The sequence below is a fragment of the Calonectris borealis genome, chromosome 1, assembly GCF_964195595.1.
Source record: "Calonectris borealis chromosome 1, bCalBor7.hap1.2, whole genome shotgun sequence".
NCBI lineage: Eukaryota > Metazoa > Chordata > Aves > Procellariiformes > Procellariidae > Calonectris > Calonectris borealis.
Window position 1 is genome coordinate 158772812 of NC_134312.1, and position 119825 is coordinate 158892636.

Genomic DNA, 119825 nt, shown 5'->3' on the forward strand with positions numbered 1-119825 from the left:
TGGATAATGTCTTTCAGATGCCAGGTCTCCTGATTAAAGCATGGCTGGTTTTTATAGAGTTGTCAGCCATGCTTTCTAATCAGCAGCCAGAGAGCTGATTTTCCAAATTACACTGGAGGTTAAGATCAAATATTAACTTTTCTAAAAAATTTCCCTTTGAGAAGTTGTCCTACAGTGAAATCCTTGCTGCAAATCCCTTGGAAACTACCTTCTCTTCCTCCAAAATCCTTCTCCCTGTCTGATATTCAAATTGAATGGTAGAAAAAGGATGTAAACACAAAACATTGTGAAGACAAACGAGTTGACTGATGAGTTGTTAAGTGCATGGTTTCCATTTTCTTTCTGAAAAGGAATGAAGGAGGTTTCTCAATAGTAAGGGGACTCTACCTTCTGCACATGCCCCCCAGACCAGTGCATGCACATGCTCCCCCCTGCAGGGATCATCATTGTACCTGGCAGCTTCTTTGTCCCTTTTTTTCCAGGTCTGTCTGGGAAACCCGGGTACAGCATCCAGACTCAGCCTGCCCTCAGCATTCAGCCCAGACATCTTTTCCTGGCAGCCTTCGCTGGGCCCCTCCGAGCAAACCTGGTGCCACTGCTCTCTGCTTGCCTCTGATGTGACTCAAACCTGGGCTTGCACGGTGGAAGGAAAAGTGCAGCCCCAAATAAGCTCTCTTCCCACCCTTGATTTTCAAAGAAACAAACTCTGAAGGCTAGTAAATTAGATCAAACTTCAAAGTCAGCATTTTAAATCTCTCCAGTTTCTGCCAGCTGGAAGCAGCAGAGCACACACCTTGACCCTCACATTGTGTCCTTTGTACCAGCCTCTCCCTTCTGTCTATAATCCTGTCGAGACAAGCCTTGTGACAGGCAAGGATTTAGTAAAACCTTCGTGCTGGAGGGTCCGTACATCTTGTGGTACCATTGCCCAGCAATGACACCAGCCATAAGCCTATTCCCCTATTTTCCCATTTTTCCCGAACGTCTTCATAGGCATTTTTATACTAGCTATCTTCTGTGCATGGGACGCGACCAATGAACTGTCCTGGAATAGCCCTTCTCCATCCTCCTTCAAACTCTGGCTCAGGACTTAATTCTATTGACGTACTGATCGCATTTACGCACATGGTGAAGTCAAATGTCGATACTAACATCCTAACAGCTCCTTAGACGAGTGAGAGATGCTGTGCGAGCCCATGAAGACACCGAACAACTCCAACAGAAAACATCAGCCTTAAAAATACGTGACCTAAGTGGCAATACTCCTAAGAGAGGGGTTGATGGACACTCATGAAGGCCCTGTTCATAATCATTTTGAACATCTCTAACAAAAAACAGAGAGGCTTTTTGGACATTCTGTCACCAGGGAAAACGAGGCAACACATGATCTGAAATGGAAACGTCAAAATCTCAAGCCCTTTCCAAATTTGTTGCCTCTTTATTGAGATGCAGACATAAAACCAGCAGCTGTAGTACAGTAACAGACATATTACATACCTACCCCACATACCTTGCAGGACTGCTGTTCTCTGCATGAGCCCATTACAGGCGTGACATGCTGAGTGCATGCACTGTAAGTATATATGCAGACAGATGATTCTGTAGGCTTCCACTCCATGGTTTGGTCATCTTTTATCTTAATCCACAACAATAGTCTTCCAAGCCTATTAGCCACACTTTACATTATCAGTGTCCAGACACGTGCATGAGGGTTATTTGCATAAACTATCAGATATCAATACAGGTAATAAACAACCAAGCATGCAGGAATTTTCTATTAAACTGTCTTGTTACCTTCTCCCTCAGAGAAAGAGTTGTGAGCAACCATGGCTTCTCTCTGCAATGCACCACATTTATGACCTTTTCTGCCACTTGTTCTGCCAGCTTGCCTTGCTTACAACAAGCCTATTCCTGGTGAAACAGGCGGATTGCTCCAAGCTAAGTCTCTCGTGCACGGCTCATCTTACTCACCACTGGGCATGAGCGTCACGTAAAGGTGGGCACTTTGTACTGGGGAGGTGTCAGCCCTCACTCACTCATATGCTTTCTTCTGCACAGTTCAAAGGAGGCAGAGAGGGGGAATCCCCTCAGAGCTAAATTGTAAAAGGAAACTGAGGCTTGTACCTTGGGTAGGACGAACCTTGGCCTCAGTGCTTTTAGTAGATGTGAATCATAGAATCATAGAATCATTAAGGTTGGAAAAGACCTCTAAGATCATCGAGTCCAACCGTCAATCCAACACCACCATGCCCACTACACCATGTCCCTAAGCACCTCATCTACACGTCTTTTAAATACTTCCAGGGATGGTGACTCAACCAGGAACTCAGCCTGTTCCAAGGCCTGACCACTCTTTCAGTAAAGAAATTTTTCCTAATGTGGATCTATTGGAGCATAATCTCAGACCCTCTGCATTTCCCCCCACTTGTACTTTTCATATTAACTGTTGACTGATTGTCTTTATTCTTATGCACCACTTGAAGTCAGGGACATAGCTATGCCTGAGCATGAGCATATGCTGAAGTGCTTTGCTGCAGGAAAGCACTTTGTGTATTACTGCCAAAATTTCATTCTTCCCGAGATGGCTTTAAACTGGCTGGCTCAACAGCTGATGGCAGTACTGCTGCAGCAACAAGGAGCTCAGGGCAGGATAAAGGCCAGAAAGTCTAACCACCTTTTCAGATAGGTTTTGCAGCCTCCTTTGGTGTCACTGCTATACACGCAGCAGGTAACAAGTTTATGTCAAGGCAGTTTGGTGACAGAGCAGCCGTAGCCAGTTACCATGCTTGCTTATGCATCAGTGACCAGGAGTAATGAGAGCTGCTTTTGGGTCCTGCCCCAAGAGCCTGGGTACAGCAGGGCTTGCTGTGGCTGAGCACATCATCTGCCTGCTGAAAGGCAGATGTTGCACTTCACTGTCTGGAGAGCACAGAGAAGGACAAAGGTGAAAGTTCAAGAAATCACAAAAAACAGTAATCTACATTTCCTATATCCTCGTGGTTTAGGTCTCCCAAAGAGGTGGCCAGCTAAGGGATGCAGAGGCTTCAGGCTGGAAATACTTCTTGATAGGAAAATCCCTTCCCTGTGTAAAGATGAGAGGATGGGCACTAGCCTAGTGCCTCCTCTCTTATACCAAGCACTTGAAATCTTCACAGCATGTAGAGAAGGAGCACATGGGAAATGGATTCCTACACTATTTGCTAAAAATAAACCCTAAACATGCACAATTTGAAAAAATATGTGCCAAAATATGTTACATTTTGCAATAGGATTTTATTGTTTTTATCCCACAGTTTTCACACGGTAAACACAGAAAGTCCCAAACGCTTAATCTTTGAACCTTTCCCTAATCAGTTGTTAATTAATGGGTCTCTTTTTTTTGTAGAGCTACAGTGACCTCCAGTGGTCAATATGAGCCTTTCACACTTCTAAACTTCAGGAAAGGTAACTCTCCCTGATTATTATCTATGTGTGACAGGTGGGTCTGGAAGTGGAGACAGAAATTTAATCCATGTACTTCTGGATCAAAGCTGAAGACTAACTAACTATGTTATCTCGAATTAAGTCACAAGAGAGAAGTTTAAAGAATTCGTTACCTAGCCATTTCTTTAGCCTGTATGCCTGTAATTAAACAAGGCTTGTTTATCTATCTATAAATCCTTCTAGCAGCCTCTCTGCATTTAGAGTTTAGTAGAACAAATTTCATGTCTCCTTATCAAACGTGAAAAATATCACAAGTTATTAAAAAAAAATCAAATATTTTAAAATATGGAAAAGCAAAATTCAAGTTGGAAGAATGAACAGCTAATGTGTGGCAGAAAAAGAACATAGAAATGTGTACACTAAGCAGCTAAATACTTTCTGATGCTACAGATCAAAGATTTTATGTATTTCAGCTTCTGATGAGTGCAACAGCTTTGTTCAGATGATAAACCTTTCCCATGCTGGACTGATGAACTTTGTGGGAGAAGGGTTGTAATGGTGTAGTCCCTTATATAGCCCATGGTATGACAAATCCTATTCTTTTTTTACAACCCTTGCCATGTACTGCCACGTACGTGCACACACATTGCCAAGCCATCGAGCTCAACCTCCTCAGACTTGACTTGAGATGGGAGTTACCATCTTACCCAGCACTAATTTTTGTAGGTGGCACTCTTCATTATGGTTTCCAAGCTACTAAAATGCTATCATCAGGCTAATGGTTTTCAAGGACCTATACTGGTACCCCCAGTAGTCTGAGTGTTGATAGGCATAAATGAAAAAAGTGTGGGTTTAAGATGGTATCAAGTCATGGAAAAACAACTTTAACTGATCCCTTTCAATGTGGTGTTATTGAGTTCACGTATGTAGTCACAAACAGTGGTAGCACAATTTTTTTCCTCTTCTGCAATACCTGTAGGGGCATACACAGGCTCCCACTCTCCTCCACAGAAGTACCTGCAGCCAACAAAAGCATTGTTTCATGTCCCTCCATCTCAACACCAGATTTCCAGGAAATCCTTCTAGGCCTTGATAGGACAAGTATCAGAGTACCTACAGAGATTACGTCTTTAAAAGGGGTAGATATTATTTCTTTCTGCTTCAAGAGCTTGCCTACAGGTTCATTCACCATGCAGGTGACTCCCAGCAGCACACACCCCTGGGAGATGAGGGGGCTTTTGGTTGAGTAAAGAACTGAAGGACAAATGCAACAGAGGCAGCATCAAACTGATACATTCCGGTAATATCACAAAGCTCCAAGTAGCAGCCCATAAATGCCCAAAAGGGAGGCAGTAAAGTTGCTTAAATAATGAGAGAGTCCACTTCTAATTCTCACAATTGGTTTTCCAAGGATCTTGTCCCACTTTTGCATCAAAATGGCAAGTCCTCTAAATCTTTCAGCAAGTCCTCTAAATACCTCTAAATCAGGATATTCCTGAACAGTTTTGTTCTCCCATTATTAAAAGCCCACCTTACATCCAATGCTTGTAAGATGTTATCACAATCTTTCTGTTCATCATTCAGCCCTGTCACTACCGTGCTTTTGGCTTTGGGAAAATACACTGGTGACAGACATACCCACTGTTCACTGTATTGGTCCCCTGTGTGGATGGATCCCTGACCACTGGGAGGCTCAGACCTTGGTGGTGCTGTGCATCTCTATTGACACAAGGTGGCCCTGAACATGCAAAAAGACGGCGCAATTCCCGTTTCTTACTTCCCAGAAGATCAGCACATTTATATGGGGATCGCATTTCACAGGAGAGCACAGGCCGTTAGCTGGTTGGAAAGAACTTTCTGGCTGAAGGAAGAGACACCTGCCACTGTCAACCTGGATGGTGAGGAACAGCAGAAGGGTGACATGAACTCCAAATACTGATACAAGATCAAACAAGACTTCTTGCACACCAAGGGAGGTATTGCCCTCCTGTTGCAGAGAGCCCTCATAAGAAGAATCTCTGTAAAAAGAGACTGGAGAACAGGGTTTGGGATTCAGCAGAGACACAAATAGCATTGTGCAACCTCAGGATACTACACCAAGTGTAGCATTTCTCTGTGATAATTAGTTCTCAGGCATAAGAATACCTAGATGCTTGCACTCCAAAAAAAGTGTGTCACAGAAGATTATGGTGTCAAAAAGAGGAGAGGAGAGGAGAGGAGAGGAGAGGAGAGGAGAGGAGAGGAGAGGAGAGGAGAGGAGAGGAGAGGAGAGGAGAGAAGAGAAGAGAAGAGAAGAGAAGAGAAGAGAAGAGAAGAGAAGAGAAGAGAAGAGAAGAGAAGAGAAGAGAAGAGAAGAGAAGAGAAGAGAAGAGAAGAGAAGAAGAGAAGATTCACAACTCTTGATATATTAAGATGCTTGCTTTGACCCAAATTACCTGTTGCTCAGGCAGCACACCATTTTGAGTCTGTGTGGGAACTTCATGGCTTTGCAAAGATAAAGATAAGGAAGCGTAAAAGACCTGAGATGGTCTAGGGATCAGGTCAGCTGAAGTAAAATAAGGATATCTGGAAATACAAATATTGAGCAGAAGTTTTCTGTGGAGCACAAGCCTACTTCATGTGAAAATTAAATGGATTGCCTCCTGAAAAATGAGTGGTTATCTTCACACTTTTTGGAAGACTGGAAGGATCCAGTCAAGTAAAGTATCACAGTAGGAGCAAATATGTAGACTGAAGGTGTTGGCTGCACCCAATGGGGTTTGCAGCACTGCATGTAGTACTAGTTAATCATCAATTGCCATATATCCAAAGCCCATATGTAATACAGTGAAAGCCTCACAAACATCACTAAGTAGTCATAACACTTGTCTGTATGCTGGAAAAAAAGCAGAGCTGTGTTGATATCAGAAACATCAACTTCCAAACATATCTCACGTTTCAAAGATGCTTTAACAACAGAATTGTTGGTATCTGCATCTACTTGGAACCGCTGCAACTTCAAGGGATGATCTATTTTATATGAATAAGAAATCTGCACCTCCTTTGGTGTTTGGCTTATGGACTACAGCAGACTGAACTCTCTCTAATATCAGGGGCTTATCTCTGAAGTGCTGTGTTACCTGGAGAGAAGGTCCTCTGGGAAGAAAAGACTAATTATAAAATGAACTGGTTAAGTAAATTCTTTTAAGGACTAAGAGAAATCTAACAAATAAAAAAAAAAGGTGAAATTAAGTTCTCCTAACTTACATGCTTGACTTAGGCATTATCTCATTGAAATATTAGGTACTTGCCTGAAGGTACAAGGACAAATCCAGTCCCTTCAGTATTATTACGAAGACACCCTAGACAGTTAGCAGAGAGGCAATGCCTCCAGAGGTCCACTGACTCTTCAAATGCATTTAACATCAGTGCTTCCATCTCTCCATTTATGTTACACAGAACTTAAACACCTTGGCAATGATCTAGTCTCCTTAAATTAGGTATCTCCTTCTCCCACTGAAAGAAATGGAAGGTGTCTCTTGATCCAGACTGGGAAGTGGTGGTACACAATTTTATGTAATTGTCTAGTGGTTATAGCACTTACTCAAGAAGATGAAGATTGAAGTTCAAGGTCTCTTCTCATCCTTGAGCGAGGTGGGAACAATCTCCCCTTTGTTTTTGAGTCTGGACTGCTCTGCATCCAGGAACATAGGAGTCATGGGGCCAGACCCGAAAGACCCAAGGGTAAGATTAATGCTACATGAATCTCAAAGGGCTTTCAGCGAGGAAGACTCAGCAAGAAGGTTTCAGACCACTCTCTAAAATGCATATACATTTTATATCAAACCTCTATGAGCCAGAAAAAAAAGAACAATGCCATATGCATGAAAAAGAATTCCAGATCTTTTCTTTCCTCCTCCTTCTATGCTCTCTCATCCACTTTTTCCCCAACCATTACAACTTCTGAGGAAGAAATAAAAAAATATGGGGGACCAATTAAATTTATGGAGAAAGGGTAGAAACAGAGGATTTCTGTGTTTGGTGTTGATGTGAGACCAACAAGAAACTCACAAAAGAAATCTTTGTTCTCCCTGACTAGACCTTACGAAATTGCAGCTACACCCCAGATAGCCTCTACACATTCCATATAAGTAGTGATGAGATTACAAGTAGGGATCCTTATATACTTATTAAAAGGCAAATTTCTCTTCACAGGCTGTGTCAGACAGTTTTTCTTATATGAACTTTCCCATGCCTCTATTATTCAGCTGCTTATGGCTACTATATGGACTACCTGCTGGGAGTTTACTGAAAAATGGGCATTAGACTGAAAACAAGTATTGAATAAAGCTGAGCTATTTGACATAGCTCAGCGATAATTTCTGTATGATTTCTTATCTCTGCAACCTTCTGCACAGCTTGTTCAACAGATTTCTTCCTATTGCATTCTCCTTATTAGAATTAGCTGGGACACTTCTGACAAAGTTGTCTTACAGCATAAAACACCTGTTTTGCAGAATATATCAGTTTCAACAAACACACTTCAACTGAAATTATTTATGTGCCTACCATGCTGTTGGAAAACCAGATTTCAAAAGTTGAAGAGTGTCCATCCACCAAGTAGTCTGAGCCAAAGTTTTTCAAGCACCTGTGCTAGAGTGTTGGGTACCACCCATCTTGGGAGACAGGGCACTAACAGGGCTTCTCAGACATTCACCATCACCACCCAAATCCCAGATGACTCTCTGAAACTGTGAGGCTTCTCATATTAATTCAGATTAAAACGCTCCCCAAAATCTTCCTTTCTTTGACGAAGCACTCCAGTCTGGAAAAAAGCAGACTCTGCAGACTTATGGAGTGAGATTTAAAATATTTTCAGTCATCCATATCAGGCAGAAATGGCCAAGAAAGTATTCTTTCTGCTTGTAGTGTCTGATCCTCTAAATCAGACTTACCGTCTATCTCCATCTGTGTCTTCCCATTGTAAATCAAAGCAACACTGTCAAAGATTCAATGAACTGGAATGAAGCCACATGTCTTTCTTACCTTTTACAGCAGCATGACAGCAGAGCATTCCAGGATTTCACTGTCAGGGCATCAGAACCAATTTTGGGGATTGTTCAGGCCACATGGGGAACATTGCTAACAATATTCTTTTGAGAGATCAGTAAAAGAAATCATGGGAAATCGTGTGTTCCAAAGAAAGATGGTCTCCTCCACTATCAAGAAATCCCTTCAGTTACCCAGAGCACCCATATACTTCTATGAATTAATACAGGAGTGCTAATTCTACTATAAGCTGATTGACTCCTGGCAGGAACGCAGCCAGTATCTAATGACCCTTTTACTCTGCTGCCAAGGCTGAGCACCTCGGAGTGCAACAGTCATTGCTGCACACATGGGTGTAATAATCACAAGCATCATGAGAGCAACAACATTTTCTGTTTTCATGAACTGCTTTCAAGCCTGAAAGGAATGTGAGTAGAGTCAATAACACAGAGGACAGATGGCCTATTGCTAATTCGTAATAATAATAATAATAATCTGATAATATATAATCTGGGTAATTCAATAATGCCATAATCTGATACTAGAGATTAATCATATACAACAATTGATGAATAATGTTCTGTAGAAAACTCATGTAATTATGGACCTCCCAGAACACGAGTGCTCAGGATTTCAGTGCATTCAGACTTTACATCTGGATAGCTCCTAAGAGTCTGCAACATCTCTTAAGTAATCCTGATTTAATGTCTCTCGATTTCCAATTACCATTCTTCCTCAGGGATAGTAATAGTGTCACACTGGTATGTTTTAGAGCCTTGTCTTTCAGGTAAACTGCACAACTGCACTGCTGTGGTCCACAAGTCTTTAAGAAGGACAGAAGAGAGGACAAAGACAGGGGGGATTTGCACTCTATGTGAGGTAGAAGTTCAAATGCATGGCACCCTGCTATCTATGAGACAATGGGCTATCCAAGAGCTTATGGGGAGGATCAGAGAGGAGACCAACAGGGACATCTGTTACAGACCATCTGGTACAGACAAGGTATTGGAAAAAGCCTTCTTTAAACAGTCTGAGGAAGCATCAGGATTGTGGTCCATGGTTCTCACAAAGAACTTTAACCAACGCTGATGCACGTTGGAAAGGCAACTTGCAACACTGCAAGCAATTCAAGAGGTTTCTGGAGTGCTTTGGGGTCAATTTTTTTGATGCAGATGCTGGACTGGCCAAATAGGAAAAGTGCTCTGCTGAGTCTGCTACTTGTAAATAATGGTCAGGGATGTGATAGCCTGTGGCTGCCTTGACTGCAGCAACCCTGAGATGGCGGTTGAAGATTCTGAGAGAAGTGAGGAAGGCAAGTAGCAGAATAAAGACATTAGATTTCAAGAGAGGAGACTTCAGACTGCTCAAGGAATCAGTGGGATACCATTGTGGACTGCCCTGAAGACCAAAGGGGCCAAGAGCTTGACTGATCTTCAGGAACAACCTCCTCAAAGAAGGTTGGTCTATCCCATCATGTAGAAGGTCGAGCAAGCTCTGCAGAAAGCTAGTATGAAAAAAAGGTATATCCTGACTGAGCTCAAATGAAAAAAAGGAAGTACCCAGAAAGTGGAAGCAGGGATGAGCTACCCAGGAGGAATACAGAGACGTTGCTCAAATATGCAGTGGTGGAGTTGGGAAAACCAAGGCTCAGCTGGACTAGAAGACAGGGATGTGAAGGGTTTTATAGGTACATCAATGGCAAAAGGAAGACATGGAAAATATGAATCCACTGCTGAATAGGGCAGGGAATTGAATGACTCAGGACATGAAAAAGGCTGAGCTAATCCCTTCCTTCTTTGCCTTGGTTTTTACTGGCAAGGTCAACTCTCAGGATTTCCTTATCTCTGTACTTAGTGACAGAGTTTGGTGAAAGAGGCAGTAGTAGGGTAGGATGATCAAGCTGGGGATTACTTAAGTAAACTGAGCATATGGAAGTCCATGGGACTCAGCAGAATGCATCTGAGGATGCCAACGTTGCTGGCTGATGCCACTGTAAGATTGCTATCAGCTCTGAAAGGTGGCAGTCAGAGACAGCTCCCAATGGCTGGAAAAAAACAAATATTAGCCCATATTCAAAAAGAACTAGAGAGAGGCTCAAGCGGATTATAGTCCAGTCTGCTTCATCCCAGTTCCCAGGAAGACTGTGCAACAAATCCTCCTGGAAGACATTTCCAAGCACATATGTTTGCAAACAACTAATACAAATTTGCAAAGGACCTGAACAACCTAATTGCTGACTATGACGGGTCCTATGGATAAGCAGAACACAATGGATATAATTTGCTTTTTCTTTGATAAATTTTATTACATTTTTCCTATAGAGGCTTTGTAGCTCAATTTTAGAGATGTAGACTGGATGAATGGACTATGAAGTAGGTAAAAAAATGAGTGAACCATTAGACTCAAAAGGTAGTGAGCAAAAGTTCAAAGCCCAGCTAGCAGCCTGTAGGAGTGATGCAGGTGAGGTCAGGACAGGGACTGATATCATTACGCATTTCCATCAGTGACCTGGACAATGGATTAAACACATTGAAATTAAATGCTCTTAAGACACCAAACTGGGATAAGGGCAGAGCTGCTGCTCAGAGGGACTTTGACAGACTGAAAGAATGGGCTGACAATATCCACTTAAAGTCCAAAGGAATAGCACCATGCAACAGCACAGGCCATGAGTTGACTGGCTAGAAAGCACCTCTGCAGAAGAGGACTTGGAAGTCCTGATGGAAGGGGAACAAAGACAGTGGTGTAGCCTTGCAGTTAATGCAAGCTAACTGCATTGGCAAGAATGTAGCCAGCAGATCATTCAAAGTGATTATACCCCTCTACATGGCATCATGACGCCCCATCTGCAGTACTGTGTCTGGTTGTAGAGACACGAGGTCTTAACAAACTAGAGAGAATCCAGAGGAGGAGGACTGAAATGGTGAAGGGGCTGAAGGAAGCAGAGGCTGAGCTTACTGGGTTTGTTCAGCCTGAAGGGACCATTAGTGGTGGATCTAATGGCTGTCTTCTACTACCTAATGAGAAGGTTATAGAGAAAATGAAGCCAGAGGTGCACTGCAAAATGACAAAAGACAGATGCCCAGCTGCAAAGAGAAATTCCAGTTGGATACGTTGGGAGGGGGAAAATTGAAATTAACAGGCTGCTCAGATATGTTGTGGAACCTTCTTTCTTGGAGATTTTCACATACCAACTAGAGAACGTGAGCAACCTGTTCAGACCTTGAATTTGACCCAGATTTGAGCAGGAGGTAGGACTAGGTAACGTTCAGAGGTGCCTTCCAACCTGAATGATTCTGAAATTCCACAGTAGACAGTACAGTCTGTTTATTGTATTGTTGGTTGGCATAACTATGCAAAAGGGAAGTTTGAGATTTTATTCTTGCTTATTGCTGAATGCTTATACTGTTTAGGGGTTTTATAATTTGTTCACAGAGTGGCACAGAAAAACATTTTTTTTATAAAATAATAAAATTAATTTAAATTTTTCCTTAATGTGAGCAAATTCAAACAAGATAGAGCACAGGAAATGTTATTTTTACTGTGAAAGAACTTTGGTACTGGACTCTCCACTGTGACTGAGGTTAAATCACTTGACATTTAGCTCAGTTCCCTCTTTGCTTTACACCTGTGTGACAATATTTCCCTGACGTCACAGCGCTATTATAAGACTGAACATATCAATTTCCGAAGTACATCCATGGAGCAATGACATCTCGACAGCATCTCTCTATCTTTTTTGCTCACTGAACTTATCTGAGATCACTTCACGGTTACCACTGCAGTACCAGTGGCTAAGAGTGGGCAAAAATCCTGTACCTTTCAGGTCTCCAGATAGCTGAACCTGGGTCTTCTAAACCCATTCAGGTTTCAGGATCCTCTGTTGTTTGGTAAATGTGGTATTTCTTCAGATGATTGTGTTGCATGTGCTGACACACTCAACGGACCTTTAATGCCAATCACCATTAAGGAGGACACATGTGGCAACCAGTCTTCTTTGCTTACCGAACATTGACTAGTGCTTGTATAATAGCTAATATAAGTTGTTCATCATTCATGTTCATCATGGGTAGTTATTTGAGTATTTTTTGGCAGTTGCATTTCTCAGGCTGGGCCTCCATTACTGCTTCTAACTAAAAACGAGGTTTGCACAGTAGATCTGTGCTGTCATTTGAATGTTTTTTTTCTAAATATTCAGCAGCTATAGCTTTTTCTTACAGCTGTTATAAGAGGCAAAAGCCCAAATCGGTGGGTTTAATAATGCAAATGAAACCCAGTCACTCAGAGTTGCAACATCATAATTCAACAAGACAGAGCCAAAAACTCAATATGACCGTATGGAAAATGTACAATGTTGAAAGTGTTTGTTACTTTAATTCTGAGAAGGAAAAGGCAATGATTTGTAAAAGACCTTGACAGAGATGTTATATAATAAGCAGCAAAGTAAATAACTGTAATGATTTTATATACATACTTTATACAAAAAGAACCCTTCCTGAAAACATTAGTATTTGAAAAGCATATTTTTCATGGAAAACCTAACAAATACCCTCAAGTTACTTAAATATATTGTTGCTCAATAAATTATTCTTAGGTTGGAATACGAAAAACCCAAGGAATTGATTGAACCCATACCATACATTCCAATTTATCTCTTCAATTAGTATGATTACCGTAACACTCTACAGGACACTGTAAAAGCCTACCAGCTTAGGCGGCCTCTCTGGCACTCCTCCTAGGTACAGCTCTTTCACCCACAAGTTTAACTGATCCTTTTTTCTCTCCACCTTTCACAAACTACGGATACAAATGCCACGTGTATCAGCAACATAATGCACTGAATGACAACTTGATTCTTTATTTTAAATATTAGAACAAAGAATAAGTAATTATTAAAATTATGACTTACTTTAGGAGTCAGTAATACTTGACATTCATGTGAGACTATTTCTCAAAGAGCAGAAACAAACTCCATAGGCAAATGCCACATACAACCTCACCCTCCACTGGTCATGGCTAATAACCTGCCCGTCACACCAGAGGACAAAAGGTGGCTGTACAATAGAGCAGCCAGTCCCTAGAGCTTTCCCAGGAAGCTTCACACAGGAGCGCTAGTCAGACTGATAAGAAAGAGGACTAATGTTACATTACAGTAATTATTAACAGGCTGTTGGACCTAAAGGGCCCAATCCTGAATCCATTCTACAAACACATCTCCTGTTGACTTCAGCAGGAGCTCAGCAGGGGACAGCCTGCAGCCCAAATAGGAGGGCTAACCAGCAGAACAACTGTTTAAAAGTGATCGCACTTAACTACTTTTCTGTAGTCTTCCTTTTCCTCTTTAGCTTTCATCACTTTGGAGTTCACAAGATATTTTCACTGTTACCCATTAATTACAGTGCCAATCCCTTTATGAAACATTTGTAAACAGAGATGCCTTTTAGGATGCAAGGATTACAGTTTCAGTTGCAGTGGATTTGATGGTTGCAAGTGAGTTAGGAGGAAGGAAGCAGGGAGAGGAAATCTAGAAACGGCAGAGATCCGTGTTTGCTTCTTTATTCACTTAAACTGATCTATTTCTATTACACAGTGTGGAAAAAATAATTTCCTTTCTGTAGTTGTGTTTTTCTACAGCTGTAATGATCTAAGGACATAAGCATAATAACATCTGTAAGTAGAGGTAATACTCCATACCAGCTGGCATAAAGTCTAATTTTCTAGCTATACTGATTGATCCAATAAAAGATGCTACCTCTCCCTACAAAGCTTGTCACAAGAAACAAACTGATGAGGATTAGAAGATTTTCATTAGGCCAAAATCTCACATGTGATCTCCCAGCAAGAGAGCCAGAAAGTAACATCAATGTACTTGGCTTCCTTTCTTCTCATTTTGCTGTCCTGGGCTAAGACATACTGATTGCTCTAGTATTATCACAGAGTCATCCTCCGTGGCTCGCCTTACAGTCAGTAGCAAGAAAAATGGTCTATGCTTGTGCTGTGGTTCCTAACCCTTTTTGAAGTCAGTATCACTGTTGCCACCTCTTCTCTTTCTCTTCCTCCATCTCAACTTCTCCCTACAGCGACCTTTTTTCTGCAATCCTCTCTCCAACTCCAGATCCCTCCTGACACATTCTCATCCATCCTCCCCCTAAAATTCTCTTCACCAACCCTTTTCACACATGAGATCCCCAGCTCCCACTGGAAAAGCTTACTCTGCAACACTTCATCTCTAATGCTGGGAACCTTTGTCCCAAGAAAACCAAATATTCGTCTGGGAGTAAGAGTACATTCCAGTTATACCAGTCATTTATCATAGTAGTCCTGCCCCATACTTGTGCCAGCCAGCAGAAAAAATAAGTAACGTCTGTCACAAGAAGAGGTACAAACACTAGTATGTTCTGGAAGGCATGATAAAAAAATGCCCAAATCTGATAATACATAAAAAAACTCCTGGAGGCAATACAAATAGGAGCTAAAAAGATAAAGACTGACAACCCCCAGAGCCCTCATATTACTAGAGCAATTGCCTGCTACAGCAGAGGTGGTAAAGCTCTGTCTGGACATTAGCACGAGCTGGCTTTGCTTCTCTAGCCTGCAAGGGACTTGAAGGTCTCTCACACTCACTTACAAACAGAATCAGAAAATATGGGGTGTGAAAAGAATCATTTTATTAATCTTCCCAAAAGAAAGTTCTCCGATAGGTTTTCAAGGACATTAATCTGACCACTGAAAAGAGGAGCACGCAGTACTGAGCAGCCAGGAACTATTTTGTTTGCCCATACTACAAAAAAAAAAAAAAAAAAAAATCTAAGCCTGCCCATTCCCCAGCCACACCATGTCAGGCTGGTTTAGTTTTCTGTCTCCAGTCACCACCAGCCAGCAGTGCAAAACTCCTCTCTTGATGGCCACTGTCGGTTTTCCATTGTTGTTCCCTGACATCCAGATAATCGTCTATTTTTGGAGGAGCAGACCTCCAAGAATTAAGGTCTTTGCAAAGGTCAGTTGGTGACATGCTGTACTCTTCTTATCGGAGACCTTTGTTCAAGCAACAAAACTTTTAACTCCCTCTTGCCTCATGTGTGCATTTGTCTGTTGGAGAATCCCTGAATCTAAATAAAAAATGGAAGGGGAAGAAAGCATAATCATTAAATTAAAGGGTAATTAATATATTCTGTTCCTTTATTATGACAGTATATTTCCCAGGTGTTTGGGATTTTTTTTCAGTTAATTTATTGTCCTATAAAGGCTATTCAAAGGAAGGATTTACACGATAGCGAGAACGGGGAAAGAACAGATTTGACACCACAACTTTTAAATACAAAGATTTATCATAGTCTTAAGTTTTAAATGATTGGTTGATCTTATAAGACACCGTTCAAATCTGCAATTGAAGGCTATTGGAAATATTCATTACACGACCCATAACAATAATGGTAAGACTTGTGAAAGTTATCAGTGTTGCCAGCTTAGCACATAAAAGTCAAGAAAACCTCAAAGATACATTTCCTCTGTGTATAAAACTATCGAAAAATTGAATTTAGGAATTCGTTAGGGATGCACTAGGAACCTGATGTTTTGTTTTAGCTGTCTCTGAAAATGTCATTCATGCAGGTGTTAACAGCTACTAACATGGAAATTATTAAAAAGAGAACAAGCTGCAGAACAGCTGAAACTGTCACCTCCCTGTATCTCTCTTTCAGACCATCAGTTTGGAAGTCTGGCTTTCATCCTGCCTCTCCTCATCGCCTTATACAAGGTTATGTTCAAACTGGGGAAATTAGAAATCACCTCTAGGTCAAACAGTGTCTGAAATCTGCCCACAAATTGGTTCTCTTTGTCCAACCTAAATTTCATAGCCCACAGAATAACAGTGTCATTCTTGCACAAGTGATCAAAAGTTAGGAGGAGTTCATCCAGGAAGGGATGGTGGTAAACTACATCAGCAGCCATAATGTAGTCGAAGTGACAGGAAGACCTAGGAAAGTTCTTTTCCAGATCAATTCCCCAAGACAATTCCTTAACATGAGGCAGGTGTTTGCATTTCAGCTTTGTATTTTGGTGAATGTTGTGCTGAAGGTTTCCCAGCAGTTCTGGCAAATCAGTGGCAGTCACAAGTGCACCTGTGAGAGGGAGAAAACAAACGTGATCTTTGAATATACGTCAAGACTTGAGTAAACGCCCATTCACAAAAGGAACTTCTTACCAGGTAGCTCTCACTGAGGGGAACAGAACAATGTAAACGCTCCCAATAGCTCTTAGCCATTGTGCTTAAAATAAGTATTTGATTCCCAATAGTTCTACTCTACAGATTGCCATCTAAATGCTATTGGGAACGGGTGGGGAAAAATCAGATACTTACTGCATCTTGATATCATATTGGTTAAAAGTACAGTGAGCGACTAGGGATTGAAGAATACCAGTTACTGACTCCAAGAAGTCAGCATGAGATTTAAGTATTGCCTCAAGTTCTTTCCTTTTCATTTCCTTTCACAAGGAAGAAGCTTTCTCAGACTACAGAAAGCTAAAATTCTGTTAAATGCAGAAGTCACTGATCTGGATTATTCTTGAGGAAGAATAGGCTACCATGAGAGAAGACACAACAGTGTCTGTAGCAGAAAAATCAAGTTGCTGATCAGTTGCTGAAAGGAAATGCTGAACACAAATAGAAAGAAAGTGACCTGGCATCCAAGAGCTGTTCGGTCAGTGGAAGGTGATGCATTGGTCATACCTACATCTGGCTTCATCTGGTTGCCACTGACATCCTGTGAGGCCACTAGTTTCTTATCTTGGTCCCCTGTTTAACACTGTTAAAGACAACATCATCCACTGGGACCTCCTTTATTGCATCAATACACTCACAGCTTTACAGAAAAAAATAATAGAGCAGGTTTCCAAACAAGCCTTTTGGAATTTACTTTTTCTTGTTCTTGGAAGCTTTCAAACAACAGTCTTTTAGAATAACTGAGCCACTTCCTTTGTCCTCCAGTATTCACCTGAGAGATGTTTCCAAGAGCATAAGAGCAATGGCATGTACTCACCCAGTAAACTGGCTACTATGGAGACCAACCCAGTTCCAGCTCCAATTTCAATCACATTTTTGTCAACCAAATTGTATTGTTTAGAATTAGTTTCCAGAAAATAACACAGAACAAGAGCCTGTAGGGGAGGGAATCCATGAGCATACTGAACAAATAAATGAAATAAATCCCTTCACTAAATATGCATTGTCATTTAAAAGCATGCAAAAAAATTCTTGTCTGTTCAAATGAGCAATATTCATTCAAGCTCTGTCCCTAAAGGATCACAGCTCACTACGATCTTGGAGCTTTTTAGGCTGACAAAACGTATGCCACAACATGCCTCAATATAGGCTTGCAAAGCATTACAGCCAGAAGGAACAACTGCAATTATCTAATCTGTCACGCTGCATAACATGAGCTATAAAATTCCAGTCAGCAATTCCTGCTTATAATTGCACTTACTTGTGGTTGAGTTAAAAGACATCTTCACAAAGACATCTTGAGCAAAGCAAAGGACTGCTTGTAAGAGAAAATCCACAACAATCCTTGTTAAGCTCTTCCAATAGTTAATTATTTCTAACAATAATTACTATAATGATTCAAAAGGGACCAATAGATTCAACCCTTTTCTTCCAGTTCGTTTTCAGTTTCTATGTGCTTACCTTGTTAAGCTTAGCAGACTTTTACAGCAAACAAAGCCACAAAGAGCCCTGTACAACAGACTCCTCAGCTGAACTATGGCCGTACTTAAAAACAGCACAATCCTAGGAGGCTGATACCGTTGGGACAGAAACGGAGCCTCCTGGGTTTTAGTCCTCTCCCTCCTATAGGCAATCCTGGAGATGGTTCTGTTTCAGGGCTGTTCTCTCAATGCCGCAAGTGACAACGGTGCATCGTGGCACCTCCCTGACCGCAGTGGTTTCTTTCACTCTCAATTATTTCAAAACAGTCAGTTAGCTGCATTGCACAGATTCAAAACCTCGAAGAAAGCTCTTTGTATGGTGGGCATGTTGATGGTTCTTATATCAAGAGCCAAGGACAATGGTTCTCTCCCACTAGATTTCTGGCTGTTTAAGAAACTGAAAGCTCCAGCTGAACCTTTTCCCATGTCTGCGTATTTACAAGGTAAATTTGTTTGTCACGTGAGTAGGTTGAGTAGCTTCTATGAGTGCTAATATCTTGTGAGCTCATATCACAGCTGTTTCCACAACCTGGATCTGCCTACTATACAGCCATCTGTATTTATAAAATGTACATAAATGTAATCATCATAAGACTGTCATATTTCCTTCAAAATATGCTTGTAATTGGCCAATAGTATCAAAAGTTACTGGTAGGTGAGGAGGGCACACAAGATCATACATCTTGTGTGATAGGGGCACGAACAAGAAATACCATTTAAGCTTTGAGAACCAGGAATCCATACAAAACCAGGCTAAATTCAGGTTTGGGATTTGCAGAACGGAGACAGAAAAGCACAGGATGTCTTCCTTGGGTTTACAACATACAACAAAACATATTTATCATGCAAGACAAATTAAAAGTGCTAGAAGACTCCAAAACTAAAAAATAACACACCGATGGCCAGACGACTGCCCCGTAACAATCAGTGGCTTCTGTAATTCTTATCTCATGGCCAGCAAAGTGAAATCCTTCCCAGGCCTTATGAGTTATATGAGCAGGAAAAAAACGCCTTTTCATTATTTCTGCAACTATCTGTTCATCTTCTTTTTCCCCTGGAAGCAAAAGTATAAAAGGTCAAACAGGCTGACTGGACTGATAATGAAACTACCAATTTATATAGAAAAGCTGATTTGGAAGCAAGAATGTGAATTACGCCTGTGAATAAAAATACATTTCACCATTAATGGTTAGCATGATACATGGGAAGAGTCCTGAATTCTAACTGAAGTTTACAGTTTATGACTAAATAATTTCTTTCCTGTTTTGCTGAAGAAGCCCAGTTCATAAAAAGTAAAGAAGTGGAATTTTACCATATATTGCTTTCCATTTCAGCACTCCAAAGCAAATGTTTTAGCTTCTTTTTCCCTTCAAGAACAGCTGCCCTAGTATAGACACTCATGGCCTTACGTGCCCGGATTTTTTATTTTCCATATCCTTTTACTGTTTACTTTCCCCACATTATGGTTCTTTTTGACAGTAAACAAAAGGAGCCACAGTATCATTTATAAGTCTGTCACAAAACTTGTGAAACAGATCCTAGCAACACAAATTATGACAGACAGGAGGGAAAGCACCAGTGTTGTCAGGAAAGCTTATCCACCCACTCCACAGAGCCCTGTCAGAGGGATTCTTTCCAGTTGGCTTGATATCCTGAATGCCATCCCTGTTGCTAAGCGAAGGATATTTATGATAGCTAACATAATCCCGGGTAACTCTTCTAACAGGAGAGCATTCATTCTTTTTTAGCTGAATGCCAAGCCAGTTTCAGTTTTGCCATCATCACACAAAGCTGCACCACAACGTTACAAAAAAAAAAAAAAAGTAAGTGAAGCTGTCCCGAGCATTTTCTTAGCAAAGTCTAGAATCATTCCAAGTTTTCACAGGAAATTTGCTTTCACAGCCAACTATAATCTCTTGGCAAATTAGCTAAAGCAAAACATGTTTACAAGCTACACCTCCTAGAAAGCATGCTAGAGATTTAGATAACTGGGTTACCATCTGGTCCAAAGCAGAGTTTCTCCATCAAGCCTGCAGTTACCATCAAAGTCACAGATATCAAGATCGGGATCTGCACGGAAACTGCAGGCCCAATGGCTATTAAAAATGAAAATAGTTATGTTTTCATCAGCATAAAACACATTGGTCTTCTGAAGATTCTTCACGTTTTCTTCCCCACCAAATCACTGCAGTCACAGAACATGATGGCCTCAAGGATTGTCATTTGCTCTGCCATATGCCTCAATATTTTTATTGCCATAGCCTATTGACAAAGTCTCTCTCCCTTTCTTGTGATAGAAAGACCAAGGAACAAAAGCAGGGGTGAACAAAGAAAGAGACACCAAACAAAAACACATCAGGAAGATGCTCATTAGACAGTGCTTTAAGCTTGTAACTCTATTTACACTAAGCATCAGAGGACACTAGAGAATAGCAACAAACAAGGAAGAAAAAGCAAAAAAGTTCATGTTTAATTTTAGTATGTTGACACTAAGACATAATCTGAAAGTTAAAACAAACAAACAAAAAACAACAACAAAAAACAACTAACCAACCCACAGTACTCCAAAAATTTATTGGGGAGGGGGCGGCGGGAACCCTAATCATGGGATACAGCAAAATTAAAAATAATGTAATGCATATACTACTGGAAAAAATATAAAGAGTATAATTTTATAAAGGTAACTTAAATAAAATAGTCAACATTGAAACTATGATATTTTAAGATGCTAGGACATAAGTAGTATGTGGCAGCCCATTACATCTTCTGCAAGCCTCTAATGTTAAGTTGAGAGAAAACACATGCGTCGTTGTGCCTGCAAGGAGGGAACTCTGCACAAACATGAGTTAAGTGCCAGAGAACTGCTGCTCCACGGCAAAATTAATTTTTTCTTATGAAAGAATTAATATGAAGCTGTCTTATTACATGTATCGTAAGTGTATTTAATATTTCATCCTGTTTCCAGGCATACCAGATATAGCCTGCTTTTAATCTTCTCTGATTGCTTAGAGCAATCTGATCTTGTTCTGTGATCAGTACTAGCTGTGGAAGTAAAAAGCTCTTCCTTCTATTACCTTCCAATTACAACCATTTTTCTTGATTCTTCCTCCCTCGACATCTGTTTTGGATCCAATTTTGTTGAGAAGCTGTAAGTTATTAAGTCTTAACTTATAAAGCTTCTGCCAGAAGATCTATAAAACTTTAGCAGTATTACAGCTACCCCTCTAGTGCTCAACAAACATTTCCTACCTATTCCCTACATTATCAGCAATCTTTCTACTTAAGGCTTGCACAGCACCTACACCAACAGAGGTTGTAGTCCACTGCTCCCTACCTGAGCTAAACTGTCCACACCTCTGAAAGAAGAATCCCAGATCTGCTGATTAATAACACTACTTAAATCTTTGGCCATCTTATCCCTTTGGTAATCCCCCAGGTGTGTTATCTGGAAAAGTTTACATAATTTTTATATTTTTGTCTTCCCCTTAAGAAGATCTTACCATTGTGGAGAATCAAAAAGATTATTTGTTTCACCAGAGACATCATATAGTAGACAGGCTTCAAAATCCTAATGAGATATTTTATCAGGACCAGGATGCTAATGATTCTGACAAAGAATGCTGACAAAATAAGGAGTGCGGACTTTTAGTCAGATTTGTTTACTTACATACAAGTTTCCCTTCATACTGCAAAAGGCACTTTTCTATTTTCTGCTTTATATCTTTTAGAATAAATAAACTTTTTGTGGGACTGCACAAAAGGAAAGAAGTTAATTCTTCTGTAACTGCCTTCAGAGCAGTCAGAACAGAAAAATAACAAACTAGTGGGAAATCTTTCAAGCAACAAGAAAAGTGTTATCAGAGTAAGCAAAATCCAAGTGAGATTAAGTCTTTCAATACCTACCTTGAGAAAGTTCTGCTGGTACTTTGATCAAACTAGTTTCTTGATAACAGATGTAAAAAACTGATAGGAACTTATTCTCCTGGAAGTGTTTATCTTTGTGTTAGTTCATATTCTCTTGTTCAGGAAGAAAAATCCTTGGAATTATGACTCAATGGATTTTAATGACATTTTAAGACAAGAGCTGACTCATCAGTAGAATAGGGTCAGACAAGAGAAGAGGAGGCTTGACTGACCTGGCTCTCAATTCTTCTAAGAATGAAAGTGCATAATGGGCATTTCCAGCAATACTACTCGAGCACCCATTCTAAACTGTCAGAACTTAAAGGTCTGCTAGGACTGGTTCCTCACTTCTTCATTTGCCTGGGTTTGACCAGGTAGGTTTGCCCTCACTCCTCTTCTGTGATTTGGAGAGGCATGGAAGTGGTATATACATAGAATTACTTTCTTCAGCCTTTTCATCTCTTCGCACAGAAACCACTGGAGTTTCAGGTGCTAGAACCTTATTTACATTAAGATGAGACAGTCTGATCCTGTTCAGGTAACATCTAAAAATTGAGATAATTTTTGTTAGTGAAACAGATAGCGCTCCTCTGGTCTTGAACTTGTGTTCACCAAGAAGTTCCCATCTATAGATGCCCCAAATTCTTCCTGAAACAGAATTTGAATGTCTTTAAACTTCTTAAGACTTCCTGCCTAATAGGTTAATTTCCTATAGCATTCTTTGAACTATTTCAGGTAAAGTATTGTTTATCATTAGTCTTTGGAGCATGTTCTTTGAAATCCCTTGATTTTAAGTTAATATCAAGGCTGAGGGAGAAAAGTCATATACTGCTGACACATCTTGCACTATATCAACCACATCATTAAGAAAACAGCGTGAACATCATTCTCAAAGGCAAAGCAATCATCGTAATTACAACTGAAATGCGAACATAGTTTTCCAAAGAGACACACTAAATCATGTGGAAGACTGGAGTTGTGAAGTCAGTGGCAGGTTAGTTAGAGAAACGCGTGTCAAGCTGCAAAATCTTGTGTAGGGAACCAGAGGATTTTGCTGACACATTCAAATGTCAAATGAAGTGTTTTATATTAGAACAAAACCTAAAGAAAGAAAAGGACATGAATTCTGCTGAGACAGAGTTGGAGAAGTCCTTCAAGTGGGGAAGGGAAGGCAGAAAGAAAATAAAAAGAGAGAGACCAGGTCAGAATGGAACAAGTTTTTTCTTTAACAATGAAGCAAATCACACGAATGGGCCTTAGGCTATCTTTATCTGCACATTTTTGCTTGGAATGAGTAGAAATAGTACCTGTTTAGAAACGTGCAACATGATCAGCTGTTCCCTTTACACCAATTGTCACATAAAATCATGCTTGGGAGTATACAGCTCCATAAGGAAACGGTAACCTTAAAATTCAGTTGGGTATCTTCCATCAATTAATTGCATATGTTAAATCTCTCACTGTATAACTAATGATACTGCCTACAGTAATGCATTCTCCACTGAATAAAGAGAGACAGGCACTGTTAAACAGCACTTAAAATGCAGGAAAAGCAGCAAAGACAAGGGGGCTGAATTAAAATGATATATTTTTAAAAAAAGATACCCTTCTCTAGATACCTGAATTAAAATGTGGCTAAAAAAGGGAAGTAAAATGACCCTTCACACAAAAGTGTGAAGCTCGCAGTCAATATCTCCATTTTCAGACTCATTCACAAATAGCACACAGAGTAAAAAAACACCCTCCAAGTACTTTGCTAACAGATTAGGACAGCATTAATTCAGAAACAACAGTTTCACCCAATGATTCATCAAAAACAACCTTCAGGGGAAAAAATACAGATTAGTCTCTTTCAAATGCTGGCCTGACCCTACTTATTTTCTTGAGGTCAAATGGTGTCACAGCCCAAGGTGATAAGGAAATAAGACCCAGCAGTCTTCTGCTTCTCTCCTGCTTTGATGGATCTTCTCCAGCTGGCAAAAGGAATGAAATCCAAGCCTTCAGCATGAACTTGACCTGACAAAGTTCAGCCCTACAGCAACATATTCTCCCTTCTTCAGAAGCAGTATACTCTCATCTCTAGGGTTTAGACTTAAAATTTACCATTTAGACTTGTACTTACAAATATTTTAAGAACCATGTATCAACAGCTGTGAAGACGTACGTGGTTCCTCTAAGACTCCTCAGCAATTGCCTCTGAGTTTGATGACCACAGGAGAACTACCTGTGCTGACATTACTGATTGAGTAATGCATGAGAGAAAATTCCAAGAATTCATGATAGCCGGGACTCTTCAGATCTCCCCACTCTGGACACATGGAACTGGAATCATCCAAAGTAAAGATTCCAGATGTATTTTATATAGAAAATATATACATTGTATATGTAACATACATTACATATTTTATATATATATATACATATAAAAGCTATCTATATATCCCAACGTCAAGAAGATACCTGCAGAAAGGTCAGTGAGGGAACAGATCTGCAACTAGTTCTGTAACTGCAAGAGATGACTGGAGAAGAGTTACGTTGCTGCACTGATAGGAATCATCAGAAGGTAGCCCTGTGAATCCATCTGGGTATTTCCAATAGCTCAGAAGAACTTTACCCCAAATCTACATTAGGTCTCAATTCTAAGGGACTCTGGAGTCTCACAATCTTTACTGAGCTACTGACATCTCAGAATCAAAGTCCTGGTCTTGCAACCATTACAGATGGCTCCATGGAAACATACACAATCCTGAATCACAGAATAGTCCCCAAATTCCAGGTGGTATCACTTTAGTGTCTTTATTTCATTCCACTTATTTCTATTTCATTCCATTCCATTCCAGCCTAAGGACTCTTAAAGGAAGGGGTTAGGAGGGAAATCTAATCATGCCCTTGACTTCCCAGAAGTCAGATGTAACCTACACCTTTCTAAGAATATAAAGCAAAGTGCTGTTCCAGTACTTATCTAAACTACACAGTTAATTTTTCCTTACTTCATCCCTACCCTCAAAGAGGGAAATGATCATGTAACTGATGGAGGCATTCCAGTACATTCATTACAAGCTCAACCTGCTGAAGTGATGGCAATGACGAGGTATATCATATTGATTAATCTGAGATACTACAACAGGGTAATATAATGCTTGAAGCTTTATACTTTGAAATGCAGAAATACAAAACTGCCACCCACGAGCAGCCTCTTCTCAGCCAAGTGACAAGATGCACTTAGCTCAGAGCATGAGGAGACACGAACAGGAGGGGGGTATGCTCACAGTATCCAGTCTATATATTCAGCCAGGCTTGAGAGGTGCATTTTCAATTTGAAATTCACACCACTGATATCCCAGCCCCATCCAAGTCACGGGTCATGCAAAACCATTAGGAGGCTGAAAATAGAAGTACCATCGTCAGATTATCTCATGAACACATAATGAATTCAAATGTGCCAAGTACTTCCCTTGTTACTTCATCATGTTTGTCTGTCATTGAAAACATCTTCAGGTCTAGGCTCAGCAGCTATTTAATCTCTAAAGATAACTGAATGATTTCCCTTTCACTACAAAAGCAGACTGTGTTCTTAAATTAGATGGTCTAATGTACATTATAAAAGGCCAACAGCCAATTTCCTGATGGATAGGAATGCTCTGGATGAGTAATTTAGACACTGTAAGCCATTGTCTAGTCTAATCTTTCACATCTCTTACCTTGCCTGGTCAAGAGGGCTTTCTGCCGCTGAAGGCTCTCATTTCCTTGTAACAACATGCCAGAACACGCCAGGTACTACAGCCAGCAGAACAGAAGGGACTCAACAAAATGTCTGCCAATTTTCCCTTACCAATAATCATGGATTTCTAAAGTATTTCTTTGAGGAAAGGACCTGAAAGTAACCTAACAACACCAATCCATGCAAACATAATATGTTTTTCATGTGGCAGTTGAGAAATATTTAATTTATTGTTGAAAGGCAGCTACTGTAAAGGGGAAAGATGTGAAAACAGAAGAGACAGGCATATGGCTGAGAGGGAAGAATATGTTACAGACTCCTCTGCAGACTTAACGCATGCTTTGGTTGTTTGAGTGTTGCCTCCAACTTCTGTTCTATCCATACGCAAGAAGTTCCCATTTGAGTTTAGTAATGTCTTCAGCAAAAGCGGGTCTACTTGTGGGGGGAAAGGAACAGAGAAGTGTTAATTCAAATTAGTACACCTGATGTTTACTGTAGCATTTGAATGCTGCCACTTTCAAACAGAAGAGCTCAGAGATAAGTTACTATAAGATAGCCAAGAGGTAAACTCAGAGAATAGGTATTTTTAGACTATTCTGATTTGCTGTGAAGTTGCAGTTTAGCTCTAGTCACTCCTTAACTGGGTTATACTCGAGTGTTATTCCACACTACCTCTTTTATTCTTTTTTTGTTTGGAGGCAGCTTGTTGCCTGAGAGGAGTAGAATTTGAGTTCCGATATTTCAGGTCAATCCCGCAGTGAAGAAAAAAATGTAGGTAACTAATGGTGTGACTTCCATGAGTTTGGGGGTTTTTTTGATGCTTTTGAGATGAGAATTAATGGAAGAGGTTGTTTGGTTGGTTTTGTTTTTTTCTTTTTTTTTTTTTAAAGATAGAAACATAATTCAAAGCTAAGAGACAAAAAAGAGAAAGATGAAAGAAGGGAAGCAGGTGGTAGGAAGACATAGCAAAAGTTTATATATAGTATAAATAGGCTCATTTTTTAACCAGCACTGTTAATTGCAAAGTCCACTATATAAAAAATGGTTCAGCAATTTAAGCACTCAGAAAATGAAGGAACATCCTCAGAAGGATTCAAATTCACAACTCACTCACCTGAGGGATGTGTTCCAGCCGCCCTACAGAACCAGGTGCTTCCGCCCCCCTCCATCACCACCAGAGGTAGGCCTTCAGGAAACCAGGATTGCAAGAATCATGGTAGAAGGACAACAAGCAATGAAAAGCCCAGCTATGAACTGGGCACTCAGTTGTGAAGAGGCAGACTTGGGCTTCACACCCTGGTCCCAGGATGTTTTTCACATTTTACAGCAAAGTCTTTGAAGTCAATGGAAAAGTGTCAGTGGGGAAGGGAGTGAGAAAGTTAAGTATCTTTAGAAGTAACCCAGGAAATAGGAATGAGACACTAAGTCCCTCTCTCTTCCCAGCTGAATATCTTAACTTCTAAGTTACAGGGTTAGGCTGCTTCTCACTTCCTCCATTCCAACTATGTCCTATTTAAGGCACCTTTCTGGACTCCACCCAGAGACTTGAAATGATGGCAGGAATGGCCATCAATTAGGACATCTGTCAAGCATGGTGAGTATAGGGAGCGTGTCCCTTCTAAAATGCCGGGAGATATGTGAAGGTTACCAGGTCAGCATTTTCTCAGATATTTATGGATTAAAAGCTGAGCCCTGGCCAAGTGAAGTGAGACGATGGATTGTCAAGGACAAGTACGCCTTGCAAACTCAGTCTCCTCCTTTTGTCTCAGAGATAAAATTATTCTGGAGTGAATTTATATAATGCAACTGTGGTAAAGTAATTCAGTATCCCAAGAAATGAATGCAGGAATGGCAGAATCTAATCTCAGAAAAGTTTAGCCAAGGAGAGTTAAAACTAATTGCCCTGGTTTTGGCTGGGATAGAGTGAATTTTCTTCCTAGTAACTGGTATAATGTTGTGTTTTGCATTTAGCATGACAATAATGTTGATCATTCAACAGTGCCCCACATTAGGCGCCAAAAAGGACCGTCGTGGTTTAACCCCAGTTGGCAGCTAAACACCACACAGCCACTCATGCACCCACCCCCCCTCAGTGGGCTGGGGGAGAGAATCAGAGGGGAAAAAAAAAGTTAAACCTGTGAATTGAGATAAAGACAGTTTAATAGGACAACAAAGGAAGATAAAATAATAATAATAGTAATAATGATGATAAAAGAATATACAAAACAAGTGATGCACAATGCAATTGCTCACCACCCACCGACTGATGCCCAGCCAGTTCCTGAGCAGCAATCACTATCCCCTGGCTAACTCCCCGCAGTTTATATACTGAGCATGATGTCATAAGCTATGGAATATCCCTTTGGCCAGTTTGGGTCAGCTGTCCTAGCTGTGGCCCCTCCCAGCTTGCGCACCTGGCAGAGCATAGGAAGCTGAAAAGTCCTTGACTTATGATAAGCACTACTTAGCAACAACTAAAACATCAGTGTGTTATCAACATTCTTCTCATACTAAATCTGAAGCACAGCGCTATACCGGCTGCTAGGAAGAAAATTAACTCTATCCCAGCCGAAACCAGGACGCTAATGATCAAGAGAAATCATGAGAGGAAAGAAAAGAGACATCTAACAACGATGCAGGTGTGATGGAGAACTGATTGGATAAAGACACCAGAAGAAAGTTCAGACTGAGTGAGAACCTATCTGTAAGCTGAGAACCAGTAGTAATGGGAATCATGAACAAGAATAAGGAGCTTTAACCTGGAGAACTTGTGACAAGCCAATTAAGAAGGAAAGGGGAAGGCACCGAATATAAAGAGCTCAGACTGGAACTTGCAGAGGAACTGAACTGGAATAAGAACTCCGAGAAACAGAGATTGAAACTGGGAAGGTGAAGTTAATGAAATGGGAATGGAGAAGGCGGTAGAGGAAAAGGATGAAAACAAGGAAGGCACAGGCTCAGGGTGATCGAGCAGCAGGTTCAGCACCCTTCAACTCCCGAACCTTGCATGGAAGTTAATATGCCAAAGCCTGGTGTTAGACAAAACTGTAAAGATATCCCATTTTCCATTCATGTCTCCTCATCCTCTTAAACTAGTGTTTCTAGACATGGAAGAGAACCACCTGCTATTACTATCAACACAGTTACTCTGTTAGCGAAGTGGAATATATTTCTGCATTTCATCTAAAGATTCTGCCCTACCGACTAATTTTGCATACATTGACCTAATGTCCCAGAACTCAATATATTTTCATAATTCAAAAGCTAAAGAAATTACATGCAGGCTCACTCCTCCCTGCCTTGAATCTGCATGAAGAGAGTATCAATATTAGAAAGCCAAGCCTGCAGAAGCATAGAAAAGCCTGTGCAACTTTACCTCAGCCCTCATGTACTAAGGAATACATAATGACAGTCATCAATATTTCAGTCTTTAGTAATTGTCTTTAATATTTATTCTTCTAGATATTACTTCCCCCAACAATCATGCTTCATTGCATAGGATCAACTTGCGCTCTTTGTTCAAAACCTTGTTCAAGTCAGGATTACACAATAGCAAAGGAAATTGCATTAAAGAAAATCTCCAGATTAAGGCACTTGAACAGTGCTTTGTGGAACAGCAGTCTATACCAATCCCTATCAGCCATCTTGTGCGATATCAGCTTTCCAGAGAAGGTCATCAATTTGGGGTACTTTTAAAAACGTATTTGAAAGCAAAATAACAAACATTAGTTTCAGTAAGCAAATAATTAGTTTGAAGTATTGCAGTCATGCCCAAAGCTCCACCTTGCCTCGATGAACTTGGACACTGAGCTCTCGAAAAAGCAGAAGCCCAAAAGCCTGGCTTGACATGGGCCATGACTCAGCTGAGATTTTAAGCAAAAAATGTTATGAAAAATAAAATAATTTAAAAAAAAGAACCCTCCTTCTTTCACATTTAGCTGTAGAACATAACTAGACCCCATCCCAAAAGAACACATGCACTTGCCCTGAAACCTTGTCTACTCCTGGTGACCCCTAAAAAGGAGATTACTCGTGATGCTTTAGGATCTTGAAAGATGTGCAGTCATGAACTTGCTTAAAAGAAAAAGCTGCCAACAGCCCCTGAAGGTATTTGAAAATGAGGTTTGAGGCTGTCTAGAGAGAAACCAAGCCTGTAATAACCAATTCTCCCTAAGTGACACCCCACAAACAAACCCCTCCTGGATACCTTGTTCATAGTCATGGCTTCATTCCCTGGAACCCAGTCGCAGGCAAATAGCCGGAGGCCAGATGCCAGGCACTGGGGAACTGCCGGGATCAGAGTATGCTGGTATAGCAGATACTTACCGCATAGCTAGAATACTACAACAGCACTATCTGTTGTATTTTCTGTACAAGTGCCATAAACACAATTCTTCAGAAAAAATGAGTGAGAAGATAGCTCATTGTCAGCAAGACACCTTGTTCCTTATACTTAACAATATTCCTAAGCGCAACACAAAAATACAGTGAAATAAGAAACATTTTACCTTCTTGTCTTTCCAATTCTCTTATCAGTTCATTTTGTAGATGATTATGTTGTGATGATGTCAAATCCATACTATGCCACAAAACCTGGGACAGAGAAACACAAGCCTGCCTGAATAAAGTGACTTTATTTCTTTTTCCCCATATAATGCTTCACAAAAAAATTTAAATTATTTTTACATGTATTATGCTATAATTTACTTCTATCGATCATAAAGACATGTAGACACATAGATATCAATATTCAAAGCATAAAAGAACCAGAAGAGCAAACTAGTTCAACTGTTCTACTCTCAAACAGGGGAAAAAGCAAGTAGATATTAAAAAAAAAAAAAAAAAGAGCTTTGATAAACATTTAAAACTGTTTTATGAAATTTTAAAATTGGAATCAATTCAATTCAGGATTGGTAGGCTTATAAACAATTGAAAGGAAAGGTAGCAACAAATGTCTGAAAGAGAAGAAAAATTGCACCAAAAGGATCTAATCTTTTTTGAATTAATTAGCTTGGAAGGGAGTGAAACAACCTATTAGTAAAAGTTGCACATGAGAGTAAGTAGGAAGCAGGATCTATAGACAACACGCAGAACAGAATGTGTGTGTGCCTATATAAACAGACACAGAACGTGCAGACTCGGGAGAAAAAAAGTAAGAGGAAAAGTATGACACAGGACAAAACAATTTTCAGCTGTCTGCAGAAAAGCAGACAGACAACCAATAGTCTCCAATTCTTGATACTTTACAATCAGAAAAACACTGAGTCCACAGAAAAAGAAAAAAAAAAAAAACAAAAAACCACAAAACCAGTGCTCTGGTAATTTTTAAAGCTCTTGCACTGTTATATGGAAATTGGACTGATTTTTGCAGGAATGGTTACAGGCAGCATACAGTTAATAATCTACAGATGTCTAAACACCCAATAGGGATGCAATTAAATAAGGCAATGGATGAAGGAGTATCTCTATCTAGTTAAGAAAAAAAGAAAAAGAAAAGCAATCAAAGTAAAAACATACACTGAATATAGAGAAACTTCCTCACAGTGCAAAGCCTTAGGCAGGTTTTCCTCTCAAAACTTCAGATGAAAGAGGACTGAATAGTATAGAATAGTATAGAATAGCCCTGTCTTGTTAGAGAGGATGCACCTTACCCTCTTGACTTCACCCTACAAAAGACACACGGGTTTAACATTTGACTTTACTACCTCAGTGCCAGCAGCCATTAACCTATTTGAAGGTGAAAAATAACTTAGGGGGCTTCTACACATTACCTTAACACACAAACATAAATATAATAGCAGTATTTTTGTTCTGTCTATGAACTTAGCAGTAGTAACCTCTTTACACGGGAAACAGATTCAACAGCATTCAAAGTCTTTGTATGCATCTTCAGAATAACAAGTGGCATTAGAAACTACTGGGACATTAAGCCGTAAATGTTAGGGACATCCATCAGCTTGTCATCTACCTCAAAGTATAAAAAAGACAAATTTTCTTCCCGCTAGAAGATAAAAATAACAGGTTAATAATCAGTCCCTTCACATTCTGAAGGACAAGCAACGTTGCACTGTAAAATCACCCTAAAAGGGAAAACCTTCGTATTTTGTGGTCCTCTACATTTTTTTTTTCCTTCTAAAAATATCCTTTGAGGTGCGCTGAACTACACAACAACCTGTCTGACTTTAACACACGAATTCAGGAGTACTACAAGCAGCTAAATAGTGCAGAACAGCTCAGTTGCCGAGTTATGCGGCTTAAAGTAAATGATACGAAGTAATTTAGAGTAAAAGCGACAGAGAAATGAAATACCACCGGCATCCACCGTGTTTCAGTCAACGTTACCTGAATCTCTTGCAGCTTTCCAAAGATGGTACTCTAACAGAAAAGCCCTTATCCGCCCGGTGGCTTCCCCCCGGGCAGAAGCGTGCTCCGAAGCGTGTGTCACGCGTTGCCAACATCCCCACACCAGCAGCAATAATAAATCCCGACAGCTGCAGCAGGGACACGAGGTGGGCACCACACGCCCCCTCCCTTGCGCAAGGGAGCGGATTTCGTAACAGCGGTAGGCATCCAGTCAAGGGAGCTCCAACCAACAGAGTAACCAGCTTTGGAGTATTTTTTACAAAAATAAGATAGCGTTAGTAACCATTCACTGTTGCTAAAAGGTAACCGAAGAGCTAAACATCGTTCTTCAGAGTCAAAGGGGTCTCCCAAGCACCGAGCGCAATTTACAAAGGGGCAGGGGTGCATTTGTGGAAGGGGTATGTAAATGCGTGCTCGCGCTGGAATGCAGAACTGTAACAGGGTACACCCCCCCCCCAAAATCCTAGCCCACTTTACCCCCATGAGACAGCTGTCAACATGCATAATTACACACATACCACTCCTCTTTTGTACACACAAGATGTACATTCGCTCAACGGATCGCAACCACTTACTGCCATAGGAACTAATACAGGTCTCTCCAAGACTTCTCTTATTTAGACTGCAATCAATTCAGGACGGGAACTGTCTCTTACTTTATACAGTTCTTAGCAAAATTAGATTTCAACCTCAGCTGGGGTTTCTAGGTGCCATTGAAAAATAATGAATTATTGTACAAAAACACTAAATAAGCCCTACAGAGAACTGAAGGTCTCTGTACTTTACCATACTTGGTAGAAGAAACTAATAGGAGCTCTTTGACATTTAGAAACTATCAAACAAATCACCAAGAACCGATCTACACTTAAAGCAAAATTCAGTAATATTAATGAGTGATTTACAAAACACTGCTGTAAACTGGCTGTCCAGGCTGAGAATTTGCTTAACATATGATAATCTTTTACAAAAGTAGTATCAAAAGGGGCAGTTTTTGCCTGGTAAACACTGTACATGAAGTATTAAGACTCTCTGCAACTATAAGGGCCAAATCCTATCCAGCTCACCTCCACCCTTCATCCTTTTAGGGGAGGCTAATGTTTCATATGAAACTTAATTGTATGGACTTGGACTTTGAAACAATAAAACAATGAGAAATGAAGTAGAAATATTAAATGAGAAGACAAAAGAAGCAAGAAGGAGGACTAAAATGTAACATAAGAACCCAAGTATGACTGGCAGCATTCAGTGCTTTTCCGTCTTAATCCACAGGAGCTATAAATAAATTCTACATTCAGAGAGACAGGTGAGATGGGGCGGGGGGGAGTCGGAGCCTAACACGTTGTTTCTCTCAAAATTAATCCGACATCAGTCCTGCAACCAGTGGACACCTCTGAACGTCACTTTTGCAGGCAAATTCTGTCTTTGGACATGGTCACGTAACTCCAAATCTAGAAACACGACATTTACATTCAGAACATAAAACAATTACAGCACCTCAGATTATACAAAGACTTACTGTACTGTATGATTTTCCATGAAATTTTACAAGGGCTTACATTGCCTCATGAATGGTTCAATAAGCAACATTACTTTGAGCACAAAACTTTGAGACAGACATAGTGAAGGAAATAAGGAAAATAACAATAATTGAGCTGATTTTACTTCTCCCAGCACCTAGAAATAATCCAAGTTGCTTTCAAAATTTCATTTAAGTTTGAAATTAAGGAAGCAACAGATTGCGTGTGATTTTTAACAGCTATCTCTCTTAGTTAGAATGCAAATGAACGGACATCATGTTTTGGCTCAATTTTAAAACCTCAAAACAAAAAACTTATATCAAGTCTAATCTAGGTCTTTATGAGTAAATGTGCTAAAACTATTTTTTTCATGGTTTAAAATCCCTCCTATTTAAGTTATGGACACAAAATGCATGACACATACATGACAAATAGGGATAATTTATTATTTATCAAAAATTCATTAGAATATTTACAAAGCTTAAGTCATAAAAACACATGCACACACTCTTTAAGACCTTTTTTTCCTTTAAGACTTTTTCTTTTTTCTTCCTCTCTTACTCTGCGATTTCTTCTTTCTGCCCTCAAACACAGGTTTGGCAGTCACCATGACTACGTTTCCCAGTTCTTCATCCTCATCACTTGAGCTACTGCACCCCTTTTTCTCTTTATGGTCTGTTGTCTCCATTGCAGAGACATTTTTCCTCTTTTTGCTCTTGCCTAAATCACTGCTTTCCAATTCCTCTACTGAGGAGTCACTAGAAGTTTCTGAAAGATGGAAATTCCCAATAAAACCACCTCCATATAAACACTCTTTTCTGGAATCTGAACGTTTCCTTCTCTTTCCACTTTGGACTTCTGTTGCCACAGCTTGATGATTTGCACAGCCTGCAGTACCTTTCCCTTTCCTTTCCTCGTGCTGTTTAAGTTCAATCTCCGTAACAGCAGTAGCCTCCCGAATTTCATCGGCTGCTTCTTTTTCCTTTCTCTTCAGACAAGTCACAGCTCTGCGCAGTCTCTGACTTTTAATAGCTTGTTTTTCATGCTGTGCTAGTCTGAAGAATGAATCAATTCGAAGCTGAGTCTATCAAAAATAAAACAGAGAAACACCTTTGGATGTTTTTGAGATGGGAATTCAGCTGTTGTCTCAGCTATACTATAAAGCATCCCAAATTAAAGCAGGACAAAGGACTAATGAAATTAATATGCATGCAAATAGATGTGAACAATAAGATGCATTATTATAGTAATACCTATACTTTATTATAAATTATGCAACAAGAACCTTTACAGAAACTAAATAATAAGCAAACTCCAGTGAAATTTTACAAACCTTATGCTGCTGCTGATTAGACATATGTTGCTATTTTCAACCCTAACACAGAGAATCTCTGTAGTGCTCTTAAGTATGTCCTTACAAACACATCCTTAGCTTCAAGCTGTTAAAACAACAGAATGTTTACTAAGCAAATGTTGGAAGTGCACTTTATATTTGCATCTGCCAGTGCAACAAAATGCAGTCATTTGACTCAAGTTCATTGTAACACATGCTGCTACAGTATAAAGATTTACGAGTAGAACTAGAAAGTAGTCACACACAACAGGCCTGTGCTATTCCACCATAGCTAGGCTTGCTGTATAGACTAAGCTAGTCCTCTATATTCTCCCTAAAATTGTCTGAGAGAGACAGACACTTCCAAAGAATGTTCCAGTCAACCTGAAAGTATATGGATTTAACTATGGGTTTTGGTACCTTTCACTCCTTTGAGTGATAGAGAGAACCTAGAACACTGGTTTAGACTACGAATCTATCTTGCTTATGGCAAAAGGAGGAAAGAATCTGACCTTAGGTGATCAGTTTTACAACTGACTTTCACAGTATTACAGCATGCACCACTCCTCGCTTTTAAGTTTTATTAAAGCTGACAGAACATTTATTTGGAAATTAGAGTAATATTATTCATGGGCACTTGCTCAACGGTTCAGTCTGCACTCCTCCTCAAAAGATATGGATGGTACCACATGGTCAGTCTCACTTCACCAAAATCTCAGAGGCATTTTTATAAATCATTTTTAGAGACAGCACGCTGTCTTTTAAAAGCACTGAAGGTGCTTGAGATATCTGTAGTTTCAGCCACATCCAGAACAAACAGCAACCTGGACTTGAGATAGGTGCTTGAAAGATAACAAAATTTGAAACCAACAATTGAAATTATGTAGAGTGCCTCACAGCACACCCAAATCATACAGAAATGAAGTCTAGAGAAGTAAGTTTAATGACTTTTAGAAATATATATATTGAGATAAAAAAAAAAAGGCCAAATCCCAGTTTCTGAGAAATGTATTTTAAAGCCTTGCTGTTAATTTTAAAATGCTTCTCTTACAATTTTCCAGTTACCCTTAAACTATACACAGCTTTATACTTTACCTGCTGCAAGTTCAGCTGTTTTATCACAGGTGAAAGAATTTCATCTATCTTTGTCCTGGTCCAGCCAAAATGATCCTGACAGAATGTGCAGAAAGTTAAGGAACTTTACAAAATGGCTATTACTAGTATTTTGTAATCACATAAAATGAAAATTCCTCAAATAAACAATGTCTGGAGGAAAGTCACTGTCCTGGTTTCGGCTGGGATAGGGTTAAATTTCTTCCTAGTGCTGTGTTTTGGATTTAGTATGAGGAGAATGTTGATAACACACTGATGTTTTCAGTTGTTGCTAAGTGCCCTCCTAGTCCAAGGACAGCTCCCGTGCCTACTGACTGAGCTAGGTACACGAGATGGGAGGGAACATAATCAGGACAGCCAGCCCAGCTGGCTAATGGGGTATTCCATACCATGTGACGTCATGCTCAGTATATGAAGGGTAGGCGTGATCCAGGAAGTACCGATCGCTACTTGGTTATCGGTCAGCGCGGGTGGTGAGCAATTGCATTGTACATCACTCATTTTGTATATTTTATCATTATTATTTTCCTTTTTTCTGTTCTATTAAACTGTCTTTATCTCAACCCACGAGTTTTTCTCACTCTTACCCTTCCGATTCTCTCCCCGTCCCGCTGGGGGTGGGAGGAGTGAGTGAGCGGCTGCGTGGTATTTGGCTGCCTGCCAGGTTAAACCGCGACAGTCACTCTACTTCAAAGCTTTTTCTACTACAAAACCAGAGAAAATACTTTTAGTTACTACCGCTAACTTACGCGGATGATTCCAGTATAACACTACGTATCTTAATCACGCTATTACATCTCTATTAGTTACAGAACTTTTTCTCTAATATCAACATTTCCAAAAGCATGTCTCAGTGAAGATAGAACTCATTTTGGCTACACGGTACTGCCATAAGACAAAATACCTGTAAGTAAACCTCATTTTTACACTTGCACATACTGGAAGTTTCATTTACTGTTTAAAACACTGTTAGCTCTGCGTGCATTGCCGTCTACTCTTCAACAATTCACTGCAGCTCAAGCTGCAACGGATGCAAGAAATAGACATCATTGCAAGAAACGCAGTGAATAACTAGGGATAAAGCGCAGATTGAATCACCATTTCTGACTAGGTTTTGAAACCCATTTGTGAAAGATGGAAAACATACATCAGGAGCATGCAGACAATCCTGCTCTAAGTCTAGAAATAGGCACAGCACAGTTACAGAAATGTAACGTCACAACAAACTCGCCATTCCAGCTGCGAGACTCTTTGCATGCAAAGCGAAGCAGCTCGTTCTCTCAGGAGGGCAGAGCAGCCCCGAATGCCACCATGCATGGCTGCATTCCCTTCCATTCCAGAGCTTGTATCATTGCAGTAGAGTGCATGCAGATGGGGCGGCGGGCCCCTCACACCAATGAGATGTTAAGCGTTTGACATTCTGTTGCTGACTCACTAACTAGCCTTACGAACTTTAATCCAAGTAATTTTAGCTAACAAGTCTTGCCATATAGTAAAAGGATATTCTCTGATCTGGTCTACATCAGGCTTCCCCCAGATGAACGAACCCCTTGTCTCATCCACCACAGGCTTCAGGTATGCGTCTGCCACTGCTGGATTTGGGAAACCTGAAGAAAGCTGCAGCTCCCGCAGCTTCTTCTTGACTTTTGTATCATGTGGATTAGGTCTTAATTTCTTATTCTTCTGAGCCTCCTTCCACCATTCACTGAAAAACAGAGGAAAGTATTCATTTGCCTCCATAAAATATAATTTGGAATATCAAGAGCCATCGTGCTAATTTCAATAGCCTTAGTCTCCCTACTTCAGTTACTACATGAGATGAGGTAGGAAATTTCCAAATAAAAAATGGCCAAAGGGCCAAAATCTGAAAAGACAAAACATACACAGTAAATGCAGCCATTGTAAGCCACAGTAGCAAACATCACCTGGATTCCCCATAGGCTGCTAAACAGAAGGCCCTAAATTCAGCCTCACTGGGGGAGAATGTTCCACACATAATGATCATTTTTGGAGTTTTCTTGGTATGCAAGGGGAAAAAAAAAAAAAAAGAAAAAAAAAAAGAAAGACTTCTAACCATCCTCGCCATTGCCAATACAACTGGGTTGGCCCTCTTCAAATCTTGTTCTTCCCCACAGCCTACCTGTCTGTCTCTTTCCAGGTCATCCATTCCTCAACTCATCAAGTCTCTTTTCTCTACGAGCAAGCTACAGCACCTTCTCACAAGCTCAGGGAGAATAAACCTCCACTCCACTACGGATCCAGTTCTGCAATGAACTCAGAGGCAGTCGCACAGTTCTACAGCTGTTCTATTGTCTTCATTAGTCTCACTGTAATTGCTGTATGAACATGTCACCTTATTTTCCTGCCATTTCAGATAGTGGTATAATTTTTTTTACAGTTAAAAATATTAACACATATTTTACAGTTAACTTAGCCTCCTTAATGATGGTCATATGTTTTGTTGTATGCTTAGGCAGCAGAAAAGTATATTCACAAATATTCATATTATGGAGAGACAAAAAAAGCAAAATATGACGAAGCATACGCGAATTTTAAGAGAGGTTCCAAGCCGTGCCCAGGAAATTCATTTAAAATCTCCATCGCTGTGACAAAGCCAACATTTGGGATGCCCTCAGTGTAGTCGCTTCCAAGCAAGTATGCCAAATTAATTAGCTTGCTTCGATCCAACCCTGTAAAAAAAGTGCATAAACCAAAAAATCAGTGGATTCAGCGTCTGTTCTCTTACAAATTAAAAAATAATATATTATCTGAAAGGCAAAAACCAAAAGGAACACAAAGGTATTAACTCTGTAAAATTACTTTTAATTCAACATCAGAATTTGCTAAATTATATTCTGGAGCAGTGTCAATATGCTACTGCTAGCTCAAGCACCGGTAGTTGTGCTAACTTGGCAAATACATCTTGCCAAAATTAAAATGTTATAATGTAAAGACCATTGGGAAATTCTGGGTCTCTAAGAGCTAAGAGATATTACTTTACATTTACTTTACAGTTACTGTCCTGTCCTCATCTAATGCTGACCTGAATTTAATAACTCCCAAATCAGAAATAAAAACACTGTTTGAATTCTCCATAATATCAATGCCTCTGCTTCTTAAAAGTGTTCCCAAACTGGAAGCCTTTTGCTCTGTGCTAGCGCAGTTACTAAGTAGACCAAAGAGCCTGTGAAACAGCCAGAAAGAAGGAAGAACTCAGCTGACCTCTTCTACTTGGTACGCTGTAAGATCTGAGGCAACCAGACTGATTTTCAGCGACTACATTCAGGAGTTTAGATTTAAAAAAAAAAAAAATTAAAAAAAAAAAAATTCAGTGGAGAAAAGGAGGGATGTATGTCTAAGCACAGACTATCAGCATGCTAGTCAGGATAAACCATCAACTGTCAAGAAAGAACAATAGTGCAATGCATGGAAAAAGGAGTAGAAGTACAAGACTGCAGAGGAATGTGACATGAAGACCAATGGTGACCATTTTTCTCTGGTAAAAAAATAAATAAAAGCTCTGGTTTATTATATTAATAACAGCTAAAAGTCACACACATGCTTTTATAGCAATCCTCTCCAAGTAAGCTACAGTAACATACCTAAGTAGGTATAAGTAGGGGAAAAAAATGTTTCATTCAATTTGCTGGGAGAAGAAACCAAAGACATATTTTTCACCACATAAAAATGTTGTGAAATTTTACATGCTGAAGACATTAAAATATTATTTCAAAGTCTATAGCCTCTCTCAACTTTGAAAATGTCAAAACCGATTTTAAAATGAGTTCTGCTTAAACAAGGCATAAGAAAAAGTTAAAATTGGCTCATATTTTCCTTAATAAACTAAGTGACACTGAAGTTTAGTGCAGGTGTCTGCAAATTCAGGGGGGTCATCTGGCAGTAAAAACAGCAACCCAACTGAATGTCTTTAGAGACTCTCCAAAGGACAAGCATTGTATTAACAGACACAATATTCTGTAGAAAATACAACTTCAAAAAGATACATGGCAGCGCTGTTTTATTAAAAACTGTATTTAACAAATCAATACCTGAGGCTTACCTAGTTGGTTTTGAAAATCAACATACTGATAATATTCCACATATTTGTTTTGACTGAAGAAATTTTTATAAACATGCCGTGCGCCAAATAACCAAACATCACTGTCATCAGTGATTGTCCCAGAGGTCTGATCAGTAAGGTCCAATATAGCACACTGTGCCTCTGCCTCCATCGGAGCTTCAATATATGGAATGCCAAACAGACGGAGAAGCTCCTGTAGGATGCAGAGAAAACAGTTAATATTTCATCTGAAGAATCAATTTCTATTATAATTCTGCTTGACTCGGAACTGCTAGGTTCACACTTGGGAGGTATTTAATATTTCACAGCAAATCTTAATTTCCGCTAAAAAGTGCCAAGCACAGTCAAGTCAAGGGGGAAAGAAATCCCATTTACTCGTCTCGGGCAGATAGTGCCACATAAGTCAAGCACTACTTGATCACACTATTACTACACAGTTTGAGAATCTGCTATCTTAATTACACAAGCATACTTAAGTATTGTGCTTTCCATAACATGGAGAAAAGTCCATGCATTACAATTATGTGGGCTCCATGAAAGAAAGATGCAGGTTAAATAAAATTTAAAAAAAAAAAAAAAAAAAATCAGTTATCACCTTAGCTCAGAAAATGGTGTGAAAGCATATGAGAAACATTAACATCAAGCAGGAAACAGTGGGCAGACTAATCATCCTTTGGATGGTGTTTTGATATACATGTATTTTGATGTATTTTAAACAATTTGCTTTTATGGAATACATTATTTAACCTCAGTTAAATATCCCACACACACTAGGTTTACAGGCTTGTGTTAGTTACACAATTCTGGATTACGTCATCTCCAGAAATTATGCTTTTCATTTACTCTCCTGTAATAATCACTGCAAAAGGTAAGGTGTAAAATTTATTAAGTATATATTTGATATGTATACATATATCTGCACATACACACACTTTTTTTTCCTCGCTGCAGCTGGCTTTTGTGCCCTGACAAAGTCAGTCTCAAGGCTTAAAACTTTTACTGTAATAAAGAGCAAAAGCACAAGGTCAAAAGACTTACAACTATAATGGTATATGTACCATTATATGGCACATAATATTACAAAAGCACAACCTACTGGCCTTTAAAAAAATCATCTGCAGAAACAAGTATGAGCAAATATTTAGCAAAGGAAACAAAAATTTCAATCATTTTGAGACTAAATTACCCCTTTTATGCAAAGAAAATAAAAGCATTTATATATTTCTCAGAATTAGTTTGTTAGAATAAGTTTATTACATCATAGATACTATCACTAGTCTACTATATTATGGATATGTTAACGCCAACACATTGTATTGCAAGTAGTCCTTGCATTAAGCTTTAAACGCTAATACTGAAACAGAAGTTACAGGCTTATGCAGGTATTACTGGTGAGATTCTTTAAAACGAGTTACGTAGGGCATAAACCTGGGTTACCATGCGGATTCCTTGTAAGGTTTTATCTTTTAATCCCTAGGGGAAATCACAGTTTACCCAACACCCAGATTATATCAATTCCATACTGCTGAATGTAACTTCCTAATATTTTTCATTCAATTTGCACCTTTCACAGCAACAGGCAAAGATCAAACTGGCCCAACCTTAAAAAGTTGGTGCTTAAAAAAATGTTGATTTATTCATAATTTTATTATTATTTTATAATGTTATAACAGTTATTGAAAATTGTTGGAATTCAAGATTATCTCAATACTTGCAATATTTTAAATCAAGCAGACTGAAAAAAACAAGCTCCTAAGAGGAAAAAAGGTGACCTATAATTAAGCAAAATTACTAACAGCTTTTGAGAAAATGTTTGACTGGGGTGGAGGGGGGAACCACATCACACTGTATCAAATCAAAATGATTCAACTAATACTACCTGGCTTTCCAAGAACATCTGTCCTGTTACAGAAGCAGCAACACGCTCCTGCTGCTGTTTTTGAGCCTGAAGCATATTCTGCTCACCAGAAAGTTCATTTTCTAATTCTTGCAGTTCTTCCTGAAAAATAAAACAAGCTTTTCATTATTTCAATAATGCAGGTATATTTAGTTAAGTAAAGCACTAAGACTCCAACTATAATTATTCTAGTAGTATACGCTCCATTAATTCACCCTTGGAAGTTGTCATAGCTTCTCTAATGCAGTAAATTACAAGACCAGAGATAGGTCTATTCATCAGAGTGCTAAAACCTTAAAAGTTTCCCTCTGATTTCAGAGAGCTTATGGTTAATCATCATCTTTAAGAAAAATCAGTTCCCATAGAATTAGATACACATATGAGAAAGCAATGGAACAGTAAGAAGTTTTTCTTAAAAACTTGGGGACAGAGCACTTCATTACTAGCTCAAAACAAGTAACAAGGAGTTACCAAACTGACGTCTTGCCACTCATCCACTGCATCTTTACCATCATCTTCTCTTTCAACGTTCTGATCGTTTGCCAACTGCACTTCATCAGACTCCTTCAGCAAGTCCTGTGTGACAATATCATGTCTGTCTGTCTCCACTTCTGGAAGTGCTGTTTCATCACCCAGTTTTTCATCGTATTTAGTAGGAAACTCAGCTTCATTACTGATTTCGGTATCCACATCAATAAAGCTTCCTATTAAAGGAAAATAAAGATTTCAACTTCCCGCTGCTTGTTTAAAAAGAAGTATTTGTACATGGTTTTAGCTTGGACAGTGATTTTTTTTTCCTATATGCAGTAAATAGATATAAGGATTGTGAAATTACAGAAACCAAGTGGTTAACCATTAATACACCAGTTAAGTTCAACGTACACAACAGCATGCTTTCCTGACTCTCCATATTCTTTGATATGCTCAGGTTTCCATGATAAAAACATAACACCAAGGGGAAAAACATAGCTCAGATTTTCGTTCCACCTCCTACATACGTAGGAATAGATGTATTTTAAAACATTTCTTACCAGGAGAAAAGGTTAACTTCAACTGACTACAAATACAATAAGGTCCTATTTTCGTATCTTTTTAGACAAATTAAAAAGCACATACCATCAGAATCACTGTCTTCAGACTGTGATATCCCTTCCCTTTCCTCCTCAGGACCTTTTGCTTCTGGAAAAAATCTAAGATCCTTCTGTACCTCAGATACATTCTCTTCTGTTTGCGAAATTACTTCCTCTATATTTTCAGAAATTTTCAAGTCTTCCTCATTTTTAGAAAGGTCTGTTGTTTCAGCATGAATCAAAGCCCCTATACTAGTTTGTACAGGGGAACAACTTGGCTTCTGCATGCACAAGTTTATAACCTTATCTCCCAAAGAATTTAAGTCCGTTTTGGAACCATTTTCTTCTTTGTCTACAACATCTTTGCCTTTTCTAGTATTGTCAATATAAGAATAATTTTCAGCTCTGGATATACTGGTGTCCTTAGGTGTAATATAATTTTTTTCCAACTCCTGACTCTTTTGTTCAAGTTCAGCGTCTTGCATAATCACTTGGTTTGACAAATGAATTGTAGATGTAGGTATCTTTTCTCCCTCCTTAACTTCAGGAATCTGATCTTCCTCATCTGAGCTACTAAGCAGAAAATCCTTCACTTCTGATCTTTCTGGTAGCACTCCATCAGTTCTAACAGTAACAATTTCCTCCCTTTTACCATCATCACCACTCAGAGCTTGCTGAATTGCCTGTAGTGTTCTTGGAGACACACTGCCTTCCTCTGTTACAGACTGTAACACGTTCAATCGTCCTGTATCTTCATCCCCCAGTTCTTCTTCTGAGCTGCTTTCTACCATAGCTGCCTGGATAGCAAGCAAAGTCCGAGGAGAGGGTGGTGCTGTCACCACATTGTTATCTTTCCCTCTCTGCAACTTGTCAGATGCAACTAGCTTTGCATTAGCAGGAGATTCATTGATTTTATTTGATTTAGTAAATTCAAGCATTTTTGATGAGGGTCCTGCAGTAGTTTCCAAGTCTCTACTTGTAGCTTCTTTTGCTTGAATACCTGAAAGAAAGTTTTTTGTTGATTTTTTTTCTAAGTAAAAAAATTGCTTTTACTAACATTCCATTGTACATAATGAACATCATTATATAAAGATTAATAAAACCGTTTTCTACACGTTTACAGATGACAGTTAATTATGTCTAACAGTAATGCACATTTCATACAAACTATTGGCTACATGCACCTATAAACAATATTCAGGTTTTTCTTAAAACTGACAGCTGCAGACTGCACACACCAAACGAGGTTTTACAAAATTAAGACCTGACTTACCCTTTATTAGGATATAGTGAGAAGTATCTTCAGAGACTACCCTCCTAGATTCCACTTCTTTCACAAAACCACCTTCATTTTCATATTGTGTTTGGATTTCACCCGAGTGCTGTTGATTCAACTCTTTTTGTACATTTTCTATGCAGCGATTGAGGTTGCTTTTCTTAAGCAAACCCCTAAGCTGGTACTGAGAAAAGTCATTGGACTCCTTTAAAAAAACAAAACAAAACAAAACAAAAAAACAAACACAAAACAAACAACCAAGTCAATTTAAATAAATGCCACTAGCTGCACCTTTTAAGCAACTTCATTTACCACGCTCTGGAGAGCCTTTTCAGAGTTTCCTTTAAGCAGGTAACTGCACTCCCAAACGACAGCAACACTAGCCCGGTAACACACAATGATTCTAAAAGATACAATTAAGTAGTTCTGAATGCTAGCTAAAAACGAGATCTCAATGACGTGACCAACAAAACTTAACTGGCTAACGGAGCTGGTCCCCATCTTAAAAACAATGCAATTATAACAGAATCCACATGTGGACGGTTTTGAGGTGACGGTTCTTAGTTTACACTTGGCTACAAGCTATCATTTGATCTGACATATATTGTACTTTTGAAATCTAACTGTGCTCTGAAAAGCTATTGTAGAAGTGGCACTACAGGATTCCCCATTTGCCTCTGAATGGCTTCAGTAACACATCTGCCTAAGTTACAAAAGCCTTTTCCCAGCTGCCAGCTCCCCTAACAACCCGAGGGTTCGGAATTCAAGCTGCGTTCATTCTGTCTGGTTCATCCACACCAGTAGTATGTTCTTGCAGTTGAAATCTTGGGTGTAATGCTGACGAGGCATGAGACACAGCATGATTTTTTCCATTCTTGCCAAACTGAATTAGCTCTGCCAATTGTAGTGGCAATCAAGAGATAGGACTCTGAATAGACCCACTCTGTTAAGAGTCATTATCTCACTGGGTTTTTTTCCCCTCAGCATAACATCTCTTGTTAAATAGGCCTGGGGGTAAAGCTTTCCAGACGTGATACTCTTATGTAGTCTTCATCTGCATTAATGGCAATAGCTCCATTCTGATGGCTTGAAAACTATTTTAAATATTACCTCTGGCATTGCTTCGAATAATGTTCTTTTTCGCTTTGTAAATTCTTTCATATCAGTCAAGATCTCATGTTTTATTTCTGGAGGCAGCTTGTTGAAATCTTCTGATTCAATATCTACAGAATGAGGATTTTCACATAACTCTTCCTATAAAAATGGAAAACAACATAAACACCTATTTTACATTACAGCACAACAACAATAATAAAATATTTAGAGCATCATTCCAAACAACAAAAAAAACACCCACAAAATCTTTGTTGCTACTTCCTATACTGAGAAGAAAACAGTTCAGAAAAAAAAAAGCTAACTACTACCTAATAAAATAAAGTACATAATTATTGATGTACACTATACAGAGCAACTTGTGTTTATTGTTTTTACAAAAAAATATTTAGTATAAATCACAGAAGCAGGTCCTATTGCCTCAGCTACTCCGATTTTATCCTTCCAAAGAGGTTCTCCTTCTGAATGCGAACTACTTCAAAGATGAACAGCATTTCCAAGAGTTTTTTCTTTTTTTTTTCTTTTTTGTTTTTTTTAAGTTTGATGAAAGCAGAGATAATTTTATTATTCATTATGCCTTCTTCTTAGGTTATATATTTCTTTTCTCCTCTTCCCATGAGATCAGCACATCAGAAGGGACTACAGAATTTATCTGTGAAAACTCAAGGACTGAAGTGCTTCAACATCAATTCATATTTGGAGAAGCATGAGAATTTTGTTAAATATGCTGTCTTACATGTGCATACACATGGGCACAAATGCATACATTTCACATATGATTACAAAAAACAATTTATTCTCCACACGTCCAGAGAAAGTAGTTAAAAGGAAAAAAAAAATACTATAAGAAATTCCTATTCTGCTGCATTCTAGTGGAGAAAATTACATTTGTATTTCCTCATTAACTTGTTTGCTTGATAAGTAATGTTATAGTAAGACCTATACATCCAAACACTTTTTTTTTTAACCTTTTTATTTGTCTTTTAAGCATAGCACACGAATGAGAGGATTGTTCACAAGAACAGGACAATTAGCATGCACTTACCTGCAACATCTTTTTTTGGGTCATTCTCACTTCCCATTCTTTTTCATCTTCCTCCTCTGAGCTAAAAATCACAAAGAGAAAAAAAGATGTAGATATTTACCTAGGAAAATAAAGTTCCTATTTTAAGCAAAAGGACGTTAGTCATTCCTTCACCAATAAGTACAAAAATTCACACACCACGTCAAAGTACACACATATATATACGCATATACACACAAACATATAAATACATACACAAGCCAAAAAGATCTGAACAGAAAGCAAGAAGGCAGACTTATGTGAGTTAAAATTAGATTGAGACAACTGTTGCTGTTTAAATCAATAACTGATTCTTATTTGATCAGCATTTTAAGTATATAAAAGTATATATAAGATGTGCAGAGAGTAATCTAACAGATAGCTTCACATTCCCACTTAGAGTTATTTAAGAAGATGTCACAAGTTTGACAAGTACATACAAAGTCTACTTCTGCTGAACACGTCTACACTACTGAATGAGGGGGCGCAAACCGGAATCAAGCTGCCGCACACCAGCTACCCAAGCGTGAACAATCAGCTCCATTTAGTCATATAGATATGGCCACAGAGACTGAGAAAGCACTTTCATCCTTAAACATGAATCCAGTGTAGAAATTTAATCTGTGGGCTGAAAGCTGCTTCTGTAACTTTCCCATAAATAACCCAAAGACTTCTGTATCCAGAGCTATAAACCAAACTCTCCAAAAAGAAACTGAAATGAAATATAAATTAAAGAAATATACTTTATATATTATGGAGTCACACAGATCAAAGGCCTTTCAGCAGCATCAGAAAGTGTGGTTTATAACTTTTCTCTGAGTTTATTATAGCCATTTAAGCTATGTTTCTTAATTCTACCTACCTGTTCTTCTCTTCCTCCTCTAAAGAAGGCAATACATACATATCATCAATTTCTTCTCTTCGAACTTGTGTAATACTGGGCAAAACTTCACTGCTTAGGGAAAGAAAAACAGTGATTAATAGCTACATAAACACTTACCTGCCACCCATAAACAAGGGGAAAACAATTTTTATTCTTGCCTTTTGCCCGCAAGAGCAGTTTTGATAACTTGTCTCTTCAAAAATGTTTTCAAGAGTTTCTCTGTAGTTTTCCTGGAATCACTGATGGCGACTTCCTTCCTTTGTCTTCGCTTAGCCTGTGAAAATAAGATTAACACCAACGAGATTTTGCTGAACGCTGAAGATACACATCCAGTGAATTACTGTTATAATTCTGTGTGCTGAGTCTATGAGCAACTCCTAACTCACCCTACATCAACGTGGACATAGCCTTCAGATCCTCTAAATCTCTCTATGTCGGTTTCCTCTGTGGGACTCGGGGACAGTTTTCAGCTTCTGGGTACAAATGCTTGCAAGAGCTGCGCTCAGGTCCATTCTGGAGCAAGACCCAGGCTTATGCCATCACCTACCTCTCTGCAACCTGGTTTCTACGCAAATCAAACCTGAGTATATCAAAAGGGAGCTGCTGCATGCTCCAACAGCTAACCAAGACTGGGATGGCAAAGAACACCCGCACAGCGGTGCTCTTCAAGCCCTCCGTCCTCATGGCTCAGAAGCATTAGCAGAATAAGAAGGAAACTGAAAATGGCTACTTAGTATCAGCAGACGTACATCCTATTTTGCATTGCAATGACTCAGCAAAGGTACTTACCAAGGTTTGCCTCTTCAGAAGGGGTGCCTCTCCATCAAAAACAAAGACAGGTCGAATTCGGAAAAACAGTAACTTGCAGAGTCGATGAAACAGAGTGAGGAGGTGAGCATTTTGGATGGAGTTACCACCACGATCTCTGGCTCCCTTTATTGCTTGGTTCAACCAAATACTGATATCTTAAAAGAACCGTTAAGAGGAAAAAATGTACTATCTTACACATATACCATATTAATAGTTTCTATAAAGTGCACACATTTGACTGAGTGGTTTTTGCCCACTGTTCTAGGCTTGGCTTATCGAAACCAAGATTATACAAATACTTGTGAACTTCAGAGAAGAATAAATTCTTGCCCCTATCGCCCTGGACAAAAAGCAGAGTTGAAACAACTATGCAGCAAGTAGTACCTCCCCAGTTATTTTTACAAATAAATGAAGGGTAACTTCTTTACACATCTTTCCAGCATTTAACCAAGTATGTATGACAGGAAAGTTGATGCAAAAGTATTTAAAACTTTTTCATCTTACAGTCCTACTGAGAGCAGCGCATTTATTTATAAAGCACAAAATCCTATAGTCCAACACTTCTGCAAGGAATCTATTAAAAAAGTCTCTTTTTTAGAACATAAAACAAACAAAAAAAAAGAGCTTAGTATTCCAGATATTATAAAACATAAAATCTACTTATCAAAATATTGTCATGATTTAAAATATATAAAAAAAACAAAGCGAAACACACAGATCAGGTAGAAATAAGTGAAATAGTTAAAATAATCTCCCTCACAAATTTGGTTCCTCAGCTTTACTTTTGAAGGATACCAACAGCAAGAATTTTTCCTTCCAGCGTTTCTGGGTTTATAGGTCTCCCAGCGCATTCAAGCAGTTTCCAAAGTCCTTGAACCCCCATTGTCCTTTCTCAGCGACTTTGAGAGCAGAATCTGTGAGGAGCAAACGAAGGAATGATCCAACGATTACACCATCCACGTACGCTTTATCAACCAGGATGCATTATCACTGCAAAGAGAAACACGGAGGCGGGCTGGGCTGGGGAGGGCGCCCCGCCGCCCCGGCCGCCGCTCGGGCCGGTTCCGGACGATTCCCTCAGCTTTCGGTAGGGAAAAGCTACCGAAATTTTACAAATCCGGTCAAGAGCAACGTGACAGCTGCTCGCCGGCCGGCCGTCAGGCCGCCCTAGGAGCCTCGGCTCTCCTCTCTGCAGAGACCGCCACGGTCCCAGACAACCGCCCTCCGCCCCTCGGGGACATGCAGAGGTGCTCGGCGGGGCCGCGCCGCCCAGGGGAGGCACGGGGGCCCCGGCCCGAGGGAGGGGAAGGCGGCCTAGGCGGCGGTGGGGCAGGTGTAGGGGAAAGCGGGGTGCCCGCCGGAGCGGGGCTCACCTGCGGCGGCAGCCGCCGCGGCGGCGGCGGCAGGAGGGCTCCCGGGGGGCGGAGCCCGGGCGCGGGGAGGGGACCGGCCGCCTCGGGCCGAGAAGCCCCTGGCAGCCCCGCTCCCGCCCCGCGGCCTCCCCGCGCGGCGTGCGCATGCGCCTCCCTCGCGCTGCCCCGCTGCCCGCCGGGAAGTGCAGTTCGCGGGGCGGAGCCCGGCGCCATGGCGGCGCGGGTCCCGGCCCGGCGAGGAGCTGCTTCTCTGTCCCGTTCGCCCCGCACACGCCCCGGCGCCGTCCCCTCTGGCTCCAGCTGCCGTGGGCGTGCGGGTCCCTCAAGCCAGGCGGAAGGACCGCAGCAGCGCGCTGTTGCCTGAGGCACCCTGCCCGCCGGGTCCTCGCCTGCCCGGAGGTGAGGTACCGAACGTAACGCAAAAAGAAAAAAAAGCCACTTTTTTTTTTTTCTTTCTTTTGTTGGCAGCACTTAGCCGCGTAGGCATCTCCCCGACTTCTCAGATAATGAGCCAGAAGCATGCCAAACGGCACAGGTAGCATGACTTCCCCCGCAGCCCGCACTCTCCCCACTCCGCTCCCACCACATCCCCAGTGCCCCTCACCGCACCCCGCCTCTCCCACTACAGAATCCCTAGGGAAGGTTGCAGGCAGCCTTTCCTAGGTCCCAGCAGCACATCCCCAGGGACACCTGGGGGTGTCCGTCCTCTGCTAATGCTGGAAGAATTAAAGACGCCACCTATTTTATGAAATGTGAGTCTCCAAAGCAAGAGCAAAACAAAGTGACTGTAAAACTAAAGTCCATCAAACACACCCATTTAAGAATAGCAGCAAGCTAATATCGGAGAGGCAACTCCCTGTTCCTCAGTGCAACTATCATTATTAGGCAAAACTCAGAGACATTTATATAACTCATTTAACCCTGAAGTGCGCTAAAGAACACAGCTCAAGTATTCTAAAGAGATTTGAGTCCTCAGCCCAAATCCAGCTTGCAAAAATGAAGTCTGAAAATAGTTCATCTGAAAAATATCTACATTTTCAAAACCTATGGGTTTTGTTCAGTCACAAGCCTGCAGATTTTGGGAAGTTAAATATTAGAGGTTAAGTCACAGAGGCTGCACAGGCTTATGAGCAACGAGATCCTACCTCCAGGATTACTTTGCTAAGCAGGGGTTGCAATTCTGATCCTTCGTTTACCTGCTTTCCTGAAAATCTTCACTAAACATAGGGTCACCATTCCCGAGACAAATGAAAAGCAAACAACAAAATAGAAAACAAATTTTATTGAATGAACAAAAGTCTAAAAGTCTCCCATTTTTGGTTAACAAAAGCAGCAATCTACAAAACCCCTGCATTCCATGAGAAATCTTTTTATGTCAAAAAATTAATCCTTGAGCAGGTATGAACATTTGTACGCAGAAGTTACAACTGTTGAGATGTGTTTGAGCAAACAACTGGATACATTTCAAATTAGAAAAAAAATAATTAAAAATAGAGACGGCACATGGACACCTGAAAAAGCTTGAATCGTTTGCTGGCTGAGAGGTATATAATATCATCAGGGCTGCCAGCAGTTTTCGGCACTTGCATCACTTTCACACAAAATTAAAAGAGCAGCAGAAAAATGACAGAAATTTTAAGACTGAACGAGGAAAAGAAGTGCCAACAGAACACAGTGTTCAACTGGCTCATTTGGCTAATGGTAAATGCAGCTTTTTAATACTGAATTTCACAAGCTTGTGTCAAGTGAGTCCGTGCTCTCAAGAGGCTCCAGGATAAGAATTCAGCTGCTGTACCCACAGAGCAAAAGCAATAAAGAAGGTCCGTCCTCGAACCTTCCCTGCCACAGGCGATTCCTCTCAGTCTACAACAGGCATCCAGCTAAGGGAAAAGTAACTGAGACCTACTTGACAAAATATGATTATCTGACTGACAGAAGTCTACTGGGAACTAAATGGAGAACGCACATTCACTTCGTAAATCTGACAGGGTTTTCGAACCTATGTGATTTTTTTTATTTTCACTGGATATGGGCAGCCTTAATAAAATGGAGTGTTAAAAAGGAAGGCAATGTTTACTTGCAGAATAACCCTTTTTACAAAGTCACATAATAAATTTTCATGCTTTTGCATACTAAGTATTTCCAATGAAGTCTGTTTATTACATTGACTAATTTCAATCTGCTCTTTTGTTTTCACAGATCCGGACATAGTACAATTATTTCAAAAGAAAGGATTGATTTTGCTGTCATATTTACTTTTGATTGCAGAGTACAATAATTTGTGCTTATCTGTCAGTTTATACATCAGATCTCATCCATTGCAGCCATATCATCAGATTTATTTAATAATTATGAAGCTGTATCTTATACCATAATTTCTATTCATATGTATTCTAAGACTAAAGATCCCTAATATGTCTTGATTAAAACTAACTTTAATATATCGACTCTATTATCTAAAGTTAATTTTAATCATTTCCATCATAATCATTATAACTCTGATACCCACTGTTCCTCCTCTCACGAAGATTAGATTTCTTCCACGTAGATTCTTGATGAAAGCCAGCACTGAAAGATCGACCCAGTCGTCCATGTGGTTTCTTAGAGATATTGTCTTCACTCTCAGATTTGGAAATTCCTTGTCCTTGTGGTTGGGATTGTTTATCTTGTCTAACGTTTCCAAATGGAAAATTCCAAGGACCAAATCTTTGCCAGTTAAGTTTCTGAAAGGCAATGATGCAATGAAGATTTCCTCCAACCTAATCAAAGTAAAAAGGTTGTTAAATGCACGCATTTGTAACATACATAGATATCTGAAATTAACGTCTTGGCAGGCAACAGAACTCTTTAAAAAAGAAAACAAAAAAGTGCAACAACACACAAACAAACAACAAAACCCCACAAAACCGTATCCACAAACAAACAACTCTGCTCAATCAATTTTCATTGTTTCCCAGATTCAATTACTGCCTTCTTTCTCATCTTTTTAAGTTATCCTTTTTAACTTTCATGGGCTAGTATAACTTATCTTCTTCTAGTCTTTTTACTGTCCAGCCACTGTCACACAAATTAGCTCTTCTGGTCCCTTCTCATCTTACTGACACTGTCTTCCATAGGATCTCCACATTTTAAATCACCTCTTCAGCCTATTATTTCTCATAGACTTTCAATCTGCAAATCCTATAGCCCTATCGATAGGAAAGAAAGCTGTAAGTATTGACAGTAAGTCCACACAACAGACACACATGCATTCTTTTATGTTTGATCTTACTCTGCTGTACTTTCTTTCCTGCTTACATGTGCCTAGAAGGCCATGCACCAAAAGGATCTGTCATTTGTCTGTAGAGTATTTCTATACTTGCTGCAGCTACATTTTAAGCCAGCAACATTAAATATTGTGACCAAATATATTGTATATCCTGGTTCATCCTAGCATATGCCAGGCTACTGCTGTATTGTATCTTGTCCTGCAAGTAAATATAAATGACTCTGGTATGTCAGTACCCATATTTGACTTTTGTCTTCAGCAACACTTCATAGCAAATTCCTTCTAGTGAAGGAGTATGAGTAAGTTTGCCAAAAACGTACCATGAATTTCCTCCCATCTTAATAAGTTTACCTTACCTTCTTTGTTTTTCGATGCTGCAATCCTCTCTCTAGGTGTCGAATATCTAGATATTCTGGATTTTGGGTGTTTAGGTCAGTGACAATATCTGCCCACCTACAGAATAATATTATTACTATTCAGCTGACATTTATGAAACCTCAGCACCACTAAGACTCACGTACACACACATGCAAATACAGACCTGCAGCTTCAGTCTTACCAGTGATTTAAAGATAAACGAACGCGTAAAGCTATAAAAGCCTCAGTATTGGAGACATCAAGCTAGATGTAAAAGCGTCACTTTTAATCAAAGCATTCAGTGATTAAACCTGCTCTTGGGAAACACCTTCCAAAATGACTAAGAGCACCATGAGTCATTAGTTGCGTTGCTTACCCTTACCAATTCATCGGTTTGTGAAAGGAAAATGCAAAGTGCGGTTTAGGCAAGGAGAAACATTAGGTTTTACTTTATTTAATCCTCTCTTACCCTTTTATATCATTTTGTTCAAACCCATTTGGTTTTTTCGCCCACTAAATCCGTTTTAACCAGACAGCTCTCACCATAACTCACTCCTCCCTTTTATTTAATTCCCATTTGTAATAAACTACCAATTCAATCATTCCCCATTCACTCACCTCTTCAGAGTTTCATAGCTGCTTCTAGCCCAACTGAAACAAATACCCCCTTATTCCACACCTCTTTAAGCCTACACATCACCTTTTCAGTTCTGTCAATGTCTAATTACTCACTTCTCTCTAACATCATCCTCCCAGTTCAGAAAATCCATTTCTACCCCAACCTTTGCCCTCCTACCTTAAGCACAGAACTTTGTGCTAGCTCTCATTGGGACTGTGGCAGGAGGAAGAATGTCTCCACAATTAAAAATAATATTACAAAGGTTTGTCTTCTATATTCAGAAACCTTTTCCTGTGCCATTTGTCGCTCATATACCACAGGACAAAATTCTGTCAGTGGGATGGACAGTACGCCATTTCTCAGCACAGCAGCCACATGTGTAATGCGATTTTTATTTTGTGATACTTAATCTCATTAGTCCAAAATATCCAGCTATTTACAGTTATTGACATAGTCACATCACTGACAAAGCAAAAAAAAACAAAAAAGATATCTGGGTTTTAGGTACTGGGATAGAGCTGACTGGCTACGAAACAGTCAGATAAGCTCTTTCAAACAATTTTTTCAAAATAATTCAAGAATAAAAAAGAGGAAACAAAGAAGAAGTTGTGTGATCTTTATTTTTTTTCCCCACAGCTCTTTTCCTAATGTATCAAGAAAAATCACTCCATAATTAACTCAGGCAGAGAAGCTATTTGCTAAAACTTATGTTTTGACCACGGAATTGGTTTCTTGAGAAATACTATTCTTTTGCACTGTTCCCTCATTTCAGAAATTAGTGTTAGGCATTATGAACTGGCTGAGAGTAAAGCTGAGAAAGCTGTTCTATTAATTTTATCATGACAAATATAACTAATCAGCGGAATTTCTACATGGCACCCTCTAGCTCTCCTAGAATGTACATCTAGTTCAGACACCAACTTCGTGTGAGCCAGACCCCATCATAAATGTATTGTTTTAATGCACAGATGAGCTAATAACGCAACAGAGTACAGGCTGTACCTGCGCCTGAGCTAGGAGATCTTGGCAGCAGCATAATATCCTGTGCACACCCCAGACACAGCCTGTGTACGTCCTCAACTGCAGCATAAGCTCCTCCAAGGTTCGTACAGCCTGTAAGTCGCAATTGGCACGATCGCAGACAGCGGAGGTGTCTTTTCTTCCTGACTAATGAGAGCTGTGTCACACTCAAACAAGAGAAACAGGCTTTGGCTTTCAGCAGCCCACACACGTCCTGCCACGTGATACAAAACTGCGGAGCCAGCCTTGAGGTCAAAACATGAAGTTTCTCACTAAAGCACCTGTTTCTGTTAGAACTATAGTATATTCATTCAAAAAAACTATAAAGGCGCTTGGTGACCCTTTGTAGAGAAATACAATTTGTTTTGAAAGAAAATATATTGTTTTAAATTCTTACCAAGTAACGTACCTTTTACAGTGTATTGTTGGATGTTTTCTGCTCGGCTCTCCAATTAAGATCCAATATTCTACTTCTTGCTGCAAGACACGACCTCTGTTCAATAGAAGATACAATGCTAATAAGATTTATTGTGCATACTAAAAAGAAAAAGAGAGATTAACATTCTATTGTTCTTTTTAGAATTTGCTAACATTTAAAATTGTTTCCTCAGCCAAACTGAAAACTAGCTCCTGTGCTATAGCGTTTGCAATTTCATACAGGGAAACTTTTTGTTTCACAAGGCCTGGAAGCAAGATAGAAACCATTGCTTATTATTTGGGAAAAAGACAGATCCTCCTAAAAAATAGTGTTACTCGGATGAAAGGCAGTCTAGTGTGAGACCCAAATATAAATATATAAATATAACGGAAATAAGAGCTGTGGAAAGCCACACAAAGGTGGAACAAACGTCCTCCTCCTACCTGTGATGTTCAACAGCGTCATGAAAGAGCCCCTTCCACTATTTTTAAACTACTCCCCAGCTGACAACTGTTACTAACAGCTGTAGGGTAACCTGTATGAAAACAGCTGGTAACTTCAATCCCTTCCTCCTAAGCATCAAATACCACACATTAAAAAACAAAACCCTCAACCAATACTCGTTCAAGTTTGTGAACAACTTCAAGAAACTCAAAGCCTGCAGTACCTTTGTCAGGGAAAATTTGTGACAGACATCAGAGCAGACTGCTGAGATACAGAGGATTGTTCTGTGACTTCCTGTGTGTAATTATCCCATGAAAAACTACTCCAGTTTCAACTGTAACAAAAACTGAGAATTTTCTGCCTAGGGAAGTAGACAGCATATGGCCTTACTGCTTGCAATAATTTGTTTACTTCCAATTCCCTGTAAAATAACAATGTGTGCCATCATTGTACAGACGGGAAACCAAGACACAGGATAGATTAATTGACTTACCTAAAGTCACACTGGAAGTCTGTGGTTGAACTGGGAACTGAACCCAGGTCTCCCGAGTCCAAATCCAGCAACCTAAGATCATACAGGAAGTCTGTGGGTGACCTAAGAACTGTCTCCTAAGCTCAGCCTAGCAACCTATCTGCCCATTTCTTTTGGAACTTAAACATTTCTTAGCTTGATTTTTAAAGAAAAGCTTTCCTTTGTAACTAGAATGCAAAAACAGGTAAACAAGAACTGCTGCAGAATCAATTGATAGCGCTTCTGGAATCCAAACATAATTTTTCCTGGTCAGATATTAGAAGATATGAAGAGAACAGGATGCTCTTCTGGTCTGACCTCCCGCCTAAAATAAGGCTGTAAAAGCTCCCTGAACACATTACTTCATGTTACATTGTTACAAGAGATCTGTTTTTAGGAAGAAAATCTAGTATTGACTTAAAAATAACATCAGTAGTGACTGAGAATCCATTTTAACCATGGGTAAAGTATTGAAATTTTTGCTCTCAGTCATTACTAAACAATATAAATTCAAAGGCGTGTTAAGTTTCCACACACTGGACCATATTATTTCTCAAACTGCATTTTTGATCTAGGAAACAATTTTTTTTTTAACTTTGCTCTTCCAGTAACTGATCAAGTAAGCAATCCATTAACCTTTTGGTAAATTTAAGCAGACTGATGTGTTGGGACTTCTGTTTGCGGCATATTTTCCAAACTCTTCTCACTCACATAGCATGTCAATGAATGCAGTCTTAACAAAAAACTTCTGTATTCTTTTGTTCATATACTAAAAGCTTTCATTAACCCCATGGTCACGGTCTCACACTGGGAACAAATTAGATTCAGATGATTACGCTTTATTACCTCCACACAATTACCATTTTGAACTCTAAAAGCAGAGCTAGCATTCTCCATTCCTTGATGTGACTCTACATCTTCAACGCAGCCAAAGGTAAACTGCTTGGTAAGCAAAGTGCAAGACTGAGGCTCACCCTACACCAGTGACCTACTCTTCTCACTGTCGAGCACTCCCCACTGTCGGTATCTGCTAATTTTGTCAGGGATTGTCTTCTTACACTCATGTTATTTAGGGAGAAAATAGTATCAACTTGCAGTAAATTTTTCTGTACGTTTCCTCCACTAAAATAAGCATAAACACAATATCTTACCTATATGCTTTACTAGCTTTTACTGGGGTTGCTTCAAATCCGATTGGGCAAAAATAATGGTTTTGGCAATGGTAGATGTAGGCCATTGATTCATCTTTCAGTCCACGTGTTAGCTTTGCAAGGGCTCCTGCAGCTACAAAGAAAGACCAGGTTACGGCCCAGACTGCTTTGGATCCTGCATAACATATCCAGCAAGAAAGACCTATTTGATAACATAAAATAGTTACACTGTTTTTTTAATTAGAGGACATGACTTGACAGGCATGCACAAAATACAGTTTTGATTTCAAACTTCTTAGTATTTAATTTCCTGCCTGGTACAAAAAAAAAAACATCTGCCACACAGTCTGTACTAGGGAAATGCAATATAAAGTATGCATTGTATTTAGATCAAAGTCATATTAAAAATTACGTGTTCTGCAAAAAAAAGAACCAAAAGTGTCTCTTAACCTAGGAAATACACACTACAACACAATGCAGTCCCACTGTCCCAAGTCAGATGTAGCATTTATCAATGATACTGCTGAAATCCCTGAAAGATTTCAAACGTTTTGGTATCATGAGCTTCTTGGAGTTTCCTAGTCTCAGGAACAGCTCCCACCTTGGGCATACAATATTTTGTAATGTGACTGCAGTGCTCTGTTTCAGGAAAAGACTGGAAAAGGCACTGAAACATGAAAGAATTCTCAAACGGGACACCATGAACAAAAAGGGGATTCCCACTTTAATAATCTCCCCCAAAACTTTTCAGCATGGTTGTATCCTTTTAAAGAACCTTCTAGTTAGAAGATAATTACCCAGACTATACCAAAGGCTAATTAACTGTATGTGAAAGTATATTTTTTCTTTAGGTAGCACACTTAAAAGTAAACATAAAAATGCAGCTTCGTAAGCTAATTGAGAATAATCACCTAACTTTTGGAGACAGATGTTAGCTGAAGTCAGGCAGACAGATGAGTTCACTAACTTTAAAATTGCATTTTTAAAAGTACAAAACATTTATTAAAGACATTAATACTTTTGTGTTGTACATTCTAAGTTTTTATACAACACAGATTTCTAAAACGCTGAAATAAAAACATGCTGCTCCCCCAGGCTACTACAGCAAACACATCTTCCAGGACACCAACACAGAACTGGAAGTGCAGTGTCCTCCCGGATACCTTAGAATTCCAGTTCTGTGATAACAGAATATATAGCACAGAATATATTTTATATAAATAAATGAAAGTTTTAGCAAAGTAAGACAAAAAGTAAAACCAGAAAAATCAGGCAACTTGGAGCTATTTCATAGCTTATCTCAAACTGGAAGTACTACTTACAGAATCTGTCCTGCCAAATGCTACATATTGCAGGATTTTTCAGTTTATATACTGTAAGATGAATGCTTTAGGATTAGCTACGTACCAGTTTCTCCAGCTGTCTTGTTCTTCCCATGAGGTTTATACAGAACATATGAGCATCCCTTGATATGGAAGTGATCATTTATTTGCCTAAACCATCTGAAACAATAAGCTTAAAGATTGTAGTAACTCAAGAGTTATTAAATGCAATTGTCCTTCCTCTCACTTTTCCTCTGCTTGACAGTTTAGAAAAAAAGTCTGGGCGTGCTACTAAGTACCTACTACATTAGTATATAGATTGTAGATGACCATAGTAGCCTAATACAAACAAAACTTAACATATCCTAGAAAGAGAAATAAATACTCAAAGCCTTTTTCTCCATCTTGCTTTTTCAGACCCAACATAGATCCATAATAACCAAAGGGCTGGATTTGAAACATTGACCGTTGTGTTCAGTCCAGTCACCTCTAACTTTCAGTCAGTCAGCCTTTAGAAAGACACTCAAATTCTGAAATGCCAAGTTTCAACCATGATTTGTAAGCTGCACGAAGGGAATCTTCTAAGACATCAGAAGGCAGGACCCTCCAAGTGAGACTTTCTGCATGTCACGTTGGGCTTCTATCACATAAGCTTCACAGTGCCCAAGTGTTACAGGAGTCCCATACTGCAACTCCTCACAGCAGCAGTAAGTGAGGACAGGTCTGCCAAGAAGATTTTGTCTCAGATATTTACTTTTCCGCATTAGAAGATTCAAATTCATCTCTCTGAAGATAATACCTCAATCATAAAACCATGTTGGGTGATGGGTTTGCCTCTCAGCCCTCCTGTTTTCTAGTCTGCCAGGTACATAAAAATTACTTGACCAGGCAGAAAAAAAAACTAATAAAGGTAACTTTACTGCAGCACTTGGGGTACTCACAGGGGAAAAGGAAGAAGAATTCCAAGTTTAACTTTTGGCTATATAGACTGTTGATATAAAGAGACAGAACATTTTAGCAGCTTGGGCTATAAGGGTGGCTATACCCTGACATACTCCTAAAGAGATCCAGAAAAATCTGGATCCAAGTCTCCTAAGGCAGAGACGGAAGTTTTCATGACACTCTTCAATGATCTAGTATGCTGCCATTAAAGAACAGACACCTGCCACATTTTCAAATCCAGCATCCACACTCTGTGCAATATATATATACATACACACATACATATATATCTCTCTCTCTCCTTCAAAAAATACTAACTAGATCAAATGCAACTCATGAAACAGGCGAGAACACTGCAGAACTTTTAAATGTCTCAGAAGGGTAACACACCAAAGCCCTGTCAAGACGTTCAACACTCAAGTACAATATGCTTCTGGCCCTGTTTAATCCTAAAATTCCTTATGAGTTTAATAAAACAAAAATAAACTAAAAAGGACAAAGGTTTTAGACCCAACTCTTCAAGATCAGGAAACAGCAGAGCAGAAGTGAAACAGTATTTGAAAGTCCAAGCCTTCTGTGACTCCAGCCCCATCTTTTCTTTTTTTCTTCCCCTCCTCCTCCTGAACAGCTCCATTGCTGCAAAGGTGCAGCACTCACTATCTCATTTTCAATTCTTAAATTAATTTTTACATAAAGCTACTAGTATATCAATTGCCTTTTCAGGCTGTTTCAGTGCCATTAACAAGTATTTAACATGCATTTTCAAAAACAGGAAAATGAGGGTAAAGAAAAAATTTCCTAACTGGAACCCAGGAGACTGGATTCATTACAGTATTATACAACCATTAAACAAACTGAATCAAAAATCAAATAGAATTTCATGTTTACCTGATCTGTGTAGCAACATCGCACTATACAAAATGGGCACTGTCAGAGTACCCAGGCATGCTTCATTATTCTAAAACTTAAGACTTTGTCAGCCACTTTTTTTTTTTAAATACGTGAACTACTACTGTATTTTTAAAGGTTCTATCTCTTAGTTTTATGTTAATTCTGCATACATTAACAATTTACCTGCATCAAAAGAATCAGACATACCTCATTAAAGTTGTATTTCCAGTGAAGGGGCCAAACCTAATCTCCTCAAATGGGGGCTGAAAGCCCAGTATATGCAAAGCTTCTTCTTGAGTAATAGGTGGTAAACTGGAAAAAAAAAAAAAAGTATTGTTTAATAAAGTAATTAGCAATATATTTTAGACACTCTAGAGGCAAAGCAGCCTATTTGTGACTTACCTTCCAGCTCCCAGTGTACTATATAAGAAATTCCAGCAAGACACTAAGGATGAAATTCCACAGGAAGTCTTGTATTGAGGTCGGCTAACACAATACCTAAAACAAACAAAAGCCCAAACACATTAGTAAGCATTCTTGATTTAGTTACAGGAGCAACCTAAATTACTTTTCTGTGTGCCATGCCATCGAAGTGGCATGTTATATCAAATGCTTTTACTCTTGCCTGTATTAAAAAACAAAACAAAAAAAAAAGGCAGTTCATGCTTTAAAAAAAAAAATGAGCAAATATGTTAACCAATTTCTTTAAGTTTGTCAGATACTACTACCCTATTTTATATAAATTAGTCAAATTTCTGACAGCCCCTCAGGAATTCTGTACAAATGATCCTGCAGGAAAAAATGGTTCTGTGCTAATGTAATGTACAGTTTGATGCAGTCTCTTCTAACGCGAACTTGTAGCAAGCTGCATCTCTACCAATTTACTAATGAATGTCATTCCGGGGTCGCAGATTCCCTAGGCTAACTCTAACTTTCTGATGTCACAGATATACAGTAAGAACCAGACTGATTCATTAAACTAAGAGAATTTAGTGAACTATATTCATATGATATAGGTTGTATAGAACTGACAGGTTCTGATCAAGTGTTTCCCAGTCAAAAGAAAAATCAGGAGTAAGACGTATCAGTACTATGTTTAAGATTACTTTTTGCCTGACCATGCTAAGGAACCTGCATTTTTTTTTTTTTAAAGCAATGAATCCCCACATAAATTTTTTCCTTATTGAAAGAAAAAAATGTTTAGAAAGAAAAATGTTTTTAGAATTTCAACAGATGGGAGGGAAGCTCTCATTCTTCTTGTGGAAATTATGAGATTTATTTTATGTATGCCTAACATATCCCCATTTCTAATAAAAAAAAGTATGAAGACATTATTAAGTTGTTTGAAATCAGATAACCAGCAACAGTGTTTACCGACAAACTGTATGGGGATAATCTTTACAATACAATTCATAAATACTACCATCTCCGGAGGTCCAACACTTTCCTCTCCTTCACATCTTCAAGAGCAGAACGCTGAGGACACTCCCTGTATTGTTTGCTTTTTTTGTCTAGGGATTTTTTCTTTGTCGCTTGTTTCTTCATGTTGCCTGCAAAACAGATTTCAGAAACAAATTAATGCCTAGTTTACCTTTTACATCTTTCTTCTTAAGCATTTTTAGTAACAGCATGCACCTCAAATAGAGACGCTGGTTGTGTCAGTAAGTGTCAACAGGTTTGTAAAGCTGCCATTAGCTCCGTAAACAACATCGTGTTTTTCTGAATAAAATTAATGATGACCTGCCCGACTGTTTAGAGAGGACAGTCAATCTGATTATTCTAATGCATTAAATCATCCCAGAAATAGACTCCCTGCTCCTAACATTAAATGCACAGGGAAATATAATGAAACGTTTGTTTTTCACAGCCAAGCTCTGTAACCAACTACACTTTCTGATGAAAACTTACATACAAATTCAGTGAGAATAATATACTGTCAAGGTCTTTTCCTTTCTGTACGCCACTGTGACAGTGGAAGATGACAAGAGTTGGGCCACGTGCTAGAGCAGGAATATTTCTGTCCCATTTTGAAGCCATCATATCCAAATGAAATACACCACATATATTTCAGCAGAATTTACCATGCTGTAAGATATTATCACTTGTTTCTTATTTTTAAAGACACCACACATACACACGGAAAGGCAATTTGCTAACCCTATTTAAGTTTTGCTAAACTGCTTTCACACTAATAGACAAAACAGGAATTTGACTAGCTAGCCAACCCATTAAGGAGAAAATCTGCAGCCAGCTCTGGATAAGCAGAGAGATTACAGGACAAAGAGAACCAAGTGTGCAAGTGCCTGATTCACAGATGCAATCTGTGACTAGGGAGAGAAAGAACATAAGAGGCAGCAAAGCAGCCAGTTTTAAAGAAATGGGCTCCCTAACATTGTATACATATAGCCAATCAAAATATATACAACTGCTTTCCTAAATGACTGTAATGATTTCATTTACTTCTTGTCACAAATAAACCACGACTTTAATTTCAAAATATATCTCTGAAGTACCTTGAAACATTTCTGCAAGTGACAAACTTGTACTTAACAGGTAAAACTAATCACTGCACAATGCACTAGGTCCTACTAATAGGAAAAAAAAGAAAACACCCCAAAAACCCAAGAAAAACAAAACAAACCCAAACCAACAGTCACCACAAACAATACCCCCAAAAACCCACAAACATTTAAGTAGAAGCCAGCCTTGTTTTAGAGCCACCTCACCAGGCAGCTACACTTGACTTTCACTCCTCCTACACCACACTCTCCTTTCCCAATGAGCAAATTGTTTGAAATGATGGACAGGCTCTTTTATAGCACTTCCTCAAGAGGCGCATGTGCTGACCAGCCCCCTCCACAAACAAGTTGTAAACATGAAGCCTCTTCCTATCACAACATCAAATCTTCACCACCTCACCTGCTTTGTTCTTCAGATTTGTGGTCACGCCATTGAATTCCGATTTGTCAATTTCCCATGCCAGTGGAAGCTTTCCAAGATCGCCAGGCAAGCTTTCCAAGTCAGCATCTTCACTGTAGATTATCTCTGAAGCACCAGTTTGAATGCCGAGTAAGCTAGGTGTGTTATTTCCAACGTTTAAGGCAGCACTGCCTGACAGGCAGGCACTAACTGAAGCACTTGGGCTTTTACAAATAGATGTAACTCTGTTTAAAAAAGCATAGTCTGAGCAGATGGTATAAAATTTCTCTCGTGTATGAGTCACAGGACATCCCCGTGGATAATGCCTATCTCCCCTAGACACCAAGGACGCAGCGGAGGCGTCTGACATGCAGTATCGCTTCACGGGATCACGAAGAGAACCTTCTGGGGATTCCTTCCCAGGTTTGTTTTCAGTGTTTCCATTATTTCCAGAACCATTCTCCTTTTCATCTTCTGAAATGTTAGGCATTGAATGATACTGAAAGAGTATTGCACACCTAAGAATATTTTTTTCTTTATGTTTTAATTACAACAGATTTTGTATCATTGTCTCCATTGCCTCTGCAAGGTATCGACGAGGTACCTAAAAGAAAATGAGAAGTTACTACAGGTGTCTCAATCAACATAAAATATACACAAAGCTTATCTTTGAACTCATATCCAATAAACGCTGAAATACCCTTCAAGACACATCACAACTACACTATGTCTTTTTCTAAGCATCTCTAGAATTCTACAAACAGCACTTTTTATTATTTGTGAGGTGCCAACAGCATACACCATAGTGATACCATGAAGACATCATGAGTAATTACACTTGTAAACCAGCACATGAATAAAAAAACAAAATTAAAAAAAATGAAAAGCTTCCTATGTTTATGTAGTTGTGGTGATCACTTCTATTCCTTACAGTCACAACACCTTGCATGTGTGGAGTACAAAATAATTTATACAAATTAATAAATCACAGAAACAGCAACTTAAGGTCACTTGATTCTGAAGAATCCTGCATGCTTTTGCTGCAAGTGAAGTTCAAGCTTACAGAAAATTACAGTAACTATGACCTCTGTTGACTGTAAATTGACAACACTACCCTCAATCTGTTTCACTGCTTTCCTCGTATGGCTGTTAAGGGTTCCCTTTTATTTTTACGCGCCTCCTATTCTTCAAGATGTGAGAAAGAAAAGCATCAGGTTTTATTTATAGCAGCTAAGAATTACCAAAAACAAATTTAGAAGGCTGGCTTGCTTTTAATGATCTTTTTTAAAAAGCAAATTGATAGTATGTGTTATCCATCATCTCAGCGGTTTGCACGTCTGCGGTGCGAAGATAGGCAAGATGGGAAACCCGGCACGCGGGAGGCGGGGGTTTCACACGAGAGCAGACCCCCGCCACACCGATTTCTGGTCACCGCACGGAACCAACAGTGCACGAGCCTTCCTCCGCCGGCAGCGGGTCTCGAAAACAAACACAGGCAGGGCTCTACCTGAAAGACCGCAAGGAGATACCCAAACGCATGCAGGTACCCCGCAGCTGCCCGCAGAGAACGCGGCCAAGCAGCGCCCGGCCCCGGCTCTGCCGAGCGGCCCCGGTAGGATCCGCTCTCGCCAGCTCCGCGGGGGCTCACCCACCGGGAAGGCGCGTACAGCTCCCCCGCGAAGTGGGGGACACCCGGCCTCAGCACCGGGGAGGGGCGGGAGGGCTGGGGCGCCGCCAATCGGGGCCTCGGCGCGGCTCTGCCGCCCCGCCCCCCGCTCTGCCGCCAGTCGGTTCCAGAGTGAACAGCCCCGGGCTGGGGGAAGGGCGGCAGCGGGGCTCGGGGCCCGCCGGGAGGGTGAGCCCGCTCCCTTCCTCGGCGCCTGCGAGGGCCGGCAGCGCAGGGGCGCCCGGCAGCGCAGCAGCGGCGGGTGGAGAGGGGAAGAGCGGCTGCTCGGCGGCGCGGCCCGCGCTCCCGGCCCGTTACCTGTGCGGCGCGGCGCCCGCCTGCGTCGCCTCCCCCGGCCGCGGCGGAGCGGGGACGCGAGCGCGCCGGAAACAGACACGGCGCGCGGGGGGGAGGGCGCCGCGCCACGGGCTCACCTGCGCCCCCACCGCCCCCCGCCTTCTCAGCGCCGCCGCCGCCGGCCGGCACCAACTCCCGCAGCCGGCCGGGGGGAGGCGCGGGGTTGCCCGGCGGTGGCGCCGGCCGCGCTCCCCCTGCGGGCCCTCACGGTGTCTCAAAGGAACCGGCTGCGCGTCTCCCGGCTAGGCCGCGGCTGCGCCTCGGCGCTGTGAGAGGCACCTCTTTGGCCGTGTCTCCCCCGTGTGCGCCCTCATGGTCTCGTCCGCTGCTGCCCCGCGGGCGGGCGGGGGAGGGGCGGAGCAGCTCGGGGATGGCGACGGGGAGAGGCGGCTCCGTCCGTGGGGCCTCGGCGTCGGGCCGGGCCCACCGCGGCTGGTGGCCGCGCTCCTGCCTGGCGTGGCCGGGGCAGGGAAGCGCTCTCACCTGCCCGTCGAGGTGAGGCTCTGGCTGTTGCAGGGGGTTCGAGAAAGGCAAGGCGTAAATGGGACAGCGGGCGGGAGCTCCCGCCCGGGGGAGAGGAGCGCCGCCGGGCGCGGCGGCTGCCTGCTGCGCCCGTGCCCGCTCGGAGCGGGACGCGCCAAGCGCATGTCAAGAGGTGAGGCGAGGCCGTGCTGACTGACGGGTGCCTGGCTGCAGAACGTCCCGAGGCAAGCTGCCCCTCGCCGACCGTCTTCCAGAGCGCTGCAGGCGCCGAGTGAAGCTGCCCGGCTCCGGAACAGCCGGCCGCTGAAGCTCCTGCCTCGGCGGGCTCGGGGCCACCCCCCTGCCCTCACCGCACCCTCTTGGAATGCGGGCGCTCCTGCTTGCCTGGGCCCTGCGGCGCCTGCCTTCCCCCAGCCGGCCGCTCCGGGCTCGGTGCCTCCCTGTCCTCGGGCTGCGGCCGTGCGCCGCGCGGCCCGGCGCAGGCGCCTGGTGCGGGCTGGTGGCGGGGCCGGAGGCCGCTCTTCTGTGCCCGGTGCTCCGAGGGCAGCAGGGTGCCCGGGTGCCTGTCCCTGCTGCACCGGGCTGCCCTTAGGTTAAAGCAGGCTCGACTCGGCTCACAGCAAGTCTTGGCTCAGCTTTGGTGTCGCGCCTCTAACGCGGCTACATCTTCCCGTTCAGGGCAGGGAGCGTGCAGGAGCATAGAAGTGGGCGTGGGGCTCCTCCTGGGGAGCAACGGACAGGCGTCTGGGCCTTTTATTTGCACCGGATCTCTCCTGGTTTCCCTGACCGTTGGAAGAATACATGTAACAAAAATGCTCCCGCAAAACTGTATAAAGGAACAAAAGATTATTTCAGGTAACAGTCTCTGGAACTGCTGACAATATTTCCCGTCTCATCCGCACTGCAATCAGCATACTTTCAACGTGCACAAACACAGTGGCACTGAAGACGTGAGTGGAACACTTCCGGTACTGCCACAATTATTTAAAATTAATTTATTTTTAAATATTTAGGTTTGTAATATTAAATGATTGCTTTTATAACAAAGTAGTTATAAAACTTAAAATAAAAACCAAAACAGAGAAGGATCAAAAAGAAGTTATATGGTGTCCTGCTGACAGGAGATTCAATGCCAGTGGTTACAGCATGGTGCCCTCAGCCCACAGAGCCCCCACTCCCAGCAGCAGTTTCTGTGAGAGGTGCTGCAAACCATGGAAAGAAGAATGAAATTTCTCCTCAAATGTTAAGAGTTATTTGATAGTTTTCAGAGATTAGACAGAGCAAAGGTGCAAAAGTCCTCTGACACTTGTCGGCACAGCCAAGTTTGCCATCCCCTGGACACGAGTAAGACAAGACCTAGATCAGATTCAGAATCTGATGTGGCTTCATCCTGAGGCAACCTGCCTCTCGTAATGGAGAGCGTCTCTTATGTCTTTGCCAGCTGGAAGCCTGCTGAACCTTAGTCAGCCAACAGCCTTTGAAGTAATTAAATAATTCTGCCTCCAAAGCATTTTTCTCTGAGCCAAATTACAGGCATTAGGATAGCAGCAACATCGGCTTTGCCAGCCAGGACTAAAATTAGGTTGCATGATTTATTTTGCAGCTTGTTTGGGTGCTGACAAATAGTGCCAGGTCTCTACACGGATTCCCCAAGCTGCGCTTATCTGGGGGAGAAAAGCTGGAGGAGAGAAAGGCAGGAGGGTAGAAGTCTGTCACCTTTACTTCATGGCTGCTGTGGTTTTTTTAACATGCCAATGCCGCCCTGCTAGGAAGAGGAAGGACGTTCTGTGAATTCTATAGCTATGAAATTTCTTTTTAAGTTAAACCATCTTTAAAGTTCTTTTCCACTAAAGGAGACTGGCTTGTCTCGTACAGCAAAACATCAGCTGAGAAGGAGTGTGATTTCAGCCTGTAAAATACATCAAGAGAGTAAAGAAGGGGGAGGGAGAGGAGCTAAAGGGTTATGGATATAAAAGAGGGCCTGCATGAATTTTTAGACTGGAAATTGCAAGTCTCCTTACTGCTGAATGTCCTGAAAAATAATGTCAATGGGAACAGCAGGAGACAAAAACTATGCCTTTAAAAGTTAGAGCTTGATAATTTTTTAAGGCATTTTGTAATGAGGTTGCTGGTTGGAAAAGATAACATTCATTGACCCACGTGGTCCTTTCTCAGCTTGCAATTTTCTCAAACCAAGTGATTTTTTGTGTGCTTTTCTAAAAACACATTTGCAGTATTTCAAAATGCAAAATATAAAATCTCTTTGAAATTCATGACTCCTTGATGTTGAGGTTCAATTTTCTGTATTGTTTGCCTTAACAAGAGAAAAGCAATAAAGAGCAAAATTGAAAGTATCGTTTAGGATTTAAGTTCTCCCACAAAGAAGCCTTAATTTTGGTGACATTTCTGTAACTAGATGACAAAGAAAAGCATTTGGGTATGTATGTGTACAGCCTACCTGGAAGGAGGTTGTAGCGAGGTGGGTGTTGATTTCTTCTCCCAAGTAACAACCCATAGGACAAGAGGAAACGGCCTCAATTGGCACCAAGGGAGGTTTAAATTGGATATTAGGAAAAATTTCTTTACTGAAAGGGTTGTCAAGCACTGGAACAGGCTGTCCAGGGAAGTGGTTGAGTCACCATCACTGGAGGTATTTAAAAGATGTGTAGATGAGGCGCTTAGGGACATGGTTTAGTGGGCGTGGTGGTGGTGGGTTGATGGTTGGACTCGATGATCTTAAGGTCTTTTCCAACCTAAACAATGCTATGATTCTATATGTAGTTAAGAACAGCATCAGTGTTTCACCCTAGCTTTCTGCAACCTGAGGTTGGATCAAAGGGCCGTTGAATCACCTGAGGTGCGCAGGCTGGTGCGGTGCCCCTTCACCTCTGCTCCAGGCAATCCAGGACGGTGACCTGAGCTCCTGGACATCACGCACCGGCTTCAGCTGCTCTAGGGAGGATTTTGAAAACTCATTTTCCCGATTGTAAACTCTTTATTTCTCACCCTAATGTTACGGAAATGGAGTGAGCGGGGGGACTTCAGCTCATGACATGGAGAAAACAGCAACATGGAGGCATCCGAATGCGTTAAGTCAGAGACACGGCCAGAGCCAGCTTTCCCCAGTCTCCTTCCTCTGAGGGGGGTCCCATCAAAGCCCCTGGGCCGCTCGGAGCCGCCGGGCCGCTCCGGGGCTGAGGTGGCCCTGAGCTAACCCGGCGCGGGCCGCCAACGGCCTCCCGACCGCCGCCCCGCCGGATCGGACTACGTCTCCCAGCAGCGCCGCTCCGCGCGGGAAGTGCGGCACCGCCCGCCCCGCCCCGCCCCGCCCCGCCCCCGCGGAAGCAGGTGGGTGTGGCGGGCGGTGGCCCCGCCCCGCCCCGCTCCCCTCAGACGCCTTGGGGATGGTGCCCTGAGGAGTCGAACCGGCAGCCGGGCGCCGGGGGAAGAGCAGGGACAGGGCGGCAGCCGCCCCGCGATCCGCCCCACGCTCCATGCAGCCGCGCCGAAGGCGGGACTCCCCGGTGCCGCGGTGAGGGGAGGAGGAAGGTCCCGGCCGCGCTCCCTCCCGCGCCTCGGCGGTGTTTCTCCGTCAGGGGAAGCGCTGTAAATGCGTGGCCTGTGGCCGCTCTGCGTCGCCCTGGGAGCCGTTGCGGCGGGCGCCGCCGCGGGCGGGGGCGGCCGGCTGAGCCCCGAGCGCAGCGCGGTATGGGGGCCCGGGCTGCGGGCCGAGGCTGCCCTCCCCGCTCGCTATTTTTACGTGCAGGCCGTGGACGCCGAAGGGCAGAGGTAAGCGCGGCGGCGGCGGCTGCTTTTCACGGAGGTTGTGGGCAGAAAAAAGTCCGAGAGACCGGTTAAAACGTCACGTTCCCTGCCCACCGACCCCCGCCCGGTGAAACGAGTTAGGCGGGGAGCGGCAGAGCTTGCTTTCTACGCGCCCTTCCCCAGGCATCAGCACCCCTCCACGGGTGCGCGGGTGTGCGACTTTACCCACGTTGGGCAGCCGCTTAAATACCTGCGGGCCCGGGTGCTGGATCTCTTGTGAGGGAGCGGAGCGTCCCGCTCCCCCCGCCCTTGGATCGCAGCAGTGCCCCGTCCTCGACGAGGCCGACCTTGCCTGCCCATGTCCCAGCTGAACCACTTTCACCTTTTAGGCAGAAATCTACCTGGGATTTTCTTGTAGAAAGGGAAAGGTGAAGGCTCCCTACGTGACTTTTTCTGTATATCACTTAGGAAAAGCTAATTAATCGTTTTAGGAGTATCAAGTAACTGCACAAGGGGATGAGATGAGAAGAGGATGAAAATGTTCAACAGCAAAACACGCGTATTAGTCCAACCAACAATTTATGATTTATTCTGCTTTGTCAAAACCTTAACAATAACTAATATATTTAATTTATGATATACCTGCTCAGGTGTCCTGCTTGTTTCCGCTGTTAGGAACATCAGTATTTCTCCTAAACGTGTAGGCACAAGATCAGTAGAGTCATTTAGGAATTACTGTATAGGCCGTTAGGTAAACTTCATAGGAATGAAATAGATAAACTTAGTTATCAGGGGACACTCATGGCTTTCCATTTCTACAGGAAAGAAACCCTGACCGTACAAGCTAGGTAGGAGGTCGGAGTGCTCTGTCCAGGTTGTCCAGATTAGATGCACCATGGCACGTGCAAGTCTGGAAGCTGCCAATTCGGCGTATCTTGGGAGAGTAAATATTTCCTGCGTTTAGTTGAACTGGCAGCTCTCTAGTATGTCTGCACAAGTTTTAAGAAAGATGACCAGGCTGCTGGGCTGTAATCCGTTAGTCCAGCCACTCCCACCACTTCTCTTTCTATCCCAAGATCTCCCTACATTTTTGGGACCGTGTTTAAAGAGGTGGAAGAAAGTTGGCAGATGCAGCATTTTGACTGTGCCAACTTTGTTAATACATCAATGATATGTGATAACGTCATGATTTTTCAAATTATTTTATTCGGTTTTATGGAGATTTTTCTATGATTGGTGTATGGTAAATTTTACCAAAATGTTGTAAGTACACATTGAATTACATGATCCCACTGTAATGTTTTTTCCCTTCCAAGACACTGGCATTTGTAATATCTTTTTTTTCCCCTGTATGAGCTACCATAATGATTGAGAAGTTTAACTGCGTTCTTTATGTTCCAGGTGTTATTTAAGGAAGTAAAGTAATCTGCAAACATTTTGCTTCTCTATGTAAAATAACAGACTTATTAAGCTGCTAAAGTGAAGCTTGTTCTAGTATTTTTTTTTTTTTAATAGAATCATAGAATGGTTTGGTTTGGAAGAGACTTTTAAAGATCATCTAGTCTGACCTCGTGCCATGGGCACGGACATCTTTCACTAAGTCACGTTGCTCAAAGCCCCATCCAACCTGACCTTGAACGCTTCCAGGGATGGGGCATCCACAACTTCTCTGGGCAACCTGTTCCGGTGTCTCACCACCCATCGTAACAATTGTCCTCCAATCTAAATCTACACTCTTTCAGTTTAAAACCACTGCCCCTTGTCCTGTCACTACAGGACAGCACACCAAGATAACATCCATTTATCTGCATGTTCTTGACCTTCCCATCATTTTTTACACTTTAGCTACCATTAATCAAGATCTATGCTGGATTTTTAAAGGTGCTCTGTTCCCATATAATCAAAGACTGTACTTCCAACACAGTTCAACATGTAGGGCATGTTGGTGATTTTGGAGGTGTGTTCATGAGTATCTGCGTGGAACCTTCTTGATACCTAATGCGTCTAACAGCGTGAGATGTTTTAGGTAGCCTAACAAGTTCTCTTCGGAAAAATCATGCCTTGCTTGCGAATGTCAGGATGTGCTCATAAAGACCTAGCGTGGCTCAGTGAAGTCACTGGAAATCTGTCAATTTGAAAAGGAATGGATAGACTAAGAAAGCTGTTGTGTGTTTCCTTTTTCATTAAGCTCCCACTTATTCTCTGGGTAGGTTCACTTCATCACCAGGTGAAAATGCATTCCAGGTGAAGATCACTGCTCCTGATGAACAGTTCACTCGGGTTGGCGTGCAAGTATTAGACAGGAAAGATGGTTCCTTCCTTGTAAGATACAGGATGTATGCAAGCTACAAAAACCTGAAGATAGAAGTCAAAACTGGAGATAAACATGTCGCAAAGTCTCCATATATTTTAAAAGGTAAGAAGCGGCACTACACACAGATTTCTTATCATGGCTTTTTCTCACAAACTGTGTCCCAGAATGTCCTCTAGGATGGGATTCTGCAGAACCTCATTATTTCTCCAGACTGTCAAATCCCATTGGAATTATGGATTCATTGTAAGTGTCCTGTGCATACTATTCAGAATAATGAAAAGAAACAAATGCTGTGAATCTGTTGCCTGGCAAATACATGTAGAGGGCTCACACAGAAGCTGATGTAGCTTGGCATGACTCCATTGGAGTAAAAAAGAGTTCAAACATCCGTTTAGAGTTGCTGAAGGTTTGGCCCTAAGCAATGAATACTCATTGCCTGATCCTCTTTTGTGATCTCAACAGCTCAATAGCGTGACTTTTTAAAAATAAAATAATAATTTTGTTCCTGATAGGACCTATTTACCATGAAAACTGCGACTGCCCTCAGGAGGAAAGCAGTGCATGGCTGGAAGAGATGAACTGCCCTCAAATCATTCCACAGATTCAAAGAGACCTAGCAAATTTTCCCACTGTTGATCCAGATAAGATTGCAAAAGAAATTCCACAGAGGTTTGGACAAAGACAGAGTTTGTGTCATTACACCATCAAAGATAACGAGGTATGGAATGGGTTGATCTGAAGTCCATGCGGGGATTTGGTGGCAAGTCATACAACTAGGCAGTTTTGGCTGTTCCCAGTTGAAAGGCTTCTTGTAGTCTGTTCTTTAAGAAACTTCCTTTGCTTGCTTCTCCGTCCTTGAATACTTTGCACTTTGTATATGAGCTCAACAATATCTGTCCTTCTTTGTAAAGTGCTTTTTGTCCACGTTACAGCTTAAGGAACTGAAGCACAGTGAAGGCAAATTACTTTCCAAGCAATCAACACGAGTACTGGGCACAGACCCAAGTCTCCTAAATGCTAATTCAGTTTCCTGTTCTCTGAGTAATGTTGCTGTGGAGTGTCACGGTCATCTAATTTGACATGCATCAGTAAATTACGTTGTGCATAATTCTGAGGTGAAGAAATACCACTTTTAGCTCCACTGAGCATCAGAGCTACAATTCTTTTTAACAAAACTGTACTGACTTCAGTAGAGTTTCATATGGAAATGAGAACAATGGAACACAACAGAAACAGGCAACCAGTTTCTGTTTCCATGAGACAGACCTAAAACATCTGCAAAAGCAAGCAAAGCTTGTCCTGGGTTTTCTTGATCACTTTTTTGTGATGAGTTAGAGAGATGAGATTTCTAAAGCTTCCCAGCTGATTCATAAATCTATACAGCCATACAATCTGTCTGACTGTCCTGGTTTCGGCTGGGATAGAGTTAATTTTCTTCCTAGTAGCTGGTATAGTGCTGTGTTTTGGATTTAGTATGAGAAGAATGTTGATAACACACTGATGTTTTAGTTGTTGCTAAGTAGTGCTTATACTAAGTCAAGGACTTCTCAGCTTCCCATGCTCTGCCAGGTTCACAAGAAGCTGGGAGGGAGCATAGCCAGGACAGCTGACCCAACTGGCCAATGGGGTATTCCATACCATATGACGTCATGCTCAGTATATAAACTGGGGGGGTTGGTTGAGGGGGAGCAATCGCTGCTCGGGGACTGGCTGGGCATCGGTCGGTGTGTGATGAGCAACTGCATTGTGCATCGCTTAGTTTGTATATTCTATTATTATTATTATTATTATTATTATTATTATTGTTTTCCCTCCCTTTTATGTTTTATTAAACTGTCTTTATCTCAATGCACGAATTTTACTTTTTTTCGATTCTCTTCCCCATCCCACTGGGCGGGGGGAGTGAGCGAGCGGCTGTGTAGTGTTTGGCTGCCTGCTGGGTTGAACCACAACACTGACTAGTGATTAAAAGATCTGATAAGTGATTAAAAGAGCTCTAAATTGTGCCAGCTGTTCTCTGAAATGAAAACACCAGACCAATAAAACCTTTGTTTATTTTCAGGTTTATATAAAGACGTATGGGGAACATGTTGGCTTCAGAATTTTCATGGATGCCATACTGCTTTCTTTGACAAGAAAAGTGAGTACATCTGTACAGTCATTTATTCTATATGTCCTAATTTATAGAAGCCTGGGTTTAACAAAAATACTCAGCGTATTTGTGGCTATTTCTGTTAAAAAGCCCTTCTTGTTCTTTGATTAATAATGGAAAGGTCAGATGGATTTTCCTTGTTTGAAGTTGGCATGTTCTAGAATGCTGTCTGATCAGTGTATGGAGTATCACAAATGTTAATTGAATAGCAGGCTTTTATGGCAGAGTTTGATAGATTTGGACAGTCTGGGGTTGTTTTTTTTTTTTTCCTATAGACTAAATAAATCATTCTGTAGCATCTAATAGAGAATTCTGTAGTCTGCTAGTACATTTTACTGGATGACTAAAAAAATAGGGAATGTATATCATTCTCCATATGTTAAAAACAAGTCAGGAAGAGTTGAGAAAGAGCACCAAAAGCCCAGCAGGTGGCATGTGGGGAATCTCCCTCAATGTACAAGCAAAAAGCACCATGCAGACTCTTTCCTAGGGAAACTCTGGGAAAAAACTGACATTATGTACATAGTGACAGAATATAGCAGGGCTGAAGTTTCAGCACACACAAATATGTGATTATTACATAAGGAGAGTAGTAAGAGAAATACGAAGATATCTGAGTTAGTATCTATTTTTGACTGTAAAAAGACAAAGCACTTTGTCTTTTAAAAAGGAGAGAAAGAAGAGAGAGGAGCTATTGAAGGATGGAGTTGTTCACCTAAAAAAAATTCCTTAAAAATCTAACAAAAAATAAACACATTATTTATAAGCAGCTGAAAGATAAGGTAATTGGTATGAAACAACATGGATTTATCATAAAAAATAAGTCATAACTATATAATTTCTTTATATAACAAGTTAATAGGCTTCCTGTATGGATGTCAAGTATCTTAATTTTAGTTAGGCTTTTGAGGGTAAGTCTCACAAGTTTCTCATAAACAAGACAGGAAAACTTTGCCTAGAAGAAACTACTGTAACCTGCTTGGAAAGCCTTACTTAAATAATAGTTGCCGATGTTTCCAGAGAGGCAAAAGGTGTCACAAATGTATCCTTCAGTGATTTGTCCTAGGTTCAGTCCCGTTTAATAACTTAGTTATATTTTGACTGAATGGTGGACTAGAGAATATGTTTATTGAATTTGCAGATAACAAAAATGAAAGAACCTGCAAGCACCTCACGGTACAGCACCATAATTAAAAATTTTCTTAACAAGTAAGAGAAATTGTATGGAAAAATGGATAAAATAAAGTGACAAGGGCAGGTTACTACACAAAGGCTGGATAAGTTGTATAGTTATGACACCTATTTAAAATAGGGAGTGAGTGGTTATTTTCTGCAGAAAAGTGTGGAGGTTACAGTATCACAAATTTAACATGAGTCAACAGTGGCATGCTGTTGCGAAAAGCTAAACACAACATTAACAGAACAAACGTGAAAGAAATATAAAGTATTTCCACTATACTCAGGATTAGTAATGGATCAGTTATGGTACTGTGTCTGCCTTTGAGTGTCATGCTTCAAGACAGATTGTTCAATTACTGACATTGCACAGGAAAGTGGTAAGAATGACTAGACATATAAATGAAGATTCATTTAAGTGGGGATAGTTTCATCTAACAGTGTCTAAGGGAAGACATAAATGTAGCCTTTAATTACCTAAAAGATTGCTCTACGGAAGATGGAAGTAAGCTGTTCTTGGTGTCAGTAGTGTTGGCCAAGAAATAATGGAATTAAATTGCATCAAAGGTATTTAGGCTAAATGTAGGAAAAGATTTGCTAACTCCAAAGACGGACCTGTTTACAGGTCTAGAAAACACAATTTGTCTCATCCCCATTAAATACTTCAGGAATTTCTATTAAGACAGTGTCACTGAAACACTAGATCTATTGGGTTGGAGAAGAAGATTTAACCTGTTGAATTATTCTGCCATTGAGGATGTAGATAAAATATAATTTGTAGCTTTTCTGTGTGCATTACAACCATTAGATGGCACTGTACTAATAAAGTTTAGTGCTGAAGATTAGAACGTGTAGCCAAACCCCCTTTGAAATGAAGGTACACAATAAAACCTTTTCTGCCAGTCTGTATACTGAAGACAAAAAGTACCGCTTTGGGTCTCTGTCTGTAGAATTTCTGGATGTCTTTGCCAAAGGTTTTCCCATGTCATCAAGTTAGAGAAGAATATCTTCAATCATTTAGGAGGGTGTTTGATATTTGGCAAAATTATTAATTTCTATCTCTGTCCATAAAGATAAATTAAATCAGAAATTTAATGAAACTTATATGGGCCACAGAAGAATCCGGAAGTGTTAGCCTCTGACCAGCAATTCTGATTTGAAGAATAAAGGGGTTTGAGAGGAGAAATGCCTTGATGCATATATATGATGAGGAGTCAGCAATATGTTTAAACTCTATTTTTACGTGTATATGTGTATTTTAATTTGGGAATTATTGACATTCATAATTTTTCTTTCTTCAGAGAAGATATTTTCTTGTGATATTAAGATAGTTGATGATAACACTTGAACAAAACATCCTAATCACACACATACAATCATGATCTCTAAATTATCTGTTAGTAGTCGGGACAGAGATCTTGGCGTTATTCCAACAGTTTTCCAAAAATGCCAGTATAATAATCAGATGTTCGTAATAGTCAAATACCCAATTAAGACTTATAAGGAGGGAGGAAAAACACAAAAGAAAAGAAGATTATGTCACAGTATAAAACCTATGACATGCCTATCTTGTGAAAACGGTGCGGTTCTCATTTCACTTTCTCAAAAAGAACTACACAGCAAGAAGGCTGTTCGGGCATGCAAAGACAAGCTAATTTGACTAGGATTCTTTTGCTTTGAAAGAGGCAACTGAGGGGGATGTAGTGGAGATTCATATTTTAAAAAAATTAATGTCATGAAGAGGGTGAACTAAGAACAGATACGGCATCAGTTCTGCACTGACATTATACATGCCTTCAGGGTTCTGTAAAACTCAATCATATGTCGTCTTCAGCCTTCTGCTCTCCAAATGGAAGTGCCCCATCATTTTCAGTTTCTCCTCACAAGGCAGCTGGTCCATCCCTATCATAGTAGCTGCCTTTCTTTGTACCTTCTCTTCCTTCGTTTGCAAATGACAGAACCACGCACAATGCTCAATATGGGGGTGCATCAAAGTTTCATATAGCAGCAAAATTATGCCCTCTGTCCTGTTGTTACAACATTTCCTGGCCATTGCTTGCTTTTTCGCTGCGATGGTGATTTCAGGTATGGTTCCGTATGAGTGAGGATGTTACACTTGATAATTAACGACAGCGCTGACTAAATGTGGTCTTCCTGTCATGGCTGTTCATTTCTGTTACTTCTGTTGGATTTAGTCATTGTGCCGACACAGGGCAAATCAGTTCAGTGATGTGACAGAAAACTAATTTACTACCCAACAGCAATTTTCCATACAGTCAACAAGGTGGTTCAACTTACCTTGGAACTACACGATTGCTTACTAGATCCCAGTGCTAGCCTGGGATTTGTGTGGCCAATCATGTAAAGTATAACAAGAACCATCCTCTAAACTGGGGTATTCGTATCCCTTTAAAAAAAAAGAGAGAGCATTTATGTGACTTTGTGCAAATCTTTAAAAAAAAAAAAATTATCTTGCAGGCTTTACTCTGTGGTCTCAGTACTTTTAACATGTTTCTACACTTTAACGATTTCTTACAGGTACCTTAAGTATATTAGAGACCTGGCTATTTTTCCTCTTAGTGAGGTTGTTTTCAAAATGCAAGATGCCAGCAGAAGAATACTGCTTTGTATTAAAATGCATTTGTGCCTACTTTGCTTCTGTTTAGGTGAAAATGCCAGATGTAGAATTTTTTGTTAATCTGGGGGACTGGCCTCTGGAGAAAAAGAAGTCCCCACAGAACCTGCACCCCATCTTCTCATGGTGTGGGTCCATTGAGTCAAAAGACATTGTCATGCCAACATATGACTTAACAGACTCAGTTTTGGAGACTATGGGACGGTAAGAAATTGCTTAAAATTTTCACAAAATTCACAGCGAATGATCTTCCAAAAAGATATTTGTATTAACAGTGTATTAATTGTTTTACTCTTTATTTATTCATTGAGACATTGGCACCTGGTAGGTAGGCAGTAACTGCGTAATCAGTATCTTAACATTAACCACGTTATGTATTATATAACATAAATGACATATATTAAAATACTTCACTGTTTTGTTTACAAAAATCAAAATTAATCTAAACATGGTCAAGTCACTGAACGCAGCACTTAGAGGGAATGGTTCGAGGGTAGGTATTTTGTTTGTTTGCTTTGTTTCTCCCCCATGAACATGTTGACAACTGGCCAGGTCTCTCTTTTCCTGATTTTCCTAGAATCTTTTTTCTGTACCCTTTAAAGCCCTGCGTGGCCAGAATTCTCAACCTGGGACCTACCATCTCCCACTTGGGCTACTGATCATAACTGGCCTTCGTAACTGCTCTGTCGCTGACTTGAAACACTACAAAGCCAGCTTCTAAGAGATCTTTGTTATCCACTTTGATAGAATGATAGAATCATTAAGGTTGGAAAAGACCTCTAAGATCATCAAGTCCAACTGTCAACCCAACACCACCATGCCCACTACACCATGTCCCTAAGTGCCTCATCTACACGTCTTCTAAATACCTCCAGGGATGGCGTCTCATCCGCTTCCCTGGGCAGCCTGTTCCAAGGCCTGACCACTCTTTCAGTAAAGAAATTTTTCCTAATGTCCAATCTAAACCTCCCTGGGTGCAACTTGAGGCCATTGCATGACTATGTGCTGCTTTATTTTCCCCATTTAAATTAGCTAGAGCGACACGTTCAGTGTATCTCATCCGATCTGATGGTAAACACTGCAGGCGTTACTACTTTGAACTTGTTTATCATTTCACTGCATTCAGTTCAGGTTTCTTGTCTTTATTATCACGACTTTTCCTAAATTTGCTCCCTCCAGCCCCCCCAGTTTATGTGTTTTAATTTAGCAAAAGAAGTGAAATGTGTTGTGTTAAGCTAGTTACATAAAAACCTTGCTTTGGACTATCATGACTGCCTCATCACCATTATCAGCTGTTGCATTACCCTGTATCCCCTTCATCTGTCTGGCAACCATATCCACGTTTAGCCGCTTTTTTCCATGACAACTGACAGGTACTCTTTCCACACGCCACGTTGTCATTGAACTGATGCTGTCTTGCCACAGGCCTGTGAACTCGACATTCCGTATCTATTTTTATTGGTGCAAAAATACTGATACAATACACATACGGGTGTGCTCATGACTTACCTTCATCCTTGGTATTTCCCTATTGGTACTGTAAACTCTTTCAAGTAATTGCACTTAAAAAAAATTCCAGTAGGCTTCGCTATTAAATCACTTCTTTCTCCTCCAGAGTCAGTCTGGATATGATGTCAGTTCAAGCAAATACTGGCCCATCATGGGAAGACAAGAATACCACAGCATTCTGGAGAGGACGTGACAGCCGCAAAGAGAGGCTTGAACTTGTAAAACTGAGCAGAAAATACCCAGAGATCATAGACGCTGCTTTCACAAACTTTTTTTTTTTTAAACATGATGAAAGCCTCTATGGCCCCATAGTTAAGCACATTTCATTTTTTGATTTTTTTAAGGTAAGCCACTAACCATTTTTCATAGAACTACGTTCTCAGTGTTTCCCATGATCAAATAACTTTGTACGTATTATTGACAATAAAGTGATTTTTAGTTTTTCAGCACAACACCAATAACAAGCATGAACAGGCATCCCTCCAGTGGGATCAACTGCTATGTAGCTCTTATGCTGAGGATAATAATGTTTGATTTACATCTAAAGGTTCTGTAGAACCTTGTGTCATCTATGTAACTCCAAGTTCCTTTTTATTTCTTTTTCCTGATTCAGCAATCGGGACTACTAACATAACTAACATAGTGAGAAAATCAGTGGATGAAGTGGCACATCTACCCTCACATCCGAGGATGAGCGTTTAAGAATTTCCGGAGAACTTAGTTCATGAAGAGGGCATCTCTGTGTACCCTGCACTGTGATGAATTCCAAACTAAATAATAAAAGCTACTTAAACATTGATGCTTGCCTAGCCAATCCTACATTTCTCAATATTGGCAAGTCAGTAATACCAGTGCCCTCACAACAATATAACCTAAGCAAGCTACTTGGATCTTCTGTTTGTTAATAACTTATGGTCATTTTCTTTCCAGTATAAATACCAAATTAATATTGATGGCACAGTGGCAGCATACAGATTGCCTTATCTACTAGCAGGAAACAGTGTGGTGCTAAAGCAAGACTCCATCTACTATGAGCATTTTTATAATGAGCTGCAGCCATGGAAACATTTTATTCCATTTAAAAGTGACCTGAGTGATCTACTAGAAAAACTACAGTGGGCAAAAGAGCATGATGAAGAGGTAAATATACATTTAGAAGTACTCGGCAATGTTTCTAGACAAAATAGAGAGAGCAAAAAGTGCACTTCTTTAAAACAAAAAAATCTGTTAGAAGGACTTGAAATTATTATCATCAACTTTACAAATACGAAAAACACTTTTTAAAAAATACATAATAACGCCCTTAATTTGAAATTAAATTGAACTTTGGAAAAACTAGGAGTATTTTCATAAGAATGCCTTACTTTTAAAATTAAGAATGCTTAAATAAAAACAAATAAGTTATCCTAAACTGTCAACACTATACTTAACTCCAGACTCAATACTGAAATAACTACTATTTTTGGAGAATTTTAAAAAAACTTTTATTTTCTTTGACAGGCAAAAAATATTGCAAAATCTGGACAAGAATTTGCGAGAAACAATCTCATGGGAGATCACATTTTTTGTTACTATTTCAAACTTTTCCAGGTTAGTATATTTTTAATGGCTACTACCACAAAAATAGAAATCCCACAGAAAGAATTCAGGGCAACGGAGCTGCTGGAAATCGGCCAGTTCAGTACTCGAAGCCACAAAGCAAGCAGCAGCAGTTAAGAACTTCAGTTGGTTTACAAGCATTGCATGCAGTTATCTCCTATGAAACCCCTAAGACTAGGCTGGCGGTTTGAGAGAAGCAATCGGATCCCATAAATCTTGATCTAATCTGCAAGAATATGTTGCCCACAATGATCACAGAATTCCACATCAGACGCACGCCCTGTGAACCACAGCTGAAAATATCTGTGCATTAGCACCGAGATACCGAAACTCCAGTGAGGCAGCCGAAGGGGCTCCTGTCTGCAGTGAAGTATCCGCTTACCCTGTCTGCGACGCAGTATGGAGTAACAGATTGTGTAGCCCCAGAGCTTTTGCAGAATGACTCCGCTGAGTTGGTGCAGTATTTACAACCAGATGTACAATCTAACAAGTTTATGAATTAACAATACCTTCCTTTTTTAAAACTAGGAATATGCCAGCTTGCAAGTGAGTGAGCCAAAAATCAGAGATGGGATGGAGAAAGTGCAGCAGCCTGATGATGACCTTTTTCCATGTACTTGCCACAGAAAAAAGGTACAGTACATACACCATTAAACATAAAGCGCTGGATGTCTTCAGTTCATATTCAAACAAATTGGAACAGCCATGGCTTAATAGCCTATGGTACCAGTTACCAGACCATTAAAGCCTATCGAACTTAGAAACATTTCTTAATGTATTTGCAGGACTAGACAGTTAAAAAATGAGTTTCCAATTAACTGAAAAATGTTTCTTCTTTCTTAACTACAGGCCAAAGATGAACTCTAACAGAAAGAAATAAAATAATTTTTTTAATATTTACCTACATTCAGAATGCTGCCTTAAGGAAAGAAGAAAAATTTGGATTAAAATGCCAATGGATAATGTCAATGGATATTATGAAGTTTACTGTATCATGATCTACATATGGAAGAAAAGCAAGCACCCCTATTTCCTTTTTATCATGCAGTAGTTGCAGAGCCTTGTTCAAAAACATTTTTATAATTTTTTTTTAAATAAAAACCATGTTTGTATCAGTCATGTGTTACTGTCCTGAGATAGATACTTGGAAATGCCGATACTTTTTACTCATGCTCGTTCTACTGAGTCTATTCACAACTGTGTTTTGCAAAAAAGGGCAGATAAGAATTGTAAATCTACTCCCCCACCTCATGTAGCTATCCAAAGTCATCTTTTCCAGACCATAACTTTGTTCCTTCTGAGAGAATCAGTATTCTCAAAGACAATGATGTGGGGTTTATAATGTATCTTTTTAACCTGAAGGAAAAACACAGTGCTATTGGACACTTAAAACTTTTATCTAATATTCCTAAAGTTCCATATGATTTTTCACAGATGCTTTGTCTGTGAAACTCAGTCTCTTTGGCAATATGAAAAAAATTAAGTAGCATTGAGCAGTGACTGCTGAAACTAAAATGATCATTGTTTCAACAGTCTAGTCTATTTTTAAAATACTTCCTGATACTAAGTAATTCAACTGTTACTTTCTGAGCATATCAACATAATCTGAAAATGATCCACCATACGTGGATTTAAAGTCAAGTCTAAATTCATCAAATTCTAAACTTGACACATATGTTTCCAGCCAGTCAATTTAAAAGCCACATGTTCTTTGCAAACATTTAGATGTGTGCTGCACTTATTGAACAACATTACTGCTGGGAGATCAGCATTCTTGAGGCGTCTTGTGAGAAACAATGGAAGAATATTGTATCTGATTTTTAACTTCCACCTGCCTATTATTTTTACTATAGTAAAAGCAAGCCTAAGGAATAGTTTGTTTGCTCATGTGGTAAACAATATATGTTGTAATTTAACTATACTAACCCAGAGTCTTAAATAGATCCTTTATAGAATACAGCACCAAAATAAAGCTATCCGATCTAGCCACCTGACCAAAACATCATAGAAATCCTCTCCGCACACCAGGACTGACTCAGCATACATTTCAGCAGCCCTGCGCTGTTGCACACAACAGCTCCTCCCAGGAACACCCTCTAGGCTAAAGCTGCCTGTTCACCTTCAACTGGTCGCACTGCCGCAGCAAGCTGCAAGCCATAAGACGTGGAACGACCAGAGCAGGTTTTGGGCAACTCTTGGCAGTAGAGATGAGACCACCCTCTCAGGAGACAAAACCAAGATGCTTTTCTCAGGACCAACCAGACATTTAATCTCAGGGGTCATCATTCAGCTGATACTTGCTGATGACTTGGCTGAAAGCAATTAATACATTGCTATAACCTTTGGTTATACCAACAAGCTTCTGATAGCCCATAATGGGGAAGCCTGCAGCTGCAAGCACACACGAAGTATTTCATCCACCCTGCAACGTCAGAGCTCAGTTGAAGACCCGAGTTGCCTTCTACCAACGGGTGATGAGGTCCAGCCCCCACCTGCCTCTTCTGAGCCCTCCTGACAGAAGCCTTGTGCAACATGCCGTAACTGCTTCCTCCTCCAGGAGTTCCTCCACATAAACAGTATAAACATAATTTGTCTTTTATCAGTTCTTACTTAATAATCTTCCATGCCCATCTCTCCAAAGGGCCTCTGCGACCAGTCCTTTACGCAAGGGAAGCTGCTGGAGGGTGACTTTTCAAAACTGACCCATGTTCTTTGCTCCTCATGCACAACCGTGCCTGCATTACCTCCTCCTCCTCCTCCCCACGCAGGCCGAGCATCTGGCTCCTTAGGGTAGTGACGCTGTACATGACGAGGGATTCCTCTACCTGCGTGACAGGTTTTGAAGCACGCTGGAGTGCCAGGATACGGCAGCAAGGCAGAGTAGTACAACACATGCTGGCCAGCCTCAGGGGCTATGCTCACAGAATTCTACAAATCAGTAGGTTTTAATTTCAAACAAGTACAGCATCAGTAACATACTCAGAAATGAAATGCATCTAAAGATTTGCTGTCAAAACAGATTCTTTCCAGTATATTACTTCAAATGTCAGTCAAAAGCATTTACTTGTTAATGCAGAGCACTAAGTGTTACATACAGTTATTTGCATAGAAACACAGAAAACAATGCTGCCACAGTACTAAATATTTGGTAAATTTTCTGTCCTTCCTTCAAAAAGTTCTTTATTGTTTTGCATAATTTTTTTTCATTCACACAAAAATGTTTTATTTGCATTTACACTTAGACCTCTGAAAAAACCTGTTTTAAAAAATATGTCTCTCAGAAATAACAAACTCTAATTTGCTGCATTTAGGAAAAACTAAATGAACATACTGCTTAAACACTGCAAATCATGTGTGCTCCAGTTGAATATTCTCTCCAAGCCACGAAACAACTTGTGCATTTATTTCTTCCATGACGTCGTCTGTTGTTCGTCCTTTGACTGCCATCCCATGGTTTGCTTTATCAATCCAATGGATCTTTTTAGGGGCTTTCATTTTGCTTACCACACCTTCTAGCAATTGCTGTGAAGAAAATAAGAATGAAAAAGTTAGAGAATCAGCTGCTACAAGCTGTGCAACTCATAGATGTCTCTTGCGTTGCCTGTGCAACACATAATAGGTAGCTCTTAAAAACAAAATGGATCTGCGTGCACATTAAAAACATGTTGATAGAAAAGATGTGATGATACTGTGCTCAGTAATGGAATTTGCTCAAAGGTTAGCCCTCACTCAAACACAGAACAGCAGAAAATTAGAACTTAAAAAACGGCAAAGGTCACAACCCTGTGCAGGCTCCTTCCCCATGAAGGGGGAAGGATGAAGCAATCCACTTTTACTGCCAGAGGGTAGTACTAGCAATAAAATGATAGAGCTTCTTACATCAGATTTGTCTACAGTGGCAGAGTAGCAATATAATTCCCTAGAGACTGGCTTTTGTTCTGTTCAACTTTCTCAGCAAAGAGATCTACGAACCAGCTCAGAAAGTCTTAAAGATTTCCCCATTAAGAGGGCACTCCAAGGATCTACTGGTCACTAGCCTGACTTATTGTGGTGACAACTCCTCACAAAAGCATTATGACTCCTTAGAAACTGTCCAAGCATGGAAAATGTCAATTGCACACAGTCCCAAATTCAAACTGAACTGTTCAAGAACAACAGATACCTATTTGCAAGAAAACAAGGCAGAAACCCACTGTATTCTGATCTCTGGACACCTCTTCTTCGTCTCTACAAAAATAATCGCTTTCTACCACAGAACCCTTTGCTAGAATTTGTCATGAAAATGTGATGAATGTGGACTGGTAGCACAGCACAGTGTTTATGTTTTGTGATCTGAAATGGTTAACAGAATAGCAAATAACTTGCTCCTTTCATAGGCCACTTTTAATTTGTACAATCTTATCCTATCAAAAAAGACAAAACATTTAAATTAGCAGTAGTTTAGTGGCCCAAAGATGAGTTTGCTAAAGTGGATGATCAAGAACGATCCAGAATTTTTAAGTGGCAAAAGAAAGCACCCCCAGGCTTCCTTATGTCCGATAAAGTTTCCTACCCAAGGCTTCCTTCAGAAGATATATATATTTAGAGAAGGCTGTTAATCAAAGTCACAGCTGTGTATACCAGTACAGACGTCACTCAGACTCACTCCTATTCCTCCACACTGCCCCTTCATAGGATTTACAAGGGTACTCACTTTTTCACACATCTCATCTGCTGATCCTGAGACAAACAGCACCGGACACCTGATAAATAACAAATCTTCATCCCGGAGCTTGGACTGAAGTTTTGGTCGATGCAATGGGTAAGATAAACATACTAGACCTTGAATGAAGTCATCATCCTCCTCCTGGCTAAGATGACGTATCACAGAGGCAGCAGCTCGTGAGCCCATGGAACGGCCTTTCTCCCATGTTAAAATAAAGGAAAAAAGTGTATCTGCTGTCACCTCATCTACATTCTGTTCGAGAAAACAGTTCCTAAAAACAACCCAACTGAGTGTATTTCGGCATACCAGTAATACAAGATGCTAGGGATGCTTTTATTCATCTACTCCATGAAAAATCTTAATCCTAGTTTCAACATTTTCTGCTAAAATATTTGTCTGGTTATATTATGTTTTCACATCCCCATTTAAAAAAAAGAAGGGAGAGGGGGAAGAAAAAGAAAAGATAAATGGAGAGGGATCCTTTGCAATACTGGAAGGAACAACAGCCCATCTTGGGGGCAGGAGGAAGAGAGGGACAGGTCCTATGCTCCAGGACCCTTGAAATTCCAGATAGCAATACTATTATCTTGTATCTTTTTTTTTATGCAACCTTAATCTGCTCAAACTAAACGCAAGTTTTATGTGCCTTACTCCCAAAACAAATCCAGCAAGTGTTTATGCATACCTCAAACTTAAACCTAAAAGTAAAAGTAGAAGGGGGAAAAAAAAAAATAATAAAGTGTGAACTTGCAGCATGAGGTCAGTCAGTAATAGCAAGGGGATATCAAAATATCTCCTCAACGAAGAGGCATATGAGCTGACAATGCTCTGTAATTGAGTGTTCAAGTGGCTGATTCCAGTGGGATTAATTTGCATCAGTGCAGATTTTGTTTCGCTTAGTCAGAGAACATTCAGGGTTTCCCGTAGCAAGTTATTCCTAATCACACCCATCTACTTCCCTTTTTCACACAATATAACTGATTTTCTACCTGCCACTAGATTTTATCTACCAAAACCTGCTTTGGCAAAAGGGTTTTACATTTACCAGTAACCGGAATTCTTCAAGACCCACAGTTAAAAAGCACACATGGATTATCAGGGAACTCATGCCCTGCCACTTACAAGCGACAAGGAAGTTTTCTCCCAAAGTACCCGGAAAACATGGCCTATTGCTCTTTCCTTCCTCCTTCTGGAGCAAGATCTGTGGCATCATGAGGAGGGGGGATAGGTCTAGACAGCCATGCTCCCAAGAGACCGCGGTGAAGGCTGGCTGTCCCCATTTGCGACCCGAGAAGCAGCGCTGCTCAAGCCAGCGGCGAGAGAGCCGAGCTGCACACCCGCCCCGCGCAGCCACCAGCTACAGGGCTGGCGGCATGGGCTTGGCACCTGCGCTCCCATGGCAGTCAGTGGACTGCTAATCAATTAATGAAGATGACAGAGCATTCAACTCTTTGTACAGGAGGCCCTCCCAGCAGACAGACGAATTGCCCTCCCTAGGCAATACGGACTAGTGGGAGTTTATTAACCTTGTTCCCAAGTTAGACAGTAAGCTTTTAGTGCCCACCTCAAACTGAAACCTGTCATCCACATCTGTTCACTCACTTCTTACCAAAGTGGGACAGGCTTAAAAAATGGAATAATTACAGATTGCTATCATTAGAGGCAGTATAAGAGAGAAGATTATAGGTAATAAAAACAATACCTGCAAGGAAGACACCCGAAAGTTTATAATCGTCAGAAAGCTTTAAGTATTCCTAAAAAAATAAAATAAAGAGAAACATTACAAGTCAGTATTCAGGCAGCTGAGAGGCGGGGATTTTTTTGTTTGTAGCTACTAAACACAAAATGGGAAACTCTTTCAGCACTGCAGATTAAACAAAGAACAGATACATACAAGTTGCTATCTTGTTTTTTCACACAAATGATTTCATAACATTTTGCAGTAACAACATAATAAACATAAGCAATTGCACATTAGTTCTCAGCAAGTCTAAAATTTCAGATGCCCTATCAAGTTACCAAAACATAAATGGTTACTGTGTATCAACTTAGTTCTAGTAACAGACCACAGGCACACTCTTAGTCCATCAAAAGGCAAAACAAGTTAGCAGTAAAGGCTGACGTCGCATATTGCCAATGAAAAGTTTAAGACACATCAGTTATGTCTAACAGAGAAGATAAAATTCAGCAATAAATTTTTCAGTTTTCAGGAGATAACTAATCAGATGCTATCTTAGCAGAGGCCTTTCAATTACCTTTACACAGCAGCATATTAATATAAACTAACAACATTATGCTTCTTCAAAAAACAAATGGAGAACAGATCCCCATTAAAGCTAGCAAAGTCTAACCTCAAATTAATGTACATATAATCACAATGACATCATACAAATTAATTCCTTAAGAACTGCACTTAGTTCCCTGATAAAAATGTCTGATGCTCAATACAAAGCGCTCAAGGTACCTTCCCATACACCAGTAAAAACAGCTAATCAGGAGAAAATTTCCACTCTTTCCTACACACTCCAGGAACAGGAAGATACTCTAAGCTGATACTATTATAACAAAAGGTTGCTCATTTTAACAAAATCTTAAATAATGTAGCAGCAGCAGAAAGAGATAAACACACACTTATAACAGCTCAAGCTGATTTGGAAATCAAAGACTATTTAGATTCTTAGGGCTCCCATATGCTACTCCTGATCTCTTTTGCTTCAACTCCTCCTGCCACCCAGAGTCCCCTACTCTTTCCCCAAAGTCTTGTTCTCCCAGCTGCCAACCCTCAGAGACCCACCACAATTCCCAGATCAGCTTCCTTCCTCTCAAAACCGCTCCCAAAGCTGTATCCCTTAATCCCATCACCAAGCCCTCCCAGAACTTGTTTCCTCCCAGAACTTGAAACCTCTTGTTTCCATCCTAAATACTTCATTTTTTCCAGCTGTTTTCCCACAAAACATCCTTCCTTTCTTCACATCCTTTTCTCAAGTTTTAATTTCTTTCCCTGAACTCAAACCCACGTATTTGCTGCAGCTGTTCTAGCTATTGCCTGTATAAAAATCGCTCCTGCTGTTTCTGCTCATGGGCACTGCTCCATTCAGCTAATGACCATTTTTAATTTTCCCATTGCTGCTTCACTAATAGCTGGTGGTAATTTAAGAAAGCCAGAACCAGACAGGATTTGTTGTGGTTTTTTTTAAATCCTGTGCACCCATGGACCTAAGCTTTGGCATAATTTGGTCACTTCTTACCACAACTGTTTTGAAGGCCTTAGTCCTATAAGCAATGTTAAGGCCTTTACAAGTAAACCGCAGGCACAGAACTCCATGGGATGCAAGATAGGCTGCCAAAGACACTAGGTGAGGGAAATTCATATCTCCTCCAGCTCCATGGGTAAGAATCACTCCATATGTTGATTTCTTCTCTGGGACAGAAAAGATAGCATCAAGATATTTGTTTCCAAAAGGTATTTTCACTTTAACCTAGAAATGAAACAAAAAACAATATAATTTTAAAAAAAAGAAGAAAGCATGTTCCCAGTCTACACATTATGGTGAAGAAAAATCGGACAATTAAGAAAGAAACCAAAATTGCAAATCCACTTTTATTTCTTCTATTTAAGAGTACTAAATAAGTAACTCTAACTCTGGCTCAAATATTTTCCATGCACTAACGGGCAAGTCACCTTATCACTCCACACCTTATTTTCTCCATTAGAAAATGAACCACCCCTAGCTTCAAAGGATGCTTCAAGGCATAATCTGAAATGCTTTCTACCTTCTTTACATATCTATATCTAGCTATTCCAGAGCTAACTGTCATAATTGACTTGACTATTAAGTCTTCCACAATAAGAAAAATTAACTCTTCTATAAGATTTAAAAATAAATAGGAAATATGAACTCTTCTATAATTAGAGTTTCCTGTAGTGGAAAAAATATTTTTATCTCTCATCTCTCACAGACGTTATTAAATAAAAGAATTAAGGACGCCTCTAAACATTTATTACAACCAAATTACTTTGGGTCTGTAGAGCCATATGGAGTATACAGGATTAAGAGAACTCCATGCTGGCAACAACTCTTTAATCCTGTAACTGTAGGATCCATGTACAAGCTTGATTACATAGAGAGAAGACTAAGAGTATTACGAAAAACAGACTTGCATACACTAGTTTTAGATATTACATGCGACTATAAGAAAAAACCCACAGGAATTACTTTTTTTCATTAAGAGTTCAATAACAAATATTGGCAGATGTCTCAAGATACATATTTCATTTATTTGTATAATTGATATTCTAAGACAAGCAAAGCACTTACTCTCTAACTAGCAGTCTAAACCACAGAAATATAAGACATGAAGACACAGCCCAGCAAGCATTTCCAAATTACATGTGGTAACCACTCAGTGGAGCGGCAGCCTGCTTACAGTCAAAGACTGAACTTTCCCCAAGGACAGGAGAGAGACAGCACAGGTTCAGACAAAGCCAGCTCCAGGCTGGCGGAGGGCCTCCAGTCGTGATAGACATCTGGAGGAGCTGAATGAGACACAAGACCAGCTGATGTTGAGATGAGTGGCAGGGGACTGGACAGCACATATGCCCCTGTACGTGCTGCAGCTTCTGAAAGCAAAAAAGAAAACAGCCCGGGGCTGGGATGAAACACTATTTCATGCCACCGCCGCCTCCCAAAGGCTCTCCCTGGCAGCGGTCCTACAGGAGCACTGCGCACAGGGAAGGAGGAGGTTGTCAGTGGCCTCACGGAGCTGCTACCTTGAGTCTCTGCCCACCCGAAATGGGTAGAGGACGCCAGACAGGGGACGGCAGTCAGACCTGTGGGACAGCCCGCAGCCACCCCTGTCTGTACAGAGGTGGGTAGGAGTCCGAACAGCCGGAGCTGCTCTTCCTGACTACCAGGCCGTTGCTCGGTGAGGACACCAGGCCAGGCCAGGCCAGGCGGGGCCCAGTTGGCCAGCAGCCATGTTTACACCTTCTCCCGGGAAGGCAGAGCGGCAGCGCACCCACCCCACCCCACCCCCCGTCCCCAGCTCCTCTGAGGAGAAGGGCAGCTGCCGCAGGACCTTATACAGCCGAAGGCAAAACAGCCGCTCAGGCCCCCGCGGGCGGTTGCTCTGCTTTCAGCCGCAGCTGCTGGGTCAGACCAAGCACCTTGCGGCCACCCCAGAGCAGCCCGGGGCCGCCCCGAGCGCCGGTGACCCCGCGGGGGCCTCGGGGCCTTGCCGAGGAGAGCAGCCCGCCTCTCGACCTGCGAGACAGCCTTAACCGCCGGCCTCCCCCACGGGTGAAGGGGCAGCTGATTTCGGCGGGCCCCGCGCCCGCAGGAGGGAGGACGACAGCGGCCATACCTCTGCCTGCCCGCTCATCTCGCTCCCGGCCCCCACCCGTGACGTCACGCGAATGACAGCCCTCCGCACCATCGCCGCCCCGCCACTTGAGAGGCCTTCCCGGGTGGGTGGCTACCGCGGTGCTTGATTGGCCCACAGGTGTGCAAAGCCCCGCCTCGAAGGGTGAGGGGCGGGGCTAGGCAGCGGGCCCGCGCAGGGGCTGAGGGGAGAGATAATGGCGGAGCGAGGTGCGGGTCCGCTCGGCCGGGGCGACTGTTGGCTGCAGGCGGGGGCTGCGCGGGAGGGAGTTTTGAAGGGGGATTGGGTTGAGGCGTTTGGGGAGGCGGCGGAAGGCGTCCCTGGACCAGGTCTGGAGAGAAACCGGGGCGCTTGGGGCACGTCCGGCGGGCCCTCGGTAACCGGGGGGTGTCGACGGTGCCCGAATTAGCGGGTTAGGTGGTTAAGTGCGCATCGTGTGGGCATCAGGCACCAGTAACTGCATTTTTTGAAAACTGTTGGTCTGTCAAGAAGAAACGTCTTAATAATCATAGTGACTAGAGAGAGAATTTGAAAAATGGTTGTTATTTAGTTGCTGAGTTAATTACGTCTGAGCTGTGCTGTTTGGAGAGCTCACGCCGCTCCCCGTAAATAGTTTTTATTCACCCACAAGTGGAAAATACCGACTGTTGGTGATAATTCAGAAGAAATAAAGACAATTGCTTAGCAGTTGCTTGGAAAATCAGGTTCTTGCTGACTTCAAGGAGTACGGATATGGTCCTTGCTATGAGTTGGGTGTCCAGAGCGACATCAGGTGATTTTTCCGGCAGCTGCCAGCACTCTGGATCCATGTGGCGTTCACAAACAGGAGAGGCAGACTACATGGGTAGCATTTTAGGTACCAACATATGGCTGTGCCCTGGGCTGTGCTTTATTGTACAATAAAAAAAACAGTGTGTTCAAAACACAGCCTTTAACGCAGCACCAATATTCTACAACAATGCTTGCAAAATTTATATATTGGGTATTTCACAAATAATGTAAAAAAAAAATTTCTAAGATCCTCTATGGCAAGGTATTTAGTCAGAGATCATATTTTCTTCCATTATCAGTGTATAAAACTCATACAAATTAGGATGCCCTATTACTTAGCTGATTGAAGATGCCATCACCAAGTGAAACTTTGTTTTTCATGTGTTCACCTGCTGGAAAATAAGCGTGCTCTGGCTTGTGCTCCGAGTGTCTCGCCATCACTCTGCTGGCTGCATGTTGTCAAATGCTGGGATCCAAATATTGCGGCCCTCTGAGAAGTGAACCTGGCAGGGCAGCTGGGATGTATCCACTGTCTCGGTGACCACCCCTGCCATCTGAGGACTGCCAGCCTCACAGGCAATTTCCCAGCCCAGGCCTTATTACCGTAAAATGTAAGTGTTAAGGACAGAAGTGGAGAAGTTTAGCTGTAATCAAGCTGAAAAAGAAAGGAAGCTTTATTTGTCTAAATTTGTAGCTTGTCTAAATTTCTAGCTTGCCTAAAAAATGTCAAGGTAAAGCGAGATGTGGAAGCCGAGTGAAAGCCACCAGCACAGCCTGCGTGAGTTGTACGCGTTTCAGGTCGCTGGGAGCTGCGCTGCAGACGGTGTGGAGGCAGCAGCTCCTTGAGCCATAGCTCACATGCAGGGAGTCCAGCAGACTAGGGGAAAGAAAATGCTTCAGAGTAATGCCAGATTAATTTATCTTGGGTGGAGATCACACTATTTCGATTAATACTTAACACCAATTAAGCCTTTATGAATGAGATACTTAGCAAAAAGGGACAGAGAAGGTTTGTTATCCCAAAGTGGTTACAGCTTCAACCTCAGCTCGGAACAAAGGAATGCAAGAAAGAAGAGAGAGAGTGAAGGAAAACTTCATATTAATTTTCTTAATGTTTTTTCTTCTTCATTGCTTTCTTTCCTATACTTAATGGATGCTTATGTGCTCTGGTATAGTTTATAATTTTGGTGGTGTTTTGGTTCTTTCTTGGTCTGATTTTTGCATTCTCTCTTTTTTTATTTTTCCTCCCTCTTCAGTCCGCCTGAAGTATTTCTGCTTTTGGTTATTCACATGCTGTTTCCAGAGCAGGTTTTGTGGAATGTGTATCCTATTAAATCTATCCATGTGTAACCTCTTCTCACTGGAAAACTATTTTCTTATGCTTTCTACAGCAAGCTGCTACCAGTTTACTTCCTATTTTCTCCGTTCATTTTCTTAGCCCAAATCTCCTTTCAATACTTAAAACTCTTCTCTGCATAAGCACAGCGTTTGGGGTAGGCTAACTAATACCCAGTAGAGTCCTGAGCAATGCAAATGAACGTGTAAATGTGCGGAGGAAGGAGAGACTCTGTCGTTCTTTAATCCTCTGGTCCATGGGAATAGGGTCAGACCAGTCTATTTTTGCCACGCTTTTTCTGCAATAGCTTTCCTTCTGGAAGATAAGGGTCCTTCATAGTGGCCCAAGTGTTGCTAATATGTAAAAGGCTAGGAACTTTAGATATAAATATATATATAAGATTCCAACTCATGGGTATATATTTTATGATATCCATTTTATGATGTTTAAATTCTGTTTTTATGAATTTCTGCATAGGTAATGAAATCTGTTGATTTAAATGTGAAGGAATTGTTTTTTAATTTTGCAACATAAGGCAACTCTCATATCTAGCTACTCAAAATTGGGTTTCTGTGGGCTTAGGGGGACATTTAAGTAGATTCTAGTTGATTTTCAAGTGTGCTGAGGAACTCTTCTGAAATCCAGAGGTGTTCACTGCCAGCAGTCATTGAAAATCATAATGCTTTTCTTTACATGCTTAAATATAAATTAAGAGTCTAAGTTTAACCTCCCGCCTTTGAAAATACTGATTATAAATCTTTTCTGAACTTCTGAATTAATGTTTTTAATTAAACATCATGGTTTCTTAGATGCATGGCATCATTTTATAACTTTAACCTTACATCAGTCCTGGAAATAGAAGTTTATTCTGAAAACAATATATGGTGCATAATAATCTAAATTTGTCATCAAATATGAAAATTATGAAAGGTAGGTGATTTGGCATGTCTCAATGAGAATATACGTTATGTGTTATAATAACCTATACACTGCTTGCTGTAAGCACCTCTGACAGATTTGATATGCCAAAGACAGCTGGGTTTGAAGAAACAGTGGCTGTTCATCAAAGAATGACATTATCCCCAATCTAAACTTGGGACCTGTTAACTTTCGGTAGTGCATCAGACAATCCCTGTTCTTTTCCTTGGATTATAAATACATCTTTTCATGCCAGAGACTTAGATTTATACGCAATAGGAACAACAGAGATGACCTTTCCCACTAATCTTGTCTCGGAATAGATTTGTTTAGAAAAATGTATAAAAATAATTATAAAAGTATAAAATAATACGGGGCTTTTTCTGTATTTCAGTGCAAAAGAACTAAAGGCTGAAGGGCATGTGGGGATCAGAAACAGACCATTATTTTCTTTTCTCAAACTTCTTAATAAAAGACCATCAAATAGTTTTTGTTTTAGGCTGAAGACATACATACTTGTTTAAAAAGTTCAACTCTCACTCTAAATTAGAAACTTGTCTTTTGACCAAGACCCTTCATTTTTTCTTTTCCTGAGATTGTGGATACACAGCAACACATGCACATGTATCAACAGCACCTTTACTAATTTTCTGAAAGTGATCAGCAAACTGTTGTTTGATTAGCCAGTATAGTTTCCTGAGTTATAGAGATACCCATAACGCTGACTGATTTTAACTATTGTATCATACTTCTTGAGGGTCTGAAAAGATTCTGAGGTCCTCTGTGAAGGAGGAAGCGATGGGCAGGCAATAAGCAGAACCACTATAATGTGCAGAAAAATACAGGATTTTAGCATGGCGTGTGTAAATCCCCATGTCTCTACGATGAGTGGAGAACTCAGCTGTTTGCATTGGACGACTTTCTCCGGGAAGGGTGAAGGAGCAAGCCAGATGCTCACATTCTGCAGATGTGGATGTCGCCCACCAGTGAGGTCAGAACTGTCTTGACTGTAACTTCCCTTGGGACCGTAGGCTAGTCAGAAGGCGAATTACCCAAACCAAACTGAAACCATTTCTATTAGTGGTAATTCTGCAATTCAGGCTGATAAAATGTATTTTTTAGGCAATTGCTTCATTCGACATTGATAACAATATTATTGTTTTATTATTCTAGTTTTTCGTGTGATCCCAGCTTTCTTGTGTCTGTCCATCATTAATTAGCCTATTTGTACTGTAATATATCAGTAACACACTTACTGTAATATGTATTTGCTAGATACCGATTTTTATGAAACTCTGACATGTAAGGAGGACCGGTGTCTTTTGTAGCATTATACACAAACTCTGGGGGCACGGGTAACGTCAGGTAACAAATGTGCAATGCATAAAAACTTTCTCTCCCTTTAGAACTGCACAAGACTCTTTGGGAACGCTTCTGCCTTGTAATTTGGTGCTAAATGGAAGGTCCTTTCTTTAATTAAGGAAGGTGTCATCATAACCCGTGCTTCTGGATGGCAACTTTCGGATGCTATACATTTCTCACGGTCTTTGTTAGGGATTTTGTATTCCCTCATTGTTCTTGATAAATGCAACCACTTTGTTTTCCAGTGGCAGCTGTTACAATTCGTCCGTGTGCTGGGGCTGCTCGGGGGACTGCTGGCGGGAGGTGGCTCTCGCTATTCTCTCCCCTTGGCTGATGGTGAACTGACCTGGCCCGAAGCCAGTGGAACAAACCTTTCTGCTCCCACTGCTGCGAGGGAAGAATTAATAGTTTTGGCATGTTCTTACAATCTTTGAGTGCTGAACTCAATTCCATGTATGTTTTCACTCCAAAGTTTCACTCTCTGTTGCTTCTGTCTTCTGTTGCTTTCAATCTGTTGCTTCTTCAGAAGGTTAGCATGGTTAGGGATGGTAAAGAACATTATTGCTGCTGCTGCTAGGATTACCTTTACTGTGAACACTGTGTTAAGATCTGAAACTCTTTAACATTTAATTCTCAGTCCAAAAAACTGATACCCTCTGCAGTCATGTCATCAGTCATCCAAGTGAGTTACTTATCTGGAGATTATTGCTATTTATAATTATAAACACCATGTTATAGCCCCTAAATATGGGAACTCAGTACATTTTGCATCTTGCTGCGAGCTCCTAGGCCATTTTCACTTCCATTAATAAATTGATTCAGTCTAAAATGCAGAAAATGACATTGCACCTCTCTTTACCTTTAACTCACAGAGATTCACACAAATTAAAAAATGAAGCCCTTTGTTTATACATAAGTTGTCAGAGCATGGGCAACTGCAGAGTAACCCTGAGACTCTGCAGATGTCTGTCGTACCTTCCTCAGTTATCATTCCTCCACGTCCTTTCTTTCATTTATGCAGACGTTTGCCTTCTAACCCCGCTCCCCAAAGCATTCCAGCAATCCCTCTTGGCCTCACATTACCTGTACATTTAAGAAGTGCATTATCTACTCTGTAATCCAAGATATTTCTAAACATGGTGAGTTCCAGAAAGGAGCGCATGGAACCCTCTTTGATTTATTCTTCTGTCCGATAGGATATCACTCGCATCACTGAGAGTGTTTTCTGGCTTTGCACGTGTGCTGTTGGAAGTTTAATTTATATTATGATTCTCTAGTCTGATAGAAAGAAGCAGTGGCAAATTTTACTAAAGTCAGCATCTACTGCTGTTCACAAAATCTGCTATACTGGGGTAGGAGGAAAAATAATTTGGTCTGACACAACTTAGCAAATCCGTTCTGGATAGTGTTCATCTTTAAGTAGATTTCAGTGTACACAAGGAGTGTGTATTTGCTTTAGTAGTGCATAGGAGCTGAAGTTTTAAACTGAAAGGTCTAATTACTGGCTTTTCCTTATTTTCCTCTTTTAACTTGCACGTTGTCATAAATTCACATACGTAACAGGATCTAGTTTGCTACCGACACATGCACACTAAAAGTGTTAGCAAGCAAAGAAACGAGTCTGTAAATGTCTGAAAACTGACAGGTGTGGCTGTGGATGGCCTCAGGCAGAATTTTTAACAGTCCTGGTACTGCTCAGAGCTGTCTTCTAGCTCACAGTGTGCCCAAAGGACAGCTCAGACATGACCTGACTATGTCCGATGAGTCTTAGGTGGGGGAACATTCACTCTCTCTTTTCCACAATCTCCCTCCCAAGGAAAGGCCAGCCAGAAACAATGTTGTTCAGGAGCTTCCAATCACAATCAACTGTACTGTCACCTCAGTTCTTACAAGTGTGCTTCACATCTCTTACAGCTTCCTGAAAAGCAATGGTTAAGTATGGTGTCAGTGATCTCTACCCCACCTATTTGTGCTCTGTAGTTTTGGTTGCAAAATCTACGAGAGAGGTGCATAGAAAATTGAATATTATATGTTGACCAAACAAAGAATGCTTTTTGAATAAGGCTGAAAGACCTGGTCAGACTATGCTAGTTTTTTTCCTCGTGCTAGGGTCAGTCATCTGGAACTCAGCTGAAATTAATGGATCAAAGCTGTTATAAAATTGTACAGGAATGGCTCTTACAGCCATTGCGAAGACCTTGATAGGCTGGAAGAGAAGATTTGGGAATGGTGCAGGTAGTAACACTTACATTGTACATGTGGCTCATTTAAAATCCAGATTTTAAATAAAGCTGAGCCTCGTAAGGGCTTCTCTGATACACCACTAAATGTGTCCTGAGCTTCTTGCTGTGTGAAGTTAACCATGCCAGGTATCCTGACCTCTGCTTGAAGTTATGGGTTGCATGTCACAAAATCTGCCTTCCTTTTACAAGGCCTCTGTTAGTGCTAGTGTTGCTGCAGGGGCAACAAATTACTCGAGTCCACATGACAGGTTTTAGTCCCCGATGTGTTTGGCACTTCTTTTCCTCAGCATTTGTAAATCAATAGATTATAAGACATGAGTAAGTTTAGAAGAACGATGAAGCACAGTGAGTACTTCAAAGATCCTGTAGCATCACACGACTTTTATTTATGTGAAACTGGTCATCCCAGTTTTAACCTTCGAACTCTGGGACATGCAGCCTTGCCTTGATCACCAGGTTACTTTAACAAGCAAAGCCCAATCATTGACTTCGGAGGTGGGATCTAAGATCACAGGTCTCTCACATGTCTGTTCTGCAATTAATCGCATTAGCTGAAGAACAACCACAAAAAAAAAAGCTCATTGCACTTCAGCTTCAGGGAAAACGCTAAGGATAGAAACATTACACTCAGAAGTTGGAGGGCTCGTTTCCATAGGGAATTCGTAGGTCTTTGCCAACGGCAGCAAATCAGACTGAGGATGTCTGAGCAATGACATCAGGCACACCGTCCCTGGAGTCAAGAGGCAAGTTGGTGGTAAAGTCAGAAGGAGACAGGCTTGGCAAACTGCATCACGCCTATGCCAGCTTGCGCCAGTGCACGCGGCGAGGTTTTGGCCTTGTGCTTTAGAGCGTGATGGACAGGGGCAGAGCTAATGAAAGGGGTGGTGAAAAGGGGACCTAGGGAAAGATCATCTGCAGGATGGAATTTATGATACTATTTGTTTTGCAGTTTAATTGGAAGGACTGAAAGCAGCAATTTTAAATGCTCCAAAGGGAGTATTTGTTCCCTGTGGGGCTTTTTTGGTTTTGGTTTTGGTTTTGTGGGTTGGGGGTTTTTGGTTTGTTTTTTTTTTTTTTAATTTTCAAAAGGGAATGACTGCGGGGTTTCTGGGCAATGAGTTTAGAATTTTGATCCTTAAGAAAATGAATGACTTCCAGATTAAGGGAGATCTATCAGCCCTCAGTTTGGATCAAGGTCAGATCTAGCCCAGTGTTGTACTGTGGCCAAATCAGTCTTAGGTGGCCAACTGTGTTTATTAACTTGTCATTCTCTTGGATGGTCGGTTTGCTTTGAGCTCTTGACCTTGTCTAAATGCTGGGCTGAGATTATAGGCCCTCATGTGGTCTGTACCCTATCTAAACTAGAAGTCAGGTATGAATTTGCATCAGCAAAGAAGGAGGTCAGTTCAGTTGATTGGTGAAATCGATCAGTTGATTTGTCAAATAACAGTTGGAAGAAAATAATGGTTTTGCATCAATTTTGCGTTAATGCATCAATCTATTAAAATTCTTAAAATCTTTCTTTCAATATGTATTAGTGGGATCTCATGGAAGGAGATGCAGCAGAAATCTCAGTAGATGCTTTGACATCTCTGCAGTTAAGAATCTTGTAAGTGGTAGGGCATTTTCCTAGGACCCCATACAAATTAGAGAATCAGAAGCCAGGCATGTCATCTAGTCCTATCCCTGCCAGTGCAACGTTGCATGACATTAACTGTGGTAGCTGTTGAGGACTTTTAAGACTACATTATGGCAGCAGTCCTTATCTTTGCGGTGACACAGCCCCAAATAGGGGAAGGAAGAGGCTGTGCCAGTACAAACACAGCAGGTAATCTGTTTAGTCCCTGTAGCCGTCTCACTCCCTGTAAGCTTATGCCTATATTAAAGAATATCATTAGCATCAGATGTTTGTTCTCTCCCCCCCTGCCAAGGGGAATTGTGCAACCAACCGTGTATCTTCTTTTGAAACGTATTGCTTGTGTTCTGTTTGCACAGAACAGGTTAGTACATGCTTATTTTAATGTTCATATGACAAAGTACTTGGTGCAAAGTCCCAGGGCTTGCCTGTATAATACTGAATACTGTCTCATACTGTTTAAAACTGCACTTGCAGTTTCACACTGTGTTTATTCCACTACTCCCAAGAACGTTTCTCCTTTCTTTTGGCAGGGCAGGCAAATTTTCTGCAGACTGGCAGAGTTTGTGGGCACCCCAAGGGGCTTGGCCTGAGCAGATTGTGCTGACCTGAGACCAGGCAGGGCTGTCAGTTAACTACAGGTGAATCCATCAAGAAGAAGTTGGAGGATGTTACATGCAATTTTGGGGCCTTCTCTTTCCTGGACTGATGTCTGTCTGTCCTTCTCTCTGTTTTCTTTCTGACTTTGTTCAGTGGAGCACTGTAGAGAAGAGTTTGTTTTGTACAGCTCTACCACTCTTCTACTCTTGCAGACTCACCTCCACATTTTAGGTTAGCAGAGTGGTCAGAAATGCCACATTGTCATCCCTCAGATATGTCCCAAGGAAACTGATGGGCCAAAGTTGATTGTTACCAAGGTGGTGAAATTGGATAGCCAATAGTCAAACAGTCAGCAGCCGAGTGTCTCTTCTGACAGCCAGGTCTACTGGATACGCACATAACTGTGAAACCGAGCGGTGACTTGCAGACCTTGCTGAGAGGTCCCGCTAGCCAAACACCTGGAGACTCTGGGGAACCTGAAGACAGAGACTTCACAGTTTCATGAAGATGTACTCCTTTAAGTTCCTGTGCTTATGGGTTCTTGTTCTGGCCTCCTTTCACAAGTTTTCTGGTTTATTTTTCGAGGCTGATAATACCTCAAATACATCAAGTGTTGCTTTTTCTCCTCCCGTAGTTACATTCCTCTCCTTTACCTTTTGAAGGACACTCTCCTTAACTAACTTACTTTCTTTCCTTCTTTCTTTTTCTTTCTTTCTTTCTTTCTTTTTCTATCTTTCTTTTCTTTCTTTTCTTTTCTGTCCTTTCTTTTCTTTCTTTTCTTTCTTTTCTTTCTTTTCTTTCTTTTCTTTCTTTTCTTTCTTTTCTTTCTTTTCTTTCTTTTCTTTCTTTCTTTTCTTTCTTTTTCTTCCTTTCTGTTCTTCTTAAGGAGCCTTAAATCCTCCAGTGGCAGTTGCTTTTTTTTGTTATGAACTTGATGAAGGTTTAGTCGTGTGTTACTTGCGCTAACAGTTTCTCATACTAACTGCAGGCAGCTTGGCCACACCACAAGGCATTGGTTCAGCAGCAGGAGCACTGAAGCCACCAAAGTGGTAGCTGTGCTAGTAAAGCGAATACATGCTGCAAGTTAGGTGTTCACCCGTATGGATGGCCTATTGCTGGCTCTGCGCGCTGAAGTACATGGTCCTCCTGGAGCCTACTGAGTTCCTGCCTTAGCCAGAACTGCGGGAGCATAGTAAGCATAGGCTTCCTCCTTCTGCATCTTAGAGATGGTGAGAAACTGCTGAGAAAAGCAAGGGAACAAAATGACAGAAATATTAATAAAAAAGGTCTTCTATTTCCCAGTTTACTTTTCCCAATCCCAAAGCAGCTGTAAAAAATAGGACCACATCTTTGGAAGATACATGTACATTTATTACAACATTTATATCACAGCAGGCAAGACTTGACTAACCTACAGGGAACTGATAAAAGGATTTTCCAAGCCACAAGGACTGGTTAGAGCTTCTTGAGCCTCAAGGGACCACAGGGATCATCGGTAACACTTTCTGTCCAGTGCACTGTGGGTATGCATGGAGACTTGCAGTAAGTACACATCGGTGGGCTACGTTCATAGTTTTGGAGCTTCCCATTCTTGATTTGCGGTGCTGATGGGTGCTTATTGAAGACAATAAAATATAGCAGAAAAAAAACCCAGCTCTTCTCATGTTTATATTTATACCATTTCATCTTTGACTAGAAATTTCATGAGGTGCATTTTCAAATACCAGCACATGGGAATACCTACAAAAATATGCACATATGCTTATGCCATGTAAAACAGCACTTTTTTCTTTTTACTTATACCAGAGTTGCTTTCAAGTTCATAAATATTAGGCCTGCAGCATGAAATAAACTCCTCTGGCAGGTCTAGCACAAAGTCAGCATTTAAGCCTTGTTAAAGTCCTATTTTGAGAGCTTAAATAGTATTAAATGTTGCAGGAGCCTCATGCCATGTCTCCGCAAGGGGAGCGGGTAGAGTTCGTTCACTGTGAAGTAATGCTTGTGTTAATAGTTACAGGTAGGGTGACTGGGAATCCATGCCTGGAAGACCTGTGATCTTGCTGATTTCGGTGCCCTCTCTGGCATCCTGTGAAAAATTTCACATGACGGCTTTGAGGGCGGCTGGATCCCTTGCTGGTCAGCTGCTCCCTTCAGAAAATTCTTCTCCAGATATTCCCCGGACAGCAGAAATCTCCATCAAAACACCCGCCAGAACGCAAAGAGCAGCGGTGCTGTGAAAACAGCCTGAGGTATGCCTGTAGTGCCTTCATTTCAGATAAGCACGTCAAAAACACTTCTAGGTTAGTAGCATCAAACCAGTAAAATGTTGCGGCATAGAGCTCAGCTTGAGCTGTTTTGTTCACCTGTGTGGTAGGGTTTGAAGCCTAGTCTGAACCCCATGCTGCTGTGGGTGGCTAGCCACCAGTGCTTAGGGTAATGAGCTTGAAGGCGCGTCCACGGGACAGAAACACGTATTGAGTATCTCTCTGACATCCCGGCCCTTTGGGATCAGTCAGTCAGCAATATATAAATAAATAAGTCTTTGTGCAAGGGACACCATGTTTACAAAAGGCATCTGGTGTGCGGCTTAGGCAAAATGTGCGTGGCTAGTGCCACGGACGTGAGGGCAGCACATCCTCACGTGTGCCGCGGAGCTTACGAGTAGCCTCGGAAAATGCCTGCATCTGGGCAGGGCTGCACATGTCGGTGGCAGCGTCCTCCTCGCTTTCCTGAATGCTCCTGCAGCATTCAGATGCTGCAAAATCAGTGTCCCCGGGGGAACACAATTTTTTAGATATGCTCCTCAGGCCATGCTTGATATCCATAGCGTTAGTAGGCAGCCCATGAGGCAGCCCTGTGAACAAGAAGTAGGCAGGTCAGGGAGTTCGCTCTGCTGATATGAGACCATGTCTGAGGCCGTATGTGAGACAGGAGTGGTCTGGGTGTAGCACAAAGCTCTTCTCGGGGCCCACTTCCCTAACTGCTGGCAATGTCTAGCTCTGGAGGAGCCTCCTACCCTACTGTCACCATGTCCCAGACAATAATTTCAGGCTGCCTGGCCTAGCAGAGTGGTAGACTTTGAAATGATGCCAGGATATGATCAATAAATTGCCAGGTGCCTGCAGGAAGGGCAAGGAAGGCAGTGCTGGGAACGGTTGTGGAGGAGATGATTGCCAAAAGCATGAGGTGACCTCCATCATGGCTGTGTCTAGGTGTCCCCCCAGGCAGTGGAGAGGTACCTGCAAAATCCCGACTGGATCATGCCCCACAGCTCCGTTCCCTGGATGGACTCTCCTTTTCTGGGCAAGTGCGCACCACCGTCTTGTCCTCAGCAGCCCAAAGTGCCATTACCGGTCGGTCAGGAGAGGTGACAAACCTCTTGGTGGCAGGAGGCAGCCCCAGTGTGGCTAAAGGCCACCGGGCCGGGCTGTGGGGGAAGAGGTGATGGCTACTTTTCTCTTTGTTTCAGTCGCTGGAGAGGAAGGATGCTCTGCCTGCTCCCTCCTGGGGACCGGGCAGCGAGTTCACGGAGGGGCCGTGAGCAGGGCTGGACTTTCCGCTGCTGAAGCAAGTCTTTGAAGGTTCATCTTCTTTCCATTTTCTTCTGACTGCCAAAAGTCGCAAGCATGTGGTTCAGCCCCTGCTATGAGACAAGATGTCCACGTCCCATGCGAAGGTGGAGGTTATACTCCCTTTAACTTCGCTCCTTCCCCTGTCAATGTCTGCCCGGCCCTCCTCCCGCTCTCTCCTGTATTCCTTCCATGAGCTGCTTTATGATGCTCCCGTAGAGAGTCTTGCTGCATTCAGGGAACTGCATGGGCAAAAAGCTGGAGAAGATTATTCCCTGTTTTGCCCCTATAGGGTTAGTTTCCTGCCCACTCCGTTTTCTGCATCAGCTGCCTGTGGGGTGACAGGAGCGGGAGGGAGCAGCGGGAGCAGCCTGGCCCCGCAGGTGGCACTTCGCCATCTCACTGCTGTAGCTGCAAAGGGACAGCAGAGCCTCTGTCACCCTTGGGGAGCGTGTCTCAAGACAGAGCATCTCCCAGTCCCCCCTGGGGTGAGGGAAGGAACCGCAGCTCCCCGAGGCAGAGACACCCCAAACAGAGACACTCTCTCTGTGTGAGAGAGTGAAGAGAGGAGCTATGTCTGCGGGGACAAATGGCAGATTTTCTTTTGTTGCTTCTTATTATGGACAGTTGGGAAGTGGACTGTCCCCAGAGTGTTTTTGACCATGAAGGCCTTCTCGCTCACCAGTAACCTAATCCCCACAAGAGGCAGGGGGATCCTAAATACCGATGTGCAGAGGGTAATGTCTGGTGCCACTCTTTGCATCAGCCTTTTTAACTCGCATAACAGCTTGCCACGGACCCTGAAAACCACAAGCATAAAAACCCATGCCAATGGACCTGTAAAATGAACAGAATAAAAATGGAGAAAAGTAAGAAGTTGTGTTTCTGAAACTTAGTGAGGTCTCAGATGTTCATCAAGATAACTTTAGTTTTTGATAGTGCTAGAGAGTTTAATTTCCCCATTCTCATACGTTAGCAAAATCTTTCTGTGTATAATGTTCCTTGTACTTTGGAAGAATAGCTACGCATTAAAAGAACCCCTTGTTTTCAATGTGATGGAAGCACATCTCACAGTAATTCTATTTATTTCATACTCGACAAAAAAAACCTCTCTCCCAGGAACAAAAATCTCCCAGGACAACGGAAAGGCAGCACCAGTTTTTCCCTTGGTTGCAGAGCTCATTTTTTCCTGTAACTGGATGTTAACACCTCTGACACTATGACAGATACCAGAGGCGACGCCCTGGCACCATCCCGGCGGATCGGTAGTTGAGGCAACGGCAGGGCTGTAACGTGTGCTTCTGACTTCAGGTTTCAGTTTCCCAGGGAAGGACCATGCCAGGATATTTCCTCTTTCCTCGGAGGTGTGGGGAGCAGAATCAGGAGAGCGCTGGCCTGACGGTGCCTGGCCCTGTCAGGTGTCCAGCTCCAGCGTATTTCCCGGTGCCGCAGGGATCCAGCCGCAGAGCTACAGATCCAGATGTGTTCGGGAGTGCTTGAAGTGAGACATGGTCACCTGGGTTTAAAAAGCTCACTGCACGTTTTTAAATAGGTGTATGTCAAAGGCTTTGTGAGGTCTTTTTTTAAAGAAATGTGTGTACGCATGTATGTGTGGAGTCCACGTACACACATATGGATATACGTATTTCAACCTGAACTTAATTTCTCTTAGCTGTATGTATAGTCAGGAGCATTGAATGGGGTAACGGGGCTATTCCATGAGGGTTAAACATCTTAAGTGCATGGAGGTAAGGGAACAGATTATTCCCAAAACTTTCAGGATCCTTTTATACAGTAAAGTCAAAGAATTTTAGGAAAAATTGTTGAGGGAGGCTGGGAAGCTCCAGGGTACAAGAATAATTACTTGTGAAGAGTTGCACCCTCTGATAGAAATAAACACTCACAGGCTCTTTTAAAATAAGAAGTAATCTTAAATATGAAGACCCCTAAATGCATCTGCAGCTTATTAAACAGCTGCTTTCCAGGCCATATTTAACTGAAGAAGGGATTACTTACAACTACATCACATCCACATCGGATCCAAAAGAGTTTGCTGCTGGGGACCAAGGTCAAACATGAGCCTTTAAGTACATGCATAACTTGAGCATGCCATGCATTACTTGATGCTTAGAGCTATACATGCCCGAGTATGTATATAGAGCTGTACAAGCCAGATCTGTGCCACTGTGAACTTTATTGAATTAGAATTTGGGGTGCTGGCTTAGTGAAATAAAATCATTGAATTAGGAGGCCTAGTTTCTATAATGAACTTTATTCTAACAAACAGGATTGTGTTTCCATTCCAGCACAAACGTGTCCCATTGCGCTAGGCAGCTTTGAATCAGAGACGTTACAGCACATGTCTATCAAAGTCTGTAATTCAAAGGATTCATCGCCTCCCTATTCTCCTTCCCTGTGTCTGAAGGAGGAGGTGAAATCCCTGTCCAGATGGGACATCTGCAACTGCATGGGACGAAAGGACGCCCGGCCGTGGAAAGCTCACTATGCTGAGTGCTTTACAGGCAAACAGACATGGTCCCCGCTCTGGAAAACTCAACACTACTTGAGTCAATAAGAGACAGTAACTGACAGTAGAAAGGTGAAAATAAATAACACAATTGCTTGGAAGGTTCCAGAGTCTCTCATCTGCTGAGGCTATGTTACATTGCAGATGCAACAAGTAGTGCACTTAAGCACTTCTTAGGTGTGTTTAAATTACATTTTGAATAGTGAAAGGGTCATGGCTTTCCATCAGGGAACCGCGGTTCCCTTTCCATAGGGAACCAATAATCCTGGTGCCTGGATTTTCAAGCCACCTGACAGAGGTGCCTGGGTGAGGTGGTGTGACTACTTCTCTCCATGGTCCAGCAGCCCCGCAGAAAAGGCAGCCTGAGTTACTCTCTGTCCTCTTGAACTAGAAATGCCATAATAGCCATGACAACTAATTAGGCACCTGGTCAGAGGTCTAAATGCAGGTCTTTAAAGCAGGGAGAGGACAAGATTAGGAAAGCTCCTATTTCTGTGAAAGGAGTCTTTGCTCATGTAAAATGGTGCCAGTGGACTTTTCTAGCCAAGAAGTGAGGAGAGTGTCCTGGAAACACAGCAGGGTAAGAGGGAGGATGGGGAAAAATGGGCGAGAGAGGTGACTTCTCGACATCTCTATTGCTATCCACGTACAATGCAAATATGCTGGATCCAGGTACTCCTGAATCTGGCTGGAGAAGGAGTGGCTGCAGCATTCCTGCAGAGGACAAGCCTTCAAAACACAGGCTTCATTCCTGGTGTGCAAGTACCCTATTGAATTGATTTAAACGAGTCAGCTGCAGGACTCTTGGCAGGGTGGGAGCCTCCGTGCCAGCACAGGATGGTGCATGGAAGCGAGAACGTGGTTCCTCTTCTTCCTCCTTCACCACAAAACGTCCTGCTTCCAGTGAGGGGGAGCTGCCGGCTGGCTGCACCAAGGTGTCTACTTCTTGATGTGGAGGTGAGTGAGCAGGTGGGTGCTGTGCTGCCAAGCTCCCCATGAGCCCTGGCTTGCTGGTGGTCCCCCTCCTGGAAAGGTCCTGGGAACCAGCTCAGGTGCCCGTGCAGGCTGTGCCCTCCTGCCCCGCAGAGGATTGGGTAGGTCAGATCTAGGATCGAGTGATCGACGTTGTGATGCTCGACTCAGGAGGGTCTCGGGGGTCATTGGAAACTCAGCCTGAGCTGATTAGGCCTTGAAGACAGCAGGTCAGAAATATCCCGTCTGGCTCTGGGTGGCATGGCCAGAGACCAGGACCAGGAAAGCTCACCTCTCCCCCTTCTGCGCTTGGGCAGCTCCTCACCTGGCACACACTGCGAGGTTTGCGTTAGCCGTCTCGAACCCCGTCCAGGTGTCCCCTGCCCAACCCTGCCTTGTCTGCCGAGGGGTGAATGCTTTTTCCTAATTTATTTTGGCTCTGCCAAAAGGCCTGTTGCTTTGCGTTCAGCTCCTGTCGTTGTTCCTCTGGATTAATAACCGGGGCAGGTTCTCCCAGCACGCGCTGGGCACCGTTCGGGTTAATCCCACGTGCTCAGCCAAGGTCAGCTCTGGCAGCAAGGGCAGAGCCTGCGAGGGTCATAGCCTGGTCCTTCGCATCACCGGCAGGGATGCAGAGCGAGGCAGCCCCTGGCCTTTGCTTCTCTTCTGTCCCACCTTTCAGCAATGCTGCAGAGCCCAAATTATATCAAAGGGACCTTTCGAGAGATAGGGGACACCAGTCATTTAAATGTTTCCGATAAATTGGTAAGAACTGGTACTCACAATGGAAAAAATGAATACCACATTTGTATTCAGAGATCGGAGCAATGGAACAAGCACAGAAGCTCTCTTATTAAACAATCATCAGCCCAGTGTTATAATTAGTATTATATATATTATATAAAACATTATACATGTATTATATAATCATTATTTCCTCTTATACTTAACAGTTAGTTTCTGATTTTTCCTCCCCTGGATGAGGCAGGCTTTTGCTATCATGCTATCTTTATGATTTCTAACTTGGCTTCTGCAATGAAACAAAAAACCAGTCCTCACTTTGCAAGCATGTGGTCATGCTTCTTAAATGAAACGGTGTGGTGCTCAGAGTACCAAGGCTGTAATTCAAGTTGCTGATCACAAACTGCCAAAGTCATTTTTCTTTCAGGATATTGCCTTCCACTGAACCTGAAGATTGACTTACAATTTGTTGGACCATCTGTTACTGTTAGGAAGAGTGATTAGCAAACACTGGCAAGGCATTCTCCTAAATAATAGGTCACTATTACTCACTGGTGAATTTAAACGAAAAGAGAAATATTACACACGATAAGCTTAGCTGTATGCATGTTTTTTCCTCTGTTGCTTATTGCATATTGCTTAGTAGCAGATAAGAATTTTGATGTTTTGTGAGCTGTGATTTAAAACCAACAAATCAAAGATCCTTATTAAAGGAGTTTCTGAGCATAGAAGCAGGTCGTCTCCTATTCAGAGCAGCATAGCCAGATGTTGAATTAGAAGTGCAGAAGTAAACCTTTAAAACTCTGAGAGTTAAGTAGGACGTTTGCAGAAATTGTCCCCTTCAACTAAGGCTATATTTGTTTTGTCAATCATTTAAAAAAATTGAAAGTGCTATTGTTTTTAAGGGATTTCATGCTGCTTTGGCTACTTCCAGGTGACTCTGGTGGCTTTGGCTTTTGCTGTCCTGGTCCTGGCTAGCAGCTGGCTGAAGACAGCTGTGCTACGATGCTCGAAATAGTCATGCCAGAATTGCTCTTTGAAGATGGATTTTATCACCAAGGACTAAGGCAATGACTAAGTGGTCCCAAATTCTCCCATCAGTTGAGCAGCAGAGAAATGTTTGAGAAATGTTTTTCTAGTCAGACAACACACAAATCGGTGATACGGCTTTATGCAGGAGAAGGGTGGCAGATGCCACAGAGAATGCTCTCAGACAAGTCTTCCTGCTTTCACAGGTGTACCACAGCACCTGAGACCCGTCAGATGGTAGCCTTTAGAAAAGAGCACTTAGCGGTTCGGTGCTGAAGGGGAGGGCTTGAAATGACGGAATAGCTTGAGTGTGCTTGGGGGAGTTGACAAGAAGGAGAGGAGGCAACCTTACCCTCATTAGCAACATCTTAAACCACAGAGCGAGAATGTCCTTTCTCGTGTTTCCTGCACAGATGCTGGAGATAATTCTGAGTCTATAAAATTTTGCTGGATATAGCTCTGTTTGCAGGATCTTGTTCCAGGTTTGAAGAGTGAGTACATTCTTGTCCGGTCTTCAGACTGATGCAGTTTGGAAAAAAAAAAAACATGCCAAAGCAAAGTTTCCGTCCATGTGGTCCTCTGTCAGGATAGATGTCTGCACCAGTGGGTGTACACACTTTTCAGTTTAGAAATAGTTTTGAAATTTAGTGGGGGTGGGAGTAGAGTAGTGTATCTGTCTACCTATGCTATTTATTCTCTTTAAATGAGCATTTGCCCTGTAATCTCGCTAAGACACAGTTTATCTCAGAGGACACTCTACACTTACTGTTCCCTGTGAAACTTGTTGGCTCATAAGGGGTTGGAGCGACTTCTTGCCGTGTCTCAGTCTAGCGAGGCACCAAGTGATATGGTAAGGTGGCAAGTAATCCCAGCTCACGCTCAAACACATTTGCAGTTGTCATTCAGCAAAGTGCTTACATATATTATTCAATGTAATCTGATTGGATTTAATGGGATTTGGAATGTCCTTAATGACTGTGCTACAGCTGAGTGATCTTCTGACTTGGAGCTTCAACCAGAGGCTGTACAAAAACAAACTGTGCAAACCTGCTCTCATCCTTGCACCCAGGCCCTGCACCTGCAATCCACTGCTCATCACAGACCTCAGCAAAGTGAAGACTGCATCTCTTTAGTGGTCTTGAAGAGCAAATAAACATCTGCCAGGAATGGTTTAGGTATAGTTGCTTCTGCCTTGAGCTGGAAGAATGGCCCTCTACAAGCAATTGCAATCCCACTTTCTGAGGCTTCTAGGAAATTACGCTACATGATGGTTAGACTATTGCATGGGTGACAAGTACAGCTACTAGATAGTAGCCAAAATTAAAAATAATGATATTCATTAGGCAGATTTTTCTGTAGCTTTTGAAGTTTACCTAAATATCTTCCCAAAGAAGAGAAGATTGGAGGCAAGAGAATGTTTTCCTGTTGGGAATCATAGAATCATAGCATCATTAAGGTTGGAAAAGACCTCTAAGTTCATCAAGTCCAACCGTCAACCCAACACCACCATGCCCACTAAACCATGTCCCTAAGCACCTCATCTACACGTCTTTTAAATACTTCCAGGGATGGTGACTCAACCACTTCCCTGGGCAGCCTGTTCCAAGGCCTGACCACTCTTTCAGTAAAGAAATTTCTCCTAATGTCCAGTCTAAACCTCCCTTGGTGCAACTTGAGGCCATTTCCTCTCGTCCTATCGCTAGTTACTTGGGAGAAGAGACCAACACTCACCTCGCTACAACCTCCTTTCAGGTAGTTGTAGAGCGCGATGAGGTCTCCCCTCAGCCTCCTCTTCTCCAGGCTAAACCACCCCAGTTCCCTCAGCCGCTCCTCATAAGGCTTGTGCTCCAGGCCCTTCACCAGCTTCGTTGCCCTTCTCTGGACACGCTCCAGCACCCCAATGTCCTTCTTGTAGTGAGGGGCCCAAAACTGAACACAGTATTCGAGGTGCGGCCTCACCAGTGCCGAGTACAGGGGCACGATCACCTCCCTGCTCCTGCTGGCCACACTGTTTCTGATACAGGCCAGGATGCCATTGGCCTTCTTGGCCACCTGAGCACACTGCCGGCTCATGTTCAGTCGGCTGTCAACCAGCACCCCCAGGTCCTTTTCCTCTGGGCAGCTTTCCAGCCACTCTTCCCCAAGCCTGTAGCGTTGCCTGGGGTTGTTGTGGCCGAAGTGCAGGACCCGGCACTTGGCCTTGTTGAACCTCATACAGTTGGCCTCAGCCCATCGATCCAGCCTGTCCAGGTCCCTCTGCAGAGCCTTCCTACCCTTCAGCAGATCCACACTCCCATCCAACTTGGTGTTGTCTGCAAGAAGAATCGTCATCTGGAAGAGAATCCTTTTCAACTTACTAATTGAGAGGATCGAGAGGACGTACTTTCCATCCCATTTTACCTGTTATTTCTCCCAAGGGTTGGCACAGACAGAAAAAAGTCTAAATCACAAAAGGCAATCATAAGCCCCACTTGGGCAGCTAAATCCAAAATTCCTGTGAATTCCACCCTAAGCTGCCGCTTGGCTCTGGCAAAATCTCCCTGTAGCTCTGTTTCCATGGTAGAAGCTCTGTCTTGTCAGTTGCTGGCCATAGTTACAATTCGTCAAATCCAAGTGCTGTTGTCCAAGCACAAGCCCTGATTGATTTCCCAAAAAGATGTTTTCCCATATATTTCGTCTTGCAAGGGGAAGACCTAAGTTTAAGTCTACCTCTCACCTCATGTCATACTTTGCTGCTGACTGCTTGGTTGAATGTGACAATGGCACCCTTCTGAAGGTAATAGGGGATATTTAAGCCTCTTCATACCAGGGGTACAGTTACAACAGGAGGGACTGTGAAAAACTGACTTAAAAATAACCATCAGCCTGTAAGCTGGACCGCCATTTTGGGAGGTAAGAGAAGGGTGGTAACAGAGACAGTTGTACCCACAAATCATAGAATCATAGAATAGTTTGGGTTGGAATGGACCTTTAAAGGTCATCTAGTCCAACCCTCCTGCAGTAAACAAGGACATCTTCAACTAGATGAGGTTGCTCAGAGCCTCATTCAACCTTAAATGTTTCCAGGGATGGGACATCTACCTCTCTGGGCAACCTGTGCCAGTGTTTCACCACCCTCATTGTAAAAAATTTCTTCCTTGTATCTAGTCTAAATCTAACCTCTTTTAGTTTAAAACCATTCCCCCTTGTCCTGTTGCAACAGGCCCTGCTAAAAAGACTGCCCCCATCTTTCTTATAAGCCCCCTTGAAGTACTGAAAGGCTGCAATAAGGTCTCCCTGAGGCCTTCTCTTCTCCAGGCTGAATAACCCCAACTCTCTCAGTCTTTCTTCATAGGAGAGGCATTCCATCCCCCTGATCAGTTTTGTGGCCCTCCTCTGGACCTGCTCCAACAGGTCCATGTCTTTCCTGTGCTGAGGACCCCAGAGCTGGACGCAGGACTGCAGGTGGGGTCTCACCAGAGCAGAGGAGAGGGGCAGAGTCACCTCCCTCGACCTGCTGGCCACGCTTCTTTTGATGCAGCCCAGGATATGGTTGGCCGCCTGGGTTACGAGCACACATTGTCGGCTCACGTCCAGCTTTTCGTCCACCAGTACCCCCAAGTCCTTCTCGGCAGGGCTGCTCTCAATCCCTTCATCCCCCAGCCTGTACTGATACCAGGGGTTGCCCCCATCCAGGTGCAGGACCTTGCACTTGGCCTTGTTGAACCTCACGAGGTTCACACGAGACCATTTCTTGAGCTTGTCCCAGGTCCCTCTGGATGGCATCCCGTCCCTCAGGCGTGTCGACCGCAGCTTGGTGTCATCTGCAAACTTGCTGAGGGTGCACTCGATCCCACTGTCTATGTCATTGATGAAGATATTGAACAGTACAGGTCCCAATACGGAACCCTGAGGGATACCACTCGTCGCCGACCTCCATCTGGACATTGAGCCATTGACCACTACCCTCTGGATGTGACCATCCAACCAATTCCTCATCCACCGGACAGTCCACCCATCAAATCCATATCTCTCCAGTTTAGAGAGAAGGATGTTGTGGGGGACCGAGTCAAAGGCCTTACAGAGGTCCAGACAGATGGCATCTGTAGTCCTTCCCACGTCCGCTGATGTAGTCACTCCATCATAGAAGGCCACTAGGTTGGTCAGGCAGGACTTGCCCTTGGTGAAGCCATGCTGGCTGTCTTGAGTCACCTCCCTGTCCTCCATGTGCCTTAGCATAGCTTGCAGGAGGATCTGTTCCATGATCTTCCCAGGTACAGAGGTGAGACTGACTGGCCTGGAGTTCCCTGGGTGTTCCTTTTTTCTCCTTTTTAAAAATGGGGGTTATGTTTCCCCTTTTCCAGTCAGCAGGAACTTCACTGGACTTCCACGACTTTTGAAATACGATGGGTAGTGGCTTAGCAACTTCATCTGCCAGTTCCCTCAGGACCCGCGGATGGATCTCATCGGGTCCCATGGACTTGTGCACCTTCAGGTTCCTTAGACGATCTCGAACCTCATCTTCTCCGACAGTGGGCGGCTCTTCATTCTCCCAGTCCCTGCCTTTGCCTTCTGCGGCTTGGGCGGTGAGGCTCGAGCACTTGCCGGTAGAGACTGAGGCAAAAAAGTCATTGAGTACCTCCGCCTTCTCCATATCCCAGGTAACCAGGTCTCCCGTTTCATTGTGGAGAGGGCCCACATTTTCCCTAGTCTTCTTTTTATCCCCGACGTACCTATAGAAACTTTTCTTGTTGCCCTTGACATCCCTGGCCAGATTTAATTCTGTCAGGGCTTTAGCTTTCCTAACCTGATCCCTGGCCGCTCGGACAATTTCTCTGTATTCCTCCCAGGCTACCTGTCCTGGCTTCCACCCTCTGTAGGCTTCCTTTTTGTGGAAGGTTTATTCCTGCGGATAAAAAGGGGGTTTCAGTGTCCCAACTCCTGTGATTTTCTCAGTGAGATAGCTTAATTTTGGGGAGTCAGGCTTATATCTTCTCTTAAAATTTAGTATCTTGGCTCCTACTATAATCAGCAGAGATCTGGTTGATACAGTTAAAGGAGCCTGGAAGGTGATTCAGATGCCCTACTAGCACTGATGGTTTTCAGTTCCCTTAATGTTGGCTCCTCGTGCCATTTGATACTCCAGGGCAGATGAGACGTCTGCACAGGGCTGGCAGACATGCCGCAAGATGGAGGAAGCCCATGTTTTTTTTGGTGCAGCAACAGGATGCCAACCGGGATACTCCAGAACACCTAAAATAGCATTTGACACCTGCTTTTAGACAACTGAATCCTGGTTTTAGAGAGATTAATTACTTCTAGATTCATCAATTATGCAGAATATATAGAATCATAGAACAGTTTGGATTGGAAGGGACCTTTAGAGGTCATATAGTCCAACCCCCCTGCAATAGGCAGGGACATCTTCAACTAGATCGTGTCGCTGATCTATCTCTGTGGATAGGAGTGAACTGAACTCCCACATTGATGCCTGAATTTAGGTGTTCTCATGTGGAATCGAATCTTCTCCCCCAGTAGGATTAAGTAGCCTAAATATGGGTGTCTAGTACAACCTGAGGTACCCCACCTGGACTCTAGCCACTGCTGCAGGAGGGTGAGGGTCTCCCAGCAGTGCCGTGTCTTCTCTGTCAGAACCACGCCATTACTCTGGACATGCTGAGGTGTCTCAGAGGGCTTTGGACACCGGTATTTAGGCCACCACATCCTGCCCGTGGTGTCCTGAAGATGGCTGGGAGGACGCTGTCAGTACGGTCAGCGCCAGGGGCACTCTGACGTCTCTGGGAAGGGGAGAGCCCAAGTCTGCGCTGGTGCCATTCACAAGACTTTTGTCACGTCTGCTGGCTGCGGTGGCTTCACCGCCGGCTGGCAGGGGCAGCACCGATTCGCTCCGGGCTGATTTTGCGCTACGAACCACTCTGCGGCTTGAGAAGTGCACTGGAGGCTGACGCTGAAATTTCCATTTTCTGTCCTACAGTTCCCTGACCCGGTGATCCTATCAAAGTCATAGGAGCTGTGCCCTCTCACACTGACAGCGCCCATCACGGACCCCCCAGCGCTTTCTTTTAGTTACAGCTGTGCCGCTGGGTTTTTGTGGTTTTACTGCCAACCCAGTCCTCAGGAGAGATTTTACTTCAATTTTCAGTGGTTTGAAATTTTTTTTGGTATCAGCATAGACTTTGCTGTCTGAATAATTCAGATAAAATTTATCATTGGAGTATACAGGCTTTGTCTGCCCGCCTTTTTGGGTGAGAAAAAACTCTGCTGTGCTGCTGTGCACAGTAGTAAAAGGGTAGAGACAGCAGAGAGCGAGAGAAACCTTGACCTGCACTGGAGCCACGACAGGAGGGGCTAAACTAAAGAAATTAATGGGGATCATCCCCAGGCAAAGGAGGAGAGCTTGAACGTCTCACCGTACTTAATTGTTTACGGTGTCTTCTTTGACTTTGCAAAGAGATTCACTTGGCAAACATACAGAATTGTCTTTACATGCAAGTAATCTTAAGTACTCTTGCTTGTGAGCGTGTCTTTCTATTGCGAGATGGCAATTCACATCTCTTATTTTATCTCAGTGAGCAGGTGTAAGGATAACAAACTCCCTTCCAATAAACCGCTAATGCCACGTTGCCATTTCGTGTCAGGGGAGGAGTAGCGGGGATAAAAGGAAACCTTGGTGCCGAGATGATGAAAGGTTTCCACTGTCAGCTCCAGCACAACCACGTGAGCAGCACAGGAGAGCAAAGACGACACCTAAACTCAGATGGGTTTGGGTAAACTTGTTATTTGAGATCCCTGAACCCCATCCCAGCTGTTTCAAAAATGGAAGCTTTAAATTAACAGTTTGCACAGGTTCAGGCAGCAAACATCTAGAGCTATCTTCTCTCTCACTAAAATAATCATTTAACTTAAGGGGATAAATTCTGCTCCCCCTTAGCCAGTTTTCAAACTCAGCTCACTGTGTATAATCCCAAGGAATTCCCTGGCATCAAAATTCAGAAGTATAATTTTTTAAAAAAAGCAGTTTTAGTGCAAACCAGGAGGCTAAAAGCACAGAAACGCCCTGCATATGTGCAGGCTTTCCAGGACAGCAAATTGTCTTTCCCTGGTACTTGATTCAGTTGACCAATTCACAAGTTATCACTCGTTGGGGAAGAAAGAAGTAGCAACTCTTTTACACAAAAAAAAAAAAAATCCTTTATTTGGTGTTTCAGAAACTTCTATAGCTATAGCGAGATTCTTGTAAAGGACTCCCTTCCCCTTCAGGTTGGAGAAAGGAGATGGGGACAGAAGAGTTTATTCACGGACGGCATAAGGCTATGGATGCTTCCAGAGCCCCAGGCACAAGTCCGGACCATCCTCATTCCCTGGTGTTCTCAGCTTCTCGCCAACACTGAACTCTCCATGTTCAGCACATACTCGACTTGCAGTAGGATGAATCTGCTCACAGTGTTAAGATATTGGATTTCTTTGTTGGTGGCGCTTAAATATAGGTTTAAGATTCAAAGCACCATGTATTGCCCTGAGGCCAATCGGGGTGATCCCTGAAGAGCATCCAGTTCCTGCCCTCAGCATCAGTTACCAACAAATGCCTAAAAAAAGGCTCTGCCAGGGGCAGGGGGGGGACATGAGCAGCCGCTCCTGTTGCCAACCTGGCACAGAATCAGCAAGGTGTGAACATCACCGTGCTCTCGCGTCCTCCCCAGTGCCTGTGTGACATTGCAGGATCTGGTCAGCAAGGACTGAAAAAAAAATGTCACAAGTGCCTTTGCGATAGATACCTCTGCGAGCGCACGGCAGGAGGACCAACAGCTGGGCGAGAATTACGTCCATCAGCAACGGGCAGGCACACCAGCCTGCTCGCCACCTCCCGAAACCCGCAGATGCAGGAGGAAGCCTCGGCTTCCAGCAGCGGAGGAGATTTACTGTCGGGGACGCGCAGGGTCCAGCACTGACCACGTTCAAATCCAAGTGATAAGTCAGCGATGCCCCAAGCACCCCCCCACAAACGTCTCACTCAGCACGGGAACAACAGGAGACTGCGGTCAAAGAGGGTACAGCTGCCTTAACTCACCAGGCGCTGGATATACCCGCAGTAATTAACATTACAGAAATAATGTAGTTAAAAGCCAGTGTTACCACACGGAGTTATGCAAGTTACAACTACACATTTTGCAAAAAGTTGAGCCCTATTAATTACACCAAGTAGTCTTGTTCATAGTAGACAACGTCTCTTGTCTCTGCTCCTGTCTTTTCCTTTTGCCTAGATCATGTTTTAGACTTTGCTAAAGATCGAGCTGGTACCAACTCAATCAGAAGTCATCAAGATGACTGCCTGGAGTCACTGAAATGTTAGATCAAGGACCCAGGCCAAAGAAGACATGTTATTATAAACAAGTCCAATACTGCAAAGCTCAGTTCTTTTTTATTTATTTTTTAAAGTCTTTGTAGTGGCAGTTGTTGCAGGGAAAAACTGCTCAGCTTACATGGTACTACCACTAACCACATTCTTTAGAACAGCTACATTGCAGAACAGGTGATAATTAAAATCAAAATAAGACTATTATACTTCTAAATGAATTTAATAACTCATGCATGGATAACTGCATAGGAAAGCATTTATTATATAGCATCCACAATAACTGTTTCCATACGAAACAGCTGGAGAGGGCTCCTTACAATCTTAGCAATACATTTCAGTCTTTGACCAGCAAGAGAAATAACATGAAAGCATCCATACAATGGCACGATGTTCTCGTGGAGATAGGTGAATAACAGTTTCCCCGCAGAAAGGCGTCACTCAGAGCAGTGACAGCAGAGGAGGTCACCTCTGTTGACACAGGCGCGGGGGGAAAGGCAGCGCGCCTGCCAGCCACAAGCAGCTTGCAGACAGGCAGGTTGGAGCTCTGGGACAGAGGAGAGGATAAGTAAGGGACGCAGAACCGGGTTTGTAACACCAGATGTAATTGCCCGGGATTGCTACCGCTGTAGCGCTGGATTAGTGGCAGGACACTGTTACTCGTGGCATACGTTTCACTTGATGATAATTTCCTACACTGCACGGCCACCCCTCCTCTGAGCTTCTGTCTGTGCTGAAATGCTGAAATCATGGTCCTTAAACAGCTTTTAAAATAATTGTCCTATTTCCCCACGTAGGCTGGAATGCGTCTGGGACCGCGTCCTCAGCGGGGAGCGGGCCAAAGGCGTATTTGCGGGGCCCACCACTGGCTTAAAACGCATGAAGCGACCCCTCGTCTTTTCGGCGGTGCTGGTGGGGAATAGTTTTAACCTTGCCGTAACAGTCATCCCAAAATATCTTTTCTGAGCAGCCTTACAAAAGCTGCCAGGCAAATCTTTCATGGCTTTCAGTATTACTGGTACTTTCCAGATAACGTAATTCTGCTTTCTCTGGGCCATTCCTCACCCCTTAGGCGCAGCTGCCGGACTGCAGAGGCAACAAAAGGTTTGCCAAGACCGACAACCTCCCCGGAGCCCGGCTCCTGGGACTTCTCGCCTCTCACCTCCACAAAACACACCGACACGGTAGGTGAAGCTGAGGAAACGTGCCAAGATCCAAGTGTCCCTCTGCCAAAAAATTGCCAACGTGCCCTTTAAACAGTCAAACTTCGCTTTATATCCCCCAAAAGGCAGCAAAGCCCCACCCACCCCACCAGCGACTGGTTTTGATGTCCTAAAGAAATGATGAGGGGCACGCTGCCGGCAGCTCCCTCTTTACAGGGCTAGGAAGGGCTTAATGATGACTTCTGACTGTCATAGGAAGAAAGCTGTTTCTTAAATATCCAGATTGTAATCCTTTTAGACTTTTACAGAGCAAAGTCAGCACCCTATTCTTACTTCAGAGACAGCCAGCACAGGTTTGCCTGTGAAGCAGGTGCACAGCAAGACACAGCAGGTCAGTCAGTACTGAATTTACAGCCCATTAATAGCTCTGGAAAGCAGTCACAAAGATGCAATAATAGATGTAGGAGCTTAATAGATTGTTAAAAAAAAAAAATAGTAGTGAGACAGGATTAAATTCTGCAGTTCTTGCTTAGACAAGCCTGCTGAGCTTTCAAATATACTGCATACTGCAGCACGCAGATACTGATTAAATCCAAGTGAAACTGGAGGCTTCAAATGATCCCTTTTGCACTCAAACTCATTCTATAAACGCAAAAAAAAAGAAAAAAAGAAAAAAAAAGCACAATACCAAATGCACAAGAGCCCTCTTACAGCTAAACCTGAGGAAATGATGAAATACTGTATTTCTCGCAATCCAAGGCAAAAATCCCACTGACTCCAATGACATAGAAATTTACCTTATGGTCACAATCTGACATTTTAACTGTGGTTTCAAGCCTGAGAACTAATTCAGGCACAGAGCTGCTTTGATTTGCATTAAATTTTTGATCTGCATGCGCAATAGTTAAGGAAACAGACTTTCTATTGTCCTTTGTATTTGTATAGTTAAGCTCGTATGAGGCCAGGTTTGTTAAAAAACGTTGCATTAAGGTGGCTGCCAGGTCAATAGAGACTCTTCCATATGATGCTTTTTAATAAGGTCAAGTTACTTCTAATAATAGTCTGCAAAGACTAATTTCTAAATAATTCCCGTTGCAAAACTAATTGCTTAGTTGTAAATGTTGCTTGAGCTACTCATGAGTCATTCATTTGAAATTACTTTAAATCCATTTTTATCTTCCTTCTAAACACCAGATTTTTCACAAGTGGAAGAGAAGCAAGGAGACTCTTCAGTAGGATACCATTAATCAGATCTTGTATTCTTCTTGTTCGGTCATTTAATCATCTCTCACCACAACAAAACTCTCCCTGCCTTCAGCAGAATTTAATCC

At 41.8% G+C, this 119825-nt stretch overlaps 5 protein-coding genes across 18 annotated transcripts; 1 reads left to right on the plus strand and 4 right to left on the minus strand.

Moving 5' to 3' along the window:
• Nucleotides 1-16147: 16147 nt before the first annotated feature.
• On the minus strand, nucleotides 16148-31664 carry LOC142078429 (protein-lysine methyltransferase METTL21E-like). Its single transcript, XM_075140939.1, is given in 6 exon segments — nucleotides 16148-16167; nucleotides 16170-16571; nucleotides 17490-17607; nucleotides 19050-19207; nucleotides 30286-30434; nucleotides 31615-31664. Coding segments are annotated over 6 exon segments (897 nt in total).
• Nucleotides 31665-34078: 2414 nt separating this feature from the next.
• Nucleotides 34079-49807, minus strand: ERCC5 (ERCC excision repair 5, endonuclease). 2 transcript variants are annotated; one of them, XM_075137568.1, is made up of 16 exons: nucleotides 49670-49807; nucleotides 49092-49286; nucleotides 48276-48451; nucleotides 47645-47760; nucleotides 47466-47555; nucleotides 46586-46646; nucleotides 45538-45681; nucleotides 44425-44632; nucleotides 43198-44151; nucleotides 42553-42785; nucleotides 42064-42183; nucleotides 40164-40377; nucleotides 38649-38793; nucleotides 37608-37808; nucleotides 36086-36170; nucleotides 34079-34741 (listed from the first exon to the last, which is right to left on the minus strand). In XM_075137568.1, exons 2-16 carry the CDS (start codon nucleotides 49177-49179, stop codon nucleotides 34187-34189), a joined length of 3390 nt encoding a protein of 1129 aa, XP_074993669.1. In that variant the 5' UTR covers nucleotides 49180-49286; nucleotides 49670-49807; the 3' UTR covers nucleotides 34079-34186. The 2 variants fall into 2 exon arrangements, with proteins under 2 accessions (XP_074993669.1, XP_074993677.1); XM_075137576.1 differs by lacking the exons at nucleotides 47466-47555; nucleotides 48276-48451; nucleotides 49092-49286; nucleotides 49670-49807 and having other exon boundaries at nucleotides 36086-36168; nucleotides 37606-37808; nucleotides 47604-47681.
• A 1126-nt stretch (nucleotides 49808-50933) lies between these two features.
• BIVM (basic, immunoglobulin-like variable motif containing) lies at nucleotides 50934-69282 on the minus strand. Of its 7 annotated transcripts, none has more exons than XM_075137597.1 (12): nucleotides 65632-65735; nucleotides 64773-65038; nucleotides 63532-64135; nucleotides 62036-62162; nucleotides 61015-61110; nucleotides 60820-60924; nucleotides 58865-58959; nucleotides 57458-57590; nucleotides 56289-56360; nucleotides 55343-55426; nucleotides 53294-53390; nucleotides 50934-52428 (listed from the first exon to the last, which is right to left on the minus strand). In XM_075137597.1, the coding sequence occupies exons 3-12, from the start codon at nucleotides 64019-64021 to the stop codon at nucleotides 52138-52140; spliced, it is 1590 nt and encodes a 529-aa protein (XP_074993698.1). In that variant the 5' UTR covers nucleotides 64022-64135; nucleotides 64773-65038; nucleotides 65632-65735; the 3' UTR covers nucleotides 50934-52137. The 7 variants fall into 7 exon arrangements, 6 of the variants coding, with proteins under 6 accessions (XP_074993698.1, XP_074993720.1, XP_074993689.1 ...); XR_012671020.1 differs by lacking the exon at nucleotides 64773-65038 and adding an exon at nucleotides 54916-55076 and having other exon boundaries at nucleotides 52158-52428; nucleotides 65516-65639; XM_075137619.1 differs by lacking the exons at nucleotides 64773-65038; nucleotides 65632-65735 and adding an exon at nucleotides 68496-69282.
• Nucleotides 65920-82288, plus strand: POGLUT2 (protein O-glucosyltransferase 2). Of its 3 annotated transcripts, none has more exons than XM_075137662.1 (10): nucleotides 65920-66049; nucleotides 72013-72218; nucleotides 72629-72834; nucleotides 74179-74256; nucleotides 78111-78283; nucleotides 79695-79932; nucleotides 80519-80728; nucleotides 81089-81178; nucleotides 81716-81820; nucleotides 82037-82288. In XM_075137662.1, the coding sequence occupies exons 1-10, from the start codon at nucleotides 65925-65927 to the stop codon at nucleotides 82052-82054; spliced, it is 1449 nt and encodes a 482-aa protein (XP_074993763.1). In that variant the 5' UTR covers nucleotides 65920-65924; the 3' UTR covers nucleotides 82055-82288. The 3 variants fall into 3 exon arrangements, with proteins under 3 accessions (XP_074993763.1, XP_074993752.1, XP_074993772.1); XM_075137651.1 differs by lacking the exon at nucleotides 65920-66049 and adding an exon at nucleotides 69393-69826; XM_075137671.1 differs by lacking the exon at nucleotides 65920-66049 and adding an exon at nucleotides 69653-69826 and having other exon boundaries at nucleotides 72047-72218.
• A 2194-nt stretch (nucleotides 82289-84482) lies between these two features.
• On the minus strand, nucleotides 84483-91370 carry TEX30 (testis expressed 30). Of its 5 annotated transcripts, XM_075137704.1 has the most exons (6): nucleotides 91257-91289; nucleotides 90321-90513; nucleotides 89141-89371; nucleotides 87595-87646; nucleotides 85881-86086; nucleotides 84483-84709 (listed from the first exon to the last, which is right to left on the minus strand). In XM_075137704.1, the coding sequence occupies exons 3-6, from the start codon at nucleotides 89261-89263 to the stop codon at nucleotides 84536-84538; spliced, it is 555 nt and encodes a 184-aa protein (XP_074993805.1). In that variant the 5' UTR covers nucleotides 89264-89371; nucleotides 90321-90513; nucleotides 91257-91289; the 3' UTR covers nucleotides 84483-84535. The 5 variants fall into 5 exon arrangements, with proteins under 5 accessions (XP_074993805.1, XP_074993788.1, XP_074993819.1 ...); XM_075137687.1 differs by lacking the exon at nucleotides 90321-90513 and having other exon boundaries at nucleotides 91257-91370; XM_075137718.1 differs by lacking the exon at nucleotides 90321-90513 and having other exon boundaries at nucleotides 89141-89313; nucleotides 91257-91320.
• Between the last annotated feature and the right edge of the window lie 28455 nt (nucleotides 91371-119825).

What these genes read in the sequence shown, in the direction of transcription:
- ERCC5 (XM_075137568.1), bottom strand. Translation starts at nt 49,179, where the DNA reads ATGGGGGTTCAAGGACTTTGGAAACTGCTTGAATGCGCTGGGAGACCT. An exon ending in TCACTATATCCTAATAAAGG is followed by an intron (nt 44,152 to 44,424) that starts GTAAGTCAGGTC and finishes ACTTTCTTTCAG; the next exon opens with GTATTCAAGCAAAAGAAGCT. An exon ending in TGAAGACAGTGATTCTGATG is followed by an intron (nt 42,786 to 43,197) that starts GTATGTGCTTTT and finishes TTCCTTTAATAG; the next exon opens with GAAGCTTTATTGATGTGGAT.
- BIVM (XM_075137619.1), bottom strand. Translation starts at nt 64,021, where the DNA reads ATGCCTAACATTTCAGAAGATGAAAAGGAGAATGGTTCTGGAAATAAT. An exon ending in AAATCTGAAGAACAAAGCAG is followed by an intron (nt 62,163 to 63,531) that starts GTGAGGTGGTGA and finishes TCTGTTTTGCAG; the next exon opens with GCAACATGAAGAAACAAGCG. An exon ending in CCAACAATACACTGTAAAAG is followed by an intron (nt 53,391 to 55,342) that starts GTACGTTACTTG and finishes ATTATTCTGTAG; the next exon opens with GTGGGCAGATATTGTCACTG.
- POGLUT2 (XM_075137651.1), top strand. Translation starts at nt 69,648, where the DNA reads ATGCGTGGCCTGTGGCCGCTCTGCGTCGCCCTGGGAGCCGTTGCGGCG. An exon ending in GTTTTGGAGACTATGGGACG is followed by an intron (nt 78,284 to 79,694) that starts GTAAGAAATTGC and finishes TTTCTCCTCCAG; the next exon opens with AGTCAGTCTGGATATGATGT. An exon ending in CATTTTTTGATTTTTTTAAG is followed by an intron (nt 79,933 to 80,518) that starts GTAAGCCACTAA and finishes TTTTCTTTCCAG; the next exon opens with TATAAATACCAAATTAATAT.
- TEX30 (XM_075137687.1), bottom strand. Translation starts at nt 91,328, where the DNA reads ATGGTGCGGAGGGCTGTCATTCGCGTGACGTCACGGGTGGGGGCCGGG. An exon ending in AGGCCTTCAAAACAGTTGTG is followed by an intron (nt 87,647 to 89,140) that starts GTAAGAAGTGAC and finishes TTATTTTTTTAG; the next exon opens with GAATACTTAAAGCTTTCTGA. An exon ending in TTCGGGTGTCTTCCTTGCAG is followed by an intron (nt 86,087 to 87,594) that starts GTATTGTTTTTA and finishes CATGGGAGAAAG; the next exon opens with GCCGTTCCATGGGCTCACGA.